General features: G+C 61.4%; 5 protein-coding genes and 1 long non-coding RNA gene across 6 annotated transcripts; 1 reads left to right on the top strand and 5 right to left on the bottom strand.

Annotated features, from left to right (window-relative positions):
* Positions 1-4,184: 4,184 nt before the first annotated feature.
* On the bottom strand, positions 4,185-19,628 carry SLC5A5 (solute carrier family 5 member 5). Its single transcript, XM_067559877.1, has 15 exons — positions 19,224-19,628; positions 16,106-16,171; positions 15,625-15,676; positions 14,941-15,008; positions 14,319-14,473; positions 13,665-13,805; positions 11,339-11,468; positions 10,566-10,654; positions 10,034-10,146; positions 9,710-9,780; positions 8,954-9,040; positions 8,465-8,670; positions 7,620-7,723; positions 6,653-6,768; positions 4,185-6,118 (listed from the first exon to the last, which is right to left on the bottom strand). Exons 1-15 carry the CDS (start codon positions 19,593-19,595, stop codon positions 5,897-5,899), a joined length of 1,992 nt encoding a protein of 663 aa, XP_067415978.1. The 5' UTR covers positions 19,596-19,628; the 3' UTR covers positions 4,185-5,896.
* Positions 19,629-24,236: 4,608 nt separating this feature from the next.
* LOC137160990 (uncharacterized) lies at positions 24,237-29,685 on the bottom strand. Its single transcript, XR_010922022.1, has 2 exons — positions 29,624-29,685; positions 24,237-26,801 (listed from the first exon to the last, which is right to left on the bottom strand). It is a non-coding gene; the product is annotated as an uncharacterized lncRNA (long non-coding RNA).
* A 6,344-nt stretch (positions 29,686-36,029) lies between these two features.
* Positions 36,030-58,933, top strand: JAK3 (Janus kinase 3). The gene is made up of 23 exons (XM_067559992.1): positions 36,030-36,237; positions 37,040-37,163; positions 38,029-38,140; positions 38,851-38,996; positions 39,409-39,706; positions 40,548-40,670; positions 43,709-43,866; positions 44,886-44,997; positions 45,664-45,850; positions 46,080-46,201; positions 46,887-47,018; positions 47,576-47,660; positions 48,538-48,671; positions 49,527-49,665; positions 50,178-50,329; positions 51,527-51,677; positions 52,150-52,289; positions 53,160-53,349; positions 53,869-53,993; positions 54,705-54,877; positions 55,743-55,860; positions 57,064-57,174; positions 57,268-58,933. The coding sequence occupies exons 1-23, from the start codon at positions 36,036-36,038 to the stop codon at positions 57,382-57,384; spliced, it is 3,351 nt and encodes a 1,116-aa protein (XP_067416093.1). The 5' UTR covers positions 36,030-36,035; the 3' UTR covers positions 57,385-58,933.
* A 2,646-nt stretch (positions 58,934-61,579) lies between these two features.
* On the bottom strand, positions 61,580-79,048 carry B3GNT3 (UDP-GlcNAc:betaGal beta-1,3-N-acetylglucosaminyltransferase 3). Its single transcript, XM_067559946.1, has 2 exons — positions 76,938-79,048; positions 61,580-66,094 (listed from the first exon to the last, which is right to left on the bottom strand). Exon 2 carries the CDS (start codon positions 66,086-66,088, stop codon positions 64,916-64,918), a length of 1,173 nt encoding a protein of 390 aa, XP_067416047.1. The 5' UTR covers positions 66,089-66,094; positions 76,938-79,048; the 3' UTR covers positions 61,580-64,915.
* Positions 79,049-80,608: 1,560 nt separating this feature from the next.
* LOC137160976 (F-BAR domain only protein 1-like) lies at positions 80,609-81,980 on the bottom strand. The gene is made up of 4 exons (XM_067559981.1): positions 81,823-81,980; positions 81,377-81,558; positions 81,141-81,225; positions 80,609-80,776 (listed from the first exon to the last, which is right to left on the bottom strand). The coding sequence occupies exons 1-4, from the start codon at positions 81,869-81,871 to the stop codon at positions 80,754-80,756; spliced, it is 339 nt and encodes a 112-aa protein (XP_067416082.1). The 5' UTR covers positions 81,872-81,980; the 3' UTR covers positions 80,609-80,753.
* A 3,833-nt stretch (positions 81,981-85,813) lies between these two features.
* FCHO1 (FCH and mu domain containing endocytic adaptor 1) lies at positions 85,814-109,748 on the bottom strand. The gene is made up of 26 exons (XM_067559865.1): positions 109,647-109,748; positions 104,296-104,364; positions 102,377-102,461; positions 96,840-96,931; positions 96,509-96,583; positions 96,056-96,197; positions 95,509-95,661; positions 95,167-95,271; positions 94,797-94,895; positions 94,350-94,446; positions 94,189-94,233; positions 93,782-93,854; positions 93,609-93,630; positions 92,971-93,028; positions 92,284-92,465; positions 92,108-92,132; positions 91,437-91,499; positions 91,003-91,054; positions 90,582-90,673; positions 89,772-90,383; positions 88,316-88,421; positions 88,035-88,146; positions 86,865-87,020; positions 86,622-86,754; positions 86,183-86,382; positions 85,814-85,943 (listed from the first exon to the last, which is right to left on the bottom strand). The coding sequence occupies exons 3-26, from the start codon at positions 102,401-102,403 to the stop codon at positions 85,875-85,877; spliced, it is 2,790 nt and encodes a 929-aa protein (XP_067415966.1). The 5' UTR covers positions 102,404-102,461; positions 104,296-104,364; positions 109,647-109,748; the 3' UTR covers positions 85,814-85,874.
* Between the last annotated feature and the right edge of the window lie 7,451 nt (positions 109,749-117,199).

The following is a 117,199-nucleotide window of genomic DNA, read 5'->3' as shown; positions in this document are numbered from 1 at the left end:
TTTGACCTATTGATGTTAAATAACATCATAAATGCCCCCCCCCACCCCTCCCATCCAACCAGCGTGACAGTGGGTAAAACTAACTGATTAAATGGCCAGTGGAGTGGTTTTACAAATACTCTTAAAACAAATAGAATTATAGAAAGTAAAGACAGACTTGAATTATTCTGCAGTAAATGGATACTGAAGTGAACATTTCAGAGGGTAGAACAGTACCAGTCAGTCGAGGTTTTAGCTTTTGATTAAAGGCACAGCGTGTCAGGCTGAAGTGTCTCTTGTTAGGAAGAGGGGGGCAGTGTTTGTGCCTCTGTTCTTTCATGCATTTCATAAAAACAGGATCGGCCCAACGGCGTTAGGATTCAGTACTAAGTGCAAGTCTGCAGAAATCCCAGGTCATTCATCCGGGGCTGTTTTCTAGTGGCTGCTTTTTCTGCTTCAGAATCTGCTTTCATGCAAAAAGAGTCTCTCTCCAGCTCTCGTGGATGCAAAAAAAACCCCAGACCCTTCAGTGTGACCCACGTGTGACTGATGCAGTGACATCTGCCTTAGTCTGCGGCCAGTTTAAAACAGTATCCCTGAGAGGATGCTGTGTCCCTTTCACATCAGTGGGGACGTTTACTCTGAACCCTAGCAACGACAAAGTAAATGTCAGTGATTTCACCACTGATTGAAGAGTGCAAGACAGGAAAGGGCCAGACATCTCTGCGCAGTCTGCTGTGCGCAGTGTCTCTCGGAGCTCAGGACCGAGTGGGCTTGGTTAGCGGGTGGCGCTTTGGAGAGCAGCATGGTTTGCATTTAATCTTACTTTGCTCACTGCTGCCTCCTTGGGATCTTACTCCGGAGTTGATTTTGCTTTCTGGGGGGGGCCGAAAAGTGTTCACATTGTCCAAAACCTGTGCAAAACAAATCCATTCCTTTAAAAAAAAAAATTAATCTGAAACTTTCAATCAATACAAATGTTGTTTACATTTTAAAAGCAGAGAGGTCGATTCGTGTTGAGCACCGTGCCCCCAAACCAACTCTGACATTGAAAAAAAGTTGGGGTGGGGGGAGAGTTTATTTTTTCCCAAGCAGGTCTAACAGTGACCTCTCTGCCCTGGAGCGGCCCCCACTTGGGGTCATTTCCTCCTGCAACCATCCTGCACTTGACAGCCTAAAGGCCTGGGGTAGCCCATGGCCCTGCAGAGCTTTTCCCTGGTAGCAAACCCGGGAGGCACTTACACAATCCCCTGGCACAGTCTATGCGCTCCACTGATACTAGTTTCCCTAATGCCACGCCAGCTGCCAACCCTGCCCTCGGTGACACATTTCAGTTCCCAGCCAGTGCTTGATGTGGGAGTCGTTGAGGGTCCCAGATCCAGCCAATAACCCCCCCGTTCAAAGCAAGATGCGTTGCCGAGGGGCACACCTTAAGCATTCTTTTACCAAAGCTGCTGCTCCCATATTGACAGACACCCCCCAACACACCTTTTCCAGCTCACTTTACGCACACTGCTCCCGGCAGAGCTGGACCGTGCCCATGGCCTGATTAGCCGGCTGAAAAGCAGATTATCAAGCAGGTGGAATAAAATCAGGAGTCAGTGTGCCCCAAAGATTGAATTAAAACCTTTTAGTTACTTAGCAGGGCTGGACTCCCAGCAGCTGATATTCCCACACTTGCATCACTTCTTTCACCTGCCCTGATAAGGAAAACTCAAGCCATTGCCCCAGGGTGGGTTTTCCCCCTCTTAAGAAATGCAGGAGCATCCGCAGCAGAGATACCAGCAAGGGCGTGTGGAGAATCGGGAAGTTGCCATGCTAACATTAGGCAATGATGCAGCTGCATATTACTCAGCTCCAGCCATGGCTGGGCAGAGGCAGGCGGCTGACACATCACTGCAGCGATAAGTCATCAGGTACTTTTCAAAGAGCCCCACACAGGAGGCAGAGCTCGCATCACGTCTGCCTGCAATCAGCTTGGAGCTTGCCGGCCTCACGCCAGCCTGTGACTCTCACGGTGCGGATAGAGGGGCCCTCGAGCTGCTGGGACGCTGCAAAGGGTCTCGGCCAATGGCTGTTCCACTCAGCCGTGTTCGTAGCCCCGTTGCACTCGTGAGCAGCTGCACGGCTGGGTTTGCCTTCGCACGAGGGATCAGGGCAACAGCCAAGCAGCCAGCTCCACCCGCAGACCAGCTCGTTAGCTGCGCTGTGCGGCATCTGCCCAGCGCCACGCTTCCACGGGCTGTTTCTGCTCCTGACTTAGGTGCCTGGTCTCAGCAGGCGTCGCTAGGCTGACCCGGGTTTCTCCAAACTACCCGGCAGCTATGGGCAAAGGGAGAAGCAGGATCATCTGGCAAGGGCCAAATGAGCGGGATTTTTTAGTCCCAGCAGATAACCCAGCTGGTATTTAACCAAATGCACTACTCGGTCGTGGGCAGGGGGCTTGCACGAGGGTGCATATCCCCCTCTGTGTAGTCTGCTGAGAGCACACCAATGACTAGGCCTGACACACGGTGCCTGAGGAATAGGGACAAGGCTAGAGGGGGGCAAGCGACGTTCCCCCCCTGCAATCCAGCCTGGTGTGTAGCTGTCACCCCAGAGCCTCACTGCTGGGCCCCGACTTACCCCGCTTTGCTGCATGAACCACCCACTCCTGGGTCAGCCCACGCCCAGCCTCCTGCAAGGAATAGGTTGCTGGCCTAGTGAAGGAGCGCGTCATGGGACAGACCCCTCCCAGCAAACACCCCCAGTCCCAGATGCAACCCCAGGACCTGCCGTCCTGCAGGGTTCCGTGCTGCACACGGCACGTTCATTCACACTTGTCCGTCAAAGCAATTGCTATGCACCAGCTCTGTCACTCGAAGTGAGGGCTCTGCACACGCTCAATCCCCATGCGCGGTTTTAGAGCAAACAAACAAATCAGTGTATTGCGACAGCAAGATTTTAAGTGGGTCTGAGTCAGGTTAATATAAATCAAAAGATTAATAAATGAAGCAAGGCGTTAATCACCATGTACTAGAAGATAACTCGCCTCTTAACCTAAGACTAATATTTCAGGCTGTGTTCAGCTTACCACACAGACCGGTTGCGATGCCTCTTGCAACCAGGCCACCCCTGTCCCTGTGGGTAGATTCTCAGTCTTTGGTGTTGTTTTGAAGATGGGTTCCAGGGGAGAGCCCAAGACAAAGCCCCCCTCAGCTTTTAACAAGTTTCCTCAACACCCCTTGGGGGGGGGGGGGGTCAGGTCGGGTGATTGGCCATGTCCAGCCATGGGCGTGATTTCTTCCGCTGGAGCCAAAGTGCTCACAGGTGCTTAGGCCAGTCCATGGTTCCTGTATGCCTACCTCCGCTGGGTGTGGAAACACAGCTTTGTGTTGGTCTGCATCTATTTAAGCCGTGTGAGACACACATTTGGGGACGACAGCAGTTTCATATCTGTCCACAGGCATGAGATTGCAGGAAACCTGCTACCACAACAATAATGTTCAGTGTGTCATGAGCGGCCCAGAAACACCTCACACGACATACGTCGCCTGAGACGACACCCAGTTACGCTGTCGGGGGGAACGTGACTGCTACACACACCACACTAGCAGGGCGTACGTGGGGTGCAGCGCGTCACGGGGCGAAGGGCCTTCTGCCAAAGCAAAGTTAGGGCTGGGGGGCACGGCTGTACTCTGCCTGCCCCCCTCTTGCCACCCCGCTCCCAGCTGGGTTTGATTTTCCTGGTGTCCTAGCCAGGCACAGCTCTCCCCAGCCCTCCTGGGCCAGATGAACCTCCGTGCAACTCAGCCACGTTACACCACAGCTGAGCACTGCCCATCCTCCCGCCCCCCCACGGGTGCCCCTGCCCGGCTCAGCCCAGCTCCGCTGCCTGGGGGAAAATGCTGCCCACGGGTGTCTGAGCTTTCCCAGCAAACCCTGAGCGTGGCGAGTGGGGCCTGTCAGGGCAGGACTTAGTTGGGGAGGGGGAGGGGGAAATGGAGCCATAGCAAGCAGCACTGCCGGGAGCTATTCAGTTTCTAAGCAGCTTCAGGACGCAGCGGAGCTGTCACGAGGAAGGACCGTGCGGTGGGGTTATGGCCCGTGCCGCAGACCCAGGTTCAAGTCCTTGCTGCGCCATAGATTGTCTGGACACTTTGCTGCAGCTCCGGGCCTCGGTTTCCCCATCTGTTCAATGGGGCCAAGAGCCCGGCCCTGCCTCCCAGGGGCCCTGCACGCTCCAACCCCTCGAGGGTGGCGAAGTGCGCAGCCTCAGCTCGACGGGCAGCCCAGGCGTGCGGGGTAAGTGAGATCAGCCGCCTCTGAGGCCATGGCCCCCAACCCGCCCAGAACTGGGACCGCGCCAAGGTGCCTTAACGTGCCATCTCCCCCTCAGCCGGAGCCGGGAGCTTGCGTTGAAGCCTTTGTGGGTCTGATTTTTTTAGTTCGCGCCCCTGTCCACACACGCATGCACGCACAAATTATTTCCTTCCCCAATCTTTATTAGAGCAAGGTGTTTACAGTCAACAGGCCCTTGTCTGCCCGATAAGGTGGGCGGTGGGCAGATAAGATATTCCGCGAGCTGATACAGTCCGTGGTGGGTCGATAAGGTACACGGGGCACTGAGGTGTTACGCAAGAGGCAGCAGCCGTGCCTCGGGCCCTGCCAGTGGGACCCGGGGTGGGAAGCCAGGCCGGCCGATGGAGACGCTGACAGAGGGGGCCCGGAGCGCTGGAGAGAGTCACCATTCATTCCAAACACTCCCTGAAACCTCCCGGCCGGCGCTGAGCAGTGCTGGACGGAGATGGCTCAGCCCGCAGCCCCAGCTGGAGACCAGGAACATCAGCGGCGCTAGCCGCTGGGGACGTGGCCCAATTGCTGACCCAAGAGGCCAGCCCAGGGTAGGGCTGACTCAGCCCCGTCTGTCCCCCTGAGCTCGGGCTACCCGCCCCACACCATTCGAATGAGCTGGTATTGTACCTAGCTTCCGCTGTGAGGGCCAGGGGCAGAGAAGCCAGTCCTGGCTCCAGTGGGACAGAGGCAGAGATTGGAGGGGGGCTGCCCTAGCTGGTGTTTATCAGACCCAGAGCGCCGCTGAGCCCCGGCCATGTGAGGAAGAGGGGAGGGTGCGGGCAGCCTGGGCCCGGGATTCAGAATGGAGGGGGAGGCAGCTCAGGGTCCTGCCCCAGCGTCTTGCCTGCCCTTGGCAATCCCTGGAGTAGCAGAGGCGGCGAGCGCTGCTCTGGTGATCAGCACAGCAACCTGCGAGCCTCAACTCCTGAGTTGTTTCTACAGCCCTTTTCTCCAGTGTGCCTTGGCCAAACGCTTCCCCTCCCCCACCCCCCCGGCTCTCTGCCTCAGTTTCCCCATCTCCATAAACAGGAGTAAATAAATCAGTGACCTAAATCCCAGGGCTCCATTTGTCGCTGTGTTAACAGCCGGGGGCGTGGAGGGGCTGCGCAGCTCTAGACAAGGACAAACTTGCCCTCTGCAGAGAGATGCAGACGTCCCACAACGTGCCAGACCAGGCCCTGCCCTGTCCCCGCCAGGGGGCTGCCGGTACAGCACCAGTTGCAGCTTGGCTCCTTCGTGTGGCTCCTGCCTTCCCAAGCCCGCTCGGGCTTTGCCTGGCACCTGCCGTGCCCAGGTCGCTTCGTGCAGCTGCGTTGCAGGGCACCCCCTGGAGGGGGCGGTGCAGGGCGTGGGGCGCTGTACCTGCCCCCCTGGCTGTGCTGAGAATACTCCCTCCCTGCACTGTCCTTGCTGGGGGGGACATGGAGGGGCTTGGCCAGCCCAGGGCTGCTCCGTCCACAGCTCCTTCCCTGGGGTGCGGGCTGGATTCATCTCACCCCCCCCACCCTCCTTGACTCTGGCTCAGGGGTGACCGAGCGCAGCCTCCCTTTGGGGCGCCAGCCCCCAGGAGGCCAGCCCGGCCCTAGACCTTGGTCTCCCGTAGCAGGTGGCAGCAGCTGGGGTCGACGGGGGGGCAGAGCCAGAGGAACTCCTCGGAGCCCCACTCCAGCGGGGCACCCGCCTCCGCCCGCTTCGCCAGCAGCGCCTGGTCGGCCTCTTCACTGCCCGCCAGCCCCGGCAGCAGGAACGCGGAGGAGCTGAATGGCTTCTTCTGCAGAACAGGGGAGTCCTCCGGGTCTGCACCCTGCAGGGGAGAGCAGAGATGGAGGGGCTGATACAGACCGTGGTGCCTGGGAGAGCCCTGCCTTATCTGTCCAGCGTGAGACTCCTGCCCCTGCCCGGCCCCCGCGGCATCACCGGCCCGGCCAGCAAACCGGTCGGGACATGTGCCAAGGGCGCCGTGCTCAGCCCAGCTCCTGGCGGCTTGGCTCGGCGGGGGGGGGGGGGAAGGTGACCCCATTCTCATCCCCCCAACCCAGGCAGACTGTGCTAAAGCTGCCTCCGATGAAGTGAGCCCCGGTGATGCGCAGGGACAGATGCCCTGCAGGACTGGCGGGGGGGGAGGCGGGGAGGTGGGTCCCCGTCAGAGATGCCCGGCTGCGACATCTGGCCAAGGCCGCCCTGGCTCCCAGCTTTGCACTGAAGCGGGGTTTTGCCCTAGAGATGCCCCAGCAGCCACCATGCTGCAAACCGAGCCGGCAGAAACCCAGAGCAGAGAGGAGGAACCGCCCCCTCCTCTGGGACCCCCCAGGACTCAGCACCACCCTGACTCCGTTACCTTAGTCAGACTGTCCTCAAAGGGGTTCTTCCTGCCCTCCGGGGACAGTGAGGACGTTTGCTTCATGATGTCCCACCACAGCACCCCTGGGGGGATCTGGCTCCTCTTGGTAGGACCTACCGAAAAACAAGGAAAAGCGGATGGGCCAAGTCCCCGTCTAATCGCCATTCTGGATCAACACCTATCGAACCAGGAGCAGGGCAAAGCAGTGCCCACGCAGCCTTCGCCCACCCCCAGCACCGCCCAGCCCCGGCGGACACTGAATCCCCTATTGATCAGGCCAGGGAGTGTTCTCCCCCAGTCACTGATGGGGAAACTGAGGCAGGGAGACATCAGACTTTCCCAAGATCACATGCAGGGTCCTGTCTCCCAAGTCCCAAAGCTCAATCTCAAGAGCGTCCTCCCTCCCCTGGCAGAGGCCTGCAGTCGGGTCGGTGCCCTGGGGCCGCCGCTCTCTACTCGTCTCCAGAAGTTGGTTTGACGCTCTCCGTGTGCGGGCTGGGGTCCAGACTGGAGGGGTGATGAGGCAGAGATCCTATCCTTCGTAGGTTGCTGGTGTGACTCCAGCTTGGGCGGGTGGCCACAAAGCAGTGGCTGCCCGAGTGCTGGCTGGTGGGCCACGTGACACGCATCGGTGGGGCTCAGCCCAGCGCCCCGCGGACCCGTGGTCCCTGGTGTTGTCACTAGGTGGGCCACTCATTGGCAGGCCCCACAGAGAGGCCACGAGAGGTCGGCTGGGACGGCCCAAGGGGGGGAAGCCTGCTCCGTCGCTGCCCCGGATCTGTGGGTTCCACACGTCCCGGCAGCGCATCCGTGCCACGTTCTTACTAGATCATCCAAATCTGCCCTTTCCTCTCCTGCCCTCCGCCCAGTCTCAAGCTCCGTAGGATGCCAGGCGAGTGGCACCCCAGCCCGTTGGCTGGGCTGGCGCACAGCTGCCCTTCCTTGCACCTCGCACTGGCATTACCTGTCAGGTAACTTATCAGCACCCCCACCAGCACGGTGGACAGTGTCCCCAGCGCGCCGTAGTAGAGGTAGGAAATGGCATAGAAGTCGTCGGCAGCGCCCGACCTGCGAAAACAGCGACATCGGAGGAAGTGAGGTCGCGAGTGGCTGAAGAAAACCCGGACCCAATCGATCGAGGCTGTTCAAGGGAGGTTCTGTTCCCGGGGGGTCGTCGAGGCTGAGAGTTGCCCACACCCTCGTATGTTTGTGACCCTGCCTTCCCCAGCCCACAGGCCTGGCTCAGCCCTCTGCGACCTCTGGCCTTGCAGAAGGAGACGTCTTCGGGTCAGGACCTGAACCTCGCACCGTGAGCCCCAACGTGCCTGAGCTCTGCAGGTCCGACAAGTGCTAAATACTGAGACTGCTAATAAGGGAGTCGCCCATCAGATGAGGTCGGGGCTCTGCAGGTCCATTTCCCATTGGAGGAGAAGTCAGTGACCCCTATTTTGCTGGTTTATTTACCCTATCTACACCGGGCGCGGACCAGCGCCATCGCAGATGGTGTGTAGCCAACCCCTCCGTCGGGACTGCCAGCCCAGAGACCGCCGCCCAAGTTCAGGGAGCGACTCTGCCCCAAAACCTGACTCTCCTTGGAGAGATGCAGGCAAGGAGCACGTTCCCCTGCTGCTTGCAACAGCGCCCCTCAGCGAAGCTGCACCGTGAAACTCACGGCCGCACAGGAGGTCTCCAGCTAAGGAAAAGGCCTTGTGAGACCAGCAGCCGACCACCCACTGCCACCACCACGATTCAGTCCAGGATCCAGGCCCTGCTGGATTCAGTCACGCGCTCCTTCTTTCCCAGCCGTACCTTTCCAGGGGCTCGGAGACGTTCCGCGGCGGCAGGGGTCCCAGGACGATAGTTCCATTGAGCCCCTCGCTAGCGTTGTAGAGCGGGCACAGGTCCCCGTAGTACGGCAGCACCCCCATGGTGTCCTCACTGGGTGGGTAGATGGTGCCCCCCACGGCCACCCAGAAGGAGAGGGCAAAACCAATCCCCAAGCCTGCAAAAACCCCCTGGAAGCAGAGAAGAAACCAGGATTCAGCCAGCGCCTGGGCTATAGCCGTCACCCAGGGTTCTCGGGCATCCCCCAGGGTCAGCATCTTCCCTATCTTTGATACAGGCACGTGCAGCTGGAGTCAAAAAAGGCAGCTGGCATCCCCTGGGCCAATACGCCCCGTATACAGCCAATGGACGCCCCCAATCTCCCACTCCCTTTACCCAGAGTCACCCCGAGCGCCAGCTCCCCGCTTCCGATGCACCAAACCAGGCTCCCCCACCCCCCCGCCAGGGACTTACAACCGTGTTGCAGGCAGGTATGAACATCCCAAGGATGAAGGCTCCAAGCAGTGGGCCGCTGATCACTCCCATGACGGTGAAGGAACCCTGGAGAAATTGGGGGGGAAGGAAGCCAAGACTCAGCCAGGACCTGGAAGGGGTTTGGTGCTCGGGGTCCCGGGAGAAAAGCAGGTCAAGAGTTTCCCATCTACACTTTTTCTTTTTTAAATGAAAAAAAAACACCTGGCATTTTGCACACGGGCATTTGCGGGAGAGAATTCTCATTTTCACAGAAAACCGAAAGTGGCTCCGCCCCTGGCCCCGCCCATCAAAACATAAAAGTTGGGTTTTCGTGAAATGGTGGGTGGAAATGTTCGTTTTCTGCTAGAAAAGGGGACAAGGGCCGGTGTTTTCTGACCAGCTCCTCTCAGGAGGGTCTGTCCAGGAACTGTGTGTCTGTCCCGTCTGAAAAACCTCGTGGACTTGAAACAGGGGACAGGAACTTGAATTCGATTCAGCTGCAGGCTACTGAGCTACAACCCAGCAGCGGCGGGGGGATCCTGCTGCTGTGAGGAGCCTGTGGGACAGCTCCCTCCCCCTCCCCCTCCCCCCACCCCACGCGCCAAAGCTCCAGGGGGCTGGCACCGATATATCCAGCACCGGGACAAAGCCCGTGCTGCGCATGGTCTCCCAACAAGCCAACAGGAGCAGCAGGTGCTGTGCCGCAGACCGGGCAGAACCCGGAGCATGGCCCCATCTGGCCGGGGGGATCCTTACCTGCAACACGCCGCCGCCCAGCAGGGAAGACAAGGCCGCCACCGTGATGCACGAGGTGCCGTAGATCAAGGCTGCGGGATGGAGAAAACCAGCCTCAGGACGGGGAAGCAGCCCCAGCATCGGACCCACCCCCTCCCCTGCCAGCGCCAGCTCCATTGGCAGGGGGCTGAGGAATCGGGGGGGGGGGGGGGAGGCAGGGAGCAGCTCGGGGTCCCCATGTGTCCCCCTAAGCAGCTTGGGTGAAATGCAGCACCCCCTCCCCTCCCGGGCAGAGGGCCTGGGCAGCCCCACACAGGGACCCTCCCTTCCACCCCCGGCACTTACACAATCCCTTGGAGATGAGGGCGAGTTTCCGCGGCGACAGGGAGGGCATGTTGGGCTTGATGAGGTCTTCCACGGTGACGGCCGCCATGGCGTTGATGCTGGTGGAGGCGGTGCTGGGGAGAGAGGGGGGCGTGAGCAGAGGGGAGGCAGGCACAGCTGGGCCCCGTGGGCTGCCCGCCGGTCTCACGGGCCGGGTGGGGTCGGGCCAGACCAGACACCAGCAGGGACAGGCTGCAGGGAGAGCAGCGGGAACCAGCAGAGAGCGTTCTGCCCATGGGACCAGTGCTGAGCCCCGGGCCGCAGGGTTAGGGGCACCTGCCGCACAGTCCTGTCCGTGCCCAGGGCAGGCGACCCCAGTCGGCACCTGGAGCTGCCCCTTTAGCTGCAGCTGGGCACAGCGACCTTCCTCCTCACTTCCTGTCCCAAACCGCTGAGGAGCTCCACCCCAGAGCCAGCAGCGCCAAGCAGCCAAGTAACAAAGGGGCGTGGGACAGCCGGCCCCCCACGAGGGGAGCTGGGCTCTGCCTCTTACCTAAGAGTCCCGCTGTACGCGCAGGCCAGGAAGAGACCGGGCACGCCCGGGTACTTCTCAAAGATGTCCAGGACCAGGTAGGGCATGTACTGCAAGGAGGAGACGGCCACATTACAGAGGAGCCTGAGGCAAGGCTGACGGGGGAGAGCAGAGCCTCCAGGGCTTGTCTCAAGTCCCTAGTGTAGCCCAGACTATTCTCAGAGTGAGACTAAATCCCCTCTTCTGATGGGGGGAGAAGGGGGGCAGGCAGGGGCTTTCTGCAGAGAAATGGTCCCACCCCGGAGAGCAGCTTACACCCGACAAGCAGGGCACGGAGAAGGTGATGCCCCAAAGTTGGCGCTCAGAGACGTGGGCTAACAGCCATAATACCGAGCGCTGGGCGTGGCGTCTTCCATCCCGGGGCCTGGGAGCACTCTGCAAGAGGAGAGCAAAGCACCAGCCCTGTTTTATAGACAGGGAAACTGAGGCACAGAAAGGGGAAGGGACCCATCCCGGGTCATGCGACAGGACCAGGAGGAGAACCCAGGTTTCCTGGTTCCTAGTGCCACACTCCAACCATGAGGGAATAATCCCTTCCCCAGAACCGGGAAAAGAACCCCGGTGTCCTGTTCTGCCCACGGACTCGAAAGAGTTAATGATCCATGGGGGGGTCTTCACCAGACGCATGTCAAGCTCCCTCCCTGTGGCCTCTTGCCTTGATCTCCTCCAGCGGGTCGTTAAGGGGGCAGGTCAGGTTCACTCGAGCAAGGCCCCTGGAGTGGGGCCGTGGGTACCTGGTCGGGGGCCGAGATGTATCCGGCCAGGAGGGGGTCGCAGTCCTTGTAGAGAGCAAACATCACAATGCCACAGGCCAGCGCGCTGGAGACGATGACGAAGAGGCCCACTTGATTGACCAGCAGAGCCCTGCGGACACATGGGCGGCAGAGATCACAACCGGGACAAAGCCAACAACGCGGCCCAGTGCGGCCTGGCCAGGAGCCAGCGTTCCCCTCCGACGGCCGGGCAGCCCCAGTGGTCTGTGTTTATCCCCACAACGGCAGAGGCAGGGCAAGCTTCCGCCGGCCTCAGGCTGGGACGGAGGTGCCCCATTTCAGTGGGACTTGGGTGCCTAATTCCCATAGGTTCCTTTGTACAGGCCTCCAGTTAGTATTCCGGCAATGTGCCCTCCTCACCCTGACCCAGACGGGACGCTGGGGCCAACGCTGCCAGACAGAGCCTATTGATTCGGGGTGTCGAGCCCGGCTTGAGATCTGCGGAGCACCTCTGAGGAGAGCCTCCATCTCCGCACCGGACCGAGCCCCCTCGCCACTCACAGCTCAGTGCAGGGAGCAATGCCACAGAGCTCGGCCCACGGCCCGGAGACTGCCCGGTCAGATCCCCTCTCAAAAAGGGCCTCCTGGCTGGAGGGACCGTGAAGAACCCAGGGCCTGAATCTGGCCATGCAGAGAACAACCGTCTCCTGTCACCCGGCACCTGCTCCCCCCAGGGATCAGCGGTGGTGTTCCAGGCTCTGGATTCCCGCCACCGTTCTGGCCCCTGGGAGACCCCAGGCTGTGACACGCCCTGGGACCAATCCTAGCTGGGGAGCGCACGTCCCAGCTGTCTACGAAACAAACCAAAGCGGCAGGGTCAAAAATACCCAGCTCTCTTCCCGGCAGAGCTGTACCCCGGCCTGCCTCCCTGGGCAGCTTCTCCGTTTGCTGCGCTGAGCAGCGTAGACTCTGTCCCTGCTGCCTTGCGACAGGAGAGTCTCTTCCCTCCATACTGCAGCTGGGCAAGCCTCCCTCTCGGCTTCCACGCTTTCCCTTCACACGAGCCCCAGCCAGCTCGGACGCGTTCCCGCCTGTGATCCCCCACAATGTCTCCAGGGAAGGGTTCCTCTCCACCTAGCCCCCGCCCCACACTGTGCAAATCTCAGCCCTGGCAGGCGGGGAAATGCGTGGTCTCTCCCTCACGTCATTTCCCCCTCACCCTCCGATGAATGCAACACTCGGGCCAACGTTTTCAACAAGTGGCCACCGAGCCCACGTGCCACCATTTTTTCGTGCCCAGTTAGAGACCCACCGGGCCCTGATTTTCACAGGCCACCGTCAGACGGGAACAACCATCAGTCCTTGTGGAGCTGGCTAGACACTCACGTAGCTCCTCACAAATCCCCACCCCCAGCCAGCTAGTACCCACAGTCACATGTCATCCCTCACTGCAGCGGCCTGGGGAACTCACTGCCACAAGATATCACCAAGGCCAAGAGCTTTAATCTCTGCTGGTTCTTGGAACCGACACAACCACAGCCACCAATAAGCTCCTGTGGTACGTGAGGCCTGGCCTGAGCTCTGGCCTGGCCAGCCGGGTGGGGCAGCTCGCCATTATCAGCGTGCTGGAGGAGGTTGGGTTATCAGCGTCTGATGGAATAAGGCTTGTGTCTATAGACTCGCACAGGAGGGGGAGGCGCGTTCAGGTTAGAGATACCGGCACATGGGCAGATTGTGGCACGTCCAGACCAACAAACCCTGGACGAATCACCCTCCCACACAGTGGTCGGGCAGGAGGGACCAAGGCTCCTCCTTCCCGCCCACGCCCTGAGCTGTCCCCACCACGCAGGACGCCGAGCCACCGGCCAGCTGCTGTGGGGCAAGGGCCATCTGCAATGGGCAGTGGTAAGAAGTGGCACAGTGGGGCGGGGTCCGGGAATGCCCTTGGAGCCAGGCGGCTACACGTTCCCACCGGCATCACTGGCAGGGAAATGTCTTTCTAGGCCACGGGGCGCTGCCGGGCAGCGGCTGAGCCCACATGGACCTGTGGGGAGACTCGCTCCAGGGCCCCCTTAGTTCAGGGGGATGGAGGCTTGTGCCGTGGGAACGGAAGCTCCAGGGTTCTCATCCTACCTCCCCCCATGCTGCGTGCTTGCAGTCTGACAGGGCAGCAGTGCCCCCACCCTTGTCAATAATCCCCTGGCTCTGGAGACAGTCCAGGGCCTGCCCACAGCCGTCTCTCCGTGCTGCACTCCCCCAGCAGCCAGGTTCCCACGTCCCTAGGAAGTTACGCCCTGCCTCAGTTTCCCCTTCCTGAGGATGCAGGAAGTGGGGGTGGGAGACTCACAGTTTTGCCTCGCACTCGGTCTTGCAGGCCACATAGCGCTGGACCTGGGCCTGGTTCACGCCGTACATGGACAGCCACACCAGGGTGCCCCCGAAGGTGAAGGTCCAGAAGGTATAGCGCTGCCTGGGGTCCAGGTTGAAGCTGCAGGCAGAGCGGGGAGGGAAGGGGGAGACACAGATTGAGCCAGCCACGCAGGAGGAGAGTCTCCCAACACAGACTATTTACCCTGCCCCATAAGTAGGGGGGGGGGGCAGGCCACCATCTTGGCAATTCCATCTCCTGCCCCAGCCACGCAGGGACATCCCAATGCAATGGGATGGTATTTCGGCACCATCATGGCCCAGAGAAGGGCAGGGAATGGGCACACTGCGTTGCTTGAGGATATCATGCAGGGCCCCGGTGGGGGACATGGACGCAGGCGGGGAGAGATCACCCCGCTAAAAATGGAGACCGTCTGGGAAAACCCCCTGGGGCAGCCAGCAGCCCTACTCAGTGAGGACACCTCCGTGTCCAGAGCGGTGTGAGCAAGGGGCTGGGAGCCAGGACGCCTGGGTTCTGTTGCCGGCTCTGGCAGAGGAGGGAGGTCTAGGGGCCGGTGCGGCTCACGGTTAGCGGGGCTCTGGTGTGAAATCTCACGCTGGGAAACGCACGTACTCGCCCAGGTTGATCCTGGAGTTATTGTTCGCGATCTCCAGGACTGCGCCCGGGCCGCCCACCACCAGCGTCCCCTGGATGAAGATGGCGATGAACCCGGAGAGCATCACAAACACCTGGAACACGTCTGTCCAGATCACGGCCTTCATCCCGCCCTGGAGAGGGAGAAGAGGAGGGTCAGCGTCCTGGGCAGCCAGTTCCCGAGTAACGTCAAAGAGCCGCCAGGGACCAGACCCTGGGCTGCAGCAAACCAGCACAGATCCGTCAATATCAGTGAAACGACGCTGATCTGCAGCGGCTGGGGCCCTGGCCCCATGGCTTAGCTTGTTGCAAGGGGGCAGGGAGAGGCACCCCCCAGCTAATGTTATCCTCAGGTCATCGCTGGTGTGACCTGCTAACAGATTGTGGAAGAATCCCGCCGGGCCTGGGATGGGAGCTCCAAGCTGGAGCCTTTGCACGGGACGAAGCACAAGGATATCCCGTCGGGGATGATCCCGGCTACCCCATCCCCGCCCGCCTCTCGCGGATTTCCGGGCTCTCTCCTGCACCCAGTCGCGCAGCTGAAGGACGCTTGCTGGCATCCGGGGTGGTGGGCTGGGCTTTGGGAGTGGTGGGTACTCACTATGGTGGTGTAGAAGGTGCAGATGGCTCCCGTGGAGAGAAGGGACGCCCAGATATCCAGCCCGGTCACTGAATCAAAGAAGCAGCCAGTCAGCGGAGGAGAAACATTACCTGCGCCAGCTGGGCAGCCCCACCGGAGCAGGGAGATGGGCCCAGTGCAGAACTTCAGATCTCCAACCCCTGAGCTTCGGGGCCTGGGTGGATCTAGGGCCAAAGTTTGCAGCCCGGGCCCATCAGACAGAGCTGGAGTGTGACGGCACACACAAGAGACACCGGGACGAATCGCCCGTGGGTGTAAATCAGCATCGCCCCACTGAGTCAATGGGGCCAGCCCCCCCATGGGTATACATCAGCCATAGCTCCACTGGAGTCCATGGGGCCAGCGGGAGTCACGGGCTGTGAGGACAACGGCCCTACAAATGGCTTCAAACAGCAGCAGAGGAAATCGAGGAAGTGCTCAGACTGCGAGATCCTTGGGGCAGGAGCCCCCTCCGTGGTCTGAGTTTGTACAGCACCTTGCGCAGCGGGCACCTGGGCGCTGCAGTAATAGAAATCATCATTGTACGCAGGCCAGGCCCCTGGGTTTGTTTTCCCCCCTTTTCAGGGTTCGGCCCAGGGTGCAAGGCGCCGGCTCAAGGGCCTGAGAATGGAAACCACGAGAGGTGGGGGGAGGGAGGGGACGTACCTTGGTTGAGGATCAGCGCCGGGGCGTAGATGACTATCCCCGTGTAGAGCATCTGCAGCGGAACAAAGAGTTAGCACAGAGGACGCCGAGCCCAGGCCAGCGAGAGCCCAGACCCCAGGGGCAGGGACAGGGAGGCTCTTGACTCTCAAGCTGTTCACAGGGGCATGCCTCGGGCAGAGGCACCCAGCGGGACGTGACCTGGCCCCTGGCGTTAGAGGTGGGGCTAGATCCCGGCTGTCCTGCCTCACAGCTCAGTGCACTACCCCCTAGGCCACGCTGCAGCACGGCCCCTTTATCCCAGGATGCTCAGGGCGCTGTTGGTTCAAACCCCACTGTCGCTGTGCTTAGACCTCTCCGCCTGTGCGGCCCCCGTACACAGCCCTCACACCCAGATGTGCCATACCACCCTGCATGGGCCAATTGTGACACACGGCCCCTCCCCCAGCCGGGGCCCCCCCAGGCTCCCCCCAGGACCACGCACCGTGGCAATGATGTACTGGATGGTCCCGCAGAGGCGAACCTTCTTGCTGAATCTCAACTCCAGGTACTGCAAGAGAGAACGGGGAGTCTGTGAGTCTCTGAGAGGGTGTGAGACACAGGGGCCCGCTGCACCTCTTTGCCCGTCTCTTCCATGGGAGGGGGCCCGGTCTCCTCGGTGTCACCAGAACATTACTGGGGCGTCAAGCCAACCTGGCTCGGGGCAGACCCCCAGCCTCACCTTTCGACCCCCAGTGGAAACCGTCCCAGATAGACGCCCCGAGCACGAATCCAGTTCTGCATGTGACTCGATGTAACCCATTTCCTTCCTTTGGGGTGGTTTTTCTCGGCTGGTCGGTACAGCCCCTGCCCCCATAAAACCTTGCACAGGGGCAGGATTGCAACCACCTTTGCTCCTGTCAGCGGGTCAGGGCTGCTCCTCCCTTTCACAGCAGTGCTGGGTTGGGAGGATAAAAGCGAGGGAGGGATCAGAGTTCAAACCACACAGCTCTGACCCCTCCGATTACCGCCGGCCGCTCGGGGGCTCCAGCGCACAGACCCGGCGCCCCTGGATCTCAGCTTCCCAAGGTTGCCTGATGTGTGTGTGCGAGACAGAGAGATAGGGTCCCCTGGAGCAGCATTTCCGCTGCATTTCCATCCCCCCCTTCCCCCCCCAAGATGTCTCGGAGGAACCTAACTCGACGTGAATTAAAACCTGTTGCTCTAAAATATCCCGAGCAGGGGAGAGACATTCCTGAGCTGAGAACATCTTCTCCTAGGAGAACATCTCTGCTAAAGGCAAAGGGTGGGACTCGGCCTCCGAGACCCCCTTTGTTTTAATGGCAGGCGAGCATCCGAATTCCTTAGCCATTCCGCGGAGGATGCCCCATGGCCGGGGCAGGTAGCACTCCAGTCCCAGGACTGGAATTCAGCATCGAGGTGCTCACCTGGCTTCCCCAACCCAGGGTAGCAGGCGTTTCTCGATCATTAACACCTTTATCCTTGCATCTCCCCAGTGGAGTGGGTCTGTATCATCAGCCTCATTGTGCAGATGGGAAACTGAGGCACAGAGAGGGAAAGGGGCTCCGTGGCAGAGCCAAGATCTCCCGAGTGCCCAGCCAGCATTGGAACCAGAAGGCCACCCTTCCAGCTCCCCACCCAGAGGATTATCATAGGATCCGGGGACTCATGGGTTCCACAGAGACCGCTGCCTCTCGCATGTCACTGCATGGCTCGCTAATGCAGCCCCCCTTCTCGGGACACGCCGTTAACACGCAGGGGGATCCCAAGGCTGGAGCTGGCCCACGATCATGTGGCATTTTCAGTGCAACCAGGCAGGACACAGAGAGGGGAGTCATCCTTGCATTTCAAAGAGAATGGCTGGCCCCAAGGGATACCACAGCACCTAGCACACATCCCAGCACACGCCAGGGATTCACACAGGGCACTTGGCCCGCAGGGCCTGTGGTACTGGCAACTGGGCCTTCAAGGGCTGAGCTTCCCAGATATAGAGTCTGCGCCGGGCGCTGGGAAATGCTGGTGGTTATGCTCAGCCAGGGGGAAGCAGACACAGAATAAAGCACTTAGTGCACGGAGCAGCCCGTGACCTCCCCAGGGCAGCCCCCCAAAACCACCTGTGCTGCACGTGGACTGGCCATGGAGCGCCCAGGATCTGAGAGGGGCTGGTTCACAGGCTTGCACCGAGCTTCGAAACATGCCAGGGGGGCGGCGAAGGGGTGCAGCCCTCTGAGCCCCCGCCCTGAGAACAGCGCAGGAGTTTCCACCCTGCCCGCCTGCCCGCACCTCCCGTGGGCTTGTTCCCATGAGAAAGGGGCAACCCTGGGGTGTCGGTTACCAGGGCCCTTTCTGTTCTGGTCCCTGGCATCATGTTTCCTGGCTGGGGGAACATCTCCACCGGCCCTTCTGGCATTGGCCTAAGAGAACCTCACGCAGCCCGGGAAAAGATGGATCTGCTGCTGGGATCCCAACGCCCCATCGCTGGCGGGTTTCGGATCTGGGTTCTAATTCTGCACCTCTCCGCTCCCCTCCCCCAGACCACTACCAAGGGGCCGTCCCCGCAGCCGAGGGGCAGCGCACGTGATTGCATAGGGATTGCCTCAGCCCGATTGCCTGTGCGGGACCGGAACCACCGATGGTTGGGTCCAGGGGAGCAGCCAAAAGCTCAGATGCCCCTGGAGCACCAGTCTCTCTGCAGATCAGAGCTGGGAATCTCACGGGAGCAGCTGCTCAGCGCCCCTGCTCCGGAGTAGACGGTTCGGCTGGGGCCAGTCTCTCGGAACTGGTTGGCTCTCATACGGCAACTGCAGCTAGAGAAAGGAGCAGCCAGAAAGCCCCAGGCTCTGCAGACGCTGAGAGCTGCTTGCACTCAAAGCCATCCATGCCCCAGCCTCCTTCCCCACCAAAGCACTGGCAGAGCTCGCGGGAAGCCCAGTGGGGAGCCCTGGGGTTTGTCAGGGATAAGATGGTCCAGGGCCAGGAATAGAGGCACCCACAGAGACCAGGCTCCTAGTCCCCCGTTCTAACCACGTCTGCCCCTGAACCAGCGATAGAACCCAGGCGTCCTGAGTCTCACCATAAGACAATCCTTCCCCTCGGTCTGAAGGAGGAGAGGGGGGGAACACTGCAATCCCAGGGGACACCCGCTGATTTCCCCCCATTTCCCCCCTCCCCAGATCTGGAGGCAGTGGATTTCTCAGCGCCAGTTCTACATGCTGTTTGCTAACGATAAGGAGCCAGGGCTCTGTAAGGCCAGCAGAGAGCAGGCGATTCCCGACCTTCCCCACTCAGCAACCAGGCGAACGTGCTCAGCAGAGCCACGGGGCTGGGAGAGCAGGGGGCTGCAGATCCAGACTGAGGGGCCCGAGCGGAGCTGGGGGATGGGTGGGGGGTGCCCAAAGCTGGGACAGCAGGGGTGCTGCAGGTCGGGACTGAGGGGCACAGGCAGAGCTGTGTGGGTGAAGCTCCTGCTGCCCCTAGAAATGCCTCCAGCCAGCCCTACCAGCCCCTCTGAGTCACGGGCCCTGAGAGTGACCCTGGACCAACCCACCCCCGGTCGCACTTCTGCCCAGCTGTCTCTCCTGCATCCCACCAGCCTCCCTTACCTCGTAGGTGCTGGTCAGCCCCAGGCGGTAGAAGACGGGCAGGAAGAGGTAGGCGGTCAGCAGGGTGTTGAGCAGCTGCCCCAGACACATCCACAGGAACTTTAAGCCATAGCGGTAGGCCTCTGCCGGCACGCCCAGCACCTGGATGGCCGACATGAAGCTGGCCGAGAGCGAAAGGCCCACGGGCACGGCCGACATCTGGCGTCCCCCCGTGAAGAAGTCCTCGCTGGTCTTCTGCCCGCCTTTGGAGAGGGCGTAGAAGAGCCCGATCCCCGTGGAGATCAGGAGCATCAGCCCAAACACCCCGTAGTCCCAGAGGCTGAACGTTAGCATCTCCGGTAGGAAAACCTCCATGTTGCCCACCTGGGACATTGTTCCAGCTGGTACCTGAGCAACGCCCCCGCCTCAGGCACACACGGACCTCGGCACCGCAATATCCCCCCTGCAAGCGGATCAGCTCGCAGCAGTGGCTAGGGTTGCAACGGGACGTCCGTCGTGTACCCTAACTTGCTGGCTCACCACAGCCACCAGAGAGCTCCACTAGCAAAGCAGAGGCAGTTTGGAAAGCTTCTAGATCCCGGGCAGAGAGACAGACACAAATGCAGAGCTACCAGAGACACAGAAAGCCAGCAAAAGGCTGTAGAAAAGCCCCTATGATTAACCACGTGAATTTCACTGTGGGAGAAGGGAACAAATAATAATGATTTAAACTAACAACAGCAAATGGTGTATGAAAATCAAAGCAATTTAGAAACTGAAATTCACAGTTTGGCTCCAGGACACAGAGTGACACATGCTGCAGAAAAGTCACTAGGTTCAGTGTCAGGCTCAGCCGGGGAATAAATATTTTTTAAACAAACAAACAGAAAAAACAATCTGGGCTGGATTCTTTCTGAAAAAAAAAAAAGAATCAAAATATTTTACAAACTGGAATGCTCAGGGGGACACCCATCAAGAACGTCAAACACGTGGTTAGAAATTAACACCAGGCAGATTTAGGAACCGCTGATCAAAAAAAAACTAAACCAAACCTGGTCTCGCCTGTTCGAAACAATGCCAGTGACTCAGTATTTCACACCGAGAAGCTGGAGATACGAAAGGTGAGGGCATCAGGAAGAAAATACCCAGCTTAAAAAAATAAAAAAGAAAGGCGACGAATGAAACTGATGCAGGTGCAAAGATTAAAAGGTTGCCAGTTAGAAACCTGCTCTGGGCTCAACAAAATTTTTCCCTTCTGTTAAAAAAATAGAAAAGAGTCCTAAAAGTCTTGTTTTACAGTAAGTTTCATAAGCCGATAAATAACTAAATCAAACTCCACTAAACTGCTAGGAAAGCAAGAGCACAGCAGGAGAAGAGAGTTTTCTGCCAGCTGAAGCGGCCTGGGAGACTTCTTGGAGATCCAGGACCCCTTTGAGATGAAGCAGCTTCTCAGACTACCTGGGCAGCTCTGGACTGGGAGCGTTCTTCAGGAGTCTGTGAGCAGAGCTGCGATAAGGGAGGCGGCTGCTTCGAGTTTCTCAGAGGAGTGTTGATTTGTTTGATGGGAGAACAAGGTCATCCAGGCATAGCTATCATCTAAAGGCACGCGTGTCCAGTGCCAGGCACCCTTTCACTGCTGGGGCCAAGGGGGCAGGTGGCAGTAAGTTAGGAGGAAGTATTTAAAGGCATTTTCCAGCCCAAGGGCCAGGGAGTGGTCGCAGGCGATGAGCAAGGCACTGACGCAGTGGTGGAGAGAGAGTAATTACTGAAGGGAGCTGCCAAGGGAACTGGGGCTCGTTTTTGAGCAGTAAGTGTCAGGAGCTTCCTGGTAAGAGGGAGAGGAAAGAACCAAATGAGTGAGTGGGAGAAACAATCCAAAGCCTCCCCAGCACCTCGCCGCCGTTTACCGCTGCGCCGAGCGGGTCTGCAGAACGCTGCCCCTGGAGAAGGGAGCCTCTGACACCCACGTCCTTGGCACAGCTCCCCACGGCTCCGTAAGGGGTCAGGCTCTGACGGAGACACGCACACAGCATCGGGAGGCTGTGGTTAGCGACGAATGATGCCCAAAAGGCCCGCTGGCTCCCTGCATCTCCAGGGGCGCTCCTGCCACCGGACCCGGAGTTCTTGCAATGCCTCGGCTCAGGCAGAGAAGCGCCCAGTGAGCGAGGCAGGAGCGCTCCCTGTTCAATGGCAGAGATCAGGGGTGCACCGAGCAACTGCACCCTAAGGGGCAGGAGTCAAAATGTCACCCCCACCCCGTAAACCCCAGTCAGAGGAGAGGGGCACAGGGGAGGAGCAAAGAGGAAACCCAGCAGCCTGGTGCAGCTTAACACAAAGCGAAACTGACTAGAGACAGAAATCGACCAGCTTGATTCCTCCAGCCCTTGAATCCAAGATCTTGGTCTCCATCCAAGGAGCAACTCCATCCCTGGCCAGCCCAGCTTCTACTGGGGGAGCCTCCACGCTTTGCCTGTGTAGAACAGTAGCGGCTCCTTGGTGCATTACGTCAGCGCAGGGCAGTGACTCGAGCACTGGCAACCTCTGCAGAGCAGCCACGGCCAATTCTCTGTATAAACCTGGGTGGGTTTTTGACCAAATTAAAGTTCTCCTGGGAAGCAGCTGCTTTCCTGGGACATTTTCAGTTTGAGTCAAATTTTATCTTTATGATTTTTTTTCCTTCAGTTTTTGGCCTTTTTTAAGGTTTATTTTTCCATAAAAAGCCCAACGTTTGTGTGGAGAATGCCCATTTCCCAACCAGCTCTCGTTATAAGCCGTCCAGGCCCGCCCCTATGACTGTGCACCTTCTCCCTAGCCCCACACAACACTGCCTCTGTCAGGCCCTTCGCTTTGAGACACAGGGTGTCTGTCCCTTTCTAGAGGGGTTTTCACTCAAGGGGGCGTTTTCCTGAGTGGATCCAGGTTTGACCCTCACTGCAGCCTCAGAAAGCCTGGGTCAAAAGAGAGAGAGATTTAAAAAGCCGAGCTGTTATCTGTGTTTGGACTCTGAGGAGGACAGGGAGTCTGGGTTCACCTCCCAGCAAGGAGCCACCCAAAGGCCTTGTCTGTGCAAAGACGCCAGCCAAGCTCTGGATAAGCAAGTGTAAGCAACTCAGTGATTAACCCTTTCCACTCCCGCCCGGCCCCTTTGAGTCCAGCAGTTCAATGCCGAGGCGGTGAGCTTGGTTCCCAGCTGCTTGGATTGTGGAGCGGGTGGTTTAAGGTGGACTGAAGCCACTTTGCATGCTGGGACTGTGCAGAGCCCTGCTCGGTCTCCAGGGTAACGTAGATCAGTCCCTGGGCTGCTCTAACACACACTCTGCTTCCCACGGCCCCGGGGGAAGCAGAGACTTGCCGTAGTGCAGTGCATTCTGGCCACACTCCCGAGGTAGCTCCTACGCCAGGGGCTGCGAGCAGGACGGCCCCCTTCACTGCGGGAAGATTGTCAGGGACAGGGTTTACATCCTTTCATGCTGTCAGAGCAGCCTAAGCCTCATTGAGAAACAGGCCCAGAAATTCCCTATTTTATTTCCTTTTTAGAGAACCTTCAACCCTGCCTCACCCAGGCCCTCGGGATCTCCCAAGCCTGCGTCACGGCTTCTAAATTCTGTTTTTGTTAGCACAAAACAGCTCCTGCACATTGGTCTGCAGGCCCAGAGCCGAATCCACCTCTCCAGCTGCAGCCACGCGTCAGTCAATGGGGAACACGGGTCCCTCAGGGGACCCACGATATTAACGGCTCTTGAAAGAAGCTTGCAGGATAATAGGCCCGGACAACCAGCCATGCCCCACCCAGGAGCCTTAGTGCTGTATTCCAGCTGGGAAGATCAATCGGGATTGCGGGGCGGGGGGCTGAATTACCCCAATCTACTGAAACACAGAGCCCTGGAAATCTGCAGTCATTGGAGGAACGGGGAGAGCGCCTTCCAAAAGATAGGGTGTCAATCAGAGTAATGGAGTCACGTTCCAGCTGGTGCCTCACTACATCCCGCCTGTGGTTTCAGCTGGATACAAGCTCTTCGTTCACTTCCCGTCCTCCACGGCTGTGCATTGTTGCTGAGCTCCCTTGGAGTCTAGACAGGGCCACCCCAGAAGTGGCTGCATTTCAGCAGCGAGGTTCGGCAGGGAGCGGCTTCCCGTAGACAAAGTCTGCAGAAGCCGTAAACGCTCCCGCACCTTTCGCGTTTAATTGTCAGCTCTGCCCCTCCCTGCCTTCCTGCGGTGGGGCACAAAGCCTGTGGCAGTTCCACGTTCATCTCATTGCGCCATGAGGTGTTAACGGGGCTGGACGCGATGCTGTGGCACGGCACCAGGCAGTGGAGAAAGACAGGTCTGTTTCCTTGAAGATATGCCAATCATAAAATGAGTCAGTGCTTCATGCTTCCCACGCCCCCCTGACACACTCTTCCTAAGAGTTCTTGGGCTGTAAGGCCTGACGGAACCACTGATCATCTCGTTGGCCCTTCTCCATAACACAGACCACAGGATTTCCCTGAATTAATCTCTGCTCTCTTAGAAAAACATCCCATCTTGATTTAAGAAGTGGCCGGTGATGGAGAATCCACCATGACCTTTGGTAAGTTGGTCCATAGGTTAGTTCCCCTCCCTGTTGAACAATGTGCACCTTATTTCTGCTCTGCATTTGACTAGCTTCCATTTTGGCTGGCGGAAGTTTGAAGCTCAAATACCAACGTCAGGTACTTTGCACTTGTTCATTTTTCTGGTGTAATGGTATGTTTGCTTGCAGCCTGTCACTCAGCCACTAGCTGCCCCTGTGGGCTGCAGAGGTATGTTGTCTGGTAAACAAGAGAGACAAGGCTGGATTGTGAGCAGTGCGCGAACCAGGCTGTGTGGTGGTAGCTGTTTTCTGTAACAAACACCTCCTGTTTCAGAGGGTCTGGGTGTACTTCTAGAACAACGGTTCACTTTTAGGGTTGCCCCCAGTCCCTTGTTACAAGGGAGGTCCCTTATTTTTTCATCCCTCTACAACAGTGGCTCGAGGGCCACAGATATGATTTTTACTACCCTGAAGGGCCACCAGTCTCCACCAGCAGTCCCCCTTCCCTCCCCTGCAGCCAGAGGGAAGGAGTTCAGTGAGGAGGCTCTCCCGTCCCCCTGGCTGCAGCAGGGAAACCACATTGCATCCTGTAGCTCCGTGTGCACCACCAGGGTCCCTAGGCAGTGGCTGCCTTCTGCAGCTAGTGGGTGGGGAGTGGCAGGCCACTTTAAAGCCCCCCGCGGGCCACAGCTTGGGAACCACGGCTCTACCAGAATGGGAGCTGCTGATTGCTGCAAATAGCAGCAGCGAGCACTACCCCTGGTGACCGCAGGTGAATCTTGCTCTTTATTATCACTGCTACTAACGATGAGGCTGGGTGGGGTGGGGGGTGCTAAGAAAACAGTCCCTTCTCTTTGAAAGGCAGTGGTGACAGCCCTCCTTGGCTCGGCCCCGGCAGAGTTGCGGATACCAGACACCTTTGCACACCGGACTTGACCACGAAGCCCCCGTGTGCTGAGTGTTGCACCGGCAGAACATGCTGCTGATAAGCTGGCCCTCTTACAGAGGGTGTAGCCTCACCACGGCAGTGCTCCCCTCAGCTATTTGCCTGGCAGGTGCGGTCTGTGTAACTAGTGCCGGCTAATCGCCAGGGAACACAGAAACGCTCCCGCAGGAGGAAATGTGCTTGGGGGGCCAACCTAACCCAACTTTACTGCTCGCCCAGTCATTGTCACCCAGCCCTACGCGTGGTAGAGGGAAAAAACCACGTCCCTTAATCAGCAGGGCGTGCATGCATTCAGGAGCAGGGGGGCTGGGGCAGAAGCATGATTTGTGCAAGAAGCCATCACTGAGATCAGGGAAGTAACATTATGTCCCAACAGACCACAAAGCCTAGGGGACTGGAGGGTCACCACATCCTGGAAGAGCTCTACCTATAACACCACACTGGTGGGGAGGGATGCCGGCCTGTGGTTAATTAAGGGAACTGGGAGTCAGGACTCCTAGGTTTGTTTCTGGGGGGGAAGTAGGGTCTAGTGGTTAGAGACGAGACCGGTGAATCAGGATACCTGAGTTCCAGCTCAGGGAACATGGTCTTGCTATTCAAGGAGGAAGTCCAGGGTTTGCAAAAGCAAGAGATGGATGCATCAGCTTGAATGCCAGCTACAGAGTTCAGCCGCTGCCTCTGTCCTGGGTCTTTTAAATGCTGCTCTTCCCTGGCGAAGCTCTCCAGGCTCCCCCAGGAGCTGAAGCCATGAAACCAGGCTCTCGATTACTAAAGAGACGCAGGTTCCTCATTCCTCCAGCACAATTGATGGCTTGTCTCCTCCTGTGTGCTTTGGAAGGGTTTGGTGATTGTCCCACGGCTTAGCTTGCCCTATTCATTCAGGGCCTTAAAAGGGAAAAGGTTGAGCTGAACACAAAGTTAAATGATGACTGGGTAAGGGCCAAACCTGTTCCCTGTGCAGCTACCTTGATTGCAGCAGAGTTACGGGAAGGATGAACCTGCCCCATTAATGATCAAATATTTGAAGGAGGGGGAGGGGTTTTTGGGGGTGGTGGCAGGAGGAAGAACAGGACACGGCCCAGAAGGGGAAATTTCATCTGAAGAGCAGGAACCATTTTCTAAAAGGGCGTCTACTGTGAGCAGCAAGATTCAGTGTTTAGCTAGTCATTGATTATTTGTACTCTCATGGGCACCTGGAACCCAGCCCCGAAGCAGGACCCCACTGCAACGTTTTCCACCAGCGACTTCACAGCGCTTGATACATGGGCTCAGCCATGTTACAGAGATGGCCAGCCAGGGCCTGTCCGTTTCTTGTAGGGGTGCCCAGCACCTGTCCCCATGGGGCACGGAGAGAAGGCGCAACTTGTCCGAGGTCAGGTGGGCAGAACCCAGGAGTCCTGGCCTTCATTCTTCTGGGGGCTGCACAGGAAGTGGTCACAGCTGCCCCAAATGCCAGATGAGGTGCGCCCGGGACGTCCTGCCCTCGCTACCAGGATGAGGGTGGGTGGAATCCATCTTATTCCCCCACAAGTTCTAGGATAACCCACAGACCAGGATCCGCTCTAGGGTCCCCTTTAACCACATCCGATAGAATCCTGAACAGCAAACCTGGGTGCCACTGAAAGATTTCGCCAGGAGGAGAAAGGGCGGGGGGAATCTCTTGGAGGTGGGGCCTGGACCTAGACCTCACTGCAGCTGGGACGTCTTTGCTCTCTACACAATATTGAGAGCAGGAGGCGGCTTCTGGGCCACAGCTGGGTTCCAGAGACCCGTGTTCCCTGACTATGCACAAACACACGGCAGGCCTGGGACATTGCCTGCTACATTCCGGGGGCTTCCGCAGCCAAAGGCAGGGATGGGCTCCTGAAGGATTGAGAGGGTCACCTACGTCCCACTGACGCTTCCCTGGCAAATGAGCCAATCCACGGCCCTCTCCTGCGTTGGTTACACCAGCCAGTGAAGGGAGATGGCGCCTCTCTCTGGCCTGAGATATAGGTAGAATTAAGGGTGGCATTGCTCATCAGTTCTTCCAAGCTTACCCTCTTCACTCTGGCTGTGGCTCGGGCTGGCAGGAAGAAACCTGGCCAGGACACAGTAGCTGAAAAGAAAGTGAAATAAAATATTGATTTGATCGATTACATTAAAATATGTTGAACCCTAGCCGGGGAGGGACCAATGGTCATCATCCCAATCACCAGACAGTGCATCTGAATTGGGCCAGAGGAAGCCACGAAAACACCATAATTCATCGAGCTGCCAGTTCCTTCCTGACCCCTGCCCGTGATTTTTTTGTGCCCTGAAGCATGAGGTTTGAGCACCTGCTGGGATTTTAACCCCAGCTCGGCTAACTGCAGAATGCACATCTTCATCCTTTTCCTTTGTCCTTTTGCCACAGCCCCTGCCACCCACAGGGCATCCCAAGGCTGGAGTTAGCCCACGATCGTGTGGGGTTTTCAGTGCAACCAGGCAGGGCCCAGAGAAGGGAAAAATCCTTGCATTTCAAAGAAAACAGATAGCCCCAAGAGATACCGGGAGGCTCTGGGACTCAGTGGATTGTTTTATGAGTGGAAGGATTTAGGATAATCATTGCAAGCCAAGGAGAGGGGAACTGCCCAGCAGGGAGGTGCTTGGAGGGGTCAGGAGGGCAAGTAGGGGTCAAATGCTGCTCCCACTGACTCTGGGGTAAATAGAAAGCAACATCACTGACTTCAGTGGGTCCAATTGTCCTTTCATGTCAGCTCCATTGACTTCTTTGGTGGAGCTATTCCATTGTTACCCCGGTGGCAGAGGGGACTCTTTGTTCTGTTTGTACAGCACCCAGCACAGCAGGATCCTGCTCCCTGGCTGGGGCCACTAGGCGTTACCACCACAACAATAAATGATCCTCCTCTGACCCATTAACTTCAGAGGGTTTCCACCCGCTGTGAGCAAGATCAGAACACAGGCCCGGGCCGCCACATGAAAGGGAAGCAGCCAGGCGCACACACGGCAAAGTAAACAGCGGCTCCGAAAACGAATTGCCTGCCGTCATGCAACAGCCCCGCTCGGCTCCCAGTGCGGGAGCAGAAAAAGCTGCCAACGCAAACAGCTTCCCGGTCCCAGAGGGGGTTTAATAAGCGCAATGGCCGTGTTCTCTTTGGAAAGCAACCGGCTCCATCTTCCATGACGCGCGGGTGGTTCTGGAAAGGTACACGGCTCCGCTGGGCCAGCCCCGCCCTTTTGGCCCAGTGAACAGGTAGATAAGCTGGCTGGCAATGACTCTGCTACAGGGAAAAGGGGCATCTCTGCTGCCTCAGCACAGCCAGCCAGGTGATCCAGTGGCTAGGGGCCCTGGACCGGGAGCCAGGACTCCTGGGTTCTATTCTTCTCTCTTTCACTGACCGGAGGCACGTCCCTTTGCCTGGGGATCACCCAGACCCGACCCACCCGCTGGGGGGTCTGCGAAGGGGAGGCCGAGGCTGGATGAATTCATGTTTGTCAAGCTCCCACAGAGAAGGGCTAAGGTGTTATCAGCGCACCACCACGGTCTGGTGCCCTGGAAATAGCTCTGGCAGCAGAGTGCTGCTGCTGAATCAGTGTCTTATGGTTCGGAAAAAAATGCCTGGGGGACCTTTATCCTGACCCAGCCGACCAAATTCCCCCCCGTGTACTCCTGAGCAAACATGCAATAAACATGCTCAGCTCAAGCCTTCTAACCCCCCGGTCAACAGCAGCCAGCCCAGGTGCTCAGCAAGACATGCAGAGCGAAGGTGCTGCTCCCGGGAACGGGGGAGCCCAGGAACCTGCTTCCTTACGGGCCTGATTTGCCGAGGTGCGCAGCACCCCCAACTCCAGCAGAAGTTGCAGGGAGGGGCAGGGGGATCAGGGTGTCTGAGAACCAGCCTCCTGCTTTCCCTGGGGCAGAGAGGCCTAGTGCCTCAGTGACGGCACTGATGGAAGCAAAGTCTAACTCCCCTCCCTTGTATCTCTAGGAGAAAGGAGCGCGTAGGGGACAGGGGGGCGGGGGGAGCTAGTAACCAAGGGAAGCACCGACGCAGTGCATGTGCAGTGCCCCCGCAGGATAGAATCAGCACTGCTCTGCTGTGTGTCATATGCTCCGCACAGCCAGCAGGGATTCTCCATCAGCTGAAGTGGCAGGGGCTCAGCGTTCTAGCCCTGGCTGACAGTGCAGCTTCACGGGCCGGCGGTGGGCAGCCAGGACAACCCGAGACGGACACAGGCCAGAAACGATAAGATCCACTTCAGGGGAGGTTTGCAAGCTCAAGAACAGGCTGGGTTTTGTGACAGGCAAATCTGCCTGTTTCCCACCGTTCCCAAGAGCTCCAGAGAGTTCCCTTGATTAGGGATAAATGGTCCCTAGGAGCGGGTCCGCGCCCATTCCCCATCCTCCGGAACACCAGAGTCGGAAGGAAACTGTCTCGGGATTTGACAAAATGGGGCCAAAATAATAGACACCTCAGGCAGGAAGGGATCTCGAGAGGCTCCCCAACACTGAGGCAGGAACAAGCAAACCTAGACCTCTTCCCCCCGACAGGTCTCTGTCTAACCTGGTCTTAAATAAAACTCCTCTGGCCGGGATTCCACAGCCTCCCTCAGCAGCCTGTGCTGGGCTTAGCTTGCTCGTACCTTCTCGCCCAGAAAAGGGGGCGTCAGCTCCTGGCCAGAGCTGATCAAACATGAAATGTCCTTAACGAAGCAGGCGCGCAAGAGGGGAGCCCACCCCCCACCACACAGAGCGACCCCACACGCGACACCGTGGCTCTCCTGGCCGGGGTCTGGTTTATTAACACAAACGGCTCCACATAACCCGCCAAGTCCCCAAACAATCTCCCGCCACCGCCCCCCCCCCGAGAGCTCACGGCACCTTGTACCCATCCAGGGCCCCCTCGCCAGACAGCAGCCACGCCCACGCCATCCTACCTGGCATCCCACCCCTGTGAGAGGCACCAGAGCTGGGGTCACTAGACAGCACAAGGGCACTCCTGAGTCACCCCCAGCCGCCCTCTGCTTTATCTACTCCAGAGGCCTGATTGCCCCACATGGCCCACCTAGCACCTGACCTTCATCCCCCCCCCCCCCCCCCCAGGTGAGTGAACTGTATTGCAGGTGGACTGAGCCTGCGGCTTCTCTTAAAGGGGCAGCCACCTGGCGCTTGTACTGACGCTGCCCAGCCTGCGCGCTCTCCCCTCCACCCACTAGCCACATCTTCCTGCCATGCAAGAAATTCCCTTGACTTGGAGCTGAGCAAAGACCTGGCTCTGACAGGGCCCGTTTCCTCTGGGGGTCCCAAAGTGCCGTACAAAGGAGCAACGGGTCATTATCTCCCTTTTACAGAGGCACAGAGCGAGGCAGTAACTTGCCCCCGATCACAGAGCAGCCCAGAGCCAGGAATAGAATTCAGGAGTCCTGACTCCCAGCCCTGTGCTCTCACCACTAGCCCTCCCCTGAAATCAGGTTAGCTCCCCTGCTAAGCAACAAGTCCTGAGCTGCTGCCAGTCTTGCAGAACTCCATGGGAGCTGCTCAGTGCTTCATGATCTGCCCCCCCCCCCAATCTTCTCACCCTTCCAGCCAGAACTCCTGCAGCACCCCTCCCCAGCCCACCAGGAACCCCCAGAAGAGCAGGAAGCGGAGCCAGCCAGAGGCCCATCCCCGTCTCTGCAGGCTCCCCCTGCTTGTCTTCCCCAGTAGATGAGTCAAAGCACCTGCAGCCCCCCCCACCCCAAAGGCCCAGCGCTGACACACCCGACCGGGAGGAAGCCCAGCAGAAAGCATATCCCAGCCTCTTACGTAAGGGGCTCCCTGTCGCAAGCCAGGCTGCAAACATTTCCTCATGACTCAGCCCAGGCACAAGAGCCACTCTCGTACCCACGCTTCCTCCCCTCCCCTCATTCCCCAGGCAAGCAGAGGCATTCCGGCTGCACCACACCTGCCCTGCCATGGGCATAGGGACAGTGGCGTTCGCTTGGGGTGAGCAGCACCCGGCCACTTTCCTTCCTGCCTGGAAGAGCCTTTTGCAGCCCTTCCAGAAGCAGCCTGTGCTGCAGAGTGCACCCAGAGGCGGGCCGGGCTGCAGGTTGGAGGCGCTGAGCACCCCGCAGGACCCTGGGGGTGATTCTCTGATTCTCCCTGTTCCTCCATCATCGGGTCCCAAGTTCCCAGCATCCTGCATCTTGCATGGTCAATATCGCCAGTGCGAAGGGAGGGTCAGGCACTGCCCGGTCAGCATGGGCGTCCTGCACTGGGGCAAGGGCCGTAGCGAACCAGGCCTCTCGTGTTCGAGAAAGCCCAGGGCAAGTGGCCTCAGACCTAGGGCCCCGGGCGGCCGGGAAACTGTGCAAGGAGGCGGGGGCTCGGAACCAGCTTCCCAGGTCCTAACACGTCTCGGGGCGGTGACCCCCGCATTTCCCCCTCTGCAGCTCCTCTCCCAGGCGAGGAGTCGTGGGGGCCAGCAGTTCAGACACCGACAGCCCCCCCGCGCGTATTGAAACGAGCATGACAGAGACACCAGCGCAGTGACCCCCCCCCCATGTGCTGCTAACATGGGGCAGGGGACACCTCCCAGCCAGGCCAGTAGATGCCCCAGGGGGAATCGGCCTTCACAGACGGGTGCGGAGAGGGCGCGGATCCACCCTCTGTGTCTCGGGCCCCTCAGACAGCCCCAGCCCCTGCCCCGAGGGTGCCAGGCGGCGAGTGGCTGGAGGGGGGCGGCAGGCAGAGCAGACCCCCTGCCAGCTGCTTCTGGGGCGCTGAAGGTAGCGCTGGCAGCATCCACAGCCGGGACAGCTGCAGGAGGGCAGCACCATCTAATGGTCAGAGCCTCTACTGCAGGGGGCGGGTGGCAAACCAAGCACTGCAACTGGGCAACATTTTTTGGCAATGGGAAATGTTGGACCAAAGGTTTGGTTTGGGTTGTGTGGACATGCCTGGTGTGTGTCTTCGCCAACACAGAGCGACACAACGGGCTCTGTCCCCGGCCCCCCCTCCCCCCCCCCCCACCTATTTTTCTCTCTGGAAATTTTCAAAACTTTGCCACCTTTTGGCCAAAAAAAAAAAATTCCACAGCAGCAAAAAGGAAACCACACACACACACACACACCCCTGGCCACACACACACATACATACACCTGGCCGCACACACACCTGGCCGTGTGCACACACACACACACACACACACACACACACACACACACACACACACACATACCTGCCCCTCCTCCCTTTTCACTCCGGCTACGCTCCAGAACCTCTGCTGGCCGAGCCCCCTTGTGTGGAAGCCGCACGCACCCAAGGGAGTTTTCCTGCCCGCGTAGAAACACCCTCTGGTGCCATAGCTGCGTACAGGGCCCAAGCATAATTTTTTCGGGCCCAGTACAAACTTGTAGCACGGGCCCCCTCCCACACAGAGCCATGGGGGTTGCAGCCTGGGCCGGGCCCCCCAGGACCTCTGGGCCCCAGTAAAATGTACCCCTTTCCCCCCCCCATGTTGGGGCCCTGGCTGCGTCTACACTGGGGGTTGGTTGGCACAGCTCCAGCAGTTGAAGGCAGACGTAGCTACGCCAGTGTAAGCCCGTTCCCATGGCTGGGAGCCACCCGGCACAGCCGCCGTGTCCTGGGCAGGGAGCTCTCCCAGCACGCTCTCCTCTTGCTTGCTTAGCCCCGGCACTGCAGAGCTCAGCTCCCAGCATCCCCGGAAGCCTGTGGCTCCTTGGAGCCTGGATTCCGGTTCAGAGCCAGCTCCGTGTCTCCCTCCCACCGGCGCGCAGAGGAAACCCGCAGGGCAGGATGCATGCAACAGGAAAGCTGCTCTCCCTGCCAGGCCCTGCGGTCAGGCCCTGCCATGCACTAGCTGCAGCCCAGCTCGACAGGAAGCCCCCGGGGCGGGCACTGAAGGATGCCGCGCTCCCTCCCCGCTTGGCAGTGCCAGGCACAGCTGCAGGGAGACCCGCCGGCCGCGTGCAGCAGCATCTGTTCCTTTGTCCGTCGCGCCCGGCAGATCTCCCTCCTCCAGGCGCCTCCGCAGGATCGGGGCCCCCTCGGGAACCCAGCCCGGGCTGCACACTGGGTTGGCAGGAACGGGCCGTTGAGAGCTTAGCCTGGCCGGGGAGAGGGGGTCAGAGCCAATCACCTCCCGCCCGGGCCTCAGGGCTTGGAGTCGAAGCTCCTGCGAGGCGCTTCGAATCCCAGCTGGGGGGCGAGAATGGCCATGAGCAGGGCTGGGCTGCAGGAGGCCCATGCAGCCAGATCGCCTTTCTTGCCCCCCCTGGGTTCTTGGGGGCACGTGCCCAGAGCCTGGCTCTGGTGGGGAACGTGTCCTCCCTGTACCTCCTCTGCTGGGAGACGGAGGCTCACCTGGAGCCCTCGGGGTGCTGGGAAGGGCTCGGCGGGGAGCTCCAGAACCGAGCCCCTAGGTCGGAGCAGCGTCGGCGCCAGGGGGCTGGCTGGGCAGCGTCTCTTCATACTTGGGACGGGGTACGGCACGGGCAGCCTTTGCCAACCTGCCCCGTTCCTCCCTCGCCTGCAGGGACGCCCTTCAGAGGGGCCGGGGAGCTCTGTTCAGTCCTGGGGACACTCTCCCAAGGCTGCCAACACGGGGGCTGCGCTCACCCCACAGGGGCTTTGGCGCCGGGGTGCTCTGCTGAGCCCCGGACTCGGCCCAGACAAACCTGGGACCGGGAGGCAGCTGCAGAGCCAGCGCCCGAGAACACGCAGCAGAACCTTCTGCTAGTGCCTCAGCCCCCTTCCTTGGCCCCCCACGCTGGGCGGCTCTGCTCTCCCCGCACGCACCCAGCCTCGGCAAGCGAGCGACAGGAAGCTCACACAAGGCCCAGCCACGCTGAGGGCAGGAAGGAAGCGAGAAGGGGGATTTTTGCTCCCCCCCCCCACCCCCATCTTTAATCTGTATCGTCTCCAGCCACCCACGCAGGTCCCGGAAGCCAGCCCGATGGAGGCAGCGTAGCTTGATCCCAGCCCAGCTCCCGGCCCTGGCCTCCACGCCGGCTCCTCGTCCGTCCCTCCAGCAAGGGCAGAGCTGCGCCCATAGGGACCAGCCGTCTCCCGCCCACCCCGCACGAGGTAACGCGCTTGAGCTCGCTGGCTGGCACACAGGGTGGGGGTGAGGGGGGCCTGGCAGGGCGCTCGTGAGCCCATTGTGGCGTAGCTGGGAGGGGAGGCTTGGTTTCCTGCCCCCCCAACCCCCACCACCATTGCCTGTGCCCAGAGGGAATGGAAAAGGGTTGCTGCTAATCACAGAGGAGGAAGCCGGGCCAGGCTGTTCAGCTGGGCACGGGTGTTTGTCCCTTAGGACTGTCGCGCCCCAGCCGCAGGGGCCAGCGCCGGCTGTGGGCAGCGCGCTTTGGTGAGGGGCGACCGGAGAAGCCAGCCAGCGGGGCTGGGGGTTTGGCAGGGCTGGAGGAAGGGTCGTGCTGCGGGTCAAAGCTCTGAACTGGGCCCCAGGAGATCTGGGCTCCCTCCCGGTTCTGCCCCGACTCCCCGGCAAGTCACCCGTCCTCTGTGGCCAGACAGCCTGCTGGGGTGGCTGGATTCAGCACATCCTGTCAGGAGGGCAGGGCCGGTCGCCCACCTGGCAGGCAGGGAAAGGTACGGCTCTCCTGTCACCCCAGGAGAACCCTGGCTCTCCGTCACACCCACACCCCTCTCATACGAGGCGCTAACTGACCACAGCCTGCAAACAACTAACAGAGTATTAGCCCCCTCACTGGAGCTTTTTAAGACCAGGTTGGACCAACCCCTCCGGGCTGGCCTGGGGTCCCTTGGCCCCACTTCCGCACAGGGGACTAGATCCCACGACCTCTCGGTCCCTTCCGGCCCGACGGAGCTGAACTAACGGGGCTCGATTCTTCACTCTCCTGCCCGTCTCTACCAAAGAGCCACGCCACCTTCCCCGCCTGCACGGCGGCGCCTGCAGAAGCCGGAGCGTAAGCCAGGATCCCCCCACCCCGCCCCGCCTTCAGCACAGAGCGATGAGAGAAAGGAGATAAGCACAGCTCACCCCTGCGCTGGGAAGGAGTGGTTACTAACCACCACGTCTCCGCTCCACGCCGCTCACTCAGCAAGGCCGGGCGAGGGGTTCTCAAGGCGGGCTCCGCCCGCTGCCTTGGCTCCTGCGCCAGCGGGAGCAGGGGGCTCTCGGTGGCGGGGGGAGGAGAGGCGGGGTAAGATTTTTTCAAACCGCCTGAAGCCCTTCTGAAAGTGGGACTTAAGCTCTGGAGAGATGGAGACACGTCGGAAAGGCTCCCCTAGAAAGCACGCCAGGGTGACCCGGTCAGCTGAGGTCAGCAGTGGCCAGTCCTCGTGCCTGCATGAAATGAGTCTGGGGGGTCTCAGCCAGGTGTCCACAACAAGCCCTGTGATATTGGCACCGACTGGTCCTGTTCTTGGTCAGCCAAGGATGGGCCGACCCACCCTCTTCGCCCTTGGAGCCGTCTATGCTACAAAGCTAGGTCGGCTTAACCACATTGCTGAGGGGCCCGGTGCAATGTAGCGAAGCCGACCTGTACCCCAGCGGAGGCCCCGCTAGGTCGATGGAAGAATCCTTCCTTGCTACCGCCTTTCGGGTGGGTGGATTTCAGTGTCTACACCACGGCAGCGCAGGTAGCGTTTCTAGCCTGGGCATTCCCGTGGTCTCTCCAGGCCAGGGTGCCGGCAGGCGTGCGAGCAGAGAGGCATTGGGGAAGCTGCCTGAATCACTCGAAGGCTGCGTTCTCCAGGGCTCTCGGGCCAGCTTTGCCCCACGCCTGCTTCGAGCTAGAGAGGCAGGTGGGTGGATGAGGCCCACGGCGGGCCAGGGGGGCAGCGGGCCGCTCTGCCCTCTGCAACCAGCCACCGTCACAGACGCCTGCTCTGGTCAACAAGCCAAGCGGCTCTGACTCAAACCACATGCAGGGGAATGACGCAGACTACAGCAGTGAGGCTGCTTTCATGGTCGACTTTCTGATCACAATCACATTGGAGAGGAAAGGCGGGGTGGGTGGGGGAGGCGGATTCGACGCAGTGGCCTGGGCCTCTCCAGCTGGAGTGGCGCTAAAACGACTTCCTAGCTCCCGGCGTCGCTCTGGGTGAAGGAGAACCAGCACCCGCTAGAGAACAGGTGGGGGGCACGTGCAGAAAGAGCAGAGGTTTGCCCCGGATGGGAGGTGGCTGTCCCGGGAAATCTGGGTGCTCAGGACCCACTGCCAGCCGGCCAGTCTGAGGGGCCCCGGATCAACCCGGCTGTGCCGGCGTTTGGTACCGGAGCAGAGAGAAGGTGCTCGCTGGAGCAGAGAATGCACCTAACCCGTCCCCTCCTGGCATTGCTGCAGGCTGCCTCCCGCCATGGCGCCCCTAGGAGAGGAGACGCCCCTGATCGGAAACAGGTCCTGCAGCCTGTCCTCCATGGAATCGGGGACCCTCCAGGTCTACCTGTACCACCCGACCAACATCCCGCGAGCGGACCCCGACGCGGCCGGCATCCTGACCTTCACGTTTGGCCAGTACTTGGCGGAGGAGCTCTGCGTGGCGGCAGCCAAGGCCTGCGGTGAGAGGGGCGCTGGGGCCCTGGGACGAGGGAGGGCTCTGGGGCAGGGGAGGGGAGGATGCGGCCCCAACTCCCTTGCCCGTGGTGCAACGTCCCACCTGCCCGAGCCGCGGCGATTATGTCGCCATCCGGTAGCCACAGCCCGAGGCGCTGGTGGGCCATGGGGGGCAGCGGGTCAGACACTCTCCCTGTGCAGGACGGGAGGAGCCCAACCCCCAGGGCGTCACAATCCCCTTGCCCCAGTGTTTACACGCAGAGTGTCCCATGGCAAGGTCTATTTCCAGGGGGAGGGGAGGACTGGCCCTGTGCCCCAGGAGAGCCAGGGTCAAGTCCCAGCTCTGGCTAGACTTGGGCAAACTGCTTTTCCTTCCTCCCCCCCCCGGCATCTGTTCCATGGGAAGAACGATCCCGCCTTTCTCCTGCTCTTGATCCAGATCGTAAGGCAGGCTCCCAACTGCTGTGTAGACACACCCTAGGGCTGCCATAATGGAGCACTTCTCAGGCAGGGGACCCCAGCTGTCCTCAAACCAGTGACAGGTGCCAAAACAGCCCGGACTAGGAGCCCTGCCTTTGCTGGCTGCAGCAGCCTCCCCGCCCAGCCTGGTACAGGTTCTGTGTGTCGTCCCCCCGCTAACCAGCCCTTGTCACTGCAGCTTCCTCCCCCCAGGGCCGCACCTCCCCCCCCCTTCCCTGTTTTGTTTTGCACAAGCCGTCCGCCTGCCCTAGGCGCCCGCCCCGCGGTGCACAGGTTTCCCGCTGGGTTTGCAGGAACACCTCACCCGCCGCGCTCTCGTCCCTGCAGGGATCCTGCCCGTTTGCCACTCCCTCTTCGCCCTGGCAACGGAAGATCTGAAATGCTGGTTCCCGCCCAACCACGTCTTCACCGTGGACAATTCGAGCTGCCACGTTGTCATCTACAGAATCAGGTACCTGTGAACTCCCTGCCCCGCGCGCCTCGCACACAGCTCCGGCGGTGTTGTCCGAATTCACCCCCTTCCCCACGGGCCTGCTAACTCAGGAACAAATACCGCAGAGCCCCCTGGCTACGCTTCCTCGCCAGCGGAGGCGCCCAGAGATGCCCTGCAGGAGCTCGCTAGTTCACCGTGGTCCAAAGAACCACGCCCGTCGCATCCTGGCTGGCGCCCCGTGGACCACTCAGCAGTCGTTACCCTGCATCGCCACGCAGCGTTTCGGCCCCCAAGCCTAGGGCGTCTCAGCAGAAGAGCAGTGACCTCGGGCCTGTTCTCGGGCCAGACATTATGCAGTCCATGACGGGGCCTCTTGCGGGCCGGGTTTTCTGATGCTGTTGTTTGGCACGTGAACGCATCGGAGCCAGGTTCGATTTCGGAACCGCCGGGTCGGATCAGAGCCCCCAGCCCAGCTTGTCCAGTGGTCTCTCTCTGGCAGGGGCCCGCTTCACGGGCAGGTGCAAGAAGCCCCACAGGAAACAGTTATGGGACAACTGGCTCCCTGGAAAGTTTTCCAGTGGTCCATAGAGTCTCCCGGGGAAAGATAGTGTCACAGGCTCTTATCCTCCCAGTCCCACGTGACTAACGTCTGCCCCGTAGGGTTGATATTCCCGCTCATGCCCCGACGCGGGAAAGTCTCTCGCCCTTCCAGAATTCTTGGTCCTCTTTAAACCCCGGCCGTTACACCTGCCCACGCCTGCTCCCCCTCGAAAATCACCCCGGGGCAGCTGGTGAACCCAGGGGCAGAAGTGACACTGCGAGCCTCAGCCCACGCCACACGTGGGGGAGGAAAGACGTGAGCTGGGCCCGTTTTCCTCGGCAGGTTTTTCTTCCCCAACTGGTTTGGGACGGGGAAATCGTACCGCTTTGGGCTGCTGAACGACCGAGCCAGCGCCGTGCTCGACTGTCCCACCATCGACTATCTCTTTGCTCAGGTGAGTGCAGCCCCGGGGGGGTTGCTACGGAGGGGTCGCCCCCTCACGTCAGGAGCCAGCGGCATCCACCAGGTGCTTCGAGCGGTGGGGTTCAGACGTGGCATCTCCCAGGCACCCCCCCGGGAGGAACGGCGGTTTCGCCACCCCCAGGGCGCAGCTGAGGAAGGGAGATGCCGAGAACCAAAGCAGGTGCCCAGGCTCACACGAGGCCCCGGGGGCAGAGCCGGGAATTGCCCCCAGGCCTCCAAAGTGCCAGCCCTGCACCTTGACCACAAGAAAGCAGCCTGCCCCTCCGGCTGGCGGCTTGAGCTCCTGCTGCTAGCGAGCGTGGGCCACTGCCCGCCGGATCCCAGCTGCACGAAGGGCTTGGGCGCCGGAGACCCAGACCGGGTGATGGACAGGGCGTGGAAATCCCTGCGCAGCCACCTGGGAACCAGCCCCGGCTGTTAAGCTGGGGAGACGCTGCCTGTGATGGAGTCACCCCGGGATCAGGCATCTCCTGGGGGTGGGTTCAGAGTCCCTCATTGTGCCATGAGTCCTTGGAAGGAAGCGTACTCACTCGTGGCCCCGTTTCCACGTCCCTCCGAGGAGGGTTCCTGGAGCACCCTCCGGAGCCCGGCCGATCTGGGGGGCCTGCGGGGTGGGGCGAAGGGGCTCTCCCTCCAGTGGTGAGCTGACCAGGCCTGTTCTTGGCGGTGGGGGGGCCCTAGTCTCGTAGCGATTTCATCAGCGGGCGCATGGAGGGGACGCTGAGCATGCAGATGCAGGAGGAGTGTCTCAGCCTGGCCGTGCTGGACATGCTGAGGATGGTCAAGGAGAGGAAGCGGAGCCTGGAGGAGATCTTCAGCTACGTCAGGTGAGGGAGGGGGGCAGGGGAGCAGCAGAGCCAGCAGGGCAGGGGGATCCGGATCCAGCTCTTCTAACATCCGGCCCCGAGTTCCACCCGCCCTGGGGACAGGAGACCCAACGCAGCTTCCAGCGCCGGCCAAAACCATCCATGTCCCCGCCCGGCTGGGATCATTGCAGGCTCACGGCAGCCAGTTGCTGCCAGACAAGACACGAATGCCCCCCTGCCCCAACTCATTCCCCCCTTGCTCAGCTTCCCGGTGCCCCCAGCCAGCAGGTTCCATGGGTCCCAGTTGGCTACCAGGGGCCACCTTCCAAACAACCCCCCCTCCCCACTCACAGAACGCCTGGAGAGGGGGTTGATGGGGAGGCCAGGCCAAGGGTGATGATCCGGACCAGGTCTCCTCCATCCCCCTCTCCAGCTACAAATCCTGCATCCCGGAGACGCTGCGGCAACACATCCAGCAGCACAGCTTCCTGACCCGCAAGCGGATCCGCAGGAAGTTCCACCGGTCCCTGCAGAGGATCAGCAGCTGCCAGACCGACGCGCGCTACCTCAAGCTGAAGTACCTGATGGACCTGGAGAAGCTGGAGAGGACGTGGGTGGAGGAGAGCTTCCCGGTGAGAGCCCCCAGCAGCGGCGAGGGGGGCCAGGAGGTGCAGAGGATCATCCACGTGTCTGGGGAGAACGGCATCTTCTGGAGACACAGCGGGGACAAGGTGAGGCCGGGGGGCACCTAACACCGACCCTAACCACGCCCCGCATGGGTCAGCCGGGGGATTGAACCGTCGACGCCAGAGAAGGCGTTTGGGGGGCGAAGGCCCATTGTCTGCCCATCCGTTTCCTTCTGCAGTCCTGCCGGCACCTCTGGCTTGAACCTGGGCCCTGTGGATCTAAAAGCTCGAACCTCATCTGCTTGAGCTCGTTAATTATCCAGCACGCCAGGGCAGCCTCCTAAACCTGCTGCCCGCTGCAACCACTAGAGGGGGCCACAGCCCTGCCGGGTGTCAATGTGGGTCACACACCGCCCTGTGCGCGCCCTGTCCCCACCGCAAGGGAAAGAAAAAGCCAGCCGGGGCCTTTCTGATGCCTCTTTGTGACGTGCCAGGAAAGGCCAAGAGGGTTTTTCGTTTCCTGTTTCTCACCAGAGAAATGCAGCCCATTTTCTTGCTCACTCTGTGCTGGGAAACTCGCTGGCCGGCGGGAGAACGCGGCAGCTTGTGGCAGCAGGAGAACCGGGGCTGGGCGGGAGAGTGGGTTTTTCTCCCAGCTGCGTCGCTCTCCGTGTGCTTTATTTGTCCTTTCTTACCCCCGTTTAATTCCATCACCTGCCAGCCCTCTGGGAGAACTGCACTCTCGGGAAAAGATCTGGCCCCAGCCCTTCGATTAACCTCCCGTGATCTCCAGCAAAATCAGGGCCAGTAAGAATTGACCCTCCTGCTGCATCTAAAACCTCACCAAGGGCCTGAGAATCAGGGGATGTTTCGGCTCGGTTCTTCTTTCCCCCACAGTGGAAAAATCCTCAGTTCAGAGACCCAGTTCCTTTTCTCTGCTCCCTAGAACCGCCAGCCCTTCTGTGACTTCCCTGAAATCGCCGACATCAGCATAAAGCAAGCCAGCCGGGATAGCAATCCTGTGGAGAACCGGATCGTCACGGTCACCAAGACAGATAACAGGATCCTAGTGAGTGTGTGGGATGGGGAGGGGGAGGAATTTGCTTCATTCCTGCCGCGTGCTGTTCCCTTTTGCTGCACACAGACACACAGATTTACCGGGTCTCCATGTCCTTTCATAGAAATGCAGGGCTGGAAGGGACCTTGAGAGGTCATCTAGTCCAGCCCCCTGCACTGAGGCAGGACCAAGAAAACCCAAACCATCCCTGACAGGTGTTTGTCCAACCTGTTCTGAAAAACCTCCAATGACAGGGACTCCACAGCCTCCCTGGGTAATTTGTTCCAGTGCTTTAACTACACTGACAAGTAGAAAGGTCTTCCTAATGTCCAACTAAATCTGCCTTGCTGCAATTTAAGCCCTGTGTTTCTGGTCCTATCCTCCTCTTCTTTAGAACAACCTTTTCCGGGCTTGAGGACTGGTCCGTCCCCCCTCGGTCTTCTCTTCTCCAGACTAAACAAACCCAGTTTTTTCAATCTTTCCCCAGAGGTCATGTTTTCTAGCCCTTTCATCATTTTGGTTGCTCTCCAGTTTGTCCACATCTTTCCCAAGGTGTGGGCCCCAAAACCGGACACAATGCTCCAGCTGCGGCCTGAGAGCTGAGGAGAGCGGAAGAAGGACTTCTTGTGACTTGCTTACACCACTTTTTTTTTTTTTTTTTTTTTTTTTTGCAGCAATGTTACGCTCGTGTTTAGTTAGTGACCCACTAAAACCCCCAGATCCTTCTCTGAAGTACTCCTTCCTCAGCAGGCGTTTCCCATTTGCTATTTGTGCAATTGATTGTTCCTACCTGGCTAGAGTACTTTGCATTATTGAATTTCATCCCCTTTTTTCAGACCATTTCTCCAGTTTGTCAAGGTCATTTTGAATTCGAATCCTGTCCTCCAAAGTCCTTGCAACCCCTCCCAGCCTGGTACAGTCTGCAAATGTTATAAGTGTGCTCTCGATACCATCAACCAAACCACTTACGAAGGTGCTGAATAAAACTGGACCCAGAGCTGATACCTGTGGGGCCCCCACTCAAGGTTCCCTTCTCGCATTGATAACTACTCTGAGTATGGTTCTCCAACCAGTTATGCATCCATCGTATAGTCGGTTCCTCTCGGCTATATGTCCCTCATTTGTTAAGAGAAGGTCATTTAGAGAGTATCAAAAACCTCCCCCTTTCGATAGCTAGGGACTAGATTTGCCCTCTTCCAGTCTTCTGGGATCTCTCCCGTCTTCCATGAGTTCTCAAAGATAATTGCTAATGGCTCAGAGATCCCTTCATCCAGTTCCTTAAGGATTCTAGGATGTATTTCATCAGGCCCTGCCAACCTGAAGATGTTTAAATGATCTAAATAATTCTTAACTTGTTCTGTTCCTATTTTAGCCTCAGGTCCTATCCCGTCCACCCGGACATTCACTGTGTTAGTCATCCAGTCACTGCTAACCTTTTTGGTGAAAACTGAAACAAAAAAAGGCATTTAACACTTCAGGCGTCACTGCTTTTCCTGTTATTGCCTTTCCTTCCCCACTGAGTAACGGGCCTACCCTGTCCTTGGTCTTCCTCTTGCTTCTAATGTATTTGCAGAAGGTTTTCTTGTTACCCTTTATGTCCCTAGCTAGTTTAATCTTGTTTTCTGCCTTGGCCTTTCTAATTTTGTTCCTACGTAGTTGGGTGCTTTTTAATACACATCCTTTGTAATTTGACCTAGTTTTCTCTTTTTGTATGGCTCTGTTTTGAGTTTCAGATCATTGAGGATCTCCTGGGTGAGCCGGGGTGATCTCTTACCATACTTCCTTCCTACACATTGGGATAGCTCCTCTTGTGTCCTTAATAGGCTCTTTTAAAAAAACTGCCAACTCCTCTGAACCCTTTTTTCCCTTAGACTTGCTTCCTGTGGGATCTTACCGACCAATTCTGAGTTTGCTAAAGTCTGCCTTCTTGAAGCCCATTGTCTTTATTCTGATGTTTTCCATCCCGCCGTTCCTTAGAATCATGAATGCTATCGTTTCACGATCACTTTCACCCAAGCTGCCTTCCACCTTCAAATTCTCAACCAGTTTCTCCCTGTTTGTCAGGATCAAATCCAGAATAGCCTCTCCCCTACTCGCTTTCTCCGCCCGCTGCAATAAAAACCTGTCTCCAACGCACTCCAGCAACTTGTTGGATAATCTGTGCCCTGCTGTATTATTTCCCCAACTGACGTCTGGGTAGTTGACGTCCCCCATCACCACCAAGTCCTGTGCTTTGGATGACTTTGTTAGTTGATTAAAAACAAGCCTCACCCACCTCTTCTTCCTGATTAGCAATCCTGGGGTCTGTAGCAGACCCCTCCCATGACATCACCCTTGGTTTTTACCCCTTTTTTAGCCTTACCCCGAGATACAGCCCGGCATGACGTTTGCCGTTTTTGCGCCAGTATCACATTGTTGACTCATTCCGTTTGTGATCCAGCATTTTCTGCAGCACTGCTGCCTTTCCAGCCATTCCCCGTTTTGTATTTGCGCATTTGAGTTTTCCTTCTGAAGTGGAAGGATCAAGAGGAGGCTGGAACAAGAAAGAACCAAAGTAAAGTCTCTTTGAGCAAGGGAGAGCAGGAGAGAGCATGGTGTGTGCATCTCCTCTGTGAGGTCTGCACTACACTCAATTCAAAATGGCCTGCGGCAGACGGCCGCGTCCTTAGACATTTAAAGGCACGGTACACAATAAATGACACCACAGCTATCACTTACAGGTCCCCGTCACAGAACCAACCCCTCACAATAGTTTCCCGCTGCTCAGGGGCAGCCTTCTCCTCCTTGCCAGTCCCCCACATGGGCGAAGGACAGTGAGCAGCCCAGTCCCCCCACCCATTGGCTCCCAAAACTGGCCAACTACAGCAACATCAGCATGATGCATGTGCCCTCGTCCCCTGCCCGTTCCTTCCACAGCACCCCCTATGCACGGCCGGGGCTAAGTGCTCTCTTCTTGGCCTGGTTGAGCATGATGGAGGCTTTTGGCTCGGAAGGACCAGCCATGCCCGGCTGCCCGGAGCTCTGACTCAAGCTTTTTCCACCTCCCACAGGAGGTGGAGTTCCTCACGCTGCGAGAGGCCCTGTCCTTCGTCTCCCTCATCGACGGCTACTACCGGCTGACGGCAGATGCCCACCATTATTTCTGCAAAGAAGTGGCTCCCCCCCGGCTCCTGGAGAACATGGAGAACCAGTGTCACGGACCCATCAGGTGGGGGGTGGTGTCAGGACCCTTACCAGCTGTGCCATTGCCTGGCTAGAACACAACAGCACAACAACTCCCCTGCCAACTGGGCAGCCCTGGGCTCTAAATTCTTGGGGGGTGGATGATTAAAAATACCCTCTGTGGGAAATGTCAAATAATAGGACCTACTCAAAAACAATGCTTGCTTCTCCCCCTTTTGGCTCTGATGGGGCACTGCACTTGCTCTGTTCACCGGAGCTGGGCTGAAATAGGAGGAGGGAGATGGTGCCCGAACAGGGAAATTGTTTTTTAAGGGTGTGGGTCTAGTGTCTTATACAGGGGATCTGAACTCCTGGGTTCTATCCCAGCTCTGGGAGGGGAGTGGGGTCTAGTGGTTAGAGCAGGGTGGGGCTGGGAGTCAGAACTCCTGGGTTCTATCCCAGCTCTGGAAGGGGAGTGGGGTCTAGTGGTTAGAGCAGGGTGGGGTTGGGAGTCCAGATTCCTGGGTTCTATTCCCAGCTCTGGGAACGTACATGGTCCAGTTCTTAAAGTATGGGGCTGGGTGCCTGGACTTGTGGGTTGTATTCTTGCTTCTTCCGATGACTGACTCCTGAGGAGGCGTAACTAATACTTGCAAAGAGCTGGAGAGCCTCAGTTGGGAAGCCTCATCCAAGGGGAAAAGATCACAACTAATTCTTTTTGAAGACCCACCTTGCCTGTCGAGTTCTCTGTGAAACGCAGGGGGAGCCAAACCCCTCAGCTCTCCTTCCAACTGGAGGAGCCCGAATCCATGGCGAGCGTGTTATAAAAACCCTTCATTCCATGTTCAGCGTCACAGGGCCTTCGCCAACGGCTCCCTCCGCCCACGGGCTACGGGACCATGTGCCATGTGCCAGGCCTGGGCACCCCGCAGGCTCGCTCAGTCTGCAGTATCTTAAGGGGACAGTACAGAGGGTAGCGGTGCTGGCTCCAGTCCCTGAGGGTTCTGCCTGGTTCCTGGGGGCTGGGACCTGAGCACGGTGCTGACACCGTCCTGGGCTTTGCAGGTCTGAGTTTGCAGTGAACAAGCTGAAGCTGGCAGGGGATGGTGAGGGAGTCTACCTCCTCCGCCGCAGCCCTCAGGACTTTGACAGCTACCTGCTCACCATCTGCATCCAGGTAAGGCAAATCTGTCGGCAGGGCCCCTCCTCTGCTGCCTGCCTGGGGAGCAGTGGGGGGCCAGGCTGCTACCCAGAAACTGTTGGGCGTCACAGCGATTATTCCTGCTTCCCAGCCCCGGGCCGGGGAGGGTGACTGCCCACAGGGATCCGCTCCAGGTGAGCATGGGAGTCCAGTCCGGAAGATCCCAGTGGCCATCCAGGCTGGAAAGGTGTCAGGCTGAGTCGCCCAACCAGAGGGAGGAGAGAAGATCTGGAACTGGGATTCAGTTCTGAAATGGGCATGGTCCCCCGGGAAAAGACCCGGCACGGATTTCCCTGCCCGCCCGGAACGGACACCGGCTCCCATCCCACTGCCCCTCCTCGACCTAGGCCTGTCTGGGGAGCAGGAGGGGGATGTCCCTGAGCTGTGGATGCCCAGCCCTTGGACGGGCCAGGACTCCCGCTACCACCACTGCCTGCTAGTCAGTCTCGGTTGGTTAGTCCCTTAGCAAACAAGGGACCATGCACCTTGCTCAGGAAAGCCCAGTCCCCGGCGCCTCGCGCCCTTTGGCCCCATCACAGGCTGTGGCTCCCAGCGGCTGATGGACCCCTCGGGCTAACTGCCCCTGCTCTCTCGCTTCCTCGCCCCATCATCGCCCCCCCCGGCCACCCCCCCGCCCTGCAGACTCGCTTCGGACAGGATTACAAGGGCTGCCTGATCCAGAAGGACACGGACGGGAGCTTCTCCCTCTCCGGCGTGGCCAGGCGCTTCTGCAGCCTCCAGGAGCTGCTCTGCACCTACCAGCGCTGCAGCCTGCACGCCGACGGCGTGGCCCTGCGCCTGGGCACCTGCTGCCCTCCCCGGCCCAAAGGTAAAGCCGGGGGGAGACGCCGCGCGTGGCACCTGGGGGAGGGGGGGGCACCACCTGGCTCCGAACTCGGGGCACATGTCGGGCCAGCCCCACAGGTGTGAGCCAGGGCCTGCCTGGCCAATGGGATGGAGGGTCTAACTGGGAGTTTTGTCCCCCCCACTGAGCCCCCTGTGCTGAGCGGTGGGGGAGCATCTGACAAATTACATCTCCCCACCACCACCCCCCCCAGAAAAATCCAACCTGCTGATCGTGCGAGGCAGCTGCTGCCAGCTCCCCAGCTCCCCCTCAGCACCGCGGCGCAGCGTCAACCAGATGATGTTCCACAAGATCCAGCCGGAGAACCTGACGTGGGTAAGTGGAGAGGCGGAGGGGCAGAGCCCATGCCAGGGTCTGGATGGGCAGGGGCAGCCCCTGCCCCTCCATGCCCAGCCACATTTCTGGATGAAACACAGAACGGGCGACATACCCAGGACTTCTGGGTTCTCTGCCCAGAGCTGGGAAAGAAGTGTGTTCTAGTGGTTAGAGCAAAGGCCTAGGGGAGGGGGGGTTAGGACTCCTGGGCTCTATTCCCAGTTCTGGCACAGACTCACGACGTGACCTTGGGTGAGTTCCTGCCCCACTCTGTGCCTCAGTTTCCCTCTCTGTGAGATGGGGGATATTGATGGCGAGAATCAGAACCTTTTGCTCTGGTGTGAATTGGGACCAGCGCCTGACAGGCCTGGAACAAAGGGGGACAGGCAGCGGGGAGGTGCCCTGCTCCTACACTGCCCGTCAGAGGAGATGGGCACAATCGGGCTGGGATTTCCAGAGGAGGCTTGTGGGAGATAGGTGGGGAGAGGCCAGCGGGGAGTGAGATCAGACGCCATGGGGATGGGCTGGGATTTCGTTATACCCCTGGCCTTAATCTGGGGAAGGCAGGTCCTTCTCGCCCCGGGGGCTGGGCTCCAGGGTGGATGGAGGGGTGTGCTTAGGGAGGAGGGGGGTTCTCCCTCGTTATTTATCCCCTCCCCCCTCAACTTGCTCTTGCCCACGGCAGTGCGAGAACCTGGGCCGAGGCTCCTTCACCAAGATCTACCGGGGCATCAAGCGGGAGCAGGGGGACGACACGTGCCACCAGACCGACGTCCTGCTGAAGGTGATGGACAGCAGCCACCGCAACTGCTCCGAGGTGAGGCCTGGGCTGGGGGGGAACAGAGCCGACGCACGGGGCTCCCTGTGGCTCCACCATGCAGCCCGGGGCAGCCCGGCGTGTGTGTGTGGGGGGGGGGACACGACACGACGACACACCTGTGCAGTGCTGCTCCTGGTGCTCAGTGCAACACCTGCTTGCTGCAGGATTCCCCCCGGGAACTCCCCTTGCAGAGCCACGTGGGTCCCCTGGGTGCTGTTCCCCACGGCCGCCCGCCTGCATCCTTGCCAAAGGGCCCGGCCTTACCAGGGCAGGAGGGGGGAAAACACCGTGTCCCGCCACCATGCCCTGCCCATCTCTGGGCGCCCGGGACTGCTGGGTCAGTCGCCCATGCGCCAATTCAGCCAAGCAGCTGGAGGGGTCTCTGGGTGACGGGCACCTCCCCGTGCCAGCCACCTGCTGACCCAGCGGGCACCGCTTCTGCCCTGACCCACCCGCTGGCATCACCAGCGCAGCTAAGCCAGAGACCAAGCCAGGGGGAAGGTGTCCCAGGGAGGCGCCGGCTCCCCCTCACCCAGCTTCTCCCTCTGTTCCAGTCCTTCCTCGAAGCCGCCAGCGTCATGAGCCAGATCTCGCACAAGCACCTGGTGCTGCTCCATGGCGTCAGCATCGGGGAAGACAGTGAGTACCGCCCGCGCGGGGGCCGGGCGCTCGGGATGCTGCCTGGAGAAGGGACGTGTCTGCGGAGGCCTCTGTGCGGCAGGAAGCGGCTCACGCGCTGGATTATTGGGAGGGGGGAGGCAGCCAGGCCAAATGTCACGTTCTTGATCCACATTTTCTGCTGCTGGTTTGCTGTTGCTGCTCCCAGGGAGCCCAGGCTAGTCACTTTCACTGCCTGAGAATGGCACCCAGGCGTCCTGGCTCACCCTCATGTCGCTAATCACTAGTCAGCCAGCCTCGCCCTGCTCTAACCCCTAGATCACACTTCGCTCCACAGCCGGGAACAGAAAGAACTGGGGAGTCCTGACTCCCAGCCCCCCTCCTTTCCCCTCTAACCCACAGCCCGCTCCCAGGGCTGGGGATAGACCCCAGGGGTCCTGACTGCCTCTCCCGCCCCCATTTTAACTCTCAGACCCAACCCTGCCCACAGAGCTGGGAACACAGGAGTCCTCACCCCCTGCTTTAACCTCTGCAGAGGAAAGACCTGTTAAAGTCCCCCCCAGAACGTCACCTGGTGAGATTTAGGAATCAGATTTATTACAACATTTCTGTTGGAGGGCAGGGCGGGGGCACTGGTGCTGGGGGTCAGGACTCCTGGGTTCTATTCCCAGCTCTGGGAAGGGAGTGGAGTCTACTGGGGCTGGGCGCCAGGACTCCTGGGTTCTATTCCCAGCCCTGGAACCAGGAGGACCTCCTCAGGACACAAGCAGGAGGTCCTTCGATGTGTTTCTGACCCAGGAACCATCCTTCCTGGGACCAGTTAGGAAAACTGGGCCTCCTGCGCCCATCGGTCGTGGCCCAACCTCCTGGTGCAAGACCCTGCTCCCTCCTCCCCCAGGTATCATGGTGCAGGAGTACGTCAGGCACGGCGCGCTGGACATATACCTGAAGAAGAACCAGGCGGGAGGCAAGGTGACAGCCAGCTGGAAGCTGGAGGTGGCCAAACAACTGGCCTATGCCCTCAACTTTTTGGTAAGCTGGCAGATGCCGTATGGCCAGCCCCCGACCCCCCTCCCCAGCCCGCTTGCCAGGACGCGCATGAGCACCTGACTTCAGCATGGCTGGGGCCCTGCAGGCAGGCGGTTACGAGGCGCCAGAAACTGCCTCAGGGTTACACTTCCAGGGCAGACATTGACAATGAAAATGACTCGTCCTGCTCCTGACACACACACACACACACTGCCAAGGGCTCTCACACAGGGGCTGATCCAAATTCACCCCTCCTGGGGGTTTCCCTCCTTGGTAACGTCAGTGACAATAATCCATCGCTTTGATCAAGCCCATCTCATCAGTTGAACTCAAAGCATTTTGCAAAGGAGGGCAGGGTCGTCAACCTATTTTATAGATGAGGCAACTGAGGCCCAGAGAGGGCCAGTGACTTACCCAAGGTCACCCAGCAGGCCAGTGGCAGAGCCAGGAATAGAAGCCAAGTCTTCTGAGTCCCTGCCCAGTGCACCGTGCACTAGACCACCCTGTTTTACCCCCTGATCACCACTGCACCATTTCCAGGGCCGTAGGCCAGCCTGAATTCCCTCTGAGAAGCAGTCAAAGCATTTTGTCCTCCTGAGTGGGTGGTAATAGGGCCCACCTGGTCTGGCTGCCGGGTGAGTCAGCAGAGGGAGCTCTGCATCTGCATGTGCCTAGCACCGTGCATGCTCTGTAAATCAGAGCCCTAGATTCTGCGGTGAAAGGTGGACAGTTGTGGGTGTGGGGGTTGTTCCATGCCCAAATGCCCTGGGGAAAGGGGAAATATAGAGCCAGCCGGGCTGTTTTCTGCAGGACCTTTCCAGCTGCTGTTTGCAACTGAGCGTCTCTCTCCTTCCGCAGGAGGATAAGAAGATCATCCACGGCAACATCTCCGCGAAGAAGGTTCTGCTGGCCAGGGAGGGGGACGTGGCCAGCGGCAGCCCCCCTTTCATAAAGCTCAGCGACCCCGGGGTCAGCATCACCATGCTGGCCAAGGACAGTAAGTGCCTGGGGCGGAGCTTGCCCTGCCAGAGCACAAGGGAACCCGTCAGGACTCCTGCCCCACGAGGCTGGGGGAGGGACAGAAGCATCCTTTGGGTGGGGGGAGGGGATACATCCTCCATCCCCTGCCTTTCAGCCAAGGAGAGAGTCCTTCCTTGGCCCCCATCACCGGAGTGTCTGGGCACCTGACAAGCTGCCGGGTGTTCATCCTTCCCGCACCCCTGTGTGGCAGGGAAGGGCTACGATCCCCATTGCACAGAGGGGAAACTGAGGCACAGGGCAGCTCAGGCCCAGATTTGGAAAGACACTTAGCCATTGCTATGCTCGGCGTGGCCACACCCAATGGATTTAGGAGCCTAAATCTCATTTCCAGATGGGATTTAGGTGCTAAGCAGCCAGCCTGACATCCGCGGGGGGGGGGCAGCGGGACGCCTGGTGATGGTCCCCAGGGCGCGTGCCTGGAGAGCTGCCGTCACACTCCTCCCCCCCCCGGCGTGTGCTCCCTTGCAGTGCTGATTGACCGCATCCCCTGGGTGGCCCCCGAGTGCATCATCGATCCCAAGAACCTGGCGCTCGAGTCGGACAAGTGGAGTTTCGGTGCCACCCTGTGGGAGATCTTCAGCGGGAGCAGCGTGCCCATGAATGCCCTGGAGCCCCTGTTGGTGAGTCGGCCCCGCTGCTCCCCTCCTATGAGTCTGAACCACACGGCCGCCCCGGTAGAGTCACTGGCCTTCCTCGAGTCCTGCCCGGAGGTGCTGGCGACTAGAAAATCCCCTCCTCCGGCTTGTCAGCAGAGCGGGTCCGACCCGCAGTCACTGCAGGGAACGTGCGTCTCTCGATGCCACGACCACTTCTCGGCCAAGTGCCTCTGCTGCGGATGCCGGCACGGAGCAGCCGTCTCTTGTCCGTGCTGCCCCGGCTCACGGACACCCGGCGGCCATGCGCCGCTGGGAACGGACACGGCCCCTTGATGCTGCAGGCCGGCAGAGGTGGATCCGATTCTAGGATCGGGGCCCATGATCTCGGCATAGCGGGAAGGTTGGGGGTCACTTTGATTGGTTAGTTTAGGTGCCATTGACGTGCAGGAATCAGAGTCCGACACGGCCCTCCAGCCCCAAAGTGCCATGAGTTAGCCACACCCCCCGCCAAAATCACGGTCAGCTTAAAAATCATGAATTAAAAATGTTGGGTTCTTTTACCTTTGCCTTCTGGGGTCCGAGCGCTTGAGAATCCCAATTTCCAGCGTTCCTCAGCAACCGGGAAGGCTGGCCGCGTGGTTTACCTTTTGTTTTCTAAATGGAAGCCAAGATTTGCCCCTACTCCCATGACTCCTGGAGCTGGGGCTTTATGAAAAACTCCCAGTATCCTGAGTCCTGCACTAACGCCATATAAGTTGGCAACACGGCTTCTAACCCCCGGGGGAGGGGCATTTGCCAAAAGAAAATCTCCCCCTCCCCCACCACGTCTTATTTATACAGATTAAAAACAGAAATGTGGGAAAAGAAGTGGGTGTTTGGGCACCTTCTCCTGGCCAATGCAGGTGGAACTGCAGCCAGCTAGAAGACCCGAACGCCACAGCTTCTACCCAGGATGGCACTGCAGTTCCCAAGGGCAGCCCCCCTTTATCCAGCCTCCCCCTCCGAGCCCCCCGATTCCTGGCGAGGGGAACGTGCGTCAGGATGGCTTCCAGCCCTGCGGGAGATCGCTGGGTATGACGGTGACCTGAGAAGCAGGGAGTGGCATCGGGTACTGAGCCAGGGAAGATCAGTCGGGGGGAACCAGGTGACTTCCAGGCAGTGGAGCACCTAAACACGCCCCCCCCCCCCCCCCCCCCCCCGCACCCTTTTACCTCCGTACAGAAACTCCAGTTCTACCAGAACGGCCTCCAGCTGCCGGCGCCCAAGTGGACGGAGCTGGCCAGTCTCATCACCCAGTGCATGGACTACCACCCACGCCGGCGCCCCTCCTTCCGGGCCATCATCAGGGACCTCAACAGCCTGATCACCTCCGGTGAGCGCCAGGCTGGCGCCTGTGGGGCGGACAGCTGGGCTGACAGGGCCTCGAGAACGCGGGTCCCGGGACTGCAACCGACGGCGCCTCCCAAGCCCCCTGCTCCCCCCGTAACAGCTCGGGGCTGTGCACTGCCCCGATGGATGGCTCGGGTCCCCACGGTCCCTCTTGCTTCCTGCCCCGGCCTGGCTGGGTGAGAAGCCAGGGTGGCGGCAGTGCCTGGCGCCGAGCTGGGCACAGCTCCGCAGCTGGGGCGGGTGGGCAGCCAGCTCCCCTGGGCGGCGAACCTGGAGCCCTGCTTGCTTTTGGTTCCCTGCCAGGCCCTGCGGAATGACGCCGGTGCCGCTGCTGCCCCGCGGGAAGCAGGAGCGGTTTGCAGACCAAGGAGGTGGCTGCACATGGGGGGGTTTGAGGGATGGGTGGCACTGGCGGGAGCTGGTCAAGCAGCCTGGCCTCTCCTCCCCGCTTGCAGATTACGAGCTGCTGTCGGACCTGTCCTCCAGCGAGCTTCCAGCCAAGGACGGCTTCTGGGGCTACATCAAAGTCCCGGCCTGCCAGGACCCGGCCCTGTTCGAGGAGCGGCACCTGAAGTACGTCTCTGTGCTGGGCAAGGTGAGACCCTCTAGCCCGCAAAGGACTGCGCTGGCCGCTCTCGGCCCGAAGATTCCCGAGCAAACAGCCCACGGCGCCCCTCCCGCTCCCGCGAGACGCCTTCAATCGCCCAGAGCCCTACCTGGACGGGCCAACAGGGCTGAGGGACCAGCCGGCCGGGAGCAGGTTCCCTGGGAAAGGCAGCCCCGCCTCCCTGTCTGCTTTGCGTTCACGCCGAGTCGCTTTGCGGGGCCGCAGCTCTGCACGGCTCTCACCCTGGCGTTTGGGCGTTAAACAGCTCCCCGGCTGGGGGACCCATTTCCCTTTCCTCCCACCGCTCTCTCGCACAGGCTGGCTGGAGCTGCTAATGTTGGCAGCCTGACCCCGGGTCCAGACGCGCTTGGGGCTGTGCCTTTCCTTTTTCTCAAGCAGGGCCTTATCCCCCTAACTTCACAGAGGGGGATAAGGGCCAAAACAAGGCTTGATTCCTACTTTTGAGGACTTAAGTGGTGCGTTGGCCGCCCTGCACAAGAGCCAGTTTCTCCCGTCCTCCACCTCCATAGCCAGGTGTTCAAAACCCTTGGTATCGTCCATGGTATCTTGTAGCAGGGAGTTCCGCAGGACAGGCATGTATCGCCCTCCATATCTGTGCAAATCTTTGTCCCCCTCTAGTGGTGGCCAGGGTAGGGAGCTGATACTGCTGCCTGCAGCTGGAGGGGTGCTCTGAGCTGCCGATAGTGGGAGATGAAGAGCCATGCTGGGATAGGGCGGGCGACGTGGTTGGTTTTTCGGCCGTGGCTTGGGGGGGGAGATGGGGGCCCTTGCTGCTGGCCCCGGGCAGGTTCCCCCAGCTGCCGGGCCCCACGCGCTCCGCTCCCTCTCCCTCGGCAGGGGAACTTCGGCAGCGTGGAGCTGTGTCGCTACGACCCGCTGGACGACAGCACCGGGGAGCTGGTGGCGGTGAAACGGCTGCAGCAGAGCTCGGCCGAGCAGCTGCGGGACTTCGAACGGGAGATCGCCATCCTGCGCTCCCTGCACAGCGACTTCATCGTCAAGTACCGGGGCGTCTGCTACAGCCTGGGTGAGCCTGGGAGCCTGGGCCAGGGAGGCTCAAAGCGCGGCCCGGCCAGGAGCTCTGTGGCCTCCGAGGGCTGCAGGCGGATGCCCCGGCACCGGAGGCCCGGGCGGTTAGACCAGCCCTGAGTCTAGCGCGTCCCCTGGTGCGGGAGGGGACAGCAAACTCTGTGGGCAGCCCCTAAAGTCACTGAGTGTCTGCAGGGGCCTGTCACAGCCGGTTTGCAGCGCTGCACCTGCCCCAAATCCTGACCACAGCCCCCAGCTCCTCCTGCCCCACGGCTCTGCCGGAGCCCTTCAGTCCTGACCCACAGCCCCCGGCTATCCCAGCCCTGGGCGCCCCACGCACAGCCCTCGCTCCCTGCCGCTTGTTCCGCCCTGAGAACCGCGCCTCGCTGCCTGGGGAAGCATCCGCTAGTGACACTGAGGGTGCTGGGGGGTAAGGCCAGGGCTGAGTGCCGGCGCAGGGCGGGCACCCGAACCGGGGCTGGCCGTAGGCCCGTGACGTTCTTTCTGCACCCGCTAGGGCGGAGGAACCTGCGGCTCATCATGGAGTATCTGCCCAACGGCTGCCTCCGGGACTATCTGCAGAAGAACCAGGAGCGCCTGGACCACAAGCGGCTGCTGCTCTACGCGTGGCAGATATGCAAGGCAGGGAGCCCCGCTGCACCCCTAGGCACCTCCCCGCGGGCCGCTGCGCTACGTCCTGCCCCCCCATTCACTGTCCAGCCCCAGAGGCAGGAGGAAAAAGGGGGGGAGGGACCCAGCGGCTGAGATCTGGCAGCTCCGCGGCCCAAGTGGCTGCCGTGCCCCGGGAAGCACAAGGCTGAATCATTTCCTGCCTTCCCTGGGCAGGGCTGGGGGTGTCAGTGTGGCAGCAAGGGTCCCGATTCAGGGCTGGCAGAGCCAGAGCTTCTGATCAGGCCGTTGTAAAGATCAAGGCGGTTTCCCAGATCTGGGTCTAAGGTGGGATTCCCAATCCCCACAAAGCCAGGATCCAGCACCAGCTGCCCCTTGAGCCCCCGCCTGCCTGCTTACCTACCCCAGCACCCCCTCACATGAGCCATCTTCCACCCAGCCCCCTGCAGCAGAAGAGCTAGCAAATGGGGAAACTGAGGCACAGAGCCGTGACGGGACTCTCCCAAGGTCACCCAGGGAGTCTGTGGCAGAGCTGGGACATGAGCCCAGGTCTCCAAAGCCCCAGGGCCTTAAGCCCATCCTTCCTTTCCCGAGCCCAGATGGGTCCAGGGAGCAGCGCCAACTGGTTCTGATTCAGAGTAGGCGGCGAGCAGGGTCCCCGGGACCCCTCTGGGCATGGTGTGCGTTGCCTCTGGCTGGAGGCTGTCGGCATCTCTGTTGCAGGGCATGGAGTACCTGGGGTCCCAGCGCTACGTCCACAGGGACCTGGCCAGCAGGAACGTCTTGGTGGAGAGTGAGACCCACGTGAAGATCGGAGACTTCGGCCTGGCCAAGCTGCTGCCGCAGGACAAGGAGTACTACGTGGTGCGGGAGCCGGGCCAGAGCCCTGTGTTCTGGTAGGATAGACACGAGCGGGCGGCACCCACGGGGCTGCGCTTCGCTGGGGGGGTGGCGGGCTGCAGCTCCCAGTGCAGCTGGAAGCCAGGACTCCTGGGTTCTTTCCCCCAGCTCTGCCACCGACTCCCTGTGCGGCCTCGAGCGTGACACTTCCTCTCTCTCTGCCTCATTTTTCCTCCTCTGTGGAATGGGGCTAAACCAGTTGCCGCAGGGCTAGGGAGATTCCAAGCGCTCTGGCAACCCAGCCTACGCTCTAACCTTCCTGCTAGCGGGGAGGGGGGAGATTTCAATCCTGTGACGCCGTCCGTGCTAACAATGGTACTTTGCAAACGTCAGCTAAACAGCCGCACGGTGAGGGCAGGATTGTCTAACCCCTGTGACAGAGGGGGAAACTGAGGCACGGGCCTGCAGCCACCTAGTGAGTCAGTGGAAGAGCCGGGAATAAAACGTGCCCCCTGGCCCGAAGCTCTATCTGCTCGATGCTGCGGCCTCCCCCCGCAGCGCACGTACAGCAGCAACGAGGGAGGCCTAGATTCTGGGGAACTGACGGGGGAGTGTTTGAGTTCTCTGGTGCAGGGCCCACAGCCCACGTGTCTGGGGGATTTTACGGTAAAAAAATGTTGAATTTTTAAAAATGCAGCCAGGTGCTCAGCTGGCGTAAACTGGTGCATTGACCCCCGTTGAGCTCGGCCCATTGACTCCGCTGGGGATCTGACTGTGCAAACCGCCCTTCCGTCTCCCTGCAATTTCTGCCCCTCACCCACACAACCAGCCGGCTTTACACAAGTCGCTTGGGATGGGCCCTCTGCTTGCACCGCCTGGCGCTCACCCACCTACCTCGCTCTGTGCCTCCTCCCCGGCCAGGTACGCGCCCGAGTCCCTGTCGGATAACGTGTTCTCCCGCGAGTCCGACGTCTGGAGCTTTGGTGTCGTCCTCTACGAGCTCTTCACGTACAGCAATAGAAGCCAAAGCCCCGCTGAGGTGAGAGAACTTGCCGCAGCTTCCCCTAAGGGCTCTGTCTGCCCCCGGTGCCACAGGTGTCGTGAGTTTGGGGTACTCAGCCTCTGCTGCCAGGAAAGACCTTTGGCTGAATCAGGCACATCACCCCCTGGACTCCCGTGGGAGCTGCCATCCCTTACACCAGATCTAAACTTGTCCCGTTACGTTTGGGATTGCCGGGAAGAATTGCCGAGCAACCCCGTGATCCAACACTGCATGCCTCAGAAGGTTTAATTCCCTGGCCTCAGACTGCTCCTAATGGTGTGATCTTACCTGGGGAGGGGCTGGGATTCCTTCCTGACCCCAGCCAGCTCATACCCTGAAGCATGCGAGCTGAGAACCCATGTCATTTAATAAACATCTGAGCCCCTATGATATTCCTAGAGGGCAGCTAAGCTCCTTGCTTCACTAATACCCTGCAGCACTGAGTTGCACAGGTAAACCCAACTACTATTCCACTGCTAACTTCCCCTCCCACCCCCGGTCACTTTTCTGAGCAGACATATTGCACACAAGTGACACGCCCACGACGCAGACTAAACTGGCAGCTTCCTCTCCTGAAGGCAGGCGTGTTTCATGGTAATGTTCAGTTTAGAAAGGGTTCATAAACGACAAATAGATGCTTTAATCATCGGTTCATTGTCACAGAGGCTCACATGTCAGTAGCTTGCCAAACCTCTACACCACCTTACCTTGGTGTGTACATCTCCATCGCCAACGCCCGCCTGTCCCATCTGTTACCTGCTTGTAGAACTTTGATTCATTGTTTGTTACCTCTTTATAAAGGGAGCATTGATCTAACGAAGTGTGACCGTGGGCACTATACGCTATAGGGGACCGAGCGGATTTAAAAAAAAAACAAGTGGCCTTGCAGTCCCCCCTCCTGCCTGTGGAGGGAGACAAACTCACATCTGACCGCAGAGACAACATGGCATCGGGGGGGAAGGGGAAAAAACATTTAAAGAGAGCCCTCACAATCCCCGCTCCTGCCTGCCGCAGGAGACCAACCCACGCCCAGTGCTGGACAAGTTCCTGGAGGACAGGTCCACCCACGGCTAGTAGCCGGGATGGGCAGGGATGCAAAACCAGGCCCGGAAATGTCCTTAGCCTCTGTCTGCCTGGCACCGGGCACTGACCCTCTATGGCGGTTCCCATGTTCCATTTCCTGCCTTGTTCTCCCCGCAGGAATTTCTCCGCATGATGGGCCTCGACAAGCCAATGCAGATCATTTGCCACCTGCTGGAGCTCTTGAAGGACAACAAGCGGCTCCCCGCGCCCGCCGGTTGCCCCGCTGAGGTAAGGAGCCCGTGCTTCCCGCGCGCCTCTCTCCCCACCTGCCTGCCCACGGGCCGGCGGTCACAGTTCTGCCCTCCCCCCTTCTCTTCCCAGGTCCACGTCCTGATGCTGAGCTGCTGGGCCTTCACCCCCTGCAAGAGGCCCACGTTCAGCGAGCTGGGGCCGAAGATCGAGACGCTGCGGGACAGCCGGAGCAAGGTCCGAGGATAGCGGGACCCGCTCAGGGCGGCCCCGGGGCCTTAGCGGCGGCTCCCGGGCCTCTGCTCCCATCTGGACTAGACACCACCTCCCCCCTGAGCGGAGAGACCCTGCCACGCACGCCGCCCCCAGCCCCTTCGCAACCCCCCCGGGCTAGAGGGGCAAGGACTGTGGGGTCCAGGGGCAGGTGCCAGCCGGACTGCTCAGAATCCCAAGTGCTTCTGGCAGCACTGCCGCTCCCGGGACAACGCTGGGACACCCTGCACACAGGGCAGGGGTCTCTCCGCCAAGGACAGAGGAGAGGATGGCGGGACATGCGAGGGGCTTGAAGACGTCTCTGGCGGCCCCACTGCTGCCTCCTGCCTCCAGCCAGGCTCTGGGGCTAAGCCAGACGCGGCACGTGAACGAGGCAGGGCAGGGAAACCGGGCCCTTTGCTGCAGAGGGCTGGTCTGACGCAGCCAGAGGCTCCCCAGGCTTCAAGGCCACAGAGCTGCTTTGATCCCTCCCAGGACCTTCCTCCTCCCTGCCTTGGGGGGGGCCGGGGGACCAGGACCAGGCTGCCAGCCCCGGAGCGGCCAGGTGCTGGGCCACAGTTCTCAGCTGCCCTTCCCGGTGACTAGCATCACTGGCCCAGCCCCGTTGCGAACAGTCAAAAGGGTTTGACTCACCTGCATCTGAACGGTCCACGGTCGTCACTTCCCCAGCTTCGGATTCGCTGCGGCAGAGCAGGGGCAGAGGCACATTCCCAGCCGCGGTGCCCAGCTGTTTGCCTGGGCAGGTGACCGGGCAGGCCGGGCCAGCGGCCCATTGGTGGGGCATGGCCATGGGCCGCAGAGCCAAGCAGCCCATCCAGTCTGCCCCCCTGTGTATCACAGGCTGGAGAATCGCACCCCCCGTGGCCCCTGTCCTGTGCCCGGCAGCTAGCGTTTGATCAAAGCATCTTCTAGAAAGGGCGTTCCCCACCCCACGCCCCCCTAGGGGCCTTGCTCGTGTGATGCGACACGGGCCTTGAACGCAAATCGGAACCAGCCTCTGGGAATTGCACCTGGCGCCTGGATTGCACTCGCCTGCCTCCCACGAGCGTCTCTAGTTCTGGAGCCTTTCCCACAGCCCCCAATTGCCTCTTCTCACACGAGCAGGCTGGAGCTTACACCGAAGGCCCTCGAGCTTTTCAGATCCTCTCCGGGGCTTTTCACAGCCCAGTTTCTCGTGGAAGGGGAGAAAAGACTGGAAATCTCTTTCAGCAACCCCCCCCCCGCCGTGTCTGGTGAAAGAGACACAGAAGAGCAGCAACATTTTGAATTAATGCAATTATTCAGCGAAGACAGCACGGTTCAAATACAAAGATTCTCTTATGGTGAAGCAAGACATTTTGTTCTTTGGAGGAGCGAGGTGGTTGGGAAATTCCACCCCCCCCCCCCCCCCTCAAAATAGTTTAAATGAAAATGCAAAACTTCTCTTTTTTTACAGTCATTGAAAGTTCCCTGTGAAAATAGTCAGGGTTTCATTTTCATTTTTAAAAATGAAAAAAAATAAAATAAAAATCACGGTTTGTGTGTTGTCAGAGGCTGAAACCCTTCGTTTTTAGTGGCCAGACGTTTCGGGGTTTGACTCTTCAATGAAAGCAGGAATGTTTTTGTTACCCGAAACCTTTTCACAAAAAATGTCGTTTGACCAAAACCCAACTGTCTGACCCAGCGTAGCAGGCGCCTTATGCCAGAGGCCCTGAGCCTCATGCTGCTTTGCAAAGCGTTAATACGCACGCCTGACAAACCAGCACGGTCAGGAGCATGCGAGGGTCGCTAGACTGCTTTGTAAAATAACCTTCTCGCAGGGCGAGGTGGGGAAGGGTCCGAGTTTTACTCGCTGAGTGGCAGCACACAGCGATTTCACCGCACACACAAACCGAGGGAAAACGTGTTTCCATCCAAAATAATCAAGGTGTACAGAGAGGCAAAGTCAGAAAAACGCTGCGTGAGGCTCTGCGCGCGTGACTTAAGGCTAGCTACTTTGCACAGGTGACGCTGACAAGTAGCGATTCCGTGGTTATAAAGCTTTCACTTTTTGCACCTCCCCGGCTACTGTCATGAAATAATTATTGTCTGATTTCCACCCGCCAGAGGAAACCTGATCCAACGGCAGGCCGGGGCTTGGCTTCTGAGCCCCGGTAGGCATTTGTAATTGCATCAGAGGGTGCTGGTGATTACAAGGGCCAACGGAGCCTAATTGGTGGGGGGGATGGGCAGAAATTGTGGCATTAGCTCCTGTCTGGCACAACCCCGGGAGTAGCACACGCCCGCCGGGCCGATGTCGCGTTCCAGGTGCCGGGCTCGGGGGCTCCATGAGCCAGGCTTTCAGGCAGATTTTCCAGAGGTCAGAAAGCCTCACTCTTCTCACGGAAGGCTCCCCCCCCCTTCAGGCAGTGGGGGTCAGTTAGCGGGAAAGGCTTGAAGCCATGACACTGGCGCATACCTGCTCCCAGTAAAGTCTGAGCTAGACTCTCTCTGTCTCTAACCACCACCACAACAGTTATTAATCTAACTAACTCACTAACACAACAAATCCTCTTTAAAACACGGGGAATGAAGCGCTTGCAATGCAAGCGCAGGCAGTTCCAGTAACCGTCACGGGCAGAAAGAAGGGACTGAGGCCGGCAGCGCCTCATATACCACGGCATGTGTGCAGGACTCCAGGGGGTGCCGGAGCCGGCCCTACGGGACCTGCTCAGGGGAAAACAGCTCTGGTAGCCGTGCAAAGAGGCATGCATGCACCGCTAGTGGAATGGACGTGAGCAAGCACTCCAAGAAGGTGGTTTTGTTTTGACATTTTCAGAACGGCGCGCTCGGATTTTATTTTTACTCGCCTCGACTTTTTGTTAGAAAATTGACTTCAGTTTTATTTTTAAAAACCTTTTTTTTAAAAAAAAAAGTTCAAAGATGAAACCGAGCCCTTCGTTCTGAGCCGAAGGAAACGTTTCACTTCACCCGGCCCATTTGTTTTTTTAAATCCTCTTTTTGGTTTGACGAAAAATTCAAACCAGTTTCATGTTGGTTGGGACCTGCAATTTTTTCTTTCATTTTTTCAGTGCAGCCACTGACCCAGCTTTTCGCACAGCTCTGCCCATCCCTCACCCCTGCCCACTCCAACCTGGAGCCACTTCAGTCCCACGGGGACACAACATCATGTCCTGCCAGGAGACCCCCCAACCCCAGATGCTCCAGAGTCAGGACCAGATGTGGCACCTGTAGCATGACTTAGCAATGGCTGATGTCTTTCCCCGACTTGCCGGGATTTCTACAAATGAGCAGAAACCTGCTGCTGTTCTATCGCATCTTCACCTCAAGCATTTCAGAGCATGGCTGGAATTAGTGATCAAGTCTGCTGTGTGTGTGTGTGCGGGTTGAGTGGGGAAGGGGGAGCAGAGAAACACTTGCCATTTATTCTACAGGCAGGCAAACGAGAGAGGTGACAGCTGAGACCGAGTGAATGACAGCAACAGAACCCAGGAGTCCTGCTCCTTAGCTCTGTGCCGACACCTGCAACTCCAGGACAGGGTCACATGGTTCTAAGCAAGCGGTTTCCTCCGGGCAGGGCCAGTTGCTCTGAGATTTATTGCCCTGGCCTCGTGTGTCACGCCCTGTCCTTTCCTAGGCCGGCAGTGCTTGTTCCTATGCTCGGCAGGTTGGCAGTGGAAGGACCTGCCCCGGTTGGGTCCCTGCTGCCGCGCCCACGGCCGGCTGGTTTGTCGCGCCCTCGCCTAGCAGCTCCCTGTCATTTATGGCTGAGCTATACCAGGGACAGGGTCATATGGGGCCAAGCCCTAAACTGGAGCCCAAGCACCCGTCATTTCCCACACAGCCCACGTCACAGCGGCTGGGTGGAGAGATCCCGGGAACAGCTGAGCCAGGCCGGCTCGGGCGGGAGAGCCGAACATGGAGAGCACTGGCTGCCAGCCAGCCAGCCCCCGCCCTGAGCAGAGAGCGCACGGGGCCCTGGGCGGACGGAGGGAGATGAGCCGCCCCTGCCCACTGGGGCTAGCGGAGGGGCTCCTGAGACAGGCTGGGGCAGTCATTTGAATGGCCTGGCTAGCGACAGCGCCAGGCCTTGCCGCCACCTGGGAGCCCTGCTGTCTCCCGGGGACAGGCCGCAGCGTGGCTTCGGGCCCCTTCAGCCCAGCGCCGCCAGGAGAGAGGGGCTCGTGCGCCCATCTAGGGAACCACCCAGGGGTCTATGGTGGGGTACCAGCTGTGGAGCCCCCCCTTGTTCCCCAGGACATTCCTCCTCCCTTCCCCACACCCGGGCTAGGCACAACCCTGTGCCCCCGGGCTCATCTCTCCGTGCGCCTCTCTGGTTAGGGGGCGAGCCCCACGCCGCTTTCCCAGCAGCGACCGCACTCCTAGGGACTAATCCCCGCCCCTTTAATCAAGCAGTGAAGTAGCTCCCACCCCGGCCCGGCCCTGCCCCTTCCCCACAAGCAGACCCGAGCGCTCCACAAACAGTAACCCACAGCCACGGCTCCTGGCTCCGTCCGCCACGGAGCTGGGGAAGGGACCCAGGAGTCCTGAGGAGGCTGGAATTCCGGGCCCCTGCTCAAACTCCTTCAGCGGGAGATGCTCAGAGCCCGATCCCGCACTCACAGCTACACCACATCACACCCACCAAGGATCTGGCCCTCATGCCTCTGTCACGCCTGCCTCCGGGCCGTGCCCTCCCCCCTCCTCGCCAGGATCTTTCTGGTGGAGAATCTTTCAGGGGCCAAAAATCCCCTCCCGCGTCTGGCTGCAGAGCGGGCCACATGCGGCCTCCCTGACTGGGGGTCCGGGGGAGGGGGGAGTCTGCTTGTTCCGGCTGGTCAGGTCGCTCAGCCGCAGGCCCCGGTTCCTGATACAGTGACAAAGCCACCAGCCACAGAGCGATCAGTGCTTCACGTTCCTTCCTTTGGTAACGCCCGGCCGCTCTCCTCCCAGCCCCTGGAGTTCTCCCATAGCCAACCCGTGGGCCACCTGCAATAAGCCACGCTGCAGGGACACTCGTTAGAAAAGAGACTCGTTTATTCTCGGGACATTGCAGCAGTTCCCACCGGGGAAAGAGGTGACCTCCGCCGCGCCCGTTTTCATTCCCCCCCACCCGGCAGGGGAGGGGGCAGGAGTCACAGGCCGCGGGGGGAAGGAGCAGGGGCCCTTGAATGTTTTGGTACAAAGGTGGGCCCAGCCACGGCAGTGCATACAAAGGCCAAACGGCCCCCGGGCCAGCACAAGCCGGAGAGGTGATGCAGGGTGCAGCATATCATGGCTACAGGATGCAGCACGCTGGGTGCCAGAGGATGCGGCAGATTGAAACAACTTCCTCCGATGGCCGGTGGAAGAAGTGACGATTGCCCCAGGCCAGGCGCCCTGGATTCAGCACGGGGTGCTGAGAGACTGCTGCAGAGGGAGGGAGCCCGAAGCCCACGACCCCAAACATCAGGGAGGGGCAACCGTTTCCAGATCCAGATGTGGGAGCTGGTGACTGCATCCCCCAGGTCGGGGTTGCAAAGTCCTGAGCGATTCCACACATGACGCCTGGGCCGGGTGAAAACTCTGCCACTGTCGGGGAGGGGAGATCGTGCCAGAAAATGTGACTCAACTAGAACCGGATACTTAGTTTCCTCCCACTTGGTGTTTTCTTTTTAGTGCAGGCTGGGGAGGTGCAGGAAGGGGATGGATATGTTATCTGAGCAGCGGATTTAATCCGTGCAATTCTTCACTCCAGGTGTGCATGAAGCTTAACGATTAACATCCCAGGCTCAGAACAGATGGCAGATGACAATGCAAGCCAGAACTGCCGAGAGGAGCAGATGAAGAGCTGGTTTTAAACAGAAAAAACAAACACACACAGGCCAGCTATCTGGGAACCTTTGATTCATTACCTTGTGAAAGGCACTAAATGGCAAAGCGTCACCAGAAACTTGCTGGAACTAGAAGGATGCGCCGGGCAGGTTTAAAGGCGCACCCAGCTCCGTTAGTGCAAAGTTACAGCGTTCTGGCCTGAGGAACAGAAATCGCTGGGGGTCAAGCTTAACAGCCATTCAAATCTCAGGTCCCCCCCACCCTGGGGCAGATCAATTGGCCGGCGAGGCTCTACCAAGCCCCCTATTCCCCCGGTGCCCTTCTGGCCCTGCCAATGCCGTTAACCAAGCCCCAGGTCTGACTTCAAAGGCCCCGTTCCTATCTCCAGGCTAGGACAGCCACTGTCCGCCCTGAGCTGCAAGGGCTTGGGAACATGAACGAGGCCGGACTTTCAGAGGCAGAGCAGAGCTTTGGAGAATCAGTCAACAGCGCCAGGCAGGACTGGGCCCCGCGGGGCGTGAGGGCAGGGGGCGGAAGGGTTGTTAGCACGGTCTGGACACAGTTGAGCCGGAGCTGAAGCGAGGGCCCCGTTTGCTCCCCCGTAACCCAGCAGAAATTCAGTTTTACAGCTGGAGTCTCCAGCACAGATTCAGCGTGGGCCAGTTTGCCCTGAAGCCAGCCGTCAGTTCCAGCCCATCTCCCTGCCGGGTCCTGCCCCCGATCTTTCACTCTGGCTCATCTCCTCCAACCCCTTCCAGCCTTAGCCCTAGGGCAAACCCTGACGTTTCTCTGCTGTTCTGAGCAGCTGGAAGCAACAGCCCTGCTGGTCAATATATCCAGCACCCAGACCATTAGCAGCAAGGGGCCTGGGCCGAGGAGGACGGAGATCCCCTGCAGGCCACGCTGAGAACCCCGGACTCAATCCCTTTGTGCACCCTGCTCCCGCCAAATTCCCCAGTGGCTGGACTAGACACGTCTCCATCAACTTTGCGGCTGGTTGCACCAGAGGTAGATCTGGCCCCAGGGCGGAGAGGTGCGTCACACCTGTCTCTTGCTCTTAGCGCTGCCAGCAAAGCAGGGGCTGGGCCTAGGAACCAAGCCCCGCTCATCACGCCAGATGCCCTCCCCGCTTCCTGCTGCGTCTGGACCTTCAGCCGCAGGGACGCAGCATCTGGGTCGAGAGCGGGGCGACGGCCAGGCCAATGATGTCCTGCCGCGGGATTTGAGCACCCAGGTAGCAACGTGCCCGTTAGTCAAGGGGGCAGAAAACCCCCTCCAGCCCGCAGAGACACCACGCTGGCAGCCTCATGGTGCTCGCTTTTCTCGGAGATCGCTCGCTGCAAAAGTCCGAAATGTGCCGCACGGTCCCGGGCCCAGGGAGGGGCTGTGAGCAAAGTCTCAGACATCCCAGGAACGGCAAACGGGCCAAACCAGTTGGGATGGGACCCAGAAGCCAGTGCGCGTTCAGCACCTCTGGGCACCCAGTCAAGAGGGTGGGGAGCATCAGTCGTAAGCCCTGGCCCACCCTGCTGAGGCGTGTTCCTGGAAGCCTCCCTGCCCCCCAGCGATGGGACTTCCGGGAAGAGGCATCCCGGGCCGGCACAGGTGACTGGTTTGCGGCTCTTGGGGCACATCCGCGAAGACCGAGATGGGCAGCATCACCTCGGACCTGTCCTTCCATCCCTCCCCGGTGTCCCCTCCCCCCGCACGCCGCTCAGTCGCTCTGGTACACCTCCAGCTTCTTCCCGCAGCGCAGCTCCGGCCCGTGAAGAGCTCGCCACATCAGCAGCATCTCGTAGGGGACGAAGCGGTGCACCAGCAGCAGCTCCTTGTAGTAGCAGGGCTCGAAGGACTCCAGCCGGGACGAGGGCACCCTGACGCCCACGGTCCGGATGCCCATGTGGGAGGCCGGGGCCAGCCCCGCTTTCTGCAGGCACATGCCCAGGTAGACGTCGTCTATGGGCAAGAGTTCGATGCCCAGCGACTCCTTGTAGATGGTGCGGGCGGTGAAGCCCGACATCAGCAGCCCGCCGCCCCCGCAGTAGGGCGGGTAGGTCTTGGCGGCGGTGACCTGCTCGGGCACGTAGTACTTGCTCCACTTCTCGCGGATGGGGCCCACGTTGGCGATGAGCTGCCCCACGAAGAGGTGCCGGTCGCCAGCGTTGTCCTCCCGCATGCCCAGCAGGTAGTGCACGATGTTGTCCGTGTTGGCGAAGACGTCGTCGTCCCCGTTGAAGACGAAGCGGGCGCCGGGGCAGCGGGCCTCCATCCAGCGGTGGAACTGCACCTGCTTGAGGGTCAGGTTGAAGAAGGTGTCGTGGAAAGCCCACTGCAGCACGTCGCCGTGCTCCGCCGCCTCCATGCGCAGCAGCCGGTCCAGCTTCCAGGCCTCCCGCGTGTCCCGCGCCGTCCCGGAGAGGAACAGCCGGCGGATGTGGACCCCTTGGTACGCCCTCTCCTCCCCCCAGGTCTTGCGGATGATCTCCCGCCGCTCGTAGTTCCCGGGGGATGACTTGATGGCCAGGAGGAGGAAGACCTCGGGGGACCCCGCAGCCCCCCCACACTTGTTGGGCGCGTCCAGCAGCAGGGGGAACTCCTTGCAGTGCCTGTACCGCAGGAAATCCTGGATGTGGCCGGGCAGGCTGGCGAAGCCGGAGATGTTGGCCGCCGAGGAGTTCTCCTGGCACTTGGGGACGGGCGGCTGGGTGGTGAGCACGCTGGGCTGGGCTGGGCTGGGGCCGGGGCCAGGGGTGCTGGCGGCGCTGACTCGCGTGGCCTTCTTCAGCAAGAACTCACCGTCATTGGACTGGAGGAGGAAGAGGAGGCCAACAAGCCCCACTGTGACCAGGGTGAAGACCTCGAGCTTGTAGCTCCTGCGGGACACCATCTTCCACTGTGAGGGAGACAGAGGCAGGAGCTGAGAGATAACATGGGGCTACATCTCCAAGCCTTCACCCCTCGCCTCCAGCCCAGCCCTGCTGGGGGGCGCAAGCACCTCCTCCTCTGCAGCTGCTGAGACGGCCCCCCTGAACCCCCTAAACACTTCTCTCCCCTCTGCTGCTCTTCCTGAGCTAGAGCCCTGGGCCCAGAACCTGGCTTCTGAAGCCATTTTTAGGCACCTGTTTTAAGCGGACGGTGCGCCTAGCGACCGCTGGCATCGAGGGAGAGCCAGGCGGCTGAAAACCTGCCTGCAGAAGGCATCCTGGACCCCTGCCACCTGACATTCCCACCCTCTTCCCTGATTGGTTCTTCCCCGCAGCTTATTCGCGGGATGGATGGGCCTGTGAAGAAAAGGGGACTGCACCACTTCCCAAGTGGGGCCTTTTTCCATCCCACCCCAACCCCACCCTGAGCAGTGTAGGAGAGTAACTCAAACCGAGCGCCGGGAATTAGATGCTGATCCGTTGCGGCAGATATTTGGACATCAGATTCCCAGCACCCGGGGGCGGGGCGGAAATGTACTGCACACCCAGGACTTCGTGACTAAGGCTGTGGTGCCCAGCAGGGGCCATGCAGAACTTCAGAGCAAGGCCGGGGGCAGACCTCAGCTCCCCCTACCGCCGACACTAAGGGAGAGCCTCCCTTTAGCGGTACAGGCCCAATGACACACCGTGGAGCAGTTCTGGTTCCACCCAGCAGATGGCAGCGGCGTGCACACACGCGTTTGAATGGAGGGCGGAGTCTAACCGTGCGCACGCAGTACCTAGCACAGACACACACCGCAGCCGCGGGGCCATCTCCGCCAGCCCGGTCATTGCTCTGCGTTGGTGCCGGGGGGGGTCTTGCATTCTAGAGCCCGTGATCCTTCCCTTCCAAGGCTGTATGGGGCTGTGGCACCCCAGAGACTCTTAGGGTCAGCCCCGGAGGCCAGCGCACTCCCTGGAGAGACTTGCCTGGCAGCTTCGGATCCGACCCCCTCGCGTCTCCCCCACGGCAATCGGGGGGACGGGGACCCGAGGGAAGCAAGGTGCTGCGTGAGGACCGAGCATGGCCAGGGAGCTGCCTGGGGGACTGGCCAAGTCCCCTCCCTGACGGTGGAGGCTGGAAAGCCGCCCCACCCTCCTGCCCCTCAGGTGGGGGACCGGGATCCCGCCCTCCCTCTGGAATCGCTGGCTGCGGGTGGCTTCAGACAGGCCTGGGGAGGCCTGTCAGGGGGGGGGTCCCAGTCGCTGCGGGACACCGGCCCCACAGCTTGGAAACGCCAGAAGCGCATTGCCTCTGCCGGCCCCACGGCGGGGAGAACCGGGGACGCTGCTGCTTCTCCCACAGCGACGCCGCCGGTCCCATTCCCTCAGCCTCGCCTGCGCCCGCCCAGGAGAATCCGGGGCTCAGCCTGGAGTGAAACCGGCTTTGCCCGCCTGGTTCTGAGCGCAAACGGGGAGAAGGAAGGCGGCTCCGGTGGCTTCACTCCTCCCGCACCCACACGAGGACCCGGCAGCTGGGCCCAGCGCTTGCGTGGCAGGGCCGCTCGGGACCTCGTGCTCGGGGATTCAAACCCCGCCTCAGCGCCAGGATCTCTGGGCTTCGGGTCATGGCAGCAGCAAGGGTCAGCCACAGCCAGCGCCTCTCGGGAGGGCGCTTGGGTCAGAGCCGCCCTCGGCGCGTCCCTCGTGAGTCTGGGATTTTCCACGGGCGCCCTCGGCCGCTTTCCTCGGGTGCGTTCACACCTCGTGCCCGCCCCCCAGCGCGCTCCATGCACACCCGGCGCCGGGCAGGTTGTCGACCTTTTTCTTTGGGAATCAGCTTCCTGCTTCTCCGAGCAACTATCAAACGCCGAGTCGCAGCAGCCACGCTCACCCTGCGGCCGAGGGGGGGACGACGCACAGCACCATTGAAAGGGGAGCACAGATCTGCCCCATCCCCACCTCATCTGACCTTCCTCTTCCCCACTCAGGTGCCCCACCTCCCCCACGGCCCAGGAGCCCCTACACGCCTCCCTTCCAGGAGTCTCAGTCCTGCAGGGAGCCCCCTGCCCTCCCCTCTCCCAGCCCTACTCCTTACCTTGCCCGTGGGGTGACAGCTCTGCCCCCTTCCCAGCTGGCCCCTGGCCCCGAGAGGAGCTGGCAGCCGGCAGGCAAGGACCCAGCACGCTGAACTCAGCAGAGCAGGACCCGGGTGCCAGCCCCAGCCCGTCCGCAGCCCTGGCACGTCCTAGTCGCTACTTGCACAATCTCAGCGCTTGTCAGGCGAGCACACAACAAAAATACTAGCCTAGAGACGTCACCTGCTGGGGCGAGAGTACAAAAACCGGCCAAGCCAGTCCCAAACCAGCCGGGTGGCTGTCCTAGCACAGGTACGAGCTTAGAAGCGGTCTGGCCGTGGGCCAGGAGCCCCCCGCCCTGGCTCCATGGCCTGTGGTCACACACACACACGCACACACTCGCCCCAGGTCACCCCTCTGTTCTTTTAGCCCTCCTGATCTGCCCCTCCTCCCTCAAAGCCTGCTCACAAAGCAGGCGGCCCCACAATTAAGACGCTGAACTAGGACGCGGGAGCTGCGGTTTTAACTCCTGGCTCTGCGCCCGGGGTGCCCACGGGCAGGTCGCTGCAGCGCTGCGGGGGCTTTGCCGTCACTGAAAACGGTGCCTTTTGTACCAAGGGATAAAGGGAGTCACTCCGCTGCAAAACCCCCGTGGAAACAAAGCCTTTGGAGTCCCCGCGCGGGGGTGGGGGGAAGGGAGCAGGCCCCACCGAGCTCCCAAGCGGCAAGCACCACTGGAGCCCCGTCTCCGGGTGGGTGGATTTCACTGGGACAGAACTGCCCCCTGCTGTGCTCCCCCGCCGCGAACCTGCACCTTGCGGTCAGTAAAACGGGGCAACGACCCTTCCTTGGTCTGCTTGCTCGGCTTCCACCGCAGGCCCTACACCCCAGGGCCGGCTTCTCGCCTCCGTCCCCCGATGCCAGCATGCACCTCATTAAAGCACAGTCCCGCTCTGAGCCCCAGATGAGCTCTGGACATGCACACGCCACCTCCCCAGCACACTGGGAGACAGCGTGGCGGAGTGGGGCAAACAGGGGGCTGGGAGACAGGGGGCTCGCTGCGTCTTGCCGAGAAGTCACGCGCCCTCTGCTCTTTCGGCGGCAGCTCTACGCATGGGCCGTATGTTTGAAAGCCCTGCATTAGGGTCTGCCTGGGCACACCCGGCACGCCCCGTACGCACGCCTGTGCTGCTGACCCGTCCCTGTTTCCCAGGGGTGTTTGCGAGGATTGCAGAGCTCTCCAAGCAGCACTGAATAGCACGTTGTGGACATTGGCAGGGAGTCTAAAGAAAACCCAAATCAGCTCTGTACTAAGCCGCATGGTTAACGTATTTGCCATTGGTGGATCTCAATGCATTTTACAGGCTTAACAAATTAACCCTCACACTTGCCACTCCCTGGCCGGTAACCACTTGTTAACATGCTGCAGCCAGGGGAAGTGATTGACATAAAGGTCACAGTCAATGGCAGAGCCAGAAACTCAACCCAGAAGTCCTGGCCCCCAGCAACCGCACCCGACAGCAAGCTTCCTCCTAGCAGCAGGAACAGGCCCCAGAAGAGGAACCAAGTGAATTGATTTGTCGGTTGGGGGAGAGAGGACGACAAAGTGAAGAAGGAAAAAACAATGGTTTCAGTTTCAACGCAATTGGAATTTTCCCAGTGTTTCTCACCAAATAGTTTTGTTTGTTTTAAGTTAAATGAAACATTTTGGTTGTTACAAAATAACTGGGAGAGGGGGTTTTTTTTCCAACCCCTTTTTGGTTTCAATTTACTACATTTCTAAATGAAACACCGTTTCCAAACAAAAACTCAGGAAACGAAGAGTTTTGACGTGTTTTAAAAAAAATTTCCATTTTTTTTTCAACTGAATTCGACCCAAATTTGCAAATAGCTTTAGTGCCCCTGAATAGCGATGCATTTTTTGGTGAATATATTATTGTTCATCAAAAAAAGTTTCACCCAGCTCTACCGAGACATCCCAACTCGTTTAAGGAAATTCTGAAAATATTTTGGGGCTTTCCTCCCCAGTCCTCAACCTTTCCTCCTTCCTCTTCTCTCCTGCCTACAAAAATCTGGGGGGAGGGAGGGGGTCAGTTTAAAAAAAAAAATTTTTGTTTTCTGTTGTTGGTTTTTAAAAAAGAAAAAGAAAAACACTAAAAGAAACTCCCCAAATGCACCTGTGTTCCCAGTTCAGCCCTGTCACCCCAACCCCCCCGTCCTCCTCTGGAGGCAGCTTTTCCCCAGGGAGGGTTTTGCTGGGGGTCTAAAATCTTCCTCACACACAGTGCAGCTGGGAACATGTTTCCCTCCCAGCACGGGAGCCTCTGCCCATGCAGCACGGCCAGTGGCAGCAGTCTGTCCCCGCGGCAATGTAGACACCCCCTCGGGCAGACGTTCCAGGGCTTGTGAAAATCCCACCTAGGAGAGCAGGCAAGTTAGAGCAAGCCCCGGCCTCTCACCAGTCTGGGTAGTTTGCACCTGGCATCACTTCTCCCTACTGCGTGACACTAGGTCACTTTGCCTCCAAGTTGCCACGTGCCTCGTCCCCTTTTGGTCCAGCCACCCCTCCTGCTTGCAAGAGGATCTGTGCCCCGGTGGAACGGCGCTTACCCGCACTGACCGGAACGAAAGGGATTCTTTGGCATCTGGCGCCCACCCGAACCGGGACGAAGAGTCAAACGAACAGAACTTTGGGCAGAACGAAACAGCTCCAAAAATATCTGACTCAGAAACATGGCGCCATCTCGTCTGGGAGGCAGCTTTCGTCTCCGCCACTGTGCACTTCAGGGCAGCGTGGTTCTGGGTCCCTCGGACCGCCCAGTCTGCCCCCGGGGCCCTGCTCCCCGCTGGCCAATGTAGGGGAGTAAAGAGTTAAAAGCTAGACAAATGGTCAGGCCTAAGTTACAGGGTACAGGGTCAAGGCACAGGCAAACCTTGTTTCTGCTAATTGGTGGGAATTCTAGTTAGAGGCTGTTCTCTCTCTCCATCTGCGCAGGGGCTGAGACTGATATCACTATCGCCACGCCTGCACAAGGTCTTTCGTGGGAAGAAAGCATTATCTTCCTTCCCCACCCGGCATGCCTTTACTGCAAAGAATGTTAGTGTGACATGGATAGGTTTTAAGGGGATGGGCCTGCCCTCTGTATGGTAATCCTGGAAACAATGAAGAGGGGCGGGTATAACTATATTCATCATGTAGTTGTTAATATCCATTTGACAGGTGCCAATGTAACCCAATCAGGGTCTATGGGAAGTTGCAGGAAATGGATTCATTTACATACTGCTTTGGATAAAAGGATTGTAAAGTAACCCCCTCCTTGCTCACTGGCGGCGTCGAGGCGGAACAAGCAGGCAGTAAAGGGTTCCGTCTCCCCAATCCGCTCCTGGTCGGTTATTTCTAACAGCCATCCTCTCCTGTGATTAGGTTTGGCAGAATTAAATTTAAAAAAAAAAAAAAAAAAAATCATTCCAACAGAGAACTGCGATGTTTCTCTTTTAAACATGTTTGTATCTGTCATGCTGGCTAGATTGGGGGGGGAGGGGGGAAGCATTTATTATATTATTTAACATCAGCATTTCAAAATAATTCATATGAGATATGCCGTGTCAGGTACTGTTAGAAAGGCTGTAATGTGCTAAGTAAGATGATGATGTTTATGGTCATGTGTTATGTGTGTAATGGAAGTTATGATTGATATATCTGTATTTCAAACTCTGCTGTGTCTGGGCGACACCCCAGACAGGATGGCTGCAGCACTAGCCTGCTTAATGGGACATTAAGAGATTCACAGGTACCAGGGGGAGAAGTCAGGGATATACCTGATGAGTCACCAGTCACTCATGTGACCCTGGACTCCATCTTGTTCCTGTAAATTTCCACAAGCAGCATGGCAAAGGCCAAAAGACATAAAAGGCAGCTGCACCACATGCATTTTGTCTTCAGCCTTCCTCTGGATCAACTCATCTACAACTGACCTGAAGCTGTGAAACAAAGGACTGAGACCCATCCAGGTACTGGATGTACACCAGAGGGACTGTACAAGCCTGCAAACTCCACAATTCTGTTAAAAACCTGATCTATATGGACTTTCAAATCATTTGTATGCATCTGATTGCTTTAACCCTTTAACATGTCTCTCAGTTTGTTTCTTTCTTTGCATAATAAACCTTTAGTTCTAGTTACTAAAGGATTGGCTGGCAGTGTGGTAATTTGGGTAAGATCTAAACTTATATTGATCTGGTGCTGTGGCTGACCCTTTGGGGTCAGGAGAAACCTTTTTGGTAAAGAGCATAGAGTTTTAAATAACCGGTCTCTTTACTGGACCTAGTAGCCAATTGGGAGCCAGAGACCGAAATGCAGTAAAGGGGGCTGTGTGTATTTTTATTTTGGCTTCTGGGTAACCGGTGTGGGGAATCAGAAGCACAGTTTGTGGCTGGTTGGGAAGTCTGACTTCAGTGCCACCCACCAGTGCTGGGAGAATCTGCTCTCCTTTTGCAGCCTGCCCTGACCTTTGCATTTTCAGGTGGCTGCTCTGGGCACGGAAGGTCACAATATCCATTTAAATTTTCACATTTGTGAGAAACTGTTGGGGGTCAGACAACACGTATTTAATGACAGTAGACGTTGAGCTTCAAAAAGTTAATGCTTTGTAGCCCTTGAAACACAAACACCCCATGTCGAAACGTACAAAGTAAACACCAGCCTTCAGGCAAACTCTGCCTTCTCCCCGCACTTTTCTTACTTTGCCACTTTGTACATTTCAATCATCATCTGTGGAAATATTGGTTGGTTGGTTAACGTGTCTGGTGAAATCGATCTTTGGATTTTTCTATGGGAAAATGTTTCAACTGAATTTTTTTCACCAGCCCACAGGTGGTAGCTCCCTGTATCTGGATCCCTGCTTTTTCTTGAGAAAATGCCTGTAATTTGCCCGTTGTCTCTCCTCTGGAGGAGATTCTACGGTCAGTGTCCCTCAGGCAGGGAAGGCAGAGGTTTCCCCATGTTTGAATTTTAATAATTAATCTCTCTCTATCTGCAGCAGAGGCACAAAGTCCAAAGGACAGCAGCCTTCGCTCTGCACGGACTATGCTTTGTGGGGGGCTGATGATTGCATGGATGCTCTAAGCCTGGCCTGGGGTCCCGACTCCTGCAGTCACAGGATGACACCAGAACCTCAGCTTCCACTCAAAAACAAAATATTCTAGCCCTCAGGGCTGCAAGAGAAGCTCAGAACACAACCTGTGCATCCCCTCTGCGGCAATGTCTGCCGAGAGCCGGAGACATCTGCTCCAAAAGGGGGGGGGAGGGGAGCTGCCCTGTGTAACTGACACAGCGACGGCTGCCTGAATCTGCCAAGAGCCAGAGACAATTGCTCTTGGGGTGGGGGGGAGCTGCCCATACATCTCAGCGAGCCATTACCTCCAAAACCCACGGGGAGAGTCCCACGGCGCAGGGCGGCAGCGTCCCTAAGGGCTCGGCTTGCCTTCGTCTCTCCGCGCACCGACCCGCTCACCGTATTGAACCGCACTCTTCACCAAGGACGAGAGAGGCCTGATCAGACGGTGCCAGCTCAGACGGGCCCAGTCACCCCAGCCGCCGAGAGCAGCATCTCAACCCAGCGCCAGCTACTTCAGGGCGAGAACCGCGCTTGGGGGAGGGGAGGAGGGCGCCGAGCGGTGGGAAGGAGCCGTCTCCCAGCCGTAGTTATGGCGATGCCAGCCTGGGCCGCTCGAGTCTCCACGACACGCTGGCACCGCATGGATCCCTGATAGGTGGATTTATTCTCCAGAGGCGTGCTGCACGCCACTCCAATTAGCCGAGTCCCTAGCCAGCCCTACAAGCATCTCCCAGGATGTTTGCTTAGCACCACTCAAACTTTCCTTCAGCAAACTGACCTTCTGACAGGCAGAGGCTGGCTGCTACTTCAAAGGGACTTTCCTGAGGCTCTTGCAAGGTGCCAGGAGCCCAAGGCCCCGGCAGAACCTCAGCCCTTGGGCAGGATCAGGCCCTACGTAGCTGGTGCCTCCCCTGTTCTGGACTGCAGGGACCGCTGTGTTCCGGTGGAGAGGGTCCTTGGCTGGGCCTTGCGCCCATTTGCACCAGCCTAGCCGGTCCCAGCTCACGCTTAGCAACACCCCCTCCAAACCACCAATCCTCCCTCTCCCCGTTACCAAACCCCCCCTGCCCGCTCCAATCCCATGGAAGCCCTGGGAGGGGCCCTTTCCCCCCGTTTTGCAGTTAATCCTTTTATCGGGGACAGCTCAGTCTCAGGAACCCCGAGAGGAACCCCCGGGTGGATGGAGGAACCCCCCGGCGAGGCAGCAAAGCCGGGCGTGAGGGGACAGGGAGCAGAAGTGGCAAGATGGAGAGAGACTTTGAAGAGGGCAGTCGCTCGGCTAAGCAAGGAAACGCCCATCGCCAAAATCCCCCTTCAGCCAGCGCCTTGGCACCGCCACGCTCCTCCTCTCTGCAGCCACCGCCGGCCGGCCGGGCGGAGAGATGCGAAGAAGCAGGTTCACTTCGATCACCAGGGAGAGTCCGGGCGAGGGAGGGAGCGGGTTTGCCAGCTAGACTCGCCCGGCAGGCGATGCAGCCACCCCTAGGGCGGGTCGCAGCGACGGCGCCCAAGAGCGAAACGCAGCCCTGCCTCTGGGGATGCCCGTGCGGCGGTGGAGCGGAAGAGCCGAGCAGGCCTTAGCCAGGAGACGGCCCTGCCCTTCGCAGAAAGGCGGCTGGGTTCTCCTGGGGCCAGCTCATTAAAGCTGGATGCTGCAGAGGGGAGACAGCACCGTCCAGGTGCAGCAAGCTGCAGTCTGCCTGTGAGGTCTCCTGGCCCCTCCCTGATTCACTTCGGAGAGTGGCCAGGTCAGCAGCCACTCTTCTGCTGAGTCCAGGGCCCCGCCGGTCATAGGAATCCCCCTCCCTCCAACCCAGGGCCTCGTCAGCATGGAAGCTGCAAGGCGGCGCTGGACCTAGCGAGCCCCCACCCCGAATCCTGCCTGTAGCTCAGCCTAAGCTCCCTGGAAGGACAGGAGTGTGCCCTGCACCCCCCAACAGACAGACAGCTCTGCAGACAGACAGCTCTGCAGGACGTGCCCTGCACCCCCCGACAGACAGACAGCTCTGCAGACAGACAGCTCTGCAGCGGCACCAGACCGCACCTCCCCTCCCAGCTGTGTTTGGGATGGACCGGAAACGGGGCGCTCTCCCCTTCCCCCCCGGCATGTCCTGCGGGCGGCTCCCGGGCTGGGGGGACTCATGCTACGCCTGTGCCAGCGGGCCCTTGCCCCGGCAGCAGGGAAGACAGGAAATAAAAGAGTCAGAGGAGCAGCAGGTGGCCGGGGCTGGAGTTGGCAGCCGTGAGCACATGTGAGCGGCATGGGACGGGCACCCTCCTGCTGGGTACAGATCACCCTTTGCCCCAGGCAGGTGAGATGCTTCAAGGGAGCAGACTCGAAACAGAAAGCGTAGCTGACTCCATCTCAGAAACCAGCCCCGAGCTGATGAAGCACGAGGCAGGGCCCGGCAGGGCGGGGGCGAAAATCAGCAGCCACAAAAAGGATTTCGGTCCGGTAGGCGCGTTTTAGTAAATCCTCCCCGCAAATCGTCTCCCGGCTGCCTTCCTCTCAGCAACGGGGCGGAGGAGTGGGGGAAGGAGCCAGCCCCGAACAGACCAAAGGGAGGGGGAAATGAGGCGCCATATCAGAATATATTGCCTGCCTCTCCAAGGCACGTGTGACCCGAGCGCCCCGCAGTCCGTGTCGTTTTTATCCTCCCAACGCCCCATTGCAGAGGCGGATCAGACGTGAGCCCAGGGCTCCCAACCCCCAGCCTGCGGCACTAACCACTGCACCATCCTTCCTTCCTTCCTCCCACCTTGGACTCTGCTCCCTCGAGACATGGGGGGAGGTTTGGCTGGCGCAATCTGGACTGGGTGTAGCTATGCGGGGAAGGAGGCCGTGCTGGCGGAGGGCGCGAGAGGAGAGCGGCATCTCGCTGCTGCTACCGAATCATTCAAATCTTCTCTGAGCAGGCCCGGCTCCTGCCCCATAACCCGTGTGGCCGCCGTCCAGCCGGCCCCCCACCCCCAGCAGCAGATGGGGCCTGGTTTCCAAAACGGTGCAGCACCCGCTACCGGGACAGGATTTTTCCAAACGCCCAGCGGGCAGAGTCCGCCCTGGCGGGCACAGCGCCTTTGACGGCTCATTGCTTGGCCCAGTCTCCGGTGCCGTCCCAGGCCAGGTCTCCCCAGCCGCCAGTGACAGATTCGTTCGCCTCATTCCCCGTAGAAGGGAGAGGGTTTTCTCCACCCCCCCACCCTCCAAGTCCATAGTCCACCAGGGGATGACACTGCTGCCTATCACCCACTTCGGAGGCACGGCTTTTGGGCCACTTGAGGCCGGCACAGCCTCGGTCCCGTGACCCAAGATGTTCCCCGCCATCCTGGCGGGTTTTATCCACTCACCTGAACCAGGCGCCGTGCCGTTCGCTCCATACAAAGGAAGACACCCGCCCCCCACCCAGGGCCAGGCAGGAAAACCCAGCCACCTGTTACTGGTTGAAGCCTGATAAAAAAGAGCAGTTTATCCAGAAAGGGAACAGAGTGGCCGTCTCAAAGAACAGCAAGAAAACCCCTTACTGGTGCCTCCATTTCTACTCCCCCATCTCCCTGTATCGCCCACTCTCTGCTCCTGAGAGGCTGTCCCACTGATGCAGAGCAGAGCCCCCCATCGCCCAGCACAGCTCAGTACTCACTGCAGAGTTCAACGCCGCTTCGCTCGGGGACCCCGGAGCAGCTGCTTCCACCCACCAGCCTGGTGCAGCCTCCAGCAGGTGACTGGGAAGCCGTAGCGGCTAACGAGGCAATCAGGGTGTTTGCCCCCTCCCACTCAGGAGGAGTTAAGTGGCAGCTGTGCAGTGGCTGCTGGGCAGAATCCACCCACCCAGGAGTGTCACCGGGCAGATTTCCACTCCAGGGGGCAATTCAGAACTAACCCGAGGGCCCCAGACTAAGATGGGGGTTAAATGGGAGGTCCAGGCCCTCGAGGTGGAGTGTGCAGGGTGCTGTGCTGCTGTTCTGAGCTGGGCTTTCTTCCTCACCTTGCTGTGCCTCAGTTTCCCCTCCCACCCTTTATCTGTTTTGTCTCCTTGGACTGTAAGCTCTTGGGGGGCAGGGACTCAGCCTGTATATGTGCAGTGTCTAGCAGAACCCTGCTCACTGCTGGGGCCTCTAGAAACTGAGTCGTACCTATACGTTAGAAGAAGAAGGTGGCGTTTCACAGGGAAACGCAAGCCAGCTGCGAAGGACAGGAACAGCTCAGTTCAGGTGATGAGGGCGAACAGCGCCTCCCGGCTGCAAAACAGGGGCTTGATCCTGCTCACTAAAGTCAACGGGCGTTTTGCCCCAGGCGAGGCGGGGATGTGCCCTGCACAGGGTAGACAGGCCAAGGCAGCTGTGCGGCCAGATAGCCACGTCCAGCTGACACACAGACGTGCAGCACTGGGGTGAGAAGCAGAGAATGCTGCCCCGTGGCCAGGAGGATCCTCTCTGTTAGTTGGCAGCAGTAGTAGGACTTTAATCCTTGATGCAGCAAGGCGGCGACACAAACACACACAGGCTCCAGCAGTGGTGCCTGCTTGGGATTTTGTTGCCAACACAACTGATGGGAAAGACACTCCCCCATTTCCTGCCCCCTGCCTGCAGAAATTAACCCCCAGGGCAGCCATTCAGGGGGAGGGCCAGGGCTTCAGCACCTGCTTCCAATGAAAGAAACCTCCCCCTTGCCTAGGGAGGATGTTCCCACACCCTTGTGGTGTTCCTGCTCTGACTGATTTCCCAGCTGCCTTTGGAGCCAGGCAGGCCAGGGGGTGGATGATGGCTGGGGGTGGGGAATGACCCTTCCCTGCCTCCCAGGAGTGGTGGCTGCGAGGGTCGACTCTCCTTTCTGGGTGTGAAGTGCTTGGAGATCCCCAGGCGGAAGGGGTGTTGCAGGGCCTAGCACCCCCTCCTTGGTGTTGTCAGCGGGACCAGCTGGGGAAGGGGCTAGGACGCCTGTGCTGGGGGACGTGGGCCCAGCCGAGACCCAGAGCAGGCGGCGGCAACAGTGGGGGGATGGCTGAGAGGCACACGGGGTCACCCCGGGAGCCCTGGCCTGTGCTGGGAGGGAGGCCAGGGGACACAACCTGAGGCTGGTTCTGCTGTCCCAGCCTTCCTGGTTACCTAGGCTGGGGCGGGGTGGCCCATGCAGATCTGGGGGGGGGGGGGGGGGTAGATGGTCCCCCTCCACCCTGCCCAGGGCACGGCTCAGCCTGCAGGCCAGGCTGGGTCAGGAAGGGACTCGCCAGGGGAGGGGGAGCCCTGCTGACACCTTCCTGGTCTGGCTTTGCCGCTGAGCTGCCTTGGCCCCTTAGCCGGCCCCGCTGCAGGCCCAGCCTCCCAGCAAAACGCCAGCTCGCAGCCGCTCTGCCCACCTGCGGGACGGTTCCCACCCGGCTCCCAGCGTGGGCCTGGAATAGGCCCTGCCAGGGCCACTTCCCCCCCCAGGGACTGCTGGCCCCGCGGGCCAGGGAATGGGGGCACCCAGGAGAGGTCCAGTCACCCTGGGCATTGGTTCCTCTCCCCGCGCTACAGGGGGCAAAACTGGGCCGGGCCCAGCAGCTCCCCGTCCCCGTCCCCCTCCCCTCCATCTGCTGACGGCAACCCCGGGCGTTTCCCTGTACAACAACTGACAGTCACTGGTTTGATTCTTTCGACGGGGGGGCACATCCAGGGCTGGACACAGGCTTATAAACCTCCCCCACCACCACCATCACTTTTGCTTCCCCCCATAGGCGAATTTCCTGTAACCACCCAGGCAGGGCTGGTGCATGGGGGTGAGGGGGGAAGGTTGGGGGATCAGGCCCTGCCCCTAGTTCCCCCATGGGAAGACCTAGGGGGGATGTGGCCCTGGCTTTAATCCCTTGCACATCAGCCCCCCCCGGTTCTCCTCCTCCCCTGGCTTTGCAGACCTACCTCCATCTGCCCGGCCTCCACCAGCAGCAGCAGGAAGGGCGCTTCGCTTGTCCTAGCTCAGGAAATAAGCTGCAGCCACGGCCGGATGCCAGCCGCGGGGCTGGGAAGGAAGGGGAGGGCGGTTGAGTTTGATGAAGCCTGGGGCGGCTTCTGCTCTGAGGGCAGCTGCAGGTGGCTCCTGGGCTGCTGGAGAAATAGCTGGGCCCTGCCCTTGGACCCCCCCTTCCCAGCAGGGCTGGAATCCCCTCCCCCCAGCCTACAGAGTGAGGAAACTGAGGCAGCAAGTGGCAGGGTTTTGGCCTGCGGGGCTCAGCAGGGGCGTGGCAGGGCTGGGACTTGAACCCGCTCATTGCACGCGGCGCCGAGCAAACAGCAGCAGCCTGGGAACGCCAGCGGCTGGTCACACGTCAGGCCCCACGGGTCAGTCAGGGAGTTTTGGGGGTGGAGAAGTTGCCCGTGGCAGCGCTGGCCTGTGATTGATGCTTGTGGCATCAAATGCGGAGCTGGGGGCCCGCCCTGCGTGCGGCTCTCACACACTCAGCCCCGTGCCGCTGAGCCCAGCCAAGGGCCTGTGGTGCCCACCTGCCACCGCGCTCAGACCCCGGGGGCCGGCCGTGTGGTACGGGTACCCTGGCAGCCGACGCACGCAGGGGAGACGCCGGCCCTGCCCGAGACAGCTGGGGCAGGATGTGAGGGCACCTGGCACTGAGGGCCGGGCTCGGACGCCCCATGAGGGGGAGGGTCCCAGACCCCAGACTCCACCACTGCACGTTTGCACAGCCAGCCCCTCCTCCAGCCCGTCCAGGGCCTCTGGATCTAGGCTGGGGGTTCAGGACCAGCTCCGCGACCCCCCCTGCCCAGAGCCAGGGGGGCACCTCACCCTGTGGGAGGGATGGAGACTGGGGCCAGCTGGGGCCCCCCAGCCGGGAGAACCAGCCGCCGGAGGCAGAGGCACACCCCAGAGCGCACCGGCGGGCTGCAGCTTCCATGCAGACGTGGGCCCTGAGCCGGCGCTGGGAGGCGAGCGGCAGCACCCGGCCCACGGAGTTCAGAGCGAGAGGGGCCTGCACCCCTGCAGGTCAGAGCCAGCGCGCGGGGCAGGAGCTCAGCGCGGCAGAGAAAAGGGGCAGAGGAAGCAGACAGGTCCTTTTATTAGAAAATAAAGTGTTTATTAAAAGGGCGACCTCCCCCCCCAGCTTCCTCCCCCCGGACAGCAGCTGGGAGACGGGAACGGCCGGTTCTCCATCAGCAGGAGGCGACGCAGCTACAGCAAAGAGACCCCGGCTCAGCGGAGGGGAATCAGGCTAACAGGGAGCCGGGCTAGTCTCTGTCCAGTGCAATTCTGAGCGGTTCCCGCAGCGTCGCTCCTCGCCCGCGTGGCAGCTGGTCCCTCGGGCAGGGGGCCGGTCCCCCGCTCCCTCCCACCTCTGACTTTGTTCCAGTGTTTAAAAACCCCACAGCTGAGAAACCCCCGGAGGCAGCAAAGGGCTGAACCAGCGAGCGGCCCCTGGGGCTGGGCTGTAAAACCAGGAATGTGCAAGGGGGACCAGCGTGGCCAGTCAGGAGCCAGCCAGATAAATGCCTGGGGAGGAAACACAAGGGTGGGAGGCCAGGTGAAAGGAGGGGGAGACAGATGCCAGCGACTCCCCCCACGCCGAGCACAGGGCCTTGGGCCTAGCCAGACTCCACCCCCCGTGCTCAGATTACATTCCCCTCCCTGGGAACCCCGGTATTACAGCTTGCGCCTGGTCCCACTCCAGATCAGGCACCCTCGTGCCAGGCCCTGTACAGGCAGAGACAGGCCCTGGCCTCAAAGAGCTTTCAGACACTGGATGAGAGGGGAAACTGAGGCACAGTGGCAGCGAGGACGGGGAGGCGTCCTCGGCATGCAATCGGCCCATCCTTCCTCCCCCTTCCCCCACAACGTGCCCAGCTGCTGCGGTTACCTGTAGCGAACCTCTTCTTCACCAGCGACATCCTGCAGCCGCTGCCCGCCAGCTCCACCTCCACGCCCTGTCGCTTCACTGCGCCCTGCGAGAGAACAAGGGGAGGGGGTCACCAGAGGGGCGGTGAGCCGCCCCCAGCCCCCCCACTTCCCCCTCCCAGCCACCAGCCTGGCTCCCAGGCCAGCGTACCCCAGGGGCTCCCCGCTCCCCCCGTGTCAGCCCCCGGCCGCTCTCACCCCGCTGCCAGGGGGCAGGGGCAGGTTCCCCACCGTCGCCTTCAGCTGCTCCACGGCGGCCTGGCCGCTGCCGGCGGCGTCGCACGGCTGCAAGGGCTTGATGCGGACGTAGATCTCGGGGTGCTCGTCTTCGTCCTCGTAGTCCGAGTCGCTGGAGGAGCAGCCGTGGGGCCCGCCCGAGCCTGAGCCGGTCAAGGGAAAAATCCCCCAGCCTGGAGCGGGGCCGGGCCCCCACCTGCCATTCCCCAGGCCGCCCACTAGATGCCGCCCCACCCCAGCTCACCGCCCCTCTCTGCGTGGGACCCAGGAGTCCGGGCCAGCCGGGCTGGTTCCACCCTCCTTCGGGCAGGCTGGGACGGGAGCCGGGTTCCGGTCCCGGCTCCGCCACCGACTCCCCAGGAGACCCCGGGCCGGTCCCCGCAGCGCTGGGCCACCGTTCGCCCCACCTGTGTGTCCCCAGCTCCCGGGGGGCCCATTCTGGGGAGGGGCGGGCATGCCCGGAGAGAGACGGAGGATCCCTCCCCCCAACGCGAGGCTACGTCTCTCAGGCTCAGCCCAGGGCCTGTGGGGTCCCGGGGCGCCCGGCAGAGCCAGGGGGTCTGAGCCCAGCCTGGCCCCCCGGGTGCAGGGGGTCTGCCGAGGGCGTAAGGATACTGTTCTGGGTGACGTCAGGCCGCAGGGTGAAGCCCTCCTCGTCCTCGTGCGGGCAGGTCTGCGGGGGAGAACGCGCTCTGCCCATCCCTCACCCCTGCCCACTCCAACCTGGAGCCACTTCAGTGCCACGGGGACACAACATCATGTCCTGCCAGGAGACCCCCCAACCCCAGATGCTCCAGAGTCAGGACCAGATGTGGCACCTGTAGCGTGATTTAGCAATGGCTGATGTCTTTCCCCGACTTGCCGGGATTCCTACAAATGAGCAGAAACCTGCTGCTGTTCTATCACATCTTCACCTCAAGCATTTCAGAGCATGGCTGGAATTAGTGATCAAGTCTGCTGTGGCTGTGTGTGTGCGGGTTGAGTGGGGAAGGGGGAGCAGAGAAACACTTGCCACTCTACAGCTGAGACCGAGTGAATGACAGAAACGGAACCCAGGAGTCCTGCTCCTTAGCTCTGTGTCCACACCTGCAACTCCAGGACAGAGTCACATGGTTCTAAGCAAGCGGTTTCCTCCGGGCAGGGCCAGTTGCTCTGAGATTTATTGCCCTGGCCTCGTGTGTCACGCCCTGTCCTTTCCTAGGCCGGCAGTGCTTGTTCCCATGCTCGGCAGGTTGGCAGTGGAAGGACCTGCCCCGGTTGGGTCCCTGCTGCCGCGCCCACGGCCGGCTGGTTTGTCGCGCCCACGGCAGCTCCCTGTCATTTATGGCTGAGCTATGCCAGGGACAGGGTTATATGGGGCCATGCCCTAAACTGGAGTCCAAGCACCCGTCATTTCCACACAGCCCACGTCACAGCGGCTGGGTGGAGAGATCCCGGGAACAGCCAAACCAGGCTGGCTGTGGAGCCCCCCCTTTTCCCCCAGGACATTCCTCCTCCCCTCCCCACACCCGGGCTAGGCACAACCCTGTGCCCCCAGGCTCGTCTCTCCATGCACCTCTCTGGTTAGGGGGCGAGCCCCATGCCGCTTTCCCAGCAGCGACTGCACTCCCAGGGACTAATCTCCCCCCTTTAATCAAGCAGTGAAGTAGCCCCCACCCCACCCCGGCCCGGCACCTTCCCCACAAGCAGACCCGAGCGCTCCACAAACAGTAACCCACAGCCACGGCTCCCGGCTCCGTCCTCCACGGAGCTGGGGAAGGGACCCAGGGGTCCTGCTCAAACTCCTTCAGCGGGAGATGCTCAGGTCCCGATCCCGCACTCACAGCTACACCACATCACACCCACCAAGGATCTGGCCCTCATGCCTCTGTCACGCCTGCCTCCGGGCCGTGCCCTCCCCCTCCTCGCCAGGATCTTTCCGGTGGAGAATCTTTCAGGGGCCAAAAATCCCCTCCCGCGTCTGGCTGCAGAGCGGGCCACATGCGGCCTCCCTGACTGGGGGTCGGGGGGTCTGCTTGTTCCGGCAGGTCAGGTCACTCAGCTGCAGGCCCCGATTCCTGATACACAGTGACAAAGCCACCAGCCACAGAGCGCTCCTCCCAGCCTCTGGAGTTCTGCACAGCCAACCCGTGGGCCACCCGCCATAAGCCATGCTGCAGGGACGCTCGTTAGAAAAGAGACTCGTTTATTCTCGGGATATTGCAGCAGTTCCCACCGGGGAAAGAGGTGACCTCCGCCGTGCCCGTTTTCATTCCCCCCCACCCGGCAGGGGAGGGGGCAGGAGTCACAGGCCGCGGGGGGAAGGAGCAGGGGCCCTTGAATGTTTTGGTACAAAGGTGGGCCCAGCCACGGCAGTGCATACAAAGCCAAACAGCCCCCGGGCCAGCACAAGCCGGAGAGGTGATGCAGGGTGCAGCATATCACGGCTACAGGATGCAGCACGCTGGGTGCCAGAGGATGCGGCAGATTGAAACAACTTCCTCCGATGGCCGGTGGAAGAAGTGACGATTGCCCCAGGCCAGGCGCCCTGGATTCAGCACGGGGTGCTGAGAGACTGCTGCAGAGGGAGGGAGCCCGAAGCCCACGACCCCAAACATCAGGGAGGGGCAACCGTTTCCAGATCCAGATGTGGGAGCTGGTGACTGCATCCCCCAGGTCGGGGTTGCAAAGTCCCTGAGCGATTCCACACATGACGCCTGGGGCGGGTGAAAACTCTGCCACCGTCGGGGAGGGGAGATCGTGCCAGAAAATGTGACTCAACTAGAACCGGATACTTAGTTTCCTCCCACTTGGTGTTTTCTTTTTAGTGCAGGCTGGGGAGGTGCAGGAAGGGGATGGATATAGCCCGACACCACCACGCCCCATTCGGGACACTGCAGCCCATCCCACCCCATCATCATTGCCCCCCCCCAGCTCCCATTCCCACCCCCACGCATGGACTCACTCACCGCAGAAGAAGACGGGGCTGACCTGCCAGTCGACCATAAGGAACACTGGACTAATGAGAATCATTTCACCCCGTATGCACTTTGGTACTCTTTCCTACTGGATCCTGCCCCCAATGACTTTACTATGCATTGAAATGTGCCCTCATGCCCACATATGTATCTCCTATCGTCTTCCCCTGACCTCCACTCTCACCCCCACACAGGGACTCACTTGCCTTCCCTGGCAAATGCCTCCCAGGGACGCCCCCTCCATGCTGGATTGCATCCCCCCCCCTCGCATACCTCCCCTGCAACCCTCAAGCCCCACCCCCCCAGCCCCTCCCACGGGGCCACAGCTCATCCTCGATCACCCCCTATTCCCCCCCCACTGCATATCATCCCCGGATGCTGTATTACTGTGCTTTTTGAACGTTGACTATCGCTTTATTGTTTTGTGCTTAAACATTTCCTCTAATAAAATGTTTTAATCTGAGCAGCGCATTTAATCCGTGCAATTCTTCACTTCAGGTGTGCATGAAGCTTAACGATTAACATCCCAGGCTCAGAACAGATGGCAGATGACAATGCAAGCCAGAACTGCCGAGAGGAGCAGATGAAGAGCTGGTTTTAAACAGAAAAAACAAACAAACACAGGCCAGCTATCTGGGAACCTTTGATTCATTACCTTGTGAAAGGCACTAAATGGCAAAGCGTCACCAGAAACTTGCTGGAACTAGAAGGATGCGCCGGGCAGGTTTAAAGACGCACCCAGCTCCGTTGGTGCAAAGTTACAGCTTTCTGGCCTGAGGAACAGAAATCGCTGGGGTCAAGCTTCAAATCTCAGGTCCCCCAGCCCTGGGGCAGATCAATTGGCCGTCGAGGCTCTACCAAGCTCCCCCCCAGCCTCCGCCCCCGGTGCCCTTCTGGCCCTGCCAATTCTCACGTTAACCAAGCCCCAGGTCTGAATTCAAAGGGTCCCGTTCCTATCTCCAGGCTAGGACAGCCACTGTCAGCCCTGAGCTGCAAGGGCTTGGGAACCTGAATGAGGCCGGACTTTCAGAGGCAGAGCAGAGCTTTGGAGAATCAGTCAACAGCGCCAGGCAGGACTGGGCCCCGCGGGGCGTGAGGGCAGGGGGCGGAAGGGTTGTTAGCACGGTCTGGACACAGTTGAGCCGGAGCTGAAGCGAGGGCCCCATTTGCTCCCCCGTAAACCAGCAGAAATTCAGTTTTACAGCCAGAGTCTCCAGCACAGATTCAGCGTGGGCCGGTTTGCCCTGAAGCCAGCCGTCAGCTCCAGCCCATCTCCCTGCGGGGTCCTGCCGCCGGATGGGCAGGCGAGGCAGCGTCCAAGCCCCCAGGCAGTTTTCCATCCTGGAGCACAAGGTCCCCACGCGCCAAGAGGGTGGAGAGCATCTGCAGCTTACGCTCAGCCGTGCCTCCGGCAGCCCCCAATGTGGGAGGCTCGGCCCCCCCTCCCCAGCACAGCCGGCCCCCTCCCCTCTCCTCTCCCCAGCAGGGGGCGCCGGGAGCTCTCACCGCCACGATCTGGGGCCCCAGGAACGTCCAGCAGCCGCCACAGCAGCCGCTTCTCCTCCAGGTTCCTGCAGGGCGAGAGGTGGGGGAGACGTCACCCCGCCGGGCCGGGCTGGGGGTGCACCCATTGCGCCAGCCCCTCCCTGGATCTCCCCCCCCAGGCTCCCAGTCTCCTGTCCCCAAGGGATGGCAGTACTCTGCCCCCTGCCAGTCCTCGTCTCCCAAATCCCAGCCAGGTGCCAGGGCGTCCCAGACGACCCACCGGGGTCCGAGCCCCTGCGCCCCCCCCCACCACCCCGTCTCTTACCAGCTGGCCGCAGGCTGCAGCTGGACGTTGGCGACTGGCTCCTCCACGGGCAGCAGCACCTGGACGTTGCTGAGGGGCTGGGGCGCGGCCATGGCGCCGGCGTTGTAACCGTACTCCACGCTGACCTGGGTGGCGGCCGCCGTGCAGTCCCAGCGCACGGCCAGCTGCAGGGGGGCCGAGCCCGGGCCCAGCTTGGAGAACTGCAGGGGGGAGCGGAGAGGGGCTGGCACCTCGGGCAGAGTCCTGACGGCCCCGGCCCCCCCTTCCCACTAACCTGCCAGGCCCCACTCCCCTCCCAGAGCCAGGGGAGAACCCAGGAGTCCTGATGCTCCAGCCCCCCCCGTTCTAGCCCACTGCAGAGAGAAGCCAGGCGTCCTGGCTGCGCTGCCTGGCCGCAGGGGGACCCCGCGCGGCTGGGACGGCCCCGCTGGCGCCTCACCTGGTACTTGAGGAGGGCCACGTTGTAGTAGGAGGCCGCGGGGGCCAGCTCTGCCTGCTTCTGCAGGTGCCCGGTCAGCGCCGCCATGTTCAGCCAGAAGTCCTTGGTGCTGGGGTCGCTCTGGGACAGGTCGCTGCGGGCGGGCGCGGGGTGGAGAGCAGCGGGTCAGGCTGGCACCCTCCGAGCCCGCCCCCCACCGCTTCCCTTCCCTGCCCCCCCAGCTCCGTGGCTGCGCCCCGGTACCTGTACAGCAGCTCGGCGCTGGGCAGGAACTGCTCGATGGGCGCCGTGTTCAGCAGGCGGAAGCTGAGGACGGGCGGGGCCGGGCTCCCGCTGAGCACGCGGACGATGCCGGCGGGGAAGGACATGGTGAGCTCGCCCGTGATCTTCACCAGACACCTGCGGGGAGCCAGGAGTCAGCTCAGAGCCCCCCCGGCACCCCCGACAACAGGCGGGGCGTCCGGCCCCCCCAGTGCGCTGGGGGACTGGGTAATCCCTTCCCCCCGTTCCCACTATCCCCAAGGGCACTGGGGTGGCCAGATCTCCCATCTGCCCCCACCCCATTCCCACCATTCCCCGAGACACTGGGGGGAGAAGGGAGCACGCAGGGGAGATGGAAGAACCAGCCGCCCGGTGCCCCAGGGGCTGCAGGAATGGGGGGCACAGAGATGGGAGAGCCGGCCGCCCAGTGCCCCAGGGGGTTGCGGGGGCGGTGCTGGCAGACCGGGTGTCAGCTCACACCAAGGCCCCTAGACCTGAGCCCTGACAGACACACGGCCGGCCCCAGCCGGGCTCAGCCTGGCGACGGGGTCAGAGCAGGGGCTGGCTTATCGGGCCGTGCTCAGACTGTCTGAAATGCTGCTGAGCTGTGGCCTGCCGTGAGCTCCCGCCGCGTCCGGGGCCCAGGCTGACTGGACCGAGCTGTCCCGCGTCTGCTCTGTAACTGCAACGCGCCAGCCAGGAGAGCAGCGGCACCAAGTGCGAGATACCCATGGGTCAGCACCTGCCGCCAGCACCGGACCAGCCAGCCCGGAGCAACAGAGGCCAAGAGGCTTGGTCGATGCTCCCCCCCCGCCGCCCGAGTCCTCCCCAATCGCTGAATTAGCAACTCGAAGCAGAAAGCAAGGAAGGAATCAAAGGCCCTAACAAGGGGAACAGGGCCCTTCCCGCTGCTCGGACTCGGGGGTGGGGGGACGACTGGCAGCGGCCCAAGATCCCCAGAGCTTGGCCCGGGTCAGCCCTACAGGACGCACAGAAGCTGCTTGTCCCAGACGCGTCTGTTACTGGTGGGAACGTCCCGCCCCAGAACCAGAGCACTCCTGGGCTGAGGTTCCCCCTAACGGCCCAGCAGCCCTGTGGGGACCAGCAAAGGGCAGGCTGTAAACCGAGGCAGTCTCTCCCCCCCCACCTCACCTGTCGGGGTCCTGGCCCTTGAAGTAGGCGTGGATGTACTCCGTGAAGGCGGTTGCCACGGGTAGCGCATCCTGGGACCCCAGCACCACAGGGCTGGGGCCTCGGGAGAGACCTGGGAGGGGAAGGGGTACAGAGCCGCCAATCAAACCCAGTCCAAAGCTCCCCCCCGCAGCTTGGGTCCCCCACCTTCCATTGGACAGTTTCACCCCCTGCTCCCACCCAGAACCCTGCCCGCCCGCCCCCCCCAGATCCCGGCGAGAGCGACCCGCCGCGGGACATACCAAGCGCCGGCTGCGAGACCATGAAGAAGCTGCGCTCGCTCAGGCTGGCCGGAGCGGAGTGAGAAGGGCCATAAATCCACAGGGGAGACGGGCTCAGGGAGCGGGACTGCAAAACAAAGGAGGGCGGGTCACCTTCTGGGTCGGGGCCAGGTGGGAATGGGCCTCTGGAGGAGAATCCAAGAGCCCGGGATCCCAAAGCGCTTTGCAAACAGGGTCAAAGTCGTTCATCCCATTGTACAGGTGGGGAAACTGAGGCACAGGACGAGACTGGGACTGGTCCTGGTCCATCTGGTGGGTCAGGAGTGGAGCTGGAAATGGAACCCAGGAGTCCTGCGTCCCAGTCTCCCGATAACCCCTAAGCCTCCGGCACCCAGGAGCACCAGCCCCCACCTCTGACCATCAAACACCATCCGCCTCCCGCCAGGCAGGAGCAAACCAGCCACCCCAGGGAGTCGGTGCAGAGGCCCGACCCCGTGAGCAAACCTCTGCTCCAAGCACTGCCAAGGGGGTCTCAGCAAGGGCCGGGAATCAGCCACCCCCAGAGACCCCCCCAGGCTGGTTTTTCCCTCGAGACGCAGCCGAGTCCCACAGATGTGGGGGGAGGGATTCGATCCCCAGCTCTGCCAGACTCCCTGGACCACGAGCCACTGCCTCGCTCCGTGCCTCAGTTTCCCCCACCTGGGAAAGGGGAGATAACGACGCTGCCCTCCCCCACCCCGAGGCACCGTGAGGACAGGCGGGACTGGGATGGGAGACGGCGCTCGACAAGGCGCGGCCCAGCGCCAGGACCGAGCCGAGCGCCGCTGGCTACCACAGTGCCAGTCTCCGCTGCCCGCGCTCAGAACCGCGGCCGCAGCGGGCACAGCTGCTGGAGGGGGACGGAGCTCACGTTGGCTGCGGGCCCCCCCCAATCCTCCCCCCCAGCATGGAGCAGCGCCACCCACCGGGTCGCCGTGGCTGCAGGCCGCCTGCCCCAGCGAGGGCCGCTTCGTCCTGGATCGCCGCGGGGGGGCCACCTTAGGGGCGGGCGCAGGGGGAGGATCTGCAGAAGTACAAGGGGAGGTGAGAGACGACACCTCGAGGGGGGTGGGGGGCATGGGCGTCCCAGGGCGCAGGGAGGCACACGGGAGGTGGCTGGGGGGTGGGGACGCAGGGGCAGGAGTCCGAGCCCCGGCCGAGGGTCCGTCCAAGAACCAGAACCAGCACCAGGTCAGGAGGGTGGGCGGGCGACTCAGCCGGGCACCGAAACAGACGCGTCTCCTCCTGACTGAAGGCGCCAGGCAGGTAGGATTTGGCCAGGGCTTGAGAGACCCGGGGCACGAAGAGGGGGGCTGCGGGTCGGGATTGAGGGGCACCGGCAGAGCAGTTGGGGGGGGGAAGGTGCCCCCCGCTCATGCCCGGGGAAGCAGGGAGCCAGGCGGCAGGTCTTTCAGCAACAGCCCCCCCTTGTACTCACCGGGGTCGGCCTGGGGGTCCGGAGCTGCCGGAGCGCTGCCATCTGACAGCCTGGAGCCGGGCCCCAGGCAAGTCCACGGGAGGGGGCTGGAGGGCTCCCTGCCACTGGGGGGCACCGGGGAGGACACGGAGGTCGAGGGGGGGCAGGCCCCGTGCTGGCAGCGCTGCGGGGCCTGGTCCGATACAGGACTTTGAGGCCTGGTCTCCCGGGCCGGGGGGTCCCCACAGGGGTCGGGTGAAGGGGCTGCGGCACTGGGGCAGCGGGAGCCGTGCTGAGCCCCCGCATCCTCCCCGCTGGGCTCGGAGCCGCTGAAGGTGGCAAAGCAGGGGGTGTCCCGGGGCCACCCGGCAGGGCTGCTGGGCCAGGGCAGCCAGGCGCTCTGCTCCTCCGAGGCCACCGTGGTGGGGAGCCGGGCGTGCCGCTCCTCCGGGAGCCGCGGGGAGCCCCTGGCAGGCCGCCTGGCCAGGGGGCTCTGGGGCGTCCAGGGCCTGGAGTCTGGCGAGGGTCCCGTGGCGGGGTGCGAGGGAGAATCCAGGCCCGAGTCTTCCACGTTCTCCGGGGACGAGGAGGAGAAAGGGGACGGGCTGGAGGTCAGGCCGCAGGCTCGGGAGGCTGTGGAGACAGGGCGACCCTCCCGTCACGGGTCCGCACCGCACAGGACGGGCAGCGGGGGGAGCGCCAGCTCCAAGCTGCCGCCAGAGTGGAGGACCCGGGTTCCAGTCCCAGCTCCGCCACCCTCCCCCGCCCCACCGTGCCTCGGTTTCCCCGCCTGCAAAGCGGGCCTGGCGGGCAGCGGCAGACCACGAGTACCTGTGAAATCCTCCGCTTCGAAGGCAGATTCCAGCGGGGGCCCGAACAGGGCTGCGGAAAGGGCCGCCTCGGACCGGGGCTTCCCTGCGCAGCTGGGGACAGACCAAAGCAGGGAGAGATCAGCAGGGCCCCCCCCCCACACAGACGGTTACTCCCGGCCCCACCCCGGGCACCGGCCTGCACCAGGGCGGGCAGCGCTGGCCACGGGGAACGCCGGGCTGAGCCCTGCAGTGAAGGGGGCCCCGTCGCACCCCATGGGGCTCCAGCACAGGCCTGGCCTGGGAAGGGCTGGGGGATCGGGGACAGGAGCTCTTCTCCCCGGCGTTGGTGCCACGGAGAGCAGGCACGTCCTACAAGGGCCTCAACGTCCATCCCTCCCCAGGAGCTCCTCTGCCCCACACCGCGGGTGCCCCCCCAGTACCTGGGAGTCCACGCGGCAGGGTAGCGGAGCTGTGGCTTTCCAGGCTCGTCACCTGCAGGGAAAGAGAGATTGGAGCCAGGTCCCAGCCCCCCACCAATAGGACCCCCCCGCCACAGCCCCCGCCTGTGCAGACGCTCCCCTGGGGCTGGGTAAAGCCTCTGGGGCTGCCTGCCAGAGTCTGCAGCAGGCTGAACCAACAGGGCAGAGGGGGATGCTCTTCCGGGCCTCTCGCAGGGGCGTTACCTCTGAACCCTACTGATGGTCACCTCATGCTCAGTGTGAACCAGCTCACTGCCGGGCCTTTGAGAAGAACCGTCCAGCGACTCTCGCATGCTAGGGCGGGGCCTGTGGCTAAAGGGGCGGGGCTTTGCAGCAGCAGGGGCGGGGCTTGCAAAGCACCACGTTTCCCTCCTTGCCCCCAGTCGTGGCCTCACCTGTACCCGGGGCCATGTCAGAGTCCACGGCCACCGTGACGCTCGTCGCAGCTGACAAGTGCCCTGGGGAATAACCAGGCGGAGAGCGTTACCGGGGCCCCGGGACCAGAACCCGAACAACAACCAGCACAGCGACGCGAGGCATAATCCCCCCTCCCCAGAGGGGTGTCCGGGGGTGGTCTCGGCTCCGCCAGCACCCCCTGCAGTGGGGCCTGTGCAGTGCTGGGGTCATGGGGGTTTTGCAGGGGGGGGGGGGGCCCAGTTATTCAGGGCACCTGGAGCCAAGGGGGATGGGGGGGAAGATTTGGCTGGGTCCAGTGAAGGCCTCCCGTCAGAAAGCGCGCTGGGTCACGGGTAGCTCAGCAGAGCCCAGAGGGCCGGGGCGCAGAGCCAGCCCCCGGGGGGGGGGGGAGGGGGCGCTGCTAGGGCGGGACTGGCACCGTCTCCCCAGACGGGTCGCAGGGGGCACCGGTGCCCTGCATGGAGGCCCCCACGCTGGGAGGAAATCCTGCGACCCCCCCACCCCCCGTGAGCACCCCAGGTCCCCGCCTGGCCCATTGAACCCACACCGATCTCCAGCGTCCCCCCCTCACCCCCCAGGGCACCTTCTGCTTCAGAGCCCGGGGCGGGGGGTGGGGGTGGGGGGGACAGACCAGCCGAGCCGCACTTACTGCAGACCTGTCGCTTCACTGTGTCCTGCGAGAGAACAAGGGGAGGGGGTCACCAGAGGGGCAGTGAGCCGCCCCCAGCCCCCCCACTACCCCCTCCCAGCCACCAGCCTGGCTCCCAGGCCAGCATACCCCAGGGGCTCCCCGCTCCCCCCGTGTCAGCCCCCGGCCGCTCTCACCCCGCTGCCAGGGGGCAGGGGCAGGTTCCCCACCGTCGCCTTCAGCTGCTCCACGGCGGCCTGGCCGCTGCCGGCGGCGTCGCACGGCTGCAAGGGCTTGATGCGGACGTAGATCTTGGGGTGCTCGTCCTCGTCCTCGTAGTCCGAGTCGCTGGAGGAGCAGCCGTGGGGCCCGCCCGAGCCTGAGCCGGTCAAGGGAAAAATCCCCCAGCCTGGAGCGGGGCCGGGCCCCCACCTGCCATTCCCCAGGCCGCCCACTAGATGCCGCCCCACCCCAGCTCACCGCCCCTCTCTGCGTGGGACCCAGGAGTCCGGGCCAGCCAGGCTGGTGGCCACCCCTCGCCCAGCCCCTCCCTTGGCCCCAGCCGAGCTGGTTCCACCCTCCTTCGGGCAGGCTGGGACGGGAGCCGGGTTCTGGTCCCGGCTCTGCCACCGACTCCCCAGGAGACCCCGGGCCGGTCCCCGCAGCGCTGGGCCACCGTTGCCCCACTTGTGTGTCCCCAGCTCCCGGGGGGCCCAGTCTGGGGAGGGGGGGGCATGCCCGGAGAGAGACAGAGGATCCCTCCCCCCAACGCGAGGCTACGTCTCAGGCTCAGCCCAGGCCCTTGGGGTGCCTGGCAGAGCCCGGGGGTCTGAGCCCAGCCTGGCCCCCCGGGCGCAGGGGGGCTGCAGAGGGCGTCAGGATACTGTTCTGGGTGATGTCAGGCCGCACAGTGAAGCCCTCCTCGTCCACGTCCGGGCAGGTCTGCGGGGGAGAACGTGCCGGTGGGGGGCGGGGGGGTCAGAGAGGCCCACACACCCCAACCTGCCTCCCTCCGTCACCCATTCGAGCCCCCGGGGCATCGAGCAAGTGCCGCACGGTGGGGACGGCAGGGGCCGCGGGTCAGGAGCGAGGGACGCCGGCAGGGCTGGGGGGAGCCCAGGGCAGGGCGAGCAAGGGGCTGTGGGTCAGGAACACGCAATTTCCACGCAGCAGGACCCCCCTACCCCGGCGGCTGGAAGCAGGTCCCGTCCCTTCCTGCTGCAGTGCCGAAACTGTTCTGGTGTGAACCCGCCCTGGTAGGAATCTGGGGTCACAAGCCGCGCCCCCCCCCCCCAGACTCAGGGAGCCCCCAGTCACCTGGAGTCCCCCACCAGCCCCCTACTCCCCGAACCAGCCCCAGGCGGACGCTGCCCAGCCCCGGCTCGAGGGCGCCTCTGGGGCGGGCGTGTGCGGGGCCCCGGTGAGCCTGGCAGCAGGGGGGGCCGCTCGGGCAGGTGCCAGCAAAGGAAGGAACCAGGCGGGACGCCCCCGCCCCAGCCGGCAGTGGGTCACAGCTACTCACCAAGTCCGCGTCTGGGGACTCCCTGGGGGGGGAAGAGAGAGAAACAGTCAAACCCCCCAGCGCTGCGCCAAGCAGCCCGGCAAGGGGGTGGGGGGATGGGGTGGGGGCATGGGGGGAGACGCAGTGGGGGGCAATGGGGGGATGGATGGGGGGGGGGGCGCGACGGGGCTCACACAGCGTCTCGCTCTCTCTCCCTCCGGCTCAGCCCGGGGATGCGGAAGGCTTTGCTGCGGCTCCTCTTGGGCCCTGTGGGGGACATAGTGGGTGAGCAGTCCCCCGGCACGGATCCGCCCCCCCCCCCCCCCCGGAGACATCTCGCCCCATGGGCCAGGACAGCGGGGCCATGGGTGTTCCCAGCTCCCGCCACCCCTCCACGGGCATCGCCGCCACCGCCCAGCCGCCGGCCGAGGGCTCCAGCCCCTCCTGGCCCTTCCCCAGGGATGAGCCCAAAGTCCCGGCCGCCCCTTCCCCTCTGCAACGGGGCGCCCCCCCCCCCCCCCCGGGTGCCACCCCCGGGTGCCTGCCACGGGCAGGGAGCCTGGCCCAGGCGAGGCCCCAGCCCCTGCAAAGACGTACGTGCCTTCCTGCGCTGGGGCCGCGCGGCACTCCTCGAAATCCAGCGCGCCTGCAGACGGAGAGCAGGGGTCAGCCTGGCAGAGCCCCTTGGCCCCGGGCACGAGTGAGCCCCGCCCCCCCCGGCCCCGGGCACGAGCGAGCCCCGCCCCCCTGCGCGCCCCTCACCTGGCCTCTCGCACCCGGTGCCCTTGCTCTGGGCGAATCTCTGCAGCAGCGCCGCAACGCCGATGTTCTCCACGTTCTGCTTGAATTCCTCGTGCACCTGGGGGGGTGGCGGGGGGGGGGGGGTCGAGCTGAGGCCGCTGCTCTCGTCTGGCAGGTCACTGCCCAGCCCCCCCCCCCCATTTGCTCCCCCACCGCCCCCAGTGCAGCCCTCCCCGCGCCCAAGCACACCCTGAGCCTCAGCAGCGCCTCCTGGGGGCAGGAAGCGATTGGGGGGGGGGGGGCCCACAGCTGACCCCTTCTACACCCCCCACCTACTGCCTCCTAACACCCCCAAACCCCACCCCCAGCGCATGCACCCATCCCCCTCTCCACAGCAGAAGCCCCCAGCCCCCACACCCCTCCCCCTAACCCTAGTGCATGCACCCCCGGGAGGCCCGGGGCACCCACCTGTCCGATCTGCACGTGCGTGTCCTCCAGCGAGTGCAAGTAGGAGCTGATCAGCCCCTTCATGTGGCGCAGGTGCAGCTCCTCCATCTCCTGGAACCGCTGGGCAGGGAGGAGGGGTTAGATCGGGGGGGGGGGGGGGCAGTGTGGGGGGCAGCCCCCAGCGCTCCGGGGACGTGTCTCTCTCACTCTCAGGCCCTCCCAGCCCAGCTGGGCCCCTGCGGGTGGCAGCCCCCTCCCGGCCCACACCTGCCCATGCTGCCCCAAATGAGACTCCCCCAGACTCCTCCTGCCCCCCTGCCGTCCAGTGGCCATTCCTCACCGCCCACCCCCCCCCCCCAGCCGCCCGATGCCCACCTGCCTCCTCGCTTACCGTGGCTGAGTCCAGCATCCTCTGCTCGAAGTCGGCCCGGGCCACGTTGTACTTCTCCACCACGCGGCGCAGAGCCTCAGCCGCCTTCTTCGACTTCAGCTCAGCCTGGCCAGGACAGGACACGAGGGGGGGGCGTGCTGTGAGTGACGGCCCAGCTGCTCTGCCCCACCCCGGGGAGAGGCCGTCGGGGCCATGCCCCCGCGGAAATGGGGCACGGTCCTGCCCCAATCAGCCCAGACCCCCCGCCCCATGCCAGCCAGACCCCCAAGTGATGGGGCAGCCAGCCCCTTTCTGCCCCCCCCCAATGCCAGCTGGGCCGCCCCAGCCCCGCGGCGCCGGTACCTTGTCCATCTCTTTCTGGTGGGTGCCCTCCCGGCGCAGGCGCTCGGACTCCAGACATTTGCTGTGATAGTTCTCCTTGGACTTGGGCAACATCTGGGCAACCCCCTGCAGCAGCTGGATGGCCTCCAGGGTCCCTGACACCTCCTCCTTGGACTGGGAGGGGGCAAGAGAGGGGCCTGGAGACGGGGGGGCAAGGTAAGCTCCCTCCCCACCCCAATGCCCCCCATCCCAGAGGGGCGCCCGCCCGGTGGGGAATTCGGCTTTCCCGGCCCATTCAGCCCTTGGCATCTCAGTAGCCGGGCGGGGGGCCCGGCCCAGCGAGAACCAGGCGCGGGCGGTCACCCACCCACCGTCAGGGCCCCCCCGTCTCTTCGCACATGGCACCCGGGGGGGGCGCACGATGCCAGGGTGGGGGCGGGTTTAGAGTGCCCCAGCCATGCCAACAGCAGCACGATGGCCCGGCCCTGCTGACCGGGGTGGGGTTGTACCTGGGACCGGACCCCCCCCCCCCAGTCGTGCCCCACGGCAGGGCCCCGGTGCCGGGTACCTTCTTGTGCACCTTGCCCTGCTCCTCGCCGTAGCGGGCCACCTCCCGGAGCAGGTCCTGCAGCTTCCTCACCAGCTCCAGGTGGCAGAGCGCCAGCTTGTCGGAGGAGATGCGGAAAACCTCCCAGAGCGGCGCGAAGGTCCTGCCGGGGGAGAGACGCGGGCGCTGAGAGCACGTCCCAGCCCTCCTCGCCCCCCTGTGCTGCCCTGAGACGGGCGACCGGGTCTCCGGGCGGCGGGAAGGGCCTCGGGGTCCCGATGGGGGCGCCCCCGGGCAAGGGTCGGGGAGCAGACGGGGGCATTGGAAGATACAGGGGAGAGGCCCCCCGTCTGCGCAGGGCCCTCCATGGCTCGGGGGGGGGGGCATTCCAGCAGCAGGAGGCTCACGCAATGATGGGGCTCGGACCCACGGCTCCCCACTCCTGCCGCCGGCCCCGATCCCTGCCCCACTCACCCCAGCTGCGTGCTGTTGGCAGCCATCTTGGCCAGCTTGGCCATGGACTTGGCGTAGGTCTCCTCCACAGTGGCCCTGGAAGCAGAGAGACGGGAGGGAACGTGAGAGGAGGGAACGGGCAGTGCCCGGGGGGGAGGTACCCACGGGGGGGCAAGGGGGTGCTGCCCTGCCCCACGCTGGGAAGCTGGGAACGGCACAGACAGCCCCCAGGGCCCTGGAGGTGCCGGGTCCCCGGCAGGGCTCAGCACCGTCCCGCGCTGGCACAGAGATGGAGCAATGCCGGCCCCCCGGCGGGAGGGGGTGGGACGCACCGCGGAGCCCCCGGCCCTACCTCTCGCGGACGAAGTCAGCCAGCTCCTTGGTGGAGACCTGCCCGTGCTTCATGTTGTGGTAGAGGACGTCGAAGCCCTGGTTCTTCTCTCCCTGCGGGGGGGCGGCAGGGAGCAGAGGGTGAAGGGGGCAAAGCACAGCCGGGACCCAGATCCTGCCCCCCACCACCATCCCCCCAGAGCAGAACACTCCCTGGGCGTTCGCCAGTGGGTGTCAGGGGCTGGTGGGGTCGGCCACAGGGGCATCTGGGGTCCCCAGCTCCGGCTACAGGCCAGACAGGACCCCATGTGGGCGTTTCCCCCGTCGCTCCCCATTGCCAGTCACTTCATGGACGCCCCAACCTCCCCGCAGCAGAGCTGGGAGAGCAGGGGCTGTGGATTGGGCCGAGGGGCACCCACAGACTAGAGCACGGTACCCAGGTCTCCTGGCTCCCAGCCCGGTGCCCTCCCCATTTGAATCAGAGAAGATGAGGGTTGGAAGGGACCTCAGGAGGCCATTGAGTCCAACCCCCTGCTCACAGCAGGACCAACCCCAACTACATCATCCCAGCCAGGGCTTTGCCAAGCCGGGCCTTAAAAACCTCTAAGGATGGAGATTCCACCACCTCCCGAGGTAACCCATTCCAGTGCTTCACCACCCGCCTAGGGAAAAAGGTTTTCCTAATGTCCAACCTAGACCTGCCTCACTGCAACTTGAGACCATTGCTCCTTGTTCTGTCACCTGCCACCACCGAGAACAGCCTAACTCCATCCTCCCTGCAACCCCCTTTCAGGTAGTTAAAGGCCGCTATCAAATCCCCTCTCATTCTTCTCTTTTGCAGACTAAACAAGCCCAGTTCCCTCAGCCTCTCCTCATAAGTCTTGTGCTCCAGCCCCCTCATCATTTTTGTTGCCCTTTGCTGGACTCTCTCCAACTTGTCCACATCCTTGTTGTAGTGGGGGGCCCAAAACTGGACACAATACTCCAAATGCGGCCTCACCAATGCCGAACAGAGGGGAATAATCACTTCCTGCAATCTGCTGGCAATGCTCCTCCTAATGCAGCCCAATATGCTATTAGCCTTCCTGGCACCCAGGGCACACTGCTGACTCATATCCAGCTTCTTATCCACTGTAACCCCCAGGTCCTTTCCTGCAGAGCTGCTGCCTAGCCCGTCGCTCCCCAGTCTGTAGCTGTGCATGGGATTCTTCCGTCCAAAGTGCAGGACTCTGCATTGTCCATGTTGAACCTCAGATTTCTTTTGGCCCAATCCTCCAGTTTGTCTAGGTCACTCTGTATCCTATCCCTACCTTCCAGGGTATCTACCACTCCCCCCAGCTTAGTGTCATCCGCAAACTTGCTGAGGGTGCAATCCACCCCAACTCCAGATCAATAATGAAGATGTTGAACAAAACCGGCCCCAGCACCGACCCCTGGGGCACTCGGCTTGTGACCGGCTGCCAGCTAGACATGGAGCCAGTGATCACTACCCGTTGAGCCCGACGATCTAGCCAGCTTCTATCCATCTTACAGTCCATTCATCCAGCCCGCACTTCTGTAACATGCTGGTAAGAATACTGTGAATACTGTGGGAGATCGTATCAAAAGCTTTGCTAAAGCCCAGGTATATCACGTCCCCCACTTTCCCCACAGCCACCGAGCCAGTCACCTCTTCACAGAAGGCATCAGGCTGGCCAGACATTTGGCCACGCGGCGACGCGAAGCCCGGCTCTAACGCTGGTGGCACAGATGCAGACGGGAACATGATGCCCTCGCCCTACCCAGGTCACGGGGGCAGAGGCACCAGGGCCACCGTCCTAGCAGGTGCAGGCGCGTGACCCCAGAGCGGACCGGGCAGGACTGCGGGGAAGCAGTGAGAAAGTGCAAACACACACCCCACAGCCCGGGGGGGGAGGGGAGGAGGGAGACAGTGACAGGATGGTATTTGCTGCTCCAGGAGCGAGGGGCGCCGGGGGGATGCCCACCACCACTTCCAGGACCCCTGGACTAGTTCACCCCCCCAGATCAGCCCCCCCTTCCCCAGCCCGCTTGCAAAGAAACCCGCAGGCACATCAGCTCCCCCTGGCACGTGGGGGGGGCGGTGCCAGCTACAGCCGCTGTGTAAACAAGCAGGAGTCCCGGCAGTGCCATGCAGGGAGAGGGGCTGGCAGGCAGCCGCTCGGTGCCAAGCTCCGAGAGGCACGTGGTGGCAGCCCCGTGCGGACAGCTGGGAGGGCCCCCACTCACGCTCTGGGGCCGGGGGGAGGGAGGGATGTGGGTGCACCTCCCCAAGCCTACCCTGGCCAGGCTGCGGGCACCAGAGGGGCAGTGGCGCCCCGTCCCCGGCTCTGTGCTGGGCCTGGGCATGAAACGCCCATGGGCTGGGGCTGCGGATGGGGATAAGGGGGAGGGGCGGGCAATGGCACTGAACCACACCAAGCCCCCCACATCCTTGGCCACTTGTGAGGGGGGGTAGCAGGCACCCGGTGGGCGAGCTCCCGCGTGCCCGTGGCCAGTCCATTCGCTCAGCACCCCACAGCTCCTGGGGAGATAGGCTGGAAGTGCAGGACGTGGGGGAGGAGTGGCCCATGGAAAGTCTGACTTCACCCCGAAGGGTAGGAAGTGGGGTGTGACAGCTGGAACAGAGTTGGGGGGCAGGAACTCGGGGAGATGCAGCAGTTAATGAAGACTCACAACCCCCCCACCCTCCCACACAACACTAGCCCCATGTTTCAGCCATGGGGAAACCGAGGCACGGATGGGGACGTGACTGGTGCAAGGTGGGAGGAGCAGCCTTTGACCCCAGGCGTCCTTGGCTCCCAGGCCCGGGTGCGAGGAGAGGCGGGCAGGGAGCAGCCGGCTCTGTCCTTGGTGGGGAGCCAGTGGGGCAGGACAGGGCAGGGGGGACGGGCTGCCAAACAGGCCGGGGGATGATTCACTGTGGCAACCCCCTGCGCCCCTAGCACCTGCGGCCCAGCACAGCGCAACGGGCCTGGGAGGCAGGATTCCTGGGTTCTAGGCCCAGCTCCGGCACATACCGTGCACCCCGCGGCCTTTCCGAGTCGCCCTGCAGCATAGCACAGGTCTGATCCCCAGGTCCCTGGTAGCCCCCTGCCCCTGCCGATTTCAGGTGGGGGAGGGAAAAGGGGGCGCTGGCGCTTTAAGAGGAGCCGCCTGGCAGAGCCGTGGGGGCGGCGCAGGGGGCTGGCACCCGGGTCCCGTTGCTACGGGCGCTGGGGTTGCCTAGCTACAACTTTTTGCCCTCCTGCTTATGAACTGGATCTGGTTTGATGAACGGGGGGGGTGTGTCTGGGCGGGCAGCAGGGGAGGAAGGATAGAGACGCCCGGCCCGTCGCTTGCACCCGGGCCCGGCCCGAGAGACTGAAGGGGCCAGGCCGGCTCACGGCTTCCTCCATCCATGCCCGGGCAGGGGGGTGGCCCCATCCCAGCGGAGCCGGGCAGCAGCCAGCGTGTGCCCCGCGGCCGTGCCAGGCACGCCGTTGCAATCCACGCAGAGCAGGACTCCCGGCACCCGCGGCCACACGGAAGCGCCTTGGCGCCGGTGGGATGGTTAAGGGAGGGGGTGCAGCCCAGCGGACAGCACGGGATTACCTCTGCCACTGAGCCGCGGGGGGACCTTGGGCAAGTCACACACCCCTCTGCCTCAGTTTGCCCTCCCCCCCCATTTCTCTCTCTAGACTGTGAGCTCTGCGGGGTGGGGGCTGGGCAGGGCCTGGCACAACAGGGGCCTGGTTTTTGCAGGACACCGTATGCACTAGAGTTGCCCAAGGGAACGTGAGATGTGGGGAAAACCAAAATTAAATCACATCTTTCCCCAGCCCAGCAAAAGGGGCTGGTGCCTTCCACCATGCGGCACGGCTGGGCCCCCCCGCCCAGTCTGTAGCTGGGGATGGTCTCTCCCAGCGCAGCCAGGGCTCCAGGGCCACCCCGACTCTGCCTCCAGGGCAGTTGCGGGACCCGGAGCCAGCTGTGCAACGTGCATCCGTCATCAAACTATTCTGGCAGCGGCCCCACCCTCCCGGGGCCATTTCCCTTCCCAGCAGCGAGCTCCGGAGGCGCAGAGCCCGTGACCGAGCCCGTGACCGGAGGAAACCAACTCCAACCGCCTGATCTCCAGAGCAGAGACCACAGAGCCTGGAAATCCCCCTCCGGGCAGAGCAGGTGTGGACGGGGCTCGGGGAAACCCAGCCGGGGAGTGACAATGCGCCCGATGGCCAGAGCTGGGGAACTCATGCCCATCACAGCGCCCGGCCTCGGGCTGCCCCAGAGCCCCCCCCCCCTCCCCCCGCAGCTCTGCACTAAACCCCCAGCCAGGCACGGCGACGTGGGCCGCACAGGAGAGGGCAGGAGCTCCCTGCAGTCCCCACGGGAAGGTCTCTCGCCGGTGCAACCCAGCAGCGCAGCAGACCCAAGGGGCTCAGCAGAGACACCGGAGCCAATGGCAGACTACGTCTCCTGGCTCCCAGATCTGTGCTCGGTCCCCTAGGCCAGGTCCCCGCCACCACCTCACGGGGGCAGTCCCGGTTCAAAGCCAGCTTGCAGCAGGGATGGTCGTCCCCGTGGTTCCAGCCGGCAGAGGGGCAGCATGGCCAGGGAGACAGGAACGTGGGTTACGGTCCAGGGCGGGGAAAGGGGAGTCAGGACTCTTGGGTGGCATTCCCAGCATCGCTGCGGGACCACAGGCACGTCACTGCCTCAGTTTCCCAGCTGGATAACAGGGGTAAGACATCAATAGCTTGAGGGGCTTTTAGGATCAGCCGTCAGGCCAGTGACGGCTCTGCCCACAGGCACCGCAGGTTCTCTGCCAGCCACGTCTCTGCTCTGCCCAGGCTGGACAACAACCCGACCCGCACTGAACCTGCCGCTCTGGTTCATCTGACTCCTCCAGCCCTCCCCGCGTCAGGGGCTCCCCGGCCAAGCTACAGAGCGTTGGGATTCCAACCTTGTGCACAGAAGCCTCCCTCCATCCCTAAAGCAGCTTCCGGCAATTACCAAGGTCCTTGCGCTTCGTGTCCAATTAAATCCGAACGTTACCGGCAACCTCTCGCCTCGGAAAGGCTAACGAATCAGCGGCAGCGACCTGTCCCCACGGCCCCCCCCCGGCCAGAGACAGGCGCTACACAAGTGGGGCAGGAGCACACCCCACCACAGCCCCGCACGCCGCAGCCAGCCAGGGCCCAGCTCTGCTTTTGGACTCAAGGACGCAGCAGGCGCCAGAGAAGGAATTTAGCCCCCCCCCCCCCCACCTTACCCCCAGGCAGCTCTGATTCCAGATCAGACGGGATTCTCTTCAATGGGAAGAGATCCAACCCCACGCCAGTGCTGGGGGTGGCGGACCCGAGCCACTGGGGGCAAAGGGGGGATGGCAATGCATGCTGGGATATGAAGTCCCCCGCACCTTCCCAAGTAGCTGCTCCTCGGTCAGATGTGGGGTTGGTGGAAAGAACAGGACACCTCTCACCCCAGACGCTAGCCCGGCTCCATTCTAACTGCCCAGCTCAGAGTCCCCCTGCCGCCACCCCGGAAGGATTCGCTTACCCAGAAATGCTCCCCAAAACAGGACATCTTGGAGCCGGCTGGGACGACGCTCCCTCCTGGATCCCGCAGCTCAGCTCTGTGGCCTCTGAAGCAAACACGGAGAGATCAGGGGGTGGCAGATGGTTTCTCCCCGTCGCGCCCCGGCGGGGGACGGGCACGGTGGGCTGGAGAGACGGAGCTGTTTAACGAGACAACAGGGGACTGGTCCCAGGGGGATGCCGGGGAATAGCTTTGATACGTAATCCATCCAGGCTGGGAACATTCTCGAGGGGCGAGAGGAAGGGAAAAGGGGCCTCAGGACTCCTGGGTTCTATTCCCAACTGCAGGAGGAAGCGGGATCTAGTGGTTAGAGCTGGAACACCAGACACCTGAGTTCTATCCCCAGCGCTACCAGATTTGGAATAGTTTGTTCATCCAGTGCCTCAGTTTCCCCCCCCCCCAAAAAACAGAGGCTGATTTGATCAGTGAAGCACTTCACCCTCCCCCCCGCCACCCCACGGCACAGAGCATCTCACAGGCAGGCTGCAGGCAGCCAGGCAGGACTCAGGAGAACCCGGGTTCCCTCTCGGATTCTGCCACTGACTCCCTGCACAAGTCACTGTACCCCCATGCCTCAGTTTCCCCACTTGAAGCAGGACCGGCCGGCCGGCCTCCCTAATCCTCCCCGCAGGCTGGCGGGGATTACGCCATCGTGACTGCGTGGTGTTGGGGGGGGGCAGAGAGTGGGTCTGCCGGGGGCGAAGCGCTTGGGAAAGGGGCACGCGTTTCTTTTAATAACTAATCAGCTCACAGCCTTGTGCTGCGGTAGCCATGGAAACAGGCTGTTCTTTATTCCCCAAACTCGCTCCAGCCCGGGGAGCGGCTGCGTCTGTCCTCACCCCCCCAAGGGCCAACGGGGCTGGCTCTGCCCCCCAGAGACCTCCTCCAGTCCCGGCACAAACGCTCCCCTGGGGCGGAGTTTGCGGGGTGGTTCTCTCTGAACCCCAAGCGGTTTTGGCCCCTGGACGCGAGTCCCCCCCACAAGCAGGGAGCCTGCCTCGGGGCTGGCACAGCCCAACAAGGGGGGTTGAGCGGCGCCAGGCAGCCAGCGGCTGCTAAATGCCACGGCGAGGATCCAGGGATTGGACACTGGAGGAAAGCAGCCGGGACGAGCTGACATCGGATACGCAGCTGAATAATGCACGAAGCTCCGCTGTCCTCCCGCGCTGGCAGAGCGTTTCACAGCCTGCCGCTCCCCAACCAGCCTCACGCCTGGGGTGCCTTCCATGCAGGGAAACTGAGGCATGGAGCAAGGATTTACCCAAGGTTGCAGAGAGAGTCAGAAACAAGAAGAGAACCCAGGAGTCCTGGCTCCCAATCCTCCCTTCCCCCGTCCTAGCCACTAAATTTCACTTCCTGCCCAGAGCTGGGGAGAGAAAGAACCCAGGAATCCTGGGCTCCCAGCCGACCCTCCGCTGGATTTCTGGAGCCCCCAGCACAGAGGGGCTCAGCGGGCCATATAACAAAGCAAGGCCCGGGTGCAACCTTGCAGAGACCCTCAGCACCCACCGGGTCCCTAGTTCTCTAGCCCGGGGGTGGGGGCGCACCGGGCTGGGCTGTAATCACCCCCCTGCATCGTCTGTGGGGTGGCCTGGGGTCTCGGGTACCCAGCACAGACCGCAGCCCGGGGGGGGGCAGCCCCATCCCCAGGCGTGTTCACAGCCCTGTCTCCCCCCAGCTAACCCCTCCCACTCCACGCAGGAGAGAAAAACAGGAAACTAGAAAATCTTTGCGCGCTGTTTTTAACTTTTCTCTTTTGGGCCTGCGGGGGGGGGGTCAGGGGCCCACGGCAGCACCTCCGTTCCTGCCCCGGCACTGAGCCCTCGCCCCATCTGCGACGGGGCCTGCCCCCCAGTCTCCCCCGGTGCCACTGGACTCACCCTGCGCTGAGGGGGGCGCGGGCCCGGCTGGCTCATCCTCACTCTGTCCTCCCGGGGGACCCAGTGCTACTGAGAGAGAGAAACCAGAAGTTAGCACAGCACCGCTTCCGCTGCGGGAGTCTGGGGGGGGGAAGTGGGGGCACCGGCCAGTTCAGCAGAATCAACACCTGTGAGTGCCTGCTCCCCCTCCCCTCCCCCCCCATAGCCGGCCTGGCACCCCAGCGCCTCCTCTCGCCTGGTTGGCACACACGTGACACGAGCGGGCAGGTCTCAGCCCAGGGCATTTCCTAACCAGCCTCTCCCCAAGCCATGTCTGCCCCCCCCTGCCCCCACCATGCACATGGGGCTGCTCTGCACATGCGCTACCTCTCACCCACAGGGCTCAGGGCACTTTATAGAGGAGGGGAAGGATTGGGGGGGAAACTGAGGCACAAAAGGGAGAAGTGACTTGCCCGAGGCCCCCAGCAACCCAGTGGCAGAGTCGGGCCAATGCTCCTGAGCCCTGGCCAATGCTCTACCCACTGGGCCCCCCGCTGCCTCTGGCCTAGCCACATTCCCACCCCCAGCACTGCAGGCGCATGCCCTCTCCCCTCATGCGCTCTACCACAGGCATCCAGGGAGATGCTGCTTCTCGCAGGGGAGCTGGCCGGGTCCCTGCTAGCCCTGCCTCTCCACAGCAGCCTCCTGTGCACAGACACAGCGCAGGGGACAGGGGCAGGGAGAGGAACCCAGCCAGGAGCAGAGCGGTGTACCAGCATGGCAATCGATCAGTCCCGCTGCCCTGCCTGGCCTGTGGGCTTGGGAATCAACAGGGGGGACCTGCCTGGCCGAGGGAGGAAACCGTGGGTCCTTCCCCGCTGCTGTACCAGCTGGAAGGCAATCGAGGGAGGTGCCCTTGCCCTGGGTGCCGGGATGCCAGCTGGGCAGCTCCTTACACCGACTGGGAACAGACTGTGCAGAGAGACTATCCTAGCCAGAGAATCCCCGACGCACTCGTGGCAGTGTGGGGACAGCCCCCCACCGCTGGGCAGCCTGGCATCACTACGCAGCCCCTTGCCAGGAAGAGACGACTCCACCAGCCCGCTTCTCCGACAGGCTTTGATATCCTGCGGCACCTGCCTTCAACACAGCCTTACTGGGGCGGTGAGAATCACCAGCAGTTGGTGGTGGCGGGGGACGAGAGAGGAACCTGCTCCCATTCCCAGCCAACGAAAGGGTTCGTATTTCTATAGCCCTTCCGGCCCTGGCCAACGTGATCCCTGCTCATTGGTGAAATGCAGCCACCTCTGGGGTGGAACGTGGCCACTGTTTAACAGCGCACAGCAACGTGACAGAGGCCAAAGAGCAGGTAACACCCAACGCAGGAGCCGTAACCCAGGAAGCGATGCCTGCCACTGGCTCCTTTCATGCACCCGGCCCAGCAGTTCTAGGCCCCGTCACACTTTCCCATCAGCAGCTCCTCAGCCCTGGATCGCTCCAGCCCCGGTTCTTGCCCCCTGGGTGCTTGGCAGTGAGCAGAACTGACAAACAAACTAACTCAGGGCCTGGAGACGGGCAAGAAAGGGGCGGAGGGACAGTGACGCCACACCCCCCACCACCACGAGGGTTCAGCCTCCAGCCATTCCCACGGAGAACAAGGGCAGCGCTACAGCGCAAAAAGCTTCCGAAAACCTCAGCCCAAAGCACCAGCAGGCAGGAGCCTTGTCCAAAGCTGGCAGGTTGGTTCCGGGGCAGCTGGAGGAGTGTCATCAGACTGGAAACTCACCGGGGCAGGGACCATCGTTTCGGTCTGTGTGTACAGCGCCTGGCGCAGTGGAGGCCAAGGCCGTTGCTGGGGCTCCTCAGTGACACAAGGCATAAATAAGAGCTGGATGCTGGGCCAGTCCCCTAACCCTGCTGGCTTCTTTCCACCACGAACGGCACTGGACAGTCCGGCACCCTACCAAACTGCGCCCTCAGGCCTTGTCTCCCCCAGGTGCTCTTACCGCAAGTTAGCCGCCAGGAGGTGAAAGCCAGGCGAGGATGGGGTGGATTGCAGCTCTCGCCCGCGTTAATGGATTGAGGCGAACGCCGAGCTCCCTCCCAGCCTTCTCCTCGACCAGCTCACTCAGCTCGGAGCTACAAACTGCCGCGTCCTCGCCAGGCTCGGACCACTCCCTGCCAGCTGCCTCGAGTTCAGAGCATCCCTTTCTATTCCCCTGGCGAAGACAAGGCCAGAGAGATCTCCAGGAGCTTTGCTAAGCCTCACAACTCAGTTAGGGAAACTGAGGCACTGCAACGAAATTCACTTCCCAGAGGCATTGCTCCTCCTGGAGCCAATCAGAGTCCTGCAGGCTTATGCCAGGGCCGAGTTTGGCCCAGCAAGGTGACATGACTTGCCTGAAGTCGCTCAAGTCGCTGGCAGGGCCTGGAACAGAATCCAGGAGCCCTCCCACAGCCGCATGCATGGGCACTGGTCACTAGCCCACAGCAATCCCGCCCCCCAGCTCTCCTGATCCCTAGGCCCCTGCTCTAGGCTCACAAGCACACGGCCTCCCTTGGTTTTCCAAGTCAAACCGAGCAAACACAGCTTCAGCCGTCTGCAGCTACAGGGAGACGTCTCCTGGTATGCAGCGCCCAGCTGCACGGCGCCCAGCTGAGCCCAGGGGAAGAAGGGGGGCAAACTGAGGAAGGAATTCAGCTCGCCCAGCTAGCACCAGAACTTGCACTGCTCCACGGGGCCTTCCCAGGACCAGCTGCCGCTCTGGACAAGGCCTGAATAAGATGCAGGAGGCAGAATGTCAGAGCGAAATGCCCAGGGCCGGGCTGGCGGGGCGCCGGGTTTGGCAGGAACCAGGCTGTGCGCTGGAGCAGATGAACACACACAAACACTGAGTACTCATCTCAGCAGCCTGGCACTGCCGCAGCGCCTCCCGCGTGGACACAGGAAATGAGCACGCCAGGCCCCGACCTCACCCCCTTCCCGGAGCAGCCGCCAAATCCCCCGCCGGTAACTGGTACCACAGCAAACTGGCAGCCGGACGCTCCCCCACCGTCCTTCCAAAATGCCTAGGCACGAAGTCTGCCAGGGCCCTAGCCTCCTTCAGTTCCTGGCCTAGCAGGTTTTCCCCAGCTCAGATCTGGGCGCAGAGAGAAGCTGCAATAGGAGAGAACCTGCCCCACTGCTGAGCCAAGCTCTCAGCTGCAGAGCGAGCCCTTTCCCGCTCGCCTCGCCTGCCCTTCGGGGCAGGAGAAGCCTGGCCAGGCTGGAACAAAGGGGCCCAGAAGGCTTTCCGCCCTTCCCAGCAACAGCCCTGACCGGGTGCCTTTAGGCTCAAGCCGCTGGGCTTCCGAACAGGCCGGGAAGCCGTGCCGAGAGCAGGCAGGACTGGGGAGCAATCAGCAGATCTAGCACCGACGTCTGAGGAGTCAAACCGGCCCTCCCTTGGCTGTGGCCATGGATGGTGCGACCCGGCTGGGTGCCACCCCAGATTACTCCACCAGCCAAGGACTGCAGCCAGGCCTGGCAGCACTCCCCACTCAGCATGTACCAGGGTTGTAAAGTGGGCAGCACGTTGCCCTCTACTGGCTGGCGCCTGGAGGATAACACTCTACTACTGCTACCAGCCAGTGGCGTTACCCCTTTGGCTCACCCAGGCCTGGGCTGAAGGTCCCAGGTTCAAACCCAGCTGGGATTTGCACCAGAGCAAGTGGGAGCCCAAATGGGAGCTGGGCAGCTACGTTACTGGAGCTCGTCAGAGAGGGGCAGGGAGCACAGAGTCAGCCCCGCTGGCCTGAACCACCGGCCCTGGCAACGGCGCTTCCCAGGGTCCAGACACAACGCAGACTCGCAAAGGCTCCTCATCGAGATAACAAGGGCACAAGGCCCAGACAAGCCGAGCCCCCGAGGGAATGAAATATGCAGTGACTTTCCTGCAGATGCATCCCGGGGGCGCGCAATGGACCTCAAAGAACCCACCACCCACTTGCTCCACGGGCCACAGGTCAAGGAAGCCGCGGGATGGCCCAAGCCAGATGCTAACAGATGCAGCCTCCCCCGCCAAATGCTTCCCCAGACCTGGAATTCATTGAAAGGATCGATCCGGTGCTAAGGAGAGCTCTGGCCACCCACAAGCCCCTTCGCCCCGGAGGACGGGCAGCAAACAAGGCCCCAGCCAGGCTCTCCGTGGCCACCAACACCCACATCAGCTGAGAGCCGAGAGCCCCGTCGCATCCCGTCAAAGGTATCAAAGAGCTGGTGCGTGGCAGATGAAAGGGAAACAGAACATTTAAACAGCGCCCCTGAAGAACGCTTAGTGAGGAGCTGGCGCGCTTTCGGTTCTGCCTCTCCCACACGCCAGGGTGCTGAGACAGCCTGACAGCCTGACGCTTGTTCAGGCTTCAGCAGAGACAACCGCCTGGGGAGGCGTTTTCCCGCTTCACGCGCGCAGACACACGCACCCAGGCCGAAATCTGCCAGCCTCCCGCGCCTGCTGGCACCGGGCAGAGGGACCACCCTGCCCCCAGGTGGGGATCACACCCTGCCTGCCGGCGAAGGCTACGGTTAAAGAACCCCCCACCCACCAACCCACTAAAATCCGTCCCCAGGCCCGCCGAGCGGGGCGAGAGGCCTGAGTCTGCCGCACGGCCGGGTCAAGCTGGGAGCACAGCTCCGCGTCCGGCGTGGAAGGACCTTCGCCCCCGAGCGCGGGCACCCTCCCCGCACCTGCAGGGCTGGGAAATTTCAGGCAGGTGACTGGGCTGAGGCGGCTAAGGGAGCAGATCCGCCGCGGAGGACGCTGCAAAAACAATTCAATACACCTCGCCGGCGCAGCCAGGCACCTGCCAGCCCCCCCACCCCCAGCCCCAGGCTCGGCTCACGCCCCCCCCACCCCCAGGCCCTCGCCCGCTAAGGCCAAGCCGCGGATTTGCCAAGCTAGTGTGATGCTGTCTTCAGACGGGGCCGGGCCCCCACTGCCACCCAACGGGGGCGGGGGATATCTGGCCCCACACATCTCATTTCACCCCCCTGACCGACCGACCGACCGACAGACAGACAGGCACCTGCTCGCCCCCGCCTGGAAGGGGGGAGGATTTGCGGACTGGCCGCGGCCGGGGTCTCAGCGACTCCGCAGGACACCCCGATGCAGAGGGGGGGACCCCCAGGCGGGATCGGCCGGCGGGGCGGGCGGCGCGGAAGCGCAGGCGGCTCCCAGAAAGGAGGGGCGGCTCCCTAGATGGGGGGGATCAGTGGGGCAAGCGGGGCGCACAGGGGAGCGCGGGTCCCCGGCAGGCGGGGGGGTCCCCAAGGGGCAGCTCTGGGGGGAAGGAGGGGGGGAGCCGAGCAGCACAGCCCGGCAGGGCGCACTCACCTCCCCGCAGCCGGCCACTCCGGCGCCCCAGTGGCCGGACTCGGGCTGCTGCAGCCCCGCCTGGCCGCGCGCGGAGCGGAGCCGAGCCGAGCCGAGCCGGCGGGGCTGGGGCGGGGCTGGCGCGGGAGCCCCGTCCGGATTGGCTGGGCGGCAGGTGCTGGTTACAAAAGGAAACAGGCGCGGCCTCTGATTGGCCCAGCCGGCGGGGCTTTTTGGCTCTGGGCTGGCTATTTGCATCTTTAAAGCGACAGCGCCCCTTTTTTTCCTCCCGCCCCCCCCCATGGTGTATGGGGGGTGGGCGGAGAGCCGTGGAGGCACCCACCTGCACCCACCCGGAGCCGGGCTGCTCCTCTGCCGGCGGGCGCCGCTGGGGGCAAAGGAGCCGGGCGCTGGGCCAGGCCCAGGGGAAAAACACTGAATAAATAATAAAGCCTGAAACCCGGCTCTGGGCGCCTGCGAGGGCGGGCGGGGTGTGGAGGCACCCGGCCTGGGTGGGCAGCACTAATGCAATCGTGGATTTCGTGCCCCTAAACCTATCGTGTTCAACACTCGGCCTCTAATGCCCCTAAGCCCCTAAGCCACCATGATCTGGGTCTAATGCCTCAAACCCGTAAAGCCCGCGAAGCGAAGCCACCTCCCCCGGGGCGGATCTGACCCTCCAAGCCCATGCCCTAAAAACTGCAGCTACTGCTCCTAAACCTAGAATGCGCCTGTGTCTGCATCCAGCAGCAGCGTCGGTCCCGAGTGCGGGTTGTGACACACCACCACTGGGGGTTTAATGCCCCGTCGGGTCCCATCTTAGCCTGGGTCTCGTGCCCTCGTCACGCTACCAGGCCCAGAGGCCAATATAGTGAGCGGGATCAGGGCGGCCCCCTGGGTGGACTGGCCTTCCTCCGCACCACCAGCCCTCACGCTGCCTGGTACGTTCCATTCCTTCACCCCCTCTGGCTGCAGCCTGAAGTGAGCTCATGCCCCTGCGCCAGCTGACACCACCAGAGGTTTGTTTACAGGCTGAAGCCAGTCACTGACCTGCTCAGCAGCTGCTGGGAGGGCGGGGGGAGTCTGATGGAGGGGGATGCACTCACCAGGCTGCTAGATGTGCCCTGACGTGCCATCAGTCTCCTTGTCCCGCTAACGGCTGGGCAGCCCTGCCAATTCTCCTGCACTGAGCAGTGCCTCTCAGCAAGCTTTGCAAAAACACGTTCATTAACTGAAGTTCGTGACCTCCCTCTTCACTAGGGCGCGGCTTGGCCCTGGGAACAGAGGGACGAAGGGAAGCACAAAGAAGGACAGGGACTTGCCTGAGAACACACAGCCAGGCAGTATCCGAGCCAGGACTAGAACCTGGGGTCCTGACTCCCAGCTCCTTGTTCTAACCACTAGACCTCCCTCCCCACATCAGAACCAGCACCTAGGAATCCTGACTCCTTGCCCAGGCTCTAACTGATGGACTACACTCCCACGCTGGCTGAGTTGCAGGTACTTCCCCACAGGGAACCGGAACCAGCCCCAGCCAGAAAAACCCCATCACAAAAGGGGAAGCAGAGGGCTGAAGGAAGGCCGCACGTGGTGGCATGATGTAAGTATTTACAGTGTAAGGTCTTTGAGGCAGGGGCTGTCGTTTTGTTCTGGGTCTGTGCAGTGCCTAGCGCAGTGGGGCTCTGGTCCATGACTGGGGAGGTCCTCAGCTCTACAGTGATCCAAACCCAGCCAGATTCGCTGAGTTGCTGGATTGCTCCAGCTCTTTCTTTTAGGCATTTCTCCACCGACCTTCCACAGAGGAGCTCTGTGTGGCCAGCCCTGCACATTCAAAACTCAGGGTCAGACACCCCAAAATCATGAGTCCTTATTGAAACAAGACATGGAGGCTTCTTCTTTTCTTTCTGATTTCTGACCTTTCAGGGCCAGACTCCGGATCAAGTATTTCTCTGCAGCCGCCAGGGTTAGAAACGTACTTACTTTTTAATGAGACAGACCAGGTGGGGGAGGGAATCTCTCTTATTGGACCAACTTCTGTTGGTGGAAGAGAGGAGGGTTCGAGCTCCCAGACCTGAAGAAGAGCTCTGTGCAAACTCAGAAGCTTGTCTCTTCCACCAACAGACCTTAGTCCAATAAAAGATATTCCCTCGCCCACCTCGTCTCTTTCAAATCCTGGGACCAACAGGGCTACTGCAACGTTGCCAATTTACTTTTTAATGGAAGCCGAGCGGATCGCCTATTCACCTGACTCCCGGAGCTGGGCTTTAAGAAAATCACCCCACAGCGTGACCAAATTGGGAGAGCTGGCGCTCCTGAGCGCTGGCCCGTGGAGTGGGCTTATGGGAAACGTTCTTTCACACGCTGCTGAATTCTCGGTTACTTTGAGGTATGTGGGGCTCTTTCTTTTTTAAAGGCTGAGCCAGGAAAACCCGCTGACTCATTTAAAAACACATTTAAACGAACCCCTCTCCCGTCCCAAATTGCAGAGTCCATTTTCACTCGCAGAAGCAAACTGATTCAGGTTCTCTTGCACGTCCCAGGCCATCCTCGGGCTATCGGGCAAAGGGGAAGGATTTGGGGTTTCTTTGTAAAGACCTGATTCATTTCACAGGGTCACAGGGAGGTCAGAATTCACCCAAATTTTGCTGCCACCTCTTCTTTAACATCTCTGTGTGGGCCAGCTGCCACCCCGACACTGGGTTCATCTCTGCCTTCTGCAGGGTTACCTGGGGGCAACAGCTGAGCGCTGCAGTCAGGGAACGGTTAAGGAGGGGGGCACAGCCTTCTGAATGCCAGTTTGACAAGGAATCTCCCCTTCACAGCTGTCAGGCCCCCGAGGAAGTACAAATTCTCACACACACACACACACACACACATGGACTCCCCCCGCCCCCAAGCAGCGGGGAAGCGTTTCACACCCACTTTGCATTGGAGTCAATGGCTGCACCGGGCCCCTACGCTTAAAGAGGTTTCATTGCAACCGCTCGGTAAAACGGGGCCAGTGGGCTCAGCCAGCCTGCGTCTAGACGCCACCACTGTTCACTTCCCACCCACTCGAAGCCTGGGTGAGAAAGCTGCCTCCCACGGGTTCGAGGAAGGGCTGGGAGGGAGAAGAGAGATGGCAGAGCTGGCACCCGCTAGGGAGCCAGCAAGAGGAGAGACCCAGAGAGGCTGCTGCAGTTGCGAAGGCTCGCAGGCCAGGGTGTGCCAACGGGAGCAGGGACAGGAGTAGGACCTACACATAAACAACAACACGGGGACACCCTCTGGAGACACCCTCTGGAGCCTCAGAAAATAACTGTTAGGGAGGAGCAGGTGCACTGGGATTCCTGCTGCCAGGGAGCCCTCTCTCCACGGCACGGCTGCTAAGTTCCAGCCCCACAGGGCTAGAGGAGCCCTGCACAGTCAGTGCTTAGCACAGCCCTTGGTCCAAGCGGGGACCCGCGGCCCTGCTGGCAGCTGCTCCCCTCCTTAGCCCTGGCCCCTAGCCCAAATCCAAGCCACAGGGAGGCAGCAGCCTCCGACCTTGCAACTCTGGGCACCGCTAGCAGCAGCTGGCGGGAGATAAAGGCAGGGAGGCGCCTTGCCGAAGCTTTGGGACACGCCTACCACGCCCTGCTGCCCCCGGGCGGGAGCCAACCGCGGAGAGGAGCAGCTTCGCCTAATGCTGCAGTGGGCAAAGGGCCCAGAGCCAGGCGGATGGGAATAGTTAGGGGGATCACACCGGAGATCCTGGCCTGCTCTTACCCCAGTGCACCGTGGCAGGTGCAGCTCCCTGCAGCCCCCAGGCCTGAGAAGCTGCCCGGCTGGTCCTTTTTCGGCTGCTCTGGACACGCTTTGGTTCCAGCAAGCAACACGGAAGGGTCAGCTCAGCCCCCAGCCTGCCTGCCCCAGGGACAGGGGAGGGGCTTCCAGCCCCCCTAGGGGCAGCCAGGCTGACTTGTGGCTCATGCAGACGCCAGCTGGTCTCTTTATGCAGCACAATAGTAATTTGGTTACCCAGGGGCGGCTCCACCAGAGTCGCCCCTGCTCAGGACTATTAGGAGGGAAGCATTTGGGGGAAAAACCCAGCCTCAACCTCCCCCCTGGTGCTAGTGGCTGGAACAGAGGCCTGGGAGCCAGGAGGGCTGGCTTCCATGCCAGCTTCTGGCACTGATGTGTTGCATGACCTGGGCCCAGTCCCATCCCCTTGCTGGCTCCGTTTCCCTGTCTCGGGGCTAGGTACCTGCCTCACGCAGGCCCAGGCTGGGGTTAACACACACACGGGTAACGTGCTTTGAGAGCCCCCCAGGGCACCCCGCTGCTACAATTAGCCCACCCACCGCTGGAGCACCAGCTTGGGAACCGACTCCCAGCAGGGCCCAGCGCGTGCAGCTCCCCCCGCAGGCCTCGAGTCTCAGCCCCTGCAAGAACCAGCTCTGCAGCTGGGCACCTGAAACGTGGCTGCTTCTGAAACCGGGCCCCTGCACATCACCCCTTTCCCTCCCTCGCTGCCGCCAGGCCAACTCCCACCCCACCCCCATCCCCACTCCAGAAATTACCCCCCAACTGCACAGGTGAAGAGAGACCAGGGCTGTAGGGTGCCCCCGGATCCCCTGCTCTGTGTCCCCGTCCTTAAGGCCCCCCCCCGGTTGCCTGGAGAGGGAAAAACTGCAGGCCAGGCTCCTTCTCCCCCCCCCCCCATGCAAGGATCTCCGCTTTAGAAGTTTCTAGTCAGTTGCCATGGCAACTCCTCACCCCATCCCTGGCCACGTAGCCCATAGCAACGCATTCGCACAGGGCCCAGCCTGATGCTTCCCGGGCCAGATTTCGCTCTGCTTTAAAAAAAACCCGTCAGTGATTTCCATCCAACCCCCCCCCCCTGAAAAACCCACTCCTCCTGACCTGCTCGCTGAGCACCAGGGCAGCCCCTGCCCGCAGCGATCACGGGGCCGGCCAGGCAGAGCCCCAGCTTGGCTCCTGGCAGCCGCCCTGAGACGATGGGGCGAGGGTGCGACGCCCAGCTAGGGCAGGTCCGGGGCAGAGCGAGGCCCCACTGCCCATCACCGCCTGCCTTAGCACCCAGCGCCCAGACCTGGCAGCCAGCATCCCAGCGGGGGATTTGCCACCCCCGGAGCCGTGGAGATTTGCCTCTCCCGGCTGCAGGGTGGGAGGGGAGTTCTCCTGAGCAGCACGAGGAGCTGGGCGCCGGCTCTGGCAGCTGCATCCAGCTGCCCTGAGGGTCCCAGCAAGGATCCCCCCACCCGGCCCCTGACCTCTAAGGGCCAGGGCTGAAGGGGCAGGACCAGCCGCTGACGGCTTTAGGATCACAGCCGGGCCGGCCTCCTGCAGGTGCAGGGGTAGTGCTTCCTGCTGGAGCCGAGAGCCGCCGGGGTTGCCCGGCCTGGTTCTAACCCAGCTCGGCCCAGGGCTGGAGAAAGAGGCAAGGCTGGAGAAAGAGGCAAAGGGAGCCCTTGGCGTAGTCGAAGGTACGTCTACACGGGCACTGGAGGGGTCACGCCCAGCTGGAGGTGCCGGGGTGGCGCTAGCCCTGATGGAGCAGAAAACAGCCGCAGCACAAGTGGCTGGGCAGGGCCCCCCCCGCGTGCCATCCTGTTTGAACCTCAGCAGCAGCCAGGGGTGAGGTGGTTAGCCCCGCCCAGCACGGGCCCTGCCGGTGCAACATGGCTGTGGTTAGCGTGCGATCACGCTCAGGGCTAGCGGGAGGGGGGGGGTGTCTTCTCAAGCCCGTTACACCCGAGTCACGGGTGGAGACACGGCTGAAGGGCTGCACGGCCCCGAAAGTTCCCACGGTGTCGCTACGTCTCCGCGGCGTGGGAAAAATCCACACCCAGCAGCTGCAGCCCCGCTGCAGACAGCCCTTCCGTCAACCTCCTTCCTGCCCCACGCAGAACCCCTCCCCGCACTGCCCCGTGGGCTACAGCGGCGCCGCTGGAGTGTTGCAAGTGTAGACGTGTCCCCCTGCAGTGAGTCTAGAACCACTGACCACAGCGCGCTCTGGCAGCTGAAGGCTGCTGCAGCGTACAACCAGCGGCTGGGGGCACCTACCTGGCCCTGGCCGGGGGGGGAATGGGGGTCTCCTGTCATGCCTTGGAATAGCTAGACCAGAGTCCAATCGCCAAAGCGATGTCAATCCCTCGCTCCCCTCGGCCCAGGCTGCAAGGTGGAGGCCCATACCACCGGCATCCAGTCGGCAGGACCCAGCGCAATGTCTGCGCAACTTCCCAGGCCAGGAAAGCAGCAGGCCGGGGGGGCTGGTGACAGGACAGCTGCACCCCTAGAAGCGGAGGCAGGGATGCAAACCAGTGCAAGGGCCGGTCTGAACAGCTGCGGCCTGTCACCCCAGGTCACGTTCTTGGGCAGGTCAGCCCCTGGACTTTCAGGGACAGCAACTGGATCTTGCTCCAGGAATCCCTACGAAAGCCACGGGCCCCCCACTGTACGCTGGGGATCAAGGCGGGGGGATGGGCCCCAGCCTGCTTGGAAGCCACAAAGCAGCCAGCGCAGCGTCAGGCTTGTATCACTTTAATGCTTAGTCAATACAGTTGCCAAACCAGAACATCGTGTGTGCAACATTGTGGTGTGCGTGTTGGTGTCTGAACTCCTAGCAACCCCCAACCTCCCGCCCTTGGCCTGGGAGAAGAGAAGCATGGGGGGGGGGGGGGGGGGGAGAGAGAGGAAACAGGCAGCTACCACCTACCCCCCCCCTTCTCCCAATGTTTTGAGCCGTGAAAACGTGGGTCATCCTCAAGCTCCTTCCCTCACCCCCCCTTTAAAAACCGCTTCTACCTAAGAAAATATATAAAGCACTAAAGATGACATTCAATCCCCCCTCTCCCCCCTCCCCCCCCAAAACAAAACAAAACCCCAACACAACATTGCGTGGACAGGTAGTAACAATACAATCAAATGTAAAAAGGGCTCCAAGCCCAGCCAGGCAAGTGTTGAGATTATCCCTCCGTGGATACAAGGGGGAGGGAATCTGGGGGGCAGAGGAGCCCCCCTTCCCAGCAGCTCGCCCAGGGCGCACACTGGCGCCCCACAGTGGCAATCAGATAAATAAGAACCGTCTGTGTGTAACAGTTTTGGTTTTTTTCTTCCTTCATTTAAAAAAAAAAAAAAAAATTACAAAACAGCGAAGTTGGAAACACAGAGAGCAGGTTAGTGTTCACATTTTCTCTCCAGACTTGCTCCACACGAGTTAGAGACAAAGGAAGAGAAAGACAGAGAAGCTGGACCGTGGCAGGGAATGGAGACCCAGCAGGCTGCATGCCCAGCGGTACCCGCTGGCCATCTGCTCGGCCTTGCAGGTTGGGGTGACAGCAGCAGGGCACGGGAGACAGGAGCAGGAGGGGAGGGTCCCGGGACACCCCCCATCTGCTGTTTTGACATGAGGATGGGAGAAGGGGGGGTGGGTGGGTCCCGTGACACTCGACTCCTCCCTAGGAGGGACGCGCTCACCCCCCAGCAATCATGCTTCAAATGAACTTGGAAACTGCCCCAGGAAATTTGGTTTTAAAACGTTTACAGCAGCAGCAGCAGCAGGGTTACTGAGGGCCGACACGGTGCAGGGC

This window comes from Emydura macquarii, unplaced genomic scaffold (genome assembly GCF_026122565.2).
Source record: "Emydura macquarii macquarii isolate MOO-44397 ecotype Brisbane River unplaced genomic scaffold, CSIRO-AGI_Emac_v2 contig_306, whole genome shotgun sequence".
In the NCBI taxonomy this organism is placed as follows: Eukaryota; Metazoa; Chordata; order Testudines; family Chelidae; genus Emydura; species Emydura macquarii.
The sequence above is the reverse complement of the archived record's forward strand: the minus strand, read 5'-3'. Positions and strand labels throughout refer to the sequence as shown.

What these genes read in the sequence shown, in the direction of transcription:
- B3GNT3 (XM_067559946.1), bottom strand. Translation starts at nt 66,088, where the DNA reads ATGGTGTCCCGCAGGAGCTACAAGCTCGAGGTCTTCACCCTGGTCACA.
- FCHO1 (XM_067559865.1), bottom strand. Translation starts at nt 102,403, where the DNA reads ATGTCCTGTTTTGGGGAGCATTTCTGG. An exon ending in ACCAGAAAGAGATGGACAAG is followed by an intron (nt 95,272 to 95,508) that starts GTACCGGCGCCG and finishes TGTCCTGGCCAG; the next exon opens with GCTGAGCTGAAGTCGAAGAA. An exon ending in AGTGAAGCGACAGGTCTGCA is followed by an intron (nt 91,500 to 92,107) that starts GTAAGTGCGGCT and finishes GTTATTCCCCAG; the next exon opens with GGCACTTGTCAGCTGCGACG.
- LOC137160976 (XM_067559981.1), bottom strand. Translation starts at nt 81,871, where the DNA reads ATGCCCGCCCCTCCCCAGAATGGGCCCCCCGGGAGCTGGGGACACACA. An exon ending in CGGGAGCTGGGGACACACAG is followed by an intron (nt 81,559 to 81,822) that starts GTGGGGCGAACG and finishes TGACCGGCTCAG; the next exon opens with GCTCGGGCGGGCCCCACGGC. An exon ending in GAAGAAGAGGTTCGCTACAG is followed by an intron (nt 80,777 to 81,140) that starts GTAACCGCAGCA and finishes TTTCCTCCCCAG; the next exon opens with GCATTTATCTGGCTGGCTCC.
- SLC5A5 (XM_067559877.1), bottom strand. Translation starts at nt 19,595, where the DNA reads ATGTCCCAGGTGGGCAACATGGAGGTTTTCCTACCGGAGATGCTAACG. An exon ending in GCGTACAGCGGGACTCTTAG is followed by an intron (nt 10,147 to 10,565) that starts GTAAGAGGCAGA and finishes CTCTCTCCCCAG; the next exon opens with CACCGCCTCCACCAGCATCA. An exon ending in CCTCATCTCCAAGGGATTGT is followed by an intron (nt 9,781 to 10,033) that starts GTAAGTGCCGGG and finishes TCCATCCCGCAG; the next exon opens with CCTTGATCTACGGCACCTCG.
- JAK3 (XM_067559992.1), top strand. Translation starts at nt 36,036, where the DNA reads ATGGCGCCCCTAGGAGAGGAGACGCCCCTGATCGGAAACAGGTCCTGC. An exon ending in GGGCGTCTGCTACAGCCTGG is followed by an intron (nt 53,350 to 53,868) that starts GTGAGCCTGGGA and finishes TGCACCCGCTAG; the next exon opens with GGCGGAGGAACCTGCGGCTC. An exon ending in GGCCAGAGCCCTGTGTTCTG is followed by an intron (nt 54,878 to 55,742) that starts GTAGGATAGACA and finishes CTCCCCGGCCAG; the next exon opens with GTACGCGCCCGAGTCCCTGT.